Source organism: Podarcis bocagei (assembly GCF_964188305.1).
Source record: "Podarcis bocagei genome assembly, chromosome: 4".
In the NCBI taxonomy this organism is placed as follows: Eukaryota; Metazoa; Chordata; class Lepidosauria; order Squamata; family Lacertidae; genus Podarcis; species Podarcis bocagei.
The window spans coordinates 46389996-46534174 of record NC_138128.1 but is presented as its reverse complement, the minus strand read 5'-3'; the positions used below and the strand labels follow the sequence as shown (position 1 = coordinate 46534174).

Genomic DNA, 144179 nt, shown 5'->3' with positions numbered 1-144179 from the left:
ACGGAGCAGGGCTGGTCAGGTGTGAGGCAACTAGAGAGGCGTGTGGAGGGTCACTTTCGATCCCTGGGGCTAAAGTTGCCACCCTGGTGTACCCTGACTGACTGGGAGCAGCTCTTCAAGGTTTCAAACACTCTCCAGAGAGGCCAAGGATTGAAACTGGGACCATCTGCATGCCCGGTGGATGCTATGGCTCTCCCTAAATGTTTGGAACAGGGCAGTCCATATTTATTTTCTGCAGAACTGTAAAGTACTGCAAGCATCTTGACACAGCAACCCCCCAGTCTGGTTGGTCCCTGTGAATGCACAGTGCTGGGCTAGCTTGCACCTTTGACTTGATCCATAACACTCTCCTTAGGTTCTCATTCATTTAAAAAAAGACAAACCTGCTCACAATGCTTGACTAAAGGCTCAGCAGTACATATGGTATATGCCCTTTAACATACCTGGCAACAATCCAGGAGTTTGCATTTGCATTTCTCCTCCCACCACCAGTGTCTCCCATCTGCTGTTGTACCTGTCACTTCTTTACCCCAAATTAAGCCATTAAAATAGTCCTCCAGTATTGGCAGAAACACTCCAAGAAGATGCACCCTAAACTTTACCACTCATGAATTCCATTGTTTAAAGGTCAAACATTCGTTTTTAATCTTTGCCCTAGACCCTTGTCTAGATCTTAGCTGCCTTTTCCTAAAGCAGGACGGGAGAACCTGCCAACCGCCAAACATTGCTAGTCTCCCAACATCCATCATCCACAGCCACAATGGCTGCTGCTCAGAGATTATGGGAGCTGCTGGACTACAGCTCCTAATGCTAGTTCACAGTTTAGGGGGCCCTTGTACCAGTGTGCCTCATTTCACTTCTGAACATTAGGTCCATGGGGGGAGCCACTGAAGTGGGAAATGGCCTGGAAGGGAAAGCAGAAGGGGCAGAATATAGTTTATACTAAAACTTTGTTATAATATAAATAATATAAATACAATATAATAATGCCTCCTTCTCATAGGACAGGATGCCTTTTTCTATTCTTTTTTCTTTTTCTTTTAAAAAGCATCATAGAGATTGCTTAATATGCACAGTGAAATCTGTGCAGCCTAAAATCACATGGCTGTCCAAAAAAATAAAAGAGGTTTCCAGGGAAATTGCCACATAGGAGCATATAGGAACAGGATTTTTATTTTTCAAAAAGGAGGTGTGTGTGTGTGTGTGTGTGTGTGTGTGTGTGTGTGTTTGTGTGACACACACACACACACACACACACACACACACACACACACACTTTTTTGCAGAGCAATAAATAGAACAGTCAGGAGGAGGAACATCTCAGCATGCTAGTCAAAGGTGGCCATGAGAGATACAGTGGCAAGGCTGATGCTTCTTTAATGAAGTACTAACCTTCAAGCAAGGAAACTGGGAATGTAGCAGCACTCAAGACAGGAAGAGGTGCAGACTGCATCAGATACTGGCAGCTATATCACCAACAACACACATGGTGCTTTACGAAGAAACAGCCTAAGCAAGAGATGCCAGTCCCTGCCCCCACTTCATTTACAGCTGAAATTTCAACAGTAGAGGAAAACAAAGGAAGGGCAGGGGGAAAGGGACACTCTTGAAAAGGAATGTGCAAGAGCAAGAGCGACTACGTATACTTTGGCTCCATTCAGACGCATATTATGTGAAAAGACAACTGGGATGGGCATACCTCTAAGCTAGCAGTGCTCTTTCAGGGAGCAGCAGAGTGATGTAGCAGCTCAGCTCTTTCGGAGCTTAAGCAAATATTCTATTCAGATATTATTGCATGGGAAGCCTCAACTTTAAAAATCTCATTACTTTCAGTGAGAAGTGGCAAACACAAGCTCAGGGGTGGTTAAAAAGAGCTATAGGAGACAAGTGAGCCTTCGTGCATTAAGTAGTTTACCACCCAAAAGGAGGTAGGTTTGGCAGAGCCAAGAGAAGCACACAAGCTACACTGTACAATGGGCAAGCTCTTTGCCAGCAGAAGAGAGAACACAACCCAGGTCTGCCCATCCCAACACAACAAGGACACAGAGTTCAGCCGCTGTAGCTGGTCCAGGCCATCTCTGCTTATTCAGGCAAATCCCCAGCGGAGATTCTGGAAGGACTTTTGCGCAACCCGAGCAGAATGCGGCCCAATTACTACAAACAGGGAGAGACTAAAAGGAGACTGGCCGTAGCTTCCACATTTAAAAGCCTTCAGCAAAAGAAAGAAACCCCAAAGAGAAACTTCTAGCAGAAAGATGGGTGTGGACCCAGCTAAAAAATTCCTAAAAATTGACTCATTAAGAACAAGCTCTTTCTAAACTGAATTGCCACTGGGATTTGCCAGTCTCAATTCACCAGTCACGTCATCACCAGGCCTCTCCCAGATCTGGGGGAAAAAGGCATCTTTTCTGCTTAACCCAGCATTCCTCCCTCTTCTCCCTCATGGGTGCCTATTAATAGAAAGAAAGGAGGGGGAAGGGAGAAACCAACCCTTTGAGCTTCCTAGCAGCCTAGCTAGATCTTCCTTCTTCCTGTGTGGGCGTGGTGGAGCCGCTGGCACCTCCAACAGATCTTTTGGCTTCCCAAAAAGAAAAGGGGGGGAGGGGGGAGAAAACAGCCTTCCTGTTCAAGCTCACAGGCTCCTCTTTCTGCCCCGAAAATCCCCACAAGGACCTGGCTGTCCAATTGGAAAATAATGAGATAGCAAATTTTATTTACAACTCCTCTCTCTCTCTCTTTCTCTCTCTCCCTCCACTCCGCTTTTTAATGGCTAAATCGTGAGTCATTTTGGCACTGTTAGAATACACAGGAAGTTGTCCCTGTTTTACAGGCACCACTGTTCATTTGTTGTTAAATATTTATCCTACACAACGATGCCTGAAGAGAAGCTGAGGGCCTGTTTGTGCCGCTTTGAGGTTTCAAGGCAACAGGATCAGGTCAGAAAGAAGAGAAAGGCCTAAGCGGAGAGGAGCAAGGGGGGGAAAGGCCTAGGCAGCCAGGCTTGGGGAAGAAGCTGCCTCAGACACCTGCCTGCCTGTTTGACTTATGCCACATATTCAGGCTCATATCCTTGAAGTAAATCTTAAGTAATCTGCTGTAACATCTCCCTCCCTACTTCCAAGGTCTCCTTCACCAATGCAGATTAGAACCATAAGCATGTGTAAATGGAAGTGGCGTATGTGTGTCCGTTATGGGTGAAACCTATTCTTTTAACAGTCTTCAGTCACCTTTTTCCACTATTAGCCAGGCCACGCTGCTGCAACTACATTAAATGACCCTGAGGATGCATCCCTCATGGATGCTTATGGAGATATTCTATCCCAATCCCTCAATTTCTGCATCTGCAACACCAACCGATAATGCCATTATCTCAGGTTTCGACTTAATATCCACAGATATTTGAATTACAAATATCTCCTTTGCCATTCCACACACACACCCCACCCTCGCTGACCCAAACTCTGTTCCACTGATGGGACATAATGCTACCCTGAAGCTGCTGGGCATTTAGGCAGCCATGCCAATGAAACTCCCTTTCTCCCGACCCTAAAGAATGGCTTGTCACTGGGATAGGCCTTCCCATCTGGATGGTTCAGAAAGGAGAAATGGCCTCCCACCTCTCCCCTCCAGAGCATGAAGCCAAGGCAATGATGAGAGAGGGACGGAGGTCATATGGAATTTTCCCCCTTCTCAGCAGCTTGGCCCAGAAAGGACAGGGAAGGGAGGGAGGAAGATGGAGAGTTGACATTGACAAGCCTTACAATAGGAGAGCTGCATTGTAATCAAGGCCTGGCTCCCAACCCCTGGGAGAAAAAGCTGCCCGAAACCAGATTTCAGAGCACTCAGCCGCCCAGTCCATTGGATTTCCCCTCTGCTCCATTCTTGTGGGAGAGAAGCAGAGGGGTTGGGCCTGTCGAAAAGGTTCCCAGGGCAAGCCAGAGAGCAAAGGGAGGCTTATTTAATTAAAAAAAGGGGGGAGGAGAAAGCAATGTGGGGGCAGGAGTTGCCAAGCATCATTTGCAGCACTTGCTGACTACTGAGAAGAATTATCTACAGGGAGAACCCTTTTATACCTGCTAATAGGCCTGTGCTTATCTCTAACTATATACAAATGACCTGCAGCTTTAGCAGATTTCCTCCTATTCTCCCAATTGTTTGCAGAGCAGTTAGAAGATTTGAAGGTCCTATTGTTTTCACAGGGTGACAAACAACCTCAGAGACCACCACCACACACCCCATCCCCCCACTATTGTTTGAATGGCCACATTCAAATTGAAAGCACCACACACACACACACACAGCGCTTTACCCGCTTCCCTTCCCCCATCACATCCTGTTCAGTGAGGGTCTATTTCCCTTGATGCATTTCTAATGAGGCCTGAAAAGATCATGTCAGCTTTTGTTTACTTCCTCGTTTTCAGCACATCTAAGATGTCAGCACAACCACTGGTAAAGGTGGAGCAGGACTGCGAACAGCAACCCACAGAAAACCCTTATTGGCACCGATGGGGAAATATTTTCTGTAGGCCTTGCAAAAAAATAAATAAAAATAAACAGAAATAGAAATAGAAAGGTCACCTTTAGAAAGAATGGCTCCTTATTGTAAAAGGTAACATTTGAGCAGAAGAGGCAGCCTTTCTCATTAAGGATAAAACTGTTCCTGGCAAAACTAGAGGTTAAAAAGAGCTGCTGGGCCAATATTGATCCAGTTGATGTGCAATCGAGAAAACTGAAGGGGAGGGGGACACACGGTTCCATTGCACCACTAATTATTTACCTTGTCTCAGCAGTGCCTTCTTGGGCCTCTGATCAGGCCTGGCGGATCTAATGGGTTTGGGTGTGGGGGGTTGGTCTTTTATAAACTGGATACCCTCTGCGGCAGAGAATTTACTTTTTGAGCTTCTCTTGCATGGCACCACACACTCTGCTAGTACCTTCCAGACCAAAACCAGCAATAACATGGAGGCAATTTTCCACACTTACCCTGATCTCATTGCGCCGGATCTCCACGTCACACACCGAATGCCCTTGGTGTGCCCCACTGTAGTAGCAACAAAACTGGCAAACCGCAACCTGCTCAGCCTCACAGTGGTACAATCGGTAGGCATTGTGCTGGGGGCAACTCCAGGCCCTGACGTCATCCGCCTCCACCAGGAGGTGCCCACGTGCTGTGGAGGGCTGCTGCAGGTGTGTCTGAACATGAGACTGGCAGCAGGGAGCTTCGCACCTCAGGCAGATCTTCTGGGCAGGCAAAGGTGGCCCACGCCGGCAGAAGACACAGTGCAAGATGGAGGGAGTCTTTTCCAGGTTGAGAGAGTTGAACTTCTCCACAATGTTGGTCAGCTTTAAGTTCTTCTCAAGGTTGGGCTTTTGGTTGTAGGCCTGATTACATTCAGGACAACGCACAAGCCCTGTCTCTTTGGCCCATGCCTCTCCTATGCATCCTCTACAGAAGTTGTGCTTACAAGGAAGCTGGACAGGTTCCACAAAGACATGCAGGCAAATGGGGCATATAAGTTCTTCTTCAAAACAGTTCTTCCAGTTTTCAGCCATGTCTCACACCAACAGATTTTTATTTTCAGCAATCTCTCTTTAAAAAGTCAGTTTTTGGTCTACTAACGCAGATGGTGATGAGTTTCCACTTTTGCAACAGAAAGGCCACTAAGTTGCTAATGAACAAAAAAAAATTAAAATTAAGAATTATCTCCTAAGATTCCAGGTAAAACAACACACAGAGACACACACCGGAAAACCCAGCAGCACGATCCAATAGGTACAATTAAGTTAACAATAAAAGCTTGCAAGGTTTAAAATCAAACAATCTTTAACTCAAAGTTTTAACTTTTGATTCTAAAAAGCAAAAGCAAAGAACTTACCGAGAACTGAAAAAATTCCATACAAAATCCAGAATGGAGTCCAAATGCCATATAAACCTTCTAAATTAAACACTGCCAAATTATTGTGTCTTTCTGCCCAAGATTTGATATTTTAAAAGAACTTGTCTCTCTCCTGACCAAACTCAAAAGAATCGCTTTTCAAATTATTTGTCCTCCCATCAAAGAGTTCAGAATGCAAGTCTTTAATTAAACCACAAAAAAAGTTGGGAGATACAATCCAAACGCGAGACCAGCTAACTTCTAATGCAGCTGAATGGTGCAAAATATAGATATATTCTTCATTGGCTTTGGAAGAGTGCAATCTCAGTAGGAAGACGGGTCAATCATTCGGATGAAATTCCAGCCCAGAGCCAAAGGGACCCTCCCATCCTTAGCTCCTTTCACAAATAGGAATGAAGAGAAGAGGGGGAGGACAACCCAGGAGGGTGGAAACCACTGAAGACAAATTCAACCCAGAGAATCAACCTGCTCAACAATACCTCGTGGGATTTCTGCCTTCTTAAAATCTGCCTCGATTTTTATTTTAGCAAGACTGAAATGGAAACAATCCTCCCCCACTTCCAAAAACCCTTGGTCTTTTGGAAAGTGATGGGTTGCTCTTGCTGGAAGGAAAACAAGTATGCCTTGATCAAACTGAATAGGAATTTCTCAACTGCTAATGAAGAGCCCAGCCCCCGCCTCTTCCCCTTTGCTTCTCTGTTTTCCTTCTGACATGAAAGCTATTTCTCCTTTTGGAACCAGCCTGCAAAAAAAAGCAAAAAAAAAAAAAAAAAAAACCGGAGGGGGGAGGAGAGAGAGGAGAGGAGAGGAGAGGAGAGGAGAGACAGCAGCAGCTTAAAGGGAACTGCTGAAATGTACAATTCCAAGAGGACACAGTCAGTCCTCAGCCATTTTGAGCTGATTTTTTTTAATTGGTAGATTTTTAAATTTTATTTTAGAAAGTAGAAACAAACCTGTTAAAAAAAACACAGGAGGGGGGGTAGAAGAGGTGGATGGCACCACCCTGCAAAGTGTGCGCCTGATGGGGGGGGGGAGAGAAGAGAGGGAGGGAAGGGGAGGGTTTTAAATTGAGTTTATACAGCCGCAGCTGCTGTGCCTTTTAGCTTTTATCATCAGATCAAAAAACCCCTACATACTCCTCACAACCACCTCCAGCCATCTTGGGTCTCCCCCCATCTTTTAAATAAAATTCTATTTTAAAAACTGTGTGTGTGCGTGTGTGTGATTTATAAATACATATATACTGTATATATCTATATATACACACAAACACATACACACAGGCACGCACCTCTATCTTCCGCACCTCTTTCTAATGCTCCCTCAGTCACAAACAACAAGAATTAACTAGCAGACCAATGGATCAGACGATCTTTCACCTTTGCCACATGCAACAGAAACAAACAACATAGAATAGAGCCACGATTTCAACCCGAGAGAAAAAGACCCCACGAAAATTAAAGGGGGGAGGGTGTCGGATGCAGAGGAGAGGTATATTATTGCCACGCTATCACGCAGAACGAAAGCAGGGAATAATATAGACGTTCCGGATCACGTAAACTGAGCGATAGGGGTGGAAAACAGGTTTATATGTCTGATTATTCAGATTCAATACACCCCCAACCGGGGGGGAAACAAAACCCTATATAGATTTTTTAAATAAAAAAAATCTTTTCCTTATGCAAGGCGCAGGATGGGGGAGCTAAGCGAATAGCTCTCTTTCCCCAGCATACATACAGCCCATTTAAAAAAAACCCTATTAGCCCCCTCCCCTCAAGGTTTGCAAAATAATGCGAGAACGAGCAGGGGTGAGAGAGAGAGAGAGAAAGAGAGAGAGAGAAAGGGAGCGGATGGCACAATAAAAATTAATCGAGGTCTTTTGCGTAGATCGACGGGGTGGCAATCAAGGTGAATGGGGGTTGCCTATAGGAATAGGTAGCGATGCCGCCGCCGCCGCCGCCTCTCCTCTTCTTCTCCCAGGGGCGGTGAAAGCGCATTAGGGTCGGTGTGAAAGGGGGGAGAGGGGTGGGGGTGAGGTGGGGGGGTATGAAGGAACTCAAGGGCGGAAGGATGACTAAAGATCAAGGGCGCATCGCAGGATTTCCCCTTCTCCTCTCCCCCCCGCCCTCCCCGGCTCGGCTTTAAAGGAGCAGCGGCTCAACCCGATCCCGGCTTCGCGTCGCCCGAGCAGCAGGGCCCCTTTAACCGATCAATAAGTCGATCGATCGATCAATCGGTTCCGATAAATCACGAAACGCGAAGTCCTCCAGAGGAGCAAGGACAAAAAAAGGGGGGGAGGAAAAGAAGGAAGGAGGGAGAGAATGGGGAGTCCAATCCGGAGGGAGCCGCTGCCTCCGTCCCGGGCCTGGCCTCGCCTCGCTCCCCTCCCCTCCGCCGGGTCTGCGCCCAGCCCAGCCCTGCCTAGCCCCAGCCGCTGCAGCCACCGCCAGCCCCTCGCTGCCCGGCTCGCTCGACTCTCAGCGGCTACCGCCGCGGCGCTGCTCAACCCCTTCTCCGGGGCCTCACGTGACCCGCCACAATTTGATACATTAAACACAGCGCGTCCGGCCTCCCTTAAAGGGGCGACGGCGGCGGAGGGGCCCCCGAAGCAGGCCGCTCGCTCGGGGCCCCCCGCGGTCGTACTTACTCGCGAGCCGGGAGCCCCTAGGAGCGCCTCCGCCCTGCCGGAGGGGAGCCAGCCATTGCTGAGCTTCCCCTGCTCCCCTTGCCAGATGTCGGGGGGGGGGTGAGTCACAGTGGGTCACACTACACACACACCGGGAAGGGGGGGGTAAGAAACGTGGCCAGGTGTACCTGTCTAATAAGCACAGGACCTGCTTTCTCACAATGCGTACTGCATGCATATGTATAGAACCTATTACCGGCGGCGTACCGCACTGGGTACACCTACCAGCTGCCTTGCCGAGGGCGACCGGGGCTCGGTGAAGTGAAGCGACAGACGGGAAAGAGAAGACCTTGTGCACCACGAGGGGAAGGGGAAGCGGGCTGCTGCCGAATCAGGCCCATCCCAGCATTTGCACGGAGGAGGAGCACCTCCTCCGAGGTTTCAGGCAGCAAGGCCTTTCCTTGGTTTAGCGGGAGATGGCAGGGATCAAACCAGGGATTTCTGCGCGCAGAGCACGTGCGCTACCACTGAACTGCAACCCTTCCCCAATATCCGAAACGGGACTGCTGACAGGTGCAGCAAGATGGGAGCAGGATGGATATAAGCATATTATTATTATTATTATTATTATTATTATTATTATTATTATTACTATTACTATTACTATTATTATTATGTCTTTGCAAGCAACAAGAAAATCATCCTCTGCGTGTAGCAATGAAAGTTGGAGGTCCCCAAGTGCATCCATTGTTTATTAAATTTCGCAGACGTATCCTATCCCCTGCTTAATTTGGCCTGTAGAATATATCATCTTTTATGAGAGGCTCCTATTATTTAGTGTCAGCCTAGTGCCAGGTGCTGTACAGGTCTTAATGATGTGATCCCAATGCCCAGATGATTTACGCTGTGTCTGAGCTAAAGAATACCTGACAGGAGCTGCGGAGAAGCTGGAGTAGCTGACATGTAGTGCCAAGAGATTAATATATACAGATTTGGCATAGATGGAGAATAAATGGACTGTAGGTGTTTTCCAGGTAGGTAGGAAATTAACATTTTGAAAGGAAAGCTTCCCCAAAAAAATTCAATGAAGCATCTTGGAAGCCTCAGACTGGGAACACAATTTATTTAGAGAGGTTAAGTTGGGATGATTGTCACCCATGCTGCGCACACACACATTCCACTGTACTAAAGTCTCTAGTTAGAGGTTTTGTAGATATTTGTAAGTCTTCCAAAGCCTTTCTGAACAGATGTCACAATGGGATACCCCCCCAAAAAAATAAATAAATGTGTGCATCCTGGGGAACAAGGTTTCTCACACCACCTTAAACTTCCTTCTCGATTTCAGTAAGAAATTACTCTATCATATAAGGAGGAAGATATAGGACATAATTTCATCTAACAAATATCAGAATATATTTCCCCCCATATATTAATACATATATATTCATAAACATTTAGAATTGTTAACTGCGTAGTGTCAAAGGCAATATGAAACAAAACCAAGGAAGCAGTGAAGACTACAGAATAAATCTAATTGGGTCCGTTTAGACCAGACCTAATCCCTTGCTGCTCCTTCACTAACTAGTTAACTTCCATGCGGGTTGCATGCTGTGAGGTTCCCTGCTGGAGACTCCAGCTCTAGTTTGCAATGCTTTCAGCGTGCATTTAGAATGAGTTGGATAGGAACACTCTAGGATTAGGAGGAGCATTTACCCTTCTAGTTAAAGGACTGAAGCTCTGTAAGGATCACTTTGTCTATTACCCAGCAGTGGCAAACAACTGACACACACTCTCCACATTTCCAGTTCTCATGAGAAAAAGGAAGCATGCGTTTTCCCCTCAGCCAAATTCATGCGCTCCCAGTGTGGGCACAACACATGCATTTGGCATGGGGATGCTCACACAAGTTTCTTTGTGTGAGAGACTCACAGTTCTGTCATCACTTCTAGGTAATATGCAAAAAGATCCTGATAATTTAATGCATTGGTAGCAGCTGCAGTCACATTAATTGCTGTTAATTAAGTACTCCAGTTTTCCATCAGTATCTATGTAAAGAAAATCTCATAGGTATCCCTTACGCTTTTAAAAAAAGGGAGGATATGCTTTGTTTTGTTTTTAAGTAGCCTTTCCATTTACTTCTGCTTGGGAGAATAGTATTATAAATGTCAAAACAGCCTGCACTGTCCTTTTAAAACATATTTTCCTGGAATACTTGGCACTGCTTCTAGATTGTCCAGATTTGAGATAGATTCCAGTAACTTTCCTCCACTGTGTCCTGATTTTTGCAGTCATGATGCAATGGTTTCCTTGTGGGAAGTGTAATACCTAGTAGATTCCAGTGCCACCATGGTTTTGACAAGCTTCAAATAACGTAATAGGTCATTGTTTTTAAGTCATACTCGAATGGATACTATGAACCCTCCCTACCCTTACCATACATATATACACAACCCGCATTGATCCTGCAATCAGTTCTATCTGAAATGTAGATGGATGGGGGCCTAAAACAGGCCAAAGTGGGATGTATGTGGGTAGGGCAACTAGACAACCTGATGATCTTAGCAGATTAAGAGCACTAAAAACAAACTCATAACCCACTTCCTTTAGGATTTGCAATTCCTATAAGGTCATTATAGATTTTTTTGAAAAAAGAAAAAGAAAAAAGTAGGCAACGGATAATGTTTTATAACAGAGTGGGGGAAATGCAGTTCTTGATGTTGCTGAACTACAGCTTCCATCATATCAGTCCTTTCGTCATGCCAGCTGGGGTTAACGAAAGTTGGAGTCTAACAACATCTGGAAGGCCACAGGTTACCCTCCTTTGTTTTATGCAATTCCAGTGCAACCCAAGGAACTTTAAGGCAGAAGAAAATGTGTCTACCAAACGAAGCTCAGCAGCCTTATAAAAAGTGCTTTAGGGAAGCCATTATAGTTAAAATGGTTTAAAACAGGTCTCAGAACAATTTATATTTGTAGTGTAAGGGGCACTCACGAGAGGGCCAGTCTTTCCCACCAACCATTCTAGCTAGGAAACAAGTTCAATAAAACAAATTTAGAAATGCTTAGCTTTTAGGTCCTAAATCCAGCCCTCTTAAAGCCAAAGGCCACATTTCCAACATACTACAGGTGCGTCTTAAGGTTGTTTTAACATGCTTTTTCAAAAATGATCCCAAAAGGACTTTTTTCTTAAAGAAACTATAAATGCCACCTATTGTTTTCTTCTGTTTTCTGAAGATTGAGCAATCCCCCTCTCCTTTGGAAGTGAACACAGTGGTATATCTGTTATCAGAACTTTCATGCCAATCTTCTTATCAGCAGCAACTTTTCCCACGACGTGGGGGAGAGGGTTATGAGACCAAATCCTGTAAAATATGCAGGGTGTAATATATTTTTCTAATGTGTTGGCCAGAAGAAAAATGCACACAAATGAGCAAAACTGCTGATTTTAATTCAGCAGAATTAATTAATACATAGTACCTAGAAGGAACAGGATACTCCAAGGTTACTGATCCTCCTCCTACTGATTGAGTTAAGAGAAGAATAGAGGTTGAATGGCAGGTTGCTTCCAGAAAGTAAGGCTCATGTAGGTACAGTTTATATATTCAGTAAGCCAAGCCTCCTTCAGGATATAACAGGTGTGGAGAAGCTTTAGCCTTCCAGAATTGCTGAACTACAACACCCATCATCCCTGGGCATTGGCTATGCTTGCTGGGGCAGATAGGAGTTGTAGTTTGGCAACATCTGGAAGGCCAGAGGTTCTCCACACCCGGAACAGAGGGACCCTTTGAGTTACAGATTTTATCTAAATTCTCACTGCTAATTTTGTCTGTTATATTAAACATTGATGCAGCTATATATTGACTGGATTAAAAAGGTGTGCCAAAAAAAGCCTGTGTTACCAGCCCATGACTGCCAACAGGTCTTAGTCCAGTGCTTTCCAGTCAGTGCTAAACCAACTACTTAATTTAGTATAATACAAAGGATATTGTCTAACATTCAGACCAAAGTATAAGAAATCTAACCTGTGAAATCCAGTTCCTGGAGATCAAATGTCATGAACCTAAGTGATTCTCATAGCAGATCTTGGACCAAGAAGAGGCAGGATTGACAACTTTCCCAAATACATGCTGCGCAAGATTTTATTTGGAAGTTCAACTTAGGTCAACAGCACTTACTTCTAGTATAAGTGTGCACTGGGTTTTAACTTTGCTCTTTTATCATCCTTGTTTGCAGCTAAAGTAGCATTTGGTTATGATGTACTTAATGTAACTTCCACCTCCACTGTTGTTCTTCCTCAGCTAACCAACCCACCTTAAAAAACCAAAAACAAACAAATAATCCATTCTAAAGTTGGACTGTGTGATGACAACATTAGTTTAACCAATTGCATTCCCACTTCTCTTCATTAATTTTCATGTTTGAAACACATTTAGTGGGCTCGGTGAACGAGAGAGAAATTTAATCTGATGAGAAATCTGCTGGACCTTGATTTAAATCCCTGCCTAGTAAGAAACTTACTGCGTTAACTTAGACCAGAAGTGGGGAAACTTTGGCTCTTCGGATGTTGCTGAATTACAACTCCCATTGACCATGCTTGCTGGGGCTGATGGGAATTGTAGTTCAGCAACATTTGGAGGGCCAAAGGTACCCCAAACCTGACTTTAGATCAGTGATGTGGAATCTTTGGCACTCCAGATGTTATTGGACTACATTTCTGCTATGAAACACTCCTAAATATATCCAGTTTTTGTTATGATAGCCTGCATCTCAGAAGGAAGTTCTGATTTTGGCCTGGAGAGGCCTCAAGGGAAACTCCATTGCAGAAAGCCAAACTCCCATGTTCCAAAAGCAGCTGATGAATTTGTTGTCACTGTAAATCTCTGCCGTCCCTCCCTTCTCATTGGTCAATTTTTAAAAAAGCAAGAGAGCATTAGGCTCACTCCTTCTAGAAGTATTCAACCAAGATATAGGCACCTACATGTCATTCCTTCCACCCCACTCCCTGACAATTACTAACCAAGTAGTTTTCAGCAGCCTAAGGCTCTTGCAAGAAGAGCCCAAAAGATGTGTTAAGCCTTTTCCCCATCTCACCGGAACAGCAGAATAAGATACATTTCTAAAAGCCATTATGCAAAAAATTTTAACTCTTCCTGATTGGCACTCATTCACTGTAAGGAAGAGAGGATTTATGGTGCTGAAGAGGTTTTCTTACCTCCACCACACCAAGCCCCAGCCTTGCAGAACAAGGAAAGGTATTAAATCCCCCCCCCCATCCCCAGTCAACCCATCAGTTACGGAAGCCCTCCTTCCCCTCTCATCTGTTCAACTCCCATCAGGTCCCTCTTTCTGGGAGAGACCTGCTCTCTTTATTCCCCTTGCCGTGCCCATGCTCCAAACCCAATTGCTTTCTTCTTATTCTTGCCCTAAAACCATCCCCGAAATCCCACAGAGTCACTACCCAATCTTCCCTGACAACCTCCTATTCTCTCTCTACAAAACAAGCAGCAATACTCAACACCCATTTCCCTCTCCTGGCACCACTTTCAACCCTTTAGCCAAATCTCTCCCCACCCCAGCCTTGTCTGGGCTCATCCAATTCCCCCTTTCCCATAGGAATGCTTCTAAAAATAACTCTTGCACTAGTTTTAACTCTCCTAAACTCAGACTAGCATTAGTGTGCTGTCTATTGATTTTGCTCTATATTTTTAGTAAATGTGCTAATTCCCTTTTCAGGCAATGAGCTAATTTGGACCTAATAAAATTTACTTTTGATTTATCTCTGTCGTCTGTGTTAACTATTGGGGTGCCAAATTCTGGAGTGTGTCCAGGTCTCAGCATCAAAAGATCCCTAGACTTGAGTGTTAGAATACATGTGAGAATTTTGTCCCACACACAAAAAAAGGCTCAGTCAGTAAAACATGAGTCTTAATCTCAGGGTTGTGCATTCAAGCCCCATGTTGAGCAAAGATTCCTGCACTGCATGGGGTTGGACTAGATGACCCTCGTGGTCCCATCTGACTCTACAATTCTATGATTCCAATTGCAGGCTTGCATGCAAACTGCAGACTTCCTAACAGTGCCCATCATCTCTGACCTTAGTTCATGTGGTTGGGGCTAATGGGAGTTGAAATCCAATAACATCTGGAGGGCCACAAGCCCCCCACCTCTGACACATATAGAGCTCTCATCCACTTGCTTTCCATCTGCAACTAATAAAAATAATAATGATCTACCTGCATACTAAAATATAGCTAATACTAATCATATACATATGATTAAAAGTTGTTGTTTTGCAGATTATTTGTGACAACCCTATCATGAACATTCTGCTGTATGTGATCCAAGAGAAATATATTAGGCTACCCTCCACCTTGACTTATTTGATTTTTATATTAAAATATTCGAAATGCAGCAAATATGTTGGGTTCAACCTCCCAATTAAAAGTTAAACCCTTGCCCAAGGGGTTCACAATGCACATAGGCAGAATTGATCTGTAGATGGGCTAATTCCCTTTGATTTATAATCATATGATATTATATATTACCATAGCATCTTCCAGCTGAGGAGTTGAGTGCACTGTGTTGATGTCAGCAAATTACGCCCTAGAATGCCCTGAAGGCAGGTAATCATCACTCCTGTTTTACAGGTGAGGAAACCAAGGCTGACATTTTCAGAAGCAGCTGCTGATCTCCAGCTCTTAGCTTTACTTCAAACTGGTACCTAGATCAGAGGTTGGGAAATACTGGTTCCCCAGATGTTGTTGGACTCAACTCCCATCAGTCCCAGCCAATATAGCTAATAGTCAAGGATGATGGGATTTGTGATCCTGCAACATCTGGAGGTCCACAGGTTCCCACCTCAGATCTAGAGTTTATTGAGGAATCAAGCACAAGCCATATCCTTTTTGGTATCGATATATGGACCTCTTTAAAATCTTCCTGTACTCTGCTTAGCCATCAAGGGTAGGAAAACTTTCCAACCTTTCCATGCTCCCCCAAAGATTTCACAAGCCCCAAATGGTACAAAGTCTAGCCTTGCTTCTATGCTGGGATGGGGATTATGTGGGCCTCCAGATGTTGTTTGACTGCAGCTTCCACCATCCCAGACCATTGGCCATATGGCTGGGGCTGATGAGGGTTGGAGTCCAATAACTTCAAGAGGACCACAGGTTCCTAACTCTATCTTTATGGGTTAGGTCAGTTCTAAGTCTGGACATTGCGCTGCTGATCTACTCTTTGTCCCAGGATTGCTTGACTGACAAAGTCTGGCAAGGGCCATACCACTAGGATCCATGGAAAAGGCATCCTCTGAATTGTGAGGCTCTATCCAAGATGGATCAGAAACAAGCAAAAAGAATCATGCCAGCGGCATCTGTTTGCCAGGCAGTGGCACAGACAATTGAACCAATCACAGTGAAATTTCTAAGTTGAGAAGAAGTCAAGCTATATACTCATCTGCTAGCCAGAGAGATAGATGTTGTCATTCAGGTTCAGTGTGCCCATATGTTCTAGTTTGGGGTCCAATAATGTATACCTGTACCTGCTTAGAGGCAAAGAATATAGAACATTATTTGAAGGCCTCATTCTTTTGAAGCAGTTGTTGTAGCAGTCACTTCAGCTACACTATTTGAGGTCCAGAAGGTTAGACTAAATTGTTGATGATGTTGAGTGTATCACATGGAACAGGAAGAGTGAAGGTACATTATGCCAAAGGAGCACAAAGAATAGTTTGGATCTTAGAACAATCCAGCAACATGACCTTGAAGAGCTGAAACTTCCAAAGATACAATATATATTTTCTAAATGGCAGTGGTGGGGAGATTAGTAATATTATTTCTTCCGTTGCAACCAAGTGAGTTAGCTTTCTTTTCACAGTGAAACAAGTTACTAATTCACAATTTCTTAACTAGGTCATGATCCCAGTTGGGGATTTCTTGAAAATATATCCCCTCTGTGTGTGGGTTTGTGGGTTTGTGCTTTTTCAAAAGCCTGCCTGCCTAAGAAGACTTGGTAAAACAAATAAATGCATGTAGGGACGTGTCTGTTAGCAATGCACAAACTGTGACATTATCCATTGAAGTTTGCTCTCTTGCTGATCAGGTGGTCTGCAGGTAACAATTCTGCTCTATTGCTACAGCCCACACCTGGACGTTTTCTCCACCAGCACGTCACAAAGCACCCCAAGCAAGGCTGACATGATGGCACAACTTGACACACTGACAAGATATGCAGAGCTCTGGAAACAGAAATAGTTTGTAGAGGAATGCAATCTATGCATGTATATTACCATGGGAAAGTCCCAATTATTTCAGAGACTACTCATCTGTTTTTCCTTATGGACACAATCACTTAAACAAGCTGGACCTTTCACTGAAGCTCCTCTGTTCAAACCAGCCTGAAGTGGTGTGCATGAATCTCATGACCGACTGCCTGCAATGAGTCTACAAGGGGCTCCCACTCGAAACTGGACAGGCAACAAGGGTGATGCAACTGTGGAACAGCCAGATTGACTTTCCTATCTCACCCAGCCCAGCTATTTGATTCCTAATATGCAGCCCCATCCCATGCATATTCCACAGCCCTAGCCAGTGTGAGGTAGTGATTAGAGCACCAGACTAGGACTGGAGAGACCCAGATTCAAATCTCCACTTTACAACTGAGCTCTCACTGGGTGACCTTTGGCCAGTCACACTCTCTCAGACTAAACTTCCCAGGATGCAGGTGGTGCTGTGTTCTAAACCACTGAGCCTCTTGGGCTAGCCAAATGGAAGGTGGTCAGTTTGAATCTTTGCAACAGGGTGAGCTCCCGTTGCTCTGTTCCCGCTTCTGCCAACCTAGCAGTTCAAAAGCACACCAGTGCAAGTAGATAAATAGGTACCACTGTGGCGGGGAGGTAAACAGTGTTTCTGTGCACTCTGGCTTCTGTCATGGTGTTCTGTTGTGCCAGAAGTGGTTTAGTCATGTTGGCCACATGACCCAGAAAGCTGTCTGTGGACAAACGCTGGCTCCCTCAGTCTGAAAAGCAAGATGAGCGCCACACCCCATAGCCCCCTTTGACTGGACTTAAACATCCAGGGGTCCTTTACCTTTAGAGGAATTAAAGAAGGCTTTATTCCCAGGAGTCAAAGATGGGGCAACTTGCTCCAGGGTCAGTGTGAGTATCATGTGGATGCAAACTCATTATTGATCCCCCCTCCCTACCCCATTATTCCATTTTACCTTCACAACACCTCTATGGTAAAAGGTAAAGGGTATTAATGTATGCGACCTTGAGCTCCTTGAAGGTTAGATGGAATATGTAGTAAATAAGGAGTATGCCATTAATGAATGTCTACTTGGAAGTCCCAGTACAAAGGGCTTATTACAAAGCAAGTAGGCAGGATTGCAGCTTTAATGCAGGAGTTGAAAGGAGGCTAGCAGCACAATCCGACACATGCCTGTTCAAACGTAAGCCACTGTGAGTTCAGTGGGGCTTACTCCCAGGAAGCAGGAAATAAGATTGAGGCCTAAGAATGGCTCCTTCAATGTTAAGCCTCAGGAAAGTTTGCATTAATGTCACTCTGTCCAGTCCTATGCATACAGCTGCTGCCTTAGCACAATAATGTTCATCATTGTTCCATTAAATCTGGGATCCACTTCCTTTATCACGCCTGTCAGATAGGAAGAATTAGAAGCGCCTGGTAGAAGCTCTTTGTTTCTAGCATGCACGGGACCATCACCACCATGTGTTTCCCCTGGATTCTTATACAAACACCAAGGTTTTACAGGAGGTTATGAAAAGGAGGAAGTGTGGAAATAACCTAACAAAGCAATTGCATTTCCTAGAGTCTGTGCTCAAGTAGCTCTTCGACTTTAGCCCATAAAGACTGAGCTGTTTCCTGCCCTGGCTGGAAAGGAACAAATGAGCAAAGGCAGGCAAGTGGGTGTTTGTTGTACACTTTTAAGTGCAATGGTTGCCTGTGCATCTGACAATATTTAAGTCATAATGTCAAGCGATAGCAGGGTGAGCATCCCAACCAAGGTACTATCCAGAGGCACAGCCAATGGACATGCTGGGCTAGATCCTTGTGTATCAACTTCAGAAAAGCTTGGAAGTAGCAAGGGTTGCTTGAGGTGTAGCAGCAAACGGTGCTCCCCTTTATGTCAACGTGCAAAGGCAGATCACCTGAGGCAGGTAAATCTCACAAGCCCTGTTTCCCTGCACCCCAGTTCTTTCATCTAGAAGTGATGGACCATCCTTCCTGCTAAACATGAGCAAGGATTTGGTGTTAAGTGACGAAAGGCCAGAATATGATGCACACAGTGCTCAAGCTTGTTGGGTTTCAGTGTAGAGAACTCTGATTCAACTGTGTGTTTTGCCATTATGGTCTCTTTGGACAAGCTACTGCCTTTCAACCTGAGCTTACTTCAGTTGTTGGTGTGATGGCAACTGCTAGCTCATTTTAACAGCTAAAAACTCTATAGAAATTATTATTCAGAATAAGGGAGAGCCAAGGGAGAACCACAAGCAAACAGATGCACATGCACACACAAAGCTTGGCTGGCTGCCTCTTAAGAGTGTTTGTGTGTCTGTGCATAAAGTACCCAAGAATCTACAGGTATGCAGACACAGAGTTTCCACTGACCGGACACAAAAGTTTTTGAGTCCTGCCTGGACACTGCTGCTGATGGCTGTGTCCGGGAAATAGCAGACTTAGGGCATGAAGGGGTAAAGTTATATCAGTCACATAGGACTGACAACCGTGATGGGAATGTGCCCACACCTGCCCTAATCTACTGTCCTTGTGTACTGCCTTCCAGAGCAACAGCCCTATTTTCATGTGTTACTGCAGAGGAGGGTGTTTTGGTATCCCCAGAAGGAAGCTTGGCAACTAGAACTGAAGTGCCAAGAGCAACACAGAAAAGTAGGTTCTTGGGACCCTCAGCCAGAGCCATTCATCTGGGATCCACAGCACCCAGTTATAATGGGATGGGGAAAGGCTCATGTGACTGGATGGAGAGGTATAGCAAGTTTAATGTGGACTGTGGGCCGTCAACCCTAGACCCTGTGTGTGTGTGTGTGTGTGTGTGTGTGTGTGTGTGTGTGTGTGTGTAAGTGCATGGTATTCCTGTGGGGAAGATATTAATAGTCGGACTCATTTTGTGAACTGGACAAAGCAGAGCATAGAAATCTCTTCACGTGGAAGAGTAAGCTTATGTTACTTACACTTAAGCAAGCACAAGGCCAGACCGGACAAGGAGCAGACTATTCCAATGAGTGCTGGGTCGACCAGTTCTTTAGCCATACCATTCAAGTGAGTCACCAGGTGGAACTAACATTTGGCATAGTACTTGGGCTGTGGTGAGTCAGCGCACACTGCAAAAGACTCAGTCCCTCCAGTTCATAAGCCTGCAAGTAGAAATCAGATGCCACACCAACCAGCAAAAGAACCCTGTGTATTGTTGTCTGATTTGCCCCCCCCCCAATCAATTTAGATTATTAGGTTACCATTTATAGCACCATAACTTTCAATGTGTGCACATGCATTCAAATTTATGGTGAGGAATACTGTACCATTCATATTCTAACCATATCAAATGTATTCCTGAGTCTGTCTAGCCATGTGAGTATTTTTTATTCACAAGAACTATACCTAGTTTAATAGCATAAATGCATTGTTTGGAGAATGCTGCCCATCTTTGTTTTGCCAGTGAGGACTTTTCAGTAAACATGCATAGGATTGTACTGTAAGAGACTCAATAGACAGTGAATGGCTCCATTGTTTCCATTGTGTCATCATTGGGGAGATCTTGTATATCGTCTGGATGTCCAGCAAAAGGAAAGGGGAGGGGGTTTTACAATCTGGGACTGCTTAAGAATTGCAGCCTTCCTTCTCAGAGGTAGGTTGAAGACTGTTGTCCCTGTCTTGGGTAGCTTCTGTGTCAGATTATTGTCCTGTCCTGGAGGCATGCTGTTTGGTCTATTTGAAAACTCTTGGCTGGTACAGAATATGGTTACACTGAACCTGATCTCTAACGTCTGCACTGGCTTTCAGGTTGCTTTGCAGGTGCAATTCATTATTAAATAAAAGGCAGCCAACAATTGGTTGAAAAGCGGCACACAAAAGGAGGTAATAAATGAAAAGCGGTTGAGGCGGGTATTCAGTGGCATTCTGCTGAGTTCAATGCTGGGTCTGGCACTGTTCAATATTTTCATCAACGACTTGGATGAAAGGAAAGATGAGAAACCTATAAAATTCACAGGTGATCTAAAACTGGGGAAGATTGCAACACTAGAGAAAGGGCTAAAATGTTAAAGGGAACCCAGTAGATAGCAACAACATGAAATTCAACAGACAACTGTAAAATATGAACTAAGGAAAGGAGAAGCAAATATAAGATTTTGAAACCATTTGCTATGCAACACTATCTGAGAGAGGCTATAGGTCTGATGGAGAGAGGCAAGACTCGAGTTCCTGTTTGCCTTGTTTACCACCTGCAACTACAGGAGCAACTGTTTTTCCAAATAAAATGATGACACTGTCTTGGTAGAAGGGGGGTGGGGAGTGACGCGGGTGGCGCTGTGGTCTAAACCACTGAGCCTCTTGGGCTTGCCAATCAGAAGGTCAGCAGTTTGAATCCCCGTGATGGGTCCCTGCTCCTGCTCGGTCCCTGCTCCTGCCAACCTAACAGTTCGAAAGCACATCAAAGTGCAAGTAGATAAATAGGTACCGCTCCGGCGGGAAGGTAAACTGCATTTCTGTGCACTGCTCTGGTTTCGCTAGAAGCAGCTTAGTCATGCTGGCCACATGACCAGGAGAAATTGTCTGCGGACAAACGCAAGTTCCCTCGGCCTGTAAAGCAAGATGAGCACCGCAACCCCAGAGTCGTCTGCAACTGGACTTAACTGTCAGGGGTCCTTTGCCTTTACCTTTTTACAACAGCCTTGCTGAGGCTAAGTAGGTCTGGGTCTGGATGGGAGCCCTTATGGGGACCTTCCTGAATACTACCCTGAGTTCCATCATGGAGGAAAAGTGGGATATAAATGTTAAACAAGCAAACACATGTTGAAGTGTTGAAAGTGATTCAGAGGAGAACTATGAACACTGTATTTTGCCCAAATAAAAAGTGAGAGGTTGGAGACTATGCTGACAGTTTCAAATAATGGGTCTTTTTTAACTATTAAAGACAAGAATCTGTGGGTTTAGATTAAATATCGGGGGGAGGACATGTTTAATTATAAGAGCAACTCAACAATTAAAGCTTTATTGGAAATTTTCAAGAAGTTGGACAGAACTCTCAGTTGAAGATGCTCCCAGTTGAAGATGTTATTATATTACGGGACTCTGTTTACAAGTGTATGAGAAGGATGGTGAGCATTGCTGACCTAATAAATTACTTCTTGATTCTATTATGTTGATCCAGCTTCTGGCCAATCTGTCCTGCCCACCCCTCTTATCTTTTCTATGCTTCCTGTTCTCTGTTCTTGCAAAAGTGGTGGTAAACAGTTGCTGCCAGGATGCCTACATTCCAGCAATGGGTGGAGAGCTTTTTCAGCCTTCTGCTTTATTGTCACAGGACTGGCTACCCTTGCAGTCGGACAATAATGAGTTTGCATCCACATGATGCTCACACTGACCCTGGAGCAAGTTGCCCTATCTTTGACTCCTGGGAATAAAGCCTTCTTTAATTCCTCTAAAGCTTTCTGAATGATTTCATAGGATAAAGACAAGCTGCTGGAGGAGAAAGAAACAAAAGTTCATTTGAACAACAAAGAGACACTCTTTTTGTGTCACAGAGAACCCCCAGGCTCAACCTCATCAGGATCTAAGCAGAGGGGAGGATACATCAGCCTTACATATTTTCAGGAAAGGAAAATTCATTTCCAAACATCTTATTTATTTAAAGCATTTTCACCCCCCTTAGCCAAAAAGGTTCCCAGAGCGGCTTACTGTAATGAAACAATCTAGATCGGGAAAGTAGAGGGGAGAACGCAAGCTTAGGCCACAGTTCTTAGAATTACAAAGTCCATACAGTGGTCAGCTGGGATGAAACAGTCCATTCTTTCCATTCCATCAGGCTGAAGGACAGAGGGAGAGACACAGGCCTATTCAGTTACCTGTGATGCCTTTGGCCATCTAAGAGTAGCCATTCACCAGACCCTCTGCTCTTCAGACTGAAGAAACAGCTCGTGATTTTTGGTGTTGCTCTAAACATGTGAGAGGCAGCTGATTTGGCCCAGTTCTCTAACCATTGCCTATCCACCCACCCTGCTTTAACGGCCCTGTTTTCTTAGCCTTTGAGGGCCAGGAACAATTTAATGGAGCTTGCTGCTTTTTATTTTAGTCCTGTCAGCCAAGGCTGCTTATTGCAGGAGGAGAATTGTGAATATTTAGCACTGGTTCACCATCTGAACATTTGTACTTTTAGTTTCCCCATAAACCTCAGAGTTAGTAATATTTCCATGTCTCACTCATTCTCAGAACAACCGTATGAGGTAGGTCACCAGCTGAAGAAATGAAACTTGGCAACAGTGCATTTCGACAAACTATACTTTCTTTCTCATTCTCCCCCACTTAACTACAGTTCCTCCAAGAATCGTGGGAATTTTAGTTCTTGGCGTCAGAATCCTTGAAATGATAACACAAATACAATTCCTAGGTTTCTCTGGGAGCAGCCTTGATGGCCATTATGCTGTCTTAATTTCCGTCCCAAAGTAGTTTACACTTGTAGTGCGATGTACCTCGAGCTGCCCAAAGTCATCCTGGTGAGTTTCTGGCTCAGGGAGGAGTTGCACCCCCATTTCCCAGGGCCAAGCCTTTGTCTGCTGAACACCACTTAAGAGGGCAGCCTTAAGCAGATGACCTTGGTGAACTTCCTTCATGAGAGCCCTGCCAGAGCATCTAAATGCTGAGCAGCAAAAACACCCTGGCTAGTCCCTCCCACACTGAGAGAGCAAGCTGCTTCTTGTAGGCTTGCAGAACCCTTTGGCTATTATTTCCCATCTTCGCCCGCCTTCTCACACTTTTGCAAGTTCTTTGCAAATGTGACCTTGGAGCACTTCCTTCCAGTCCCACTCTTGGCCGCCCTTGCACCTTAGGTGCAATCTTTCATACAGTCACACTTTTGGTTTTGCAGCACACCACTCAGCAGCTTGAAGGTGTGTGGCAGTTTATTTGCCCTCACAAGGACTGCACTCCCTTTCAGCAGGTAGGTTAATGCATCACAGGGAGAAGCAGCAGCAATCACTGGGCCCAGAACCCGACCGTGTACAGTATTCTGATGACGTGACCCTGATCTGTGAAATCTAAAGAGTTAGAGGAATCTGCCTTGGACTGAGCCAGGCTGTTGATTCATCTAGTCCAGACTACTGTACTACTTTACAGAGAACAGTCCTCTATGTGAAGGCCTCTCCAAGTCCGGTTTAAAGACAGAGAACTGTAAGAAGGAAGAACAGGGGCTTTGAAGTTGCACCTGGACAGTAAACTGAGCAGGCACACCTGCTCACAGTCTCTCTTCCTCTCCCCTCCCTCAGTGAGCTGCATTGTATTTCCCGGCTAATTATTTCCAGATTTGTATCTACACATTTAAATCAACATATGAAAATGTTATGAAATTATTATTGTTATTATGAGGAAATGTATCTGTTGCACCACTCAGAAGTAAATCTCATTGGGGCTCTCTGCCTTTCAGGGTGCTTAGAATTGCAGGCTTAGGCTACCTGTGATCCAAACCACATTTACTTGGGAGTACGCTCCATTGAACGCAATGGGGGTAATTTTGGGTAAACATGCAAATTTTGCTTGGTAGGTAGTTGTCTAGGCAGTTTGTGTGATTTCATTTTGGTTTGTCCTTCATTTTTCCCATACTTGTCCATATACATTTGCTAGGCTTAAGGACATCCCATTCTTCTTAAATAAGGCAATATATGTGCAATGCAGATGCATACTCTACCAAATATGCACTAGTTGTGATGCAGTGAGTAAATAAAAATCAAAGGAAATGTTTGCATACGTATGTGCCCTCGAGACTTTTCTGTGACATTATAAAGTAGCAGGGACTTTGCAAAGTCAGAAACAACTCTGCCTTCCCTTAGCAGATAATTAACAGAATAAATCTGCATGGAGACTATGGTGATAAGGGATACGTGTCTAAAATGACCTTATACTTTTTAATGAAAAATGTCCTGATCATGAAGGGGAAATGGTGGGACAGTGACAATGTTGAGGGAGACAGTGAGAAACTTATTCAGACATAAACAAAGTGGCATGCTGAAAAATTATTATTGGTTAGTTTCTAACCCACAGGCAGACCACTAACTGGAGAAAGTTGTATGACAGGCTTCCTCAACCCCGGCCCTCCAGATGTTTTGAGACTACAATTCCCATCATCCCTAACCACTGGTCCTGCTAGCTAGGGATCATGGGAATTGTAGGCCAAAAACATCTGGAGGGCCGAGGTTGAGGAAGCCTGTTATATGATGAAGTATGTACTTACTACTTCCAGGTATGAATCACTTAAACCAGCCCACAGTCTGGACCTATCATTGGTCTGGCAAGAAAACCTATAAATATTTAGTGTCAAAATCAGACACAGATTTAGTCAGGTCATCTAGCCATTGGACTTGGTTGAATCTGGAGGAAGCAGACAGCACTGTCTATAGGCAATGGCAATAATCAAGCACAGAATTAACACCCATAATTCAAGGGGTATAACTGCATGGATCTTCCTTGGATTGTGGACAAAGCTCTTGCTCTGTCATAAAGAAAGACCTGTGGTGTTCTGTAGAAATGTGTTTGCATTGTGGCATCCTTTCCTGAAATACTTTTCAACATAGCTAACCCATCCCTCTTCCCCTTCTCATCTCGCACACCCATGTGTCATCATTATGGTATATTAATTCATGGGCTTTCTTCACTTTGCTTTTCTCTTCTTCCAGCATGTCTCTTTCTTCCTCCTTTTAATCAACCAAATTTTACCTGAACAACCCAACCCTAGTCATATTTGCCTGGGAGAAAAGTCCATGGAACTTATTCCCAGGTACATATGCATAGAGTTACTGCCTTAATTTCCATCCAGCTTTTAGTGATGGCAAACATGACTCTGTGTATCCTGAGATATCTCCAATTATGACATGCACATTTTCAAAAATTAAAGGCATTGCCAATAATAATTTATATAGATTATAAGCTAGTCCCCCCACCAACACAATGATTATAGCCAAGCAGTTTGCTGTGGCTAAGAATAGGTTTACGCATCTCTGATGGACAATGTTATAGATGCACCAATATAGGTATAGTTCACTTTCTAGCAAAGTCAGTGAAAAAACTTCCATTTCTTTCATGTCTTAATTGAGCAGGGATTTTGTGATATATCTGCATGGGCTCTTATTTGTTCCAAGCACTTTCTTGTTGTGAAGCACAAGTACTTCAGAGTCCTCATGTACCAAAATAAAGTGGCAAGAGTCAGTCCATTTTAGATCATAAATAGACCCATTATTGGAGTGGAGGTTGTATTATGGTAGCAAGTCACTGATCAACATGTGATCAACTGTGTACTGTATATTCACAGGCTGTGGGCTCTATACATGCATGGCAGTCAGGAGTGAAGTCCGACATCTCACTCCTGATCTTCCCTCCACTTATTGAATCTACATTTTAAAAAGGCCTGGACAAGAACTGTGTTCTCTAAATTGAGCTACTTCTTGAAAAAGCAGGATATGAGCCAGTTTGGTGTAGTGGTTAGAGTGTTGGATTAAGACCTGGGAGACTGGGGTTCTAGTCCCCACCCAGCCACAAAGCTCACTCCGTGTTCCTTGGCCAATCACTGTCTCCCACCCTAACCTACATTGCACGGTTGTCGTGAGGATAAAACAGGGGAGAGGGAGAACTGTCTGTATCACATAGAGCTCCACGGAGGAAAGGTGGGATATAAGTGCAAATAATAAGAACAAACAAATCAAAGACATTTTCACAGAATTTGAACACTGGGTTATGCTTTTTGTCACTCGTGACTGTGAGTCTCTGAAGGCGATACAAGGTTTTCTGTCTTTGTTGCAATACCTTGGCAACAAAAAATAATCAAGATCAAAGATCCATTGAGCTAGAATCAGACTCCCCCCCCCCCCACATTCTCTTCCGTGCTGCTTTCCCCAGCAGCATGACTCCATTCCTTTTTGGAAATTCCAAATTTCACAACCAAGGAACTAATCTTCTTTGGCCCGAGTTCTATAAATTATGCTGTTTGGCTCAGCATCCTATGATTGCATAACACAATCTGTTGCATTTGAACTATCACCCACCCCGCCCCCAATGAATTATTATATCCAAGTCCTGCACAATATACACTGCTGCTTTTTTTCCTCCACGGGATGCAGTTACTCTCAACTCCCCATCAGAACAGCTTTCTCCCTTCCCACTTTTCTCATGAAAACGGGTGCTTCTTGCCATGAAGTAGGGAGACTATGACAGAGAGCAATGAGTAAGATCACTCCCGGGAGGCAATAGGCAACGCTCGTTCTGTTCAGTGCTTGGAATGCCTGCACGGGCTTTAATTACTATCACAAATATAATACTGATTCATCACAGCCAAACCCTTCCACAGGAAGGGCTCTGCCAAGTAGGAATTAGGGCAAGACCAACGGTAAAGTGCTAATGCGAATGAACCACCATGTTGCACTGTTTGCAGTTCTGGGGTGCGGGATTCTTAAGTCCTTGAGTACAGGGCCTTTCCTGCAGTATATAACAGCTCTAGCTGCATTGATAAGTCAGAGTGTTCAAGCAGTGCTGCAACAGAGCCTTCCATATGTTCAACATCCGAATGCTTCACACCAACTGCACATGCTCAAGCCAGGTGAAGTAACAAGTGTCCGGCCGTGCTTCAAACAGCTGCAACTGGGTCTGAGGGTTGAGGCATGCAAGAGACACAATAGCTTTTAGAGGCTGCAGTTCAGTGTGTGTGTGTGTGTGTGTGTGTGAGAGAGAGAGAGAGAGAGAGAGAGCACTTCCAGGCTAGTCATACCAAGGACATCTCCCAATAAACATTAAATATATTGTCAGTTTGGCCATCCACTCAGAGGCATGCAGATTTATAAGAACAAACCCAAATAAAAAGGAGACTCTGATATACAAATGGGATCTAACAATTATCCAGGTTAAATTAAGCCACTGCGGCCAATTAATTATTTCAGTGTTAAAAAAAGAAAGAAATCAAAGCCCTACAACTGCTTGCAGCACAATCTTGCATATGACTAGATGTTAGCAATTCTCACTGAGTTCCATGGGACTAACTCCCAGATGTGCAGTTAAAGTGCAACCTTAATCTAGCATGGCTGTAGTCCTGTCCACTCTTACTTTGGATGTAGGGATGGAGGAGAAATTCAGTCTAACCTACTTCCTCTTCCTGAAACAACATACAAATTGAAATATAGGTATACTTTGAAATTCACACTTGGAATTTTCTGATATGGTTCTCTAACCAGATGTTTACAAACATGCATATATTAAGGGAAATGGTACATAAAATATGTAAGTGCAAATAGCATACAAAAATGCATTACATATGGGAAAATCACTCATCAAAATCTGTATATTACGCAAAATTGCGTACAAGAGTATATACATTAGGAGAGATGTGCACTAAAACACCAATGACATTTGTGAGGATATTTTTTAAAATAAAAAAAAACCCTCTAAACTGATGCATAAAATTTTAGCTGAATTTAAGATTGGAGAATGAGAAACAGAGATAAACCCTCACAGATTCAACTATGAGGATTTAATCTGTTTGGTCTTCTTTTTATGACCCAGAAGATTCCAAAGAGATCTGTCTCCCCCGCCCGCGCCCCCCAAACCTTGAATCCTCTTCTAATCACAACAGAAAACTCTCTCAATGACTTGTAACAAATTCTGCCAATACAACAGGGTTGATCTCACCCATTTCCTTTCATGTAGGTTTGTGGTGCTGTTGGAAAGCCAACCAGCTGCAGTTTCTTCCAGTCTTTTTCTAACCATGCATACCAACACCACCACATTTCCTGTGCAGCAGAAGTTGTGGAGCACATCAGTTTGGGAAATTCTGCTTCAGTACAGAAGTTACTGTATCAAGAATAATTTCATGTTTTTCAGAAAAACAGGGACCATCAGGGGTAACAGAGCACTAAAAGAAATATTTTAAGGGCAGCAGCATAGATCTTTTGTCAGTTTTAAAAACGTTTTAAAATGTTGAATAAAAACCAGCATCACACCAAAAATGAACTCAGGGCATGAACTCAGGGCTGACTATGGACATTTTGTTGCATAAGGCAAAGGACAAGATTCATGACCCCAACCCACTCCATGTAAGAGAAACCATCCATTAAAACAATGGAATCTTACTTCAGTTTTGGCAGTGGGACAGCACACTCTCTTAGGTGGCTCAGGGCAGGTCACATGGCACATACCTCTCTGCCCTCAAAGATCTTCCCACCCACCATCGTCTGTGGCCTGAGGCAGCTGCTTCACTCTGCCTAATGGTAGGGCCAGCATGAAATGTGAAGCCATGAAACCCAGAGGTTGGAAGCGATTCCACTGGACATTATATTACAATAGCTTAAACTTCTTCTTTTTTTAATAAAATTTTTATTAGGATTTTCTCATTTTTTAAGACAAACACACAAAAACATAAGCATACATATCAACATTACACACAAATAACACATATAATTTTAAAGTCTTATTTTCTTAACCACTTTCCCGGACTTCCCCCACCTCCCCTTCTTGCATCCCCATTCAAAGTTTAGCCCAGCAAGTTCTTTGTACCCAAATTAATCCCTTTTTAATATTTTACTTAAATAATCTTAGTTAACCAATTTCAAACTTCTATATTTCATTTTAATACCCAACATCAACCCCTTTTTATAAGATCGATCCACATTCCCTTTCACGAAATTCCCAATTATTAAAATACTTACAAAAAATCTTAACTAATAAGAACATATACTTGTAACCCTTTGGATTCTAAGACTCTCCCCCCCCTCCCCCGGTTTTGATCCCTAAAAAATTGTACTTCAATCTAACAGTTCTCAGCCTGAATCTATCACATCCGAGGCCTTTAAGTCTCTTTCAGTCCCTTTCAGCCGGTTTTGTTGACTGTCCTTTATGTTGAACATCCGATCTCGGAGCATCTTTGACCCAAAAGGGTCTATATTTTTTCCAACCAGTCCTCAATATTCAAAGGAAGAGTCCAGATCCTGCTTCTTGTTCTTTCCAAGTCCAAGTATCCCAAATGTCCCAAACATTCCAATTTTCACCTTGGTCAAATTTGTGATCCATAAGTCTTCCGGACTCCCCATGGGGAAGAATCCCCACTCTTCATTCTCGATTTCAAACCAAATTTTCGACATCCGAACTTTATCTTCCTTGTATTCTGACCTTAGAGGCCTCTGGTTGTCCTTTTTCACTTGCATCATTTCTGCTCCTCCTTCACATTCCTCCAAAACGGCGCATATATCTTGCTTCCCAGCTGTAGATTCTTCTTGAGTCAAGTCCACAGCAGAGTTGTTTATTTTAAAATTCAAAGTTGTCAGATTCGTAGCCATAACAAGACTCTGCTCTTGCAGCTTTCCCAGGAGTTCAAAGACCCTATCCAGCTCTGCTTGTAATTTTCCATCTGCAGCCATTGTAATGTCCCAAATCCCCTCTAGAGGGATTTTGATTACTAAGTGTTCTTTTTCCAACAATCAGGTTATTTTGTTGTTATTGCCACTCTATTTTTAAAAGCTTACAGTCCAATGTAACAAAAGTAACCGACACAAGTAACAAAAACGGAATTTCCTGACTTTGACAGCTCAGTTGACAGCTGTCAAACTCTGTAGATATCTTCACAGGCTCCCTCACGGGTCACTCCCCGGATCCGGGGGGGGGGGGTTTACACTTCAACTCTAAAGATCAGTTCTAATCCTCCAGCGATAAACTTATAAGTCCAAATCGTGAAATTAAGAATTTTATCTCAAAAAGAGAAAGACAGTCTCTCGATCTTAGTTGTTTAATTCTTGCTTTAAATTGCCTGCAAGGGGGGGGGGGAGGTGGACTTCCTTTTGGCACCTCCCCCAGTCATACCGAATTCGATTGAAAAGAATTTTTAATTCCAAATTCCGTATTACTCACGGGTTGTTACATTTTGAGTCCAAATGATCAAGGAAAGAAGTCAGCGCTCTCCAGCCATGGCTTGTGGCTTCACTCCGTGGAAGAAGCGGTCTACTCACAGCACCACGCCACTCTCCGCCACCCGCTCCGAAGCCTTTAAAAAGGCTTCTTTGTGGGTCGGAGGGGGCGCAAATGGTGCCCGCCGAGTCACCAAGTCCACAGGCACCCGCGCCTGTGGTTTCTAAGGGTCCCCGCGTCACCGCCGCGGCAGGACCCCTCCTCCACCGAGCCGATTCCCTCCGGAGCTCGGAGGGAATCCGCCATTAGCTGGTTGCACCAACCCGGAAGTCCCACAATAGCTTAAACTTCTAGCTCCCTGCTTTTAAGCTGAATTGTTTTATCCTGCTTTTGGTTTTCTTACATTAATTTTAACAGTGTTTTTCAGTGTGTTTTATTGCCATTTTTGGTAAATTGCTTTTGATTTATTTTACATAGAAAGGTAAATAAGCAAACACATCCCCTCAACTCAAATGTGGTAAGTGAAGATAATGGATAATGTTTTTCCAGAATCCCATAATGGTTTTCTGATTGTCTCGTGATGGAATGATCAGCATGCTACCTGAAGAAGCCAAGGCACTTCTGGCAGGGTAAAGGTAAAGGGTAAAGGGAACCCTAACCATTAGGTCCAGTCGTGACCGACTCTGGGGTTGCGCGCTCATCTCGCTTTATAGGCCGAGGGAGCCGGCGTTTGTCCGCAGACAGCTTCCGGGTCATGTGGCCAGCATGACTAAGCCGCTTCTGGCAAACCAGAGCAGCACACGGAAACACCGTTTACCTTACCGCCAGAGCGGTCCCTATTTATCTACTTGCACATGGTGTGCTTTTGAACTGCTAGGTTGGCAGGAGCAGGGACCGAGCAACGGGAGCTCACCCCGTCACGGGGATTCGAACTGCCGACCTTCTGATCGGCAAGTCCTAGGCTCTGTGGTTTAACCCACAGCGCCACCTGCGTCTGGCAGGGTAATTTGTCCCAAAGAACTGGGATGAGGGTTTTTAAGCTTTCCCAGTATCCTTGCTTCTCCCCCACAACTTCCCTGCTCCAAACTGCTTTTCTCCTAATGCAATTCCATACATGTTTTACCTTGCATCTGGAACCCCCCATGGGCGTGGGGGTGGGGAGACAGTTCAGAGAGAAGAGCACCTCCTTGCTCATTTTTCTCCAGCACAGATTGCCTCTTCCAAAAGTCTCATAGCAGTTGCTCCTGTAGATGATGGACCAAAAAGGTCAAAACAGCCTATGGGCAGAAAAGCTAGTGTTACAGACAGCTGGAAAACAATGTTTTCAGCTGTTCTTATTTTTTATCTGCAAGCCGCCTTGAGTCCTTGTCCTGGGGGCGGGGGGAGAGAGAAGGTATAAATAAATAATTCTGATAATAATATTCATGTTTACTGTGTCCAATGGAGCTTACCCAGGTAAGTATGTAGGACTACAGCCAAAGGCTGCTCCTACGTCATTACGGTGTTCAAGCTTTAGACATTACACTATTCATCAGTCTTTTCCTCAGTGTACTGAATACACAGCCACACCACCATCTACATACCTGCCATCCTGCCTAAGCTCACAGACACCTCTTATTATAAAAGGATACGCATTACAGGCCTGTGGCACATAGTGGATACCGGTATATCATATTTTTGCATCCTGCAGTGAGGGCTCCTAATCCTTCTGCAGAGGCCTCCAGCAAAACCAAAGAAAGAGCTCAGCTGCCATTGTCCATAAAATGTTGGTCCTCCCCGTCAGTGTAAAAAATTGATTCTTTACCCAAGGAAGCAGCCATTGGAGCCAGCAGCTTCCTTTTGCATGTAGTCACACAGGCCACTGGCCGGTAGCAGCTATCAACCACCAGGGCTGGACACAAACTGGCACTGTAGCTTCAAAAGGCCCCGTAGCCTCTTAGTCATCCCCGTGAGTCATTTCTGTCCCAGAAATGTGCCTTTATATGCTGCAAATGCCTGCATTCCCTGTTGGGGGAAAACACTGTTTCATGCCCAGGGAAAATACTGTGAGGGCAGTCATGTCACTCAGTTTGCATCAAAAAAAAAATACTGGCTCATGCTGCAATGTTCATGAAGGAATCCATTAAACCATGTTCGCCATTTCAGACTCCTCTGAGTGGAGGAAGAGGTTGTTTACAACGATGGTTCATTAAAGCAACGGAGCTGCCTGTCAGCTGAACTTGAGCTGTCTCCTCACCCCCCTAAAATTCAGTCACTGACCAAAGACACTCCCCGCTTCCTTACAGTTGTTCTTCACTCATCTAAAAAACATTCCTTTGGGAATAAAAAAGAAATGGGCACCTTTCAAAAACAAAGTGCTTTCTAGCACCCAAGTTTGACTCTCACATTTTAACGCAGATTAAACTATTTTTAAAATATAAAAAGAGGTTAAAGGTCTTTAGGCCTGAGGGGAATGTTGGAGGGTAAACACACTCCTCCCCTCCCTTCCTCCCCAGGGTGGTGTGAGTTTAAACCAAAGCTTTACAAAAGACTTTAAAGATTTATAGATTGGGTTGTGGCTGGAGACGCCAGGGCTAGTTGCTGTCCAGATCCAAATAGCTGTGGTCAGGACTAATGCATGACCAGGGCCAGCACAAGAAATTATGTTGTCTGAGGCAAAGGGCAAAATGGCATCCCACATACAGAAGCCAGCCAAACTGACAGTTGAAACTTACTTCAACGCTGGTGGCGGAAAATCACCTTCTACTGTAGCCGAGAGCAGCAGATTAACTTAGGGGGTGCAGGACAGACTGTGTGGCACTTACAGCTGTGTCCCCCAACACTAGGCTGCCATTTCCCTTCACATGTCTTGAATGAGGTGGCTGGCTGCTTCACTCTGCCTGATGGCATGGCCAGCTCTGCTCACAACAACGTCTTCTTTGAAATCTGCTCAATAAAGGGCAGAGTGGGAAAGCAGAAGTCGTAGTAGAGTTACTCTATATTTTGCAGTGGCGTAGCGTGGGGGGTGCAGGGGGGCCCGGCCGCACCAGGCGCAACATCTGGGGGTTAGGGTTAGGGGGCGCAAATCCACGGGTTAGGGGGCGCAAATTACTTGCCATGCCCCGGGTGCTGACAACCCACGCTACGCCACTGATATTTTGGCCATCTCTGGGTGCTCCGGAAGGTCAAGATCAGGTTGCTCTGTCACTTTAACAAACCACCCACTAAACCTGTATAAATAGCACCATCCTCCAATCAGATTAAAACGGAGTATGTGGGCCTAAAGATAAACTGCCAACACACCAATTCATGTGGGTATGCATAAATCCACATTAGAAGACGACGAAGCAGAGCAGCCATTGCTTCGTGAACAGTACAGGCCTATTTAAATGTTATTTACACAAAATACACAATTATTATACTTCTGCACCGGCAGTACACCACAGCTGCCTGTAAGATTCAGCATTGCTTTTATATATTTCTAAATGTGTGCCTTTTAAGCTGTAACCCTTGGGCACTATTTCCTGACAAGGGGATGCTATGGTAGAATGGAGATATAAACAAGGGGAAAGCTACTCACTAACAGACGCACACACACACACACACACACACACACCCCGAGCTTTTTGAGTCTCTGTCCAAAGAGCTCCTTTAGGTGTGCCCAACGGTTTGTGTGCTGGCAGTGTTCTGGACGAAGAAGTCAAAAGCTACTGTAGAAAGATGTAGTTCTCTGAATTCTGACCATTGCTCTGAAAACCTACTTTTAGGCAGACTGATGACCTGCTTCCAAGTCACCCACAAGGTCCTGGTATACTACGCTGGAACGACTTTTAAAATAAATACAGCAAATGAAAATGATAAAAAGCACGACAGAACACAAAACAAGTCTAATATCCAACACCACAAGTTTGGGACATCTGTTAATAAAATAATAGAATGCAAGGTCCAACTTTAATCCTGTGTGGCATACATACATACAACTATGCCCCTCAAACTGCTGGCACCCAGTGAGAAACAAGAGGGTCCTAGATCCCAGCCTGCAATACCCTCTCCCCAGCGGTTTCCCCTTCAGCTCTCTCCTACCTGCAGCTGGGCCTGCTTGCGAATTTGCCCTTTTAAGAGCAAGCGTCACCACTGCAAAGGACAGGCTCCCATCCCTAATTATTAATAAAAGGGGACTTAGAGGCTGCCAAAACAATCCACTCTCTGTCAAAATCCCAACACACAAAAGGGCCTCCCACCCAGCCTGCCCTGGACCCCACCGACCGACCTACTTGGGTTAGCTCAGTGCAGGAGGAAAATTAATCCCTTTGCAGGCAGGAATCGATTGAGACAATGGAAGCGATGCTAGAGCAGTTTATGTCTGTATCATCCCCCTTGCCAGAGCTTTGTCCTTGTGCAGCCAGCTTAGCAGGGCTCCTCCTGGGAAATAACCCAGGGCCCCCCAATGGCCTTGCCCCGACCCATCCTAATGTGCCAGGGAGGCTGGGTGGCTGGGCCATGCGTGTGTACTTTCGTTTAAACAGAGGTTTCATGTTGACTTTACAGGCAGCACTTTAAAAAGATCCAGACCCTGAATGTTTGGGGTTCTGCAGGGTGAGATATAGCAGAGAGATGTTTGAAGGACAGGGGTGGGGGCAGCGAGGGGGGAAGGAGGAGGAAGAGGAGGACAACAACCTATCAAGACAGAAGCCTGCAAGCTAGTTGAATGCGGAGCAGATTTTATTCAGGACAGGCCGAGAGGCGTGGTGTCATTTCCCCCTCCTCTGCTGGTGCTTCTCTTTATGCAAATGGCTGAGAGCAGCTGCCCTACCAGGAGTGACTCATTTCCTGCTCTTGTGTCACATTCTGGTCAAGCCAGTTTGGCAAAGTCTTCTCTCCCCCTCCACTCCACTCCCCTTTGGGTGAGCTGGGATCTACATTCGTTCAGTCCCTGGCAGGACCAGGCAGGACTTTCAGGAAACTGCGTCAGAGCCACATACACATTCAGGGGGAAAGAGGGGTGGGGGCGGGGAATCCCAACCTCAGACCCTAGAACAATTTACTGTATTATTAAATCATCTTTCCTCTCCAGGCAACCTCTACATTTGGGGAGTGTCACAGCAGCCCAAAGCTAAGAGGCAAAGATGGGTGGATTTGATTTGGAAGTACATTTCTAAGTCTAAAAATAAAGCAGCAAAGTAAAAGAGAAAAGCAACTTGCTGTCTAAATTTAAACACTGAACTAATATTCACAGATCCTGCATGCTCAACTATAGCAGTGCTTTTTCTGTTTTAAAATACAGTCTCAGAAGCAGGAGACCCATAGTCAAAATTCCCAGATCTAAGGAATGTGGCAAAATTAACTAGGGCTATGTACAGTATAGACAGTAATATTTCCCCCTCTGCACACAGTTATTTGCTAGCAGTGTTGTATATCACTGGCAATGGCATTTCTACATTTTGTGTTCTGCCATGGCATTTGCAAGTTTCTGTTAACAGGCTGTGTCTCTCTAAAGCATGTGGTCAGCACTGTTAACAATAGGCGTGTGTTCATTTTGGTGTGACATTTGCAGGCGTCGAGTGGCTAATGTCCATTAGTAATACAACTGTCTCCCATTTCCAGATCACTTTTGGAATAATTTTACTTGATTTTATTTTTTAAAAAGTGTATGTAAAAAGGATTGGAACCCATCAACAGAGGTGCTCATATCGTAAAGACATTCCTGCTCCTCCAGACAGCTCTTGTCTCTATACAGGCTTACAACAAATCCTGACAAAAATCAGTAAGCGTGTGACAGCAATATTTTCTGCATGTATTTTTTGCCCAAAATATGTTTTTCTGCCCAAAAGATAGTGTCCAGATATACCTGGATTTTACTTTGCCCTGGAAAAGGACTGAATATTATATAGCCATACCTTGGAATGTTTGCCAATCAATTGCACTGGATGGTTAATGGTGTTTGGAAGCATTTATTAGTGTCTGAACTCCAAACACAATCCCTGCAACTCTAAAATCTTATTTTCATAGAAAGACACACACACGGGGGGGGGGGGGCATAAAGTGACACAGAAGCAAAAGATTAACAGTGCTTCTTTTCAGGAGGATTTCAAGCAAACCACCACAATTCCTTCCCAAATACACAGCTTTATGTGACAAAGTAAACTCATCATATATTTTTAATGAGTGAAATGGCTCTCAGTCTGAATGGCTGGTGTGGTACCTAGCATCTGCCCAGTTGAGTTGAAAAAAATAATAAATAGAATTCTTATCCTTGTTCTGCTTTGCTGCTTGCTCCAGTGGCATGGTCCTACATACAACCTAAGTCAGGGATTGAAAACCTCTGTCCCCGCAGGTGTGTTTGTATTCCATCAGCGCCAACCAACATGGCCAATAGCCAGGGATTTATTTTATTTATGACTATTGGCTATATATTCCACCTTTCCTCCAAAGAGCTCTAGGTGATGTACCACCAGGTGCCTCCCTGCATTTGCCCACAGTGGTTCCTGGTAGCTCTCATCATGTCACAAACAAACCATCCTCCAACTCAGGTTAAAGGCATCTTTGCTTGGCTGCTTTCCCCAAGTGGATCCAGTATGAGGAATAGGGAGATGCAGCATCAATAGGCAAAATCAATTATTGCATCCTGAGACAGACATAATGGAAGGCACTGTACTTAATTTCATTTCCTTATGCCAGAAGAAAAGCCAGCCATTGCCCTCCCAGTACTACAGCAGTATCACTGTGCCATGCATTTCACAGCCATTCACCCCTTACTCCCCACTCCCATTTTCACTCATACACCCCATGCAGTGTAGGATGAGATTGTTAAAGCTGCAATCCTTACCTGGGACTGCAGCCATTTAACTACTAGGAGGCTTCCTTTGAAAAGGCATGCATAAGACTGTGTTGCGGACACATTAGGTGCTTAGCAGAAGCACTAGTCACTCCAGACTAGTGACAGCGGTATGTACTGTGTGTGTGTGTGTGTGTGTGTGTGTGTGTGTGTGTGTGTGTGTGTGTAAGCAAAAGCCATCTCAACAGTTAATTACAGATATGACGAGGATGCTTTTCTGAGACAGACAGTACCTCTCATGCACAGATTGCATGAATGTGTGCTGATCATGGGAGCACAGAGTTCTGTGGTGCACCACAGAACTGATAAAACCAGACCTTAAATTGTTGTGAATTCAATGGTACATGCAGCTAGGGGAAACCCCCCTCTCATTCTTTAGAGGCAAAGAAGTACATGCATGGTGTGGTCTGCCACATGTGACCTAGGCAGGGTGGTAAAGGTTTTCTGTGCATGGGTGGCACAATTGCTTCCTGTTCATTGCCAAACTCTCAGACACAACTGAGACAGGAAGTTGCAAGCTCTTGTGTTTACTTCTTGGTTCCCAACGAGCATAGTCTACTCTGCTGCCACAGATGCAGTGGTACTAATCAAGCCTGCATCTTAAAAGAATCCCCAGAGGGAAACAGCTTTCCAGTAAGCAATCCATGAACACTGGGAAGAAGGGCCTAGGGAAAGATGCATGTACAGACAGGCAACAGAAATTAGACCTTGGCTTCCCCCACAACACAGTGCCAGCTGGGACATTGCCTTGACTTCTTTCATCTCTCTGAAAAGTGCTCGACATGAGCATCCCCTGATGCAGTAGTTGCATAGATACCTCCCACCTCCACACACCAAAGGCTGAGGGCCTTTCCCCACTTACCATTTATAGTGGTATAGTTCCTGGGTTGTTCTTGTTGTTTTTAAAATTGCATGTTGTCATATGACATTGTCATTATTCAGGTGGTGTTCAAGAATAACATACACAAAAGCTGCTTTTTCTTGCCTTGCAAAACACCTGACTTTTGTGAAAGATCTGGAAGAGATCCTCAATATTTTCATTTGTGCGGCATGTGTACAAGCATCGTGGTGGGCGTGGCTTGGGAGGCATCTGTTCCATGCCACTTCCCCCTGACTGCTGTGAGCTGTCAGTTTGCAAACTCAGTTCAGAGGAGAGAGAGAACAGCAAGAGACGGTAGCACTGAGCCAAAGTCCTGCCCGTGACAGCAATCATTAGCTGAAGGCAAAGTTTCATCACAATAACCAGGTTTGCTATAGCTCAGGCAGACTCATAGTTCCTCTCCTCATCTCCTCTACTTCCAAAATATCAGAATTCTGGAGGACTAGGTATTAAATAAATAAAATGCCATGAACAGACTATCCCCATGCACATGCTCATAACTCTGATATTCATTGGCTAGCCCAGGGTTTCCCAAACTTGGGTCTCCAGCCTCTTTTGGACTACAACTCCCATCATCCCTAGCTGGACCAGTGACCAGGGATGATGAGAATTGTAGTCAAAAAACAGCTGGACACCCAAGTTTGGGAAACCCTGGGCTAGAGGAATTTGAGGGTACATAAAGGGACTGACTACAGCCACTGAACTTTTCTCAATTCTGCAGCAACCCACCATTAGTGTGGAAATTTGGCTACAAATTCGCTTTAAAAATTTTGGATCAAACAGTGGCTATAACATTTTAAATGGTAAGTTCACACTATATGAATAGGCTTTATGGCCAGTATCTGGGATAACTCAGATTGCAATTTTATACCTGCTTACATGGGGCTAAGCCCCATTAAACTCAATCGGGACTTATTTCTGAGAAGACATGTATAGGGCTGTGCGGTCAGTGAGTCCAGAAGCGTTCCTATATTACATATGTAGGTACCATCATGCTTAAGTAAGTGCACTAATTACTTGCAGTCATGGAACATTGCTGAAATATCGCAGAATCAGCTACATATAAATGGCATCATAAAGTTTAACCGGCATCCATTCCGATATACACATTCACACTCACACACCCAATGCAAACCAGCATGTATTTGGTTCAAACCTTTCATCTGGGTGCACAGAGGCCCCACAGTATGTGTGGTCAGAGGTGCGGGAGGCAGTGGCGTAGCGTGGGGGGTGCCAGGGGTGCCGGCCGCACCGGCCGCAACATCTGCGGGGGGCGCGAGTCCAGAGGGAAGGGACAAGTTCCTTCCTCCGCCGGGCTCCCCGCCGCCACTGCCAGCCTTGCGCCCTAGCGCGCGCGCGCCCCCCACCGCCGCTGCGGCTGCGCTCCGCAGACTGGCCATTTTATTTGGCTTTGAAAGCCCAACAGCTGCAAATCAGGCGCTCTCCCCCGACCCGCGCCCAGCGCCTCTCCCCTTTCTCTCCCGCTTCTCCCTTTCCCAAGGAATCCGAGAAGACCTGCGTTTAATGAAACGTGAAGTGTGAAAACTTCCTGAGCTGCAGAGGCGACTCCTTAATGATGTTCCCAGATGTGGCGGGGCTGGAGAATGGGGTGAAGGCGCGCAGAGGCGCCTGCCGGAGAGGGAGAACCTCACCTTGCCGCGGGCACCGCTAGGGCCCGGGTAATGGGGGGAAAAGAGCTCTCCAAGCCGCGCGTAATTACGCACCGCAGAGATTCTGCCCTTGCGATGGGCGGCTTCCACCTCGCTCTGGAAAACACCCCGTCCTTGTTATCTTCTTTTTTTAAAAAAAATATTATTTCTTTTCGCGCTGGGGACTTGTTTCATGGGGCTGAGGGGAGGGGAAGAGTCCGATCACTTGTTTACAAAACGAAAAAGCGTGGGGGGGGGGAGGGAAGAGGGCTGCCAGCACCTCCGAGCTATTCCGGTGAAATTCAATTTGCACTGAATTCTAAAGATCCTCTCGCTGATTCTCTTCCAGGCTGTTACGCGCCGCAAAGACAGCTTGGAGGAACAGCCCACAAGGCAAAGCTGAAACTCCTTCCCTACCACAAAAATACTTTGTATTGGACTTTGTGGTTGGAAATAATTTCACTGGGTGCCCACCAGATACCCAAGCGGTTGCAGGGAGAATGGGGCTTTGGTAATCCTGGTCCCTAGTTAATTCTGAGAGGGTGTTTTTCGGTTTCCCATGTGAGGGACAGAAAGGATGAAATTTCCACCCTATCTGACACAGCCTCATAGAATCATAGAATCATAGAGTTGGAATAGACCACAAGGGCCATCGAGTCCAACCCCCTGCCAAGCAGGAAACACCATCAAGCACTCCTGACATATGGTTGTCAAGCCTCTGCTTAAAGACCCCCAAAGTAGGAGACTCCACCACACTCCTTGGCAGCAAATTCCACTGTCGAACAGCTCTTACTGTCAGGAAGTTCTTCCTAATGTTTAGGTGGAATCTTCTTTCTTGTAGTTTGGATCCATTGCTCCGTGTCCGCTTCTCTGGAGCAGCAGAAAACAACCTTTCTCCCTCCTCTATATGACATCCTTTTATATATTTGAACATGGCTATCATATCACCCCTTAACCTCCTCTTCTCCAGGCTAAACATGCCCAGCTCCCTTAGCTGTTCCCAGTGGCATAGCGTGGGGGGTGCAGGGGGGCCGGCTGCACCAGGCGCAACATCTGGGGGGGGCGCGCTCGCACTCAAGTGCTAAAATCCACGGGTTAGGGGGCGCAAATTACTTGCCTTGCCCCGGGTGCTGACAACCCACGCTACGCCACTGGCGGGAGGAATTACAGCCCTGAACTATGCAACTCAACTATATCACTTTTGCTGTTTCTTGGGATGGAGGTGTTAATTTAACTTTGATGTTGGCTGCTCAAGTGCCATTAGATCAAAGCATATTTGCTGGATGACAGCTTTGAAAGCGATTTGTGGAAAAAAGGCAACTGGTTCACAAGCATTCGTTAAAAAGCTTAGAAGTTCAGAAAGATGGCTATTAGGTTTTGTGCTTGGAGAGGGGGATAACCTGTGCCTCTCCAGATATTGTTGGACTGCAAATCCCATCAGCCCCAGACAGCATGGGCAATAGTTAGGGATTTAGATGTTGTTAGGGATATAGATGCCAATAGTTAGGGCTATAGACGCCAGGTTCAAATAGAGGAGGGTGTAGGATGATGCACTGAGAGCCCAGGGGCACACAAGAGCGATTAAAAGAAGCGAAAGAGCCATAAAGCAAAATATCTTGTGCCAAAGACATTTGGAGAGAGGCACCATGTGCAAGTGTTTAAATACTAATACCAGAAGCCCCCGAACCAAGATGGGTGAGCTGGAGTTTCAAATACTTTAAAATAAATTTTAAATAATTTTGTTCAAAACGATAGTAACAGAAGATCAGCTGAACTGTACATGGCAGCTCAGGAAAGGTACCACCGAGGCCAATAAAACATTAGTGCGGTTAACAAGCCACATCAATAAAGCTGTTGGAGGCTGTGGAGAAATCATATTTTAAAATTTGTTTACTGGGACAGTGTTTGTTTTGTATTCAACATACAAGAGTTCATTTCTGTATGTGAGGTTATGTGAAGAGTTAAGTATCCCTTGGTGGCTGTCAGTTGCTTAGTTGCATAAAACTGATCTTGGAAGAGCTGGGTTATTTTTATGCCAAGTTAAAGGATTCTACAATTTAACTTCTGATTCGCTTGCTGGGTAGAAATTCTTGGTCACCCATATTTACTTATAAAGCGGGTCTGGCTGGTTTTGTACCATGTCTAAAATACCACAACTGTGGATTAAGGCTTTGGTAAACCAGCAGAGCAGAGATATACAGCGGTGGCAGGATTTGAAATGTGAGTACAATGGTGGGAGTGGGAACAAAATAGGAACCTCTCCACCCACCTGGTGAATCAGCGGTGGTAAATAGAAGCTGGTTCTCCACATATGAAGTGGGCTGGCTTTCCACAGAGGCAAGAAGACTTCCTTCAGAAAATGGAAGCCTTGTCCAAATGAGAACGAAAAGAAACACAAACTTTAGCAAAAGAATGCAAGTGGACAATGAAGGATACATATTTTAAAAAGTAGAAGAGCACACTGTTAAAAACAAAGATCGCCACCACAAATCTTTAGATACATGAGAAGCTGGAGACCCTCTAGGGAGGAGCCTGGACATCTGGATAACAAGGGAGTAAAAAGTTTGTGAGGGTACTCTTTTGCATCTCTACCTGAGGATGAGAAAATGGCCAACATAACACCAGGGGTTTTTTTTGGGGGGGGGGAGGGATCCAGGAAATTATTGGCTGGTTACCTTAACATCTGTTCTGTGAAAACTGGTGGAAAGCATTATAAAAGATAAAAATGCCAGGCATATAGAATAATGAGCTTTGCTGAAGCGGAACCAGCATGCCTTTTGCAAGGTTAAGTCCTCTTTCACTAACCTTTTAGAGTTCTTTGAACGTGTCAACAAGCACATAGGCAGAGGTGATCCAGTTGACAATGTGTACTTAGACTTTCACAAAGCTTTTGATATTGCCCTTCACCAAAGACACCTGAATAATCTTAGCAGTTGTGGCATAAAAGGAGAACTTCTCTTGTGGATCAGTATTCTCAGGATTTGGTCTAAACCTTCCTGAAGAAGTGGAGGGATGTAAAGAGTGGAGTTCCCTTAAGTATCAATATCGGAACCTGCACTTTTAAACTTGTTCATAAACGTTCTAGAGTTAGGGGTTAACAGTGAGGCAGCAAAGTTTGCTCATAACACCAAATTGCTAGGATTAGACACATTAATGGATGCCAGGATGGAAATGTTCTACCTCGACTGTCTGAAGTCTCTGAATACCAGTTGTTGGAAATTGCAAGTGAGGTGAGTGCTCTTGCACTCATGCCCTGCTTACTTAAATTTTCTCATAGACATCTAGTTGGCCACTGTGAGAACAGAATGTTGGACTAGATAAGCCTTTGGTCCTTATGTAGGCCAGCAACATCTGGAGGGTCACAGATTGCAATGGTAAAATATAACAATTTAAAATAGAAACAACCTATGGAACCTTGCCAATACAGTGGTGCCTCGCAAGACGAAAATAATCCGTTCCGCGAGTCTCTTCGTCTAGCGGTTTTTTTGTCATGCAAAGCAACCCTATTAGCGGTTTAGCGGATTAGCGCTATTAGCGGTTTAGCGGCTATTAAAGGCTTAGCGGCTTAGCGGCTAAAAGGCTATTAGCGGCTTAGCGGCTTAGAAAAAAGGGGGGAGCGAAAAAAATCGCAAGACTCGCAAGACGTTTTCGTCTTGCAAAGCAAGCCCATAGGGAAATTCGTCTTGCGAAGCGCATCAAAAAATGGAAAACCCTTTCGTCTAGCGGGTTTTTTGTCTTGCGAGGCATTCGTCTTGTGGGGCACCACTGTAGGTCATTTTCAACTCAGTATTACCGTTCTCACATATTAACTGCAGCTAGGTAGGTCATTTGTTCAAAGCCACTTTCCAGGTTGCAGCAATGGAACAGAAAATTCCCTAAGTCAGATGTGGGAGGCATTAAAAAGTGTTACCAGCAGTGAAAGGGGGGGGGAGCAGAGCTGTAGTGACTATCTGTTGTGCGAGTGCAGTTTTGCAGCTTTAATTAAAGATCTGCCTATTAACAAACTGCATGCTGGATCAGCCCTCAGAGCAGTGGAAACAGTATTAGATTGCTTCTGCCACGTTTAGAATCACACATCTGTCTTCTCTCTTCAAGGCCCCCAGTAAAATCATATGGCCTCGCCATCTAGCAGGATTGTTCAGGATTTGGAATCTTTTAAGGATAAATCAGTGCTGTAGAGGTTCAGCACACACCAAAGTCATCTCAGCACACAGATGCACGCTGTGATGTGCAGTCACCCTGTTTGCTCGCCTCTAGCACCAGCCTTGGCATTGATCACTAAGCAAGCAGCCTGAAAACCTCCACTCTGACCTCAGCTTCTTTAATGTACTGGTTGCCATTCCCTCCCCCCAACTATTTCCCCAAAGCCCTTGAGTTATTTTCCCACAGCCTGTGATTGTTGGAGACAGATTTGATGTTGGCTGGAACATATATCGAAAGTAAAGTGTTTCCATCCCTATGCACGTATACAAACTTCCCGCTATTTCTCATGATAGTTGACTAGATGACTCCTCATTAAAAGACATTACAGAATGAAGAGAGATGGAAGGGGCCACAAATGTCATCCAATGGGTCTGCTTCCTCTGGATGGTAGCATCCCTGAGAGGTGCTCACCCAACCAGTGCTTTAAAAACTTATAATGAACAAGAGAGTCCACCACCTTCCAAGGCAGCCTGTTCCCCTACTGTTGGAAAGTTCTTCCTAATGTTTAATCAAAATTCTCCATCTTGTAATTTGAACCTGTTAGTTTGGGCCCTCCCCTCAGGAGCAGTGGAAAACAAATAATCTATGTCACAGCCCTTCAGATATTTGAAGATAGCTATGACATAACCTCTTACTAATCTCTTCTCCCGAATAGATATACCCAACTCTTGCTGCCTCTCCTCTTAGGACTCTTGGCTCCCATAGTTTTTTTTGCATACAGTTGATTCCTTATGCTCATGTTATCAAAGCAAAAAAAACCAACAACACCTGGATATTGCCACCACCTGATTTGCTACCAAAAAGAATAAGAAAAAAGCAGGCATGTAAAGATAAAAAGCTATCTATCCATTCCTCTGTGTACTTCCAAACCCAGGGAGGGATGTATCAAAAAGGGCATAATTTAAATGGAGTTTATTATTGTCTCAAATGTACTTTTCAGCTTGTTGCAAACAAGCACATTTTAGAATAACTGGTATGAAACATTAATTTGTTTTAATTTTTATTACCTGCATATTCCCCCGCTGACAAACTAACCAACAGGAGTAAATGACAGCTTGTCTCTGAAGATGCTTCTTTCTGTAGGATAGTAACGTTGCATGCTCCCCCAGTCTCTGAGCAGTGTGAAATTCCAGAGGTTCCAGGCGCTTACCCAGGGTTTGTGTTTCCTTTAGAACAAGAGACAGCGGAGACTGTGATGTCTTTAGGATATGTGGATTATTTACACATATATACAACCTGAGCCTACGATGAAGGGGTTCACAGCATTAACACTCGAAGAAGAGGGTCTTGTTTCTCCCATAGCCACATAGCTTGGATTCAAGCAGAAATCAGGCATGGCTCTGACGCCCTGGTTTCCTGGCCTGATTCTAGCTTCTTGCTTGCACACAACTAAACTCTCCACTCTGTTCTTTCTAACTACCAGGGAATTGAGGAGGGGGGGCCCCACCCATTTTCAGTCTGGCACAGAGCCACTTCCTTGGTTACCTTAATCTCCTTGGGCTGCTTCTCTGTCTAGAACAGGGATGGGGAACCAGATGTTGCTGGACTGCAACTCCTATCACACTATCATTCTAGTGTGGGATTGATGGGAGCTTTAGCCAAACAACAACCGAAGGGCCACAGGTTACTCCATCCTTGATTTGGAGGCACAGGCTTTTTAAAAAGTACACACTGCAGAACCCTCACCGATAAGAAGCAGAAATGCCTCTTGGTTATTTCATCTCATCAATCACCATACTAGACCTTGGCAGATACATGACGAAAATGAACATTTTAGGAAACAAAGATTTCATCTCCTTCCCTTCAACACACAGCCTTGTGCTAAGCACCACAGTGCAGCTCAAGCCCACAGGTCCTACCAATATATTATAGACAACAACAAAGACTCTTTTCATTTTATTCTTAATTTGTATACCACCTTTCTACATTGCTGAACACAAGGCAGTTTACAAGCCACAGAAACAACAAAATATACAACCAAGATCACACACCATAGAACCATCAGATCCAAGGCAAATAAATCATAATGAAAAATGTGACAAGTCGATAAAAATAAGCAAGTCAATCAATTAAAGTAATATTCAATAATCCGCTTGAAATCTGTTACATGATAAAAGCAACCGTTAAAATCAACAAATAATTAAACAGAAAATCTCTCCCCACAACGATCTTTACACAAAATCACTACTAAACTATAACAAATAAAAATAACAGCAAAGTCACAATGCATAAAATATCACAGACCATGTTTTAAAAAATCAAATGAACCGAGCAACAAAGTTGCACAGCTTACAAAATTCCAAAATGTACAGAAATAGTAATCCCCTGGTCCAGGTCCAACATCTAATCTACAAGTACTTGAAGAAGAAGAAAGGTCAGTCTCAGTACTGATCTGGCAGTGCTGAAAACCTCAAAAGGAAAAGGTGGACCAGGGTTCATGCCTGCTGAAAAAGAATTGATGGGCATAAATTGGGGGTGGAACAACAGGAGTCCTGGGTCAGGTTTGATGAGCAACAGTAAAGTAAGGAAATGGAAATAGATCTAGATATAATAGGGTGATAAGCAAGACCCCATTAACTTTTTACCAAATGTTTTACTGTTTCCCAGATTGCAGTTGCCCCAAATCCAACCTTTTTTTCATGGCTGTTCACTACTATTCAGAGCCTCCTCTGCCCTTGCTGCTGCTTCAATGGCCATTCCTTCCCCCACCCCCCATTTCATTCCTCCTCAGGGATCCTCAGCCGATCAGAGGTCACATACTGTATGCGATTACAAAATTATGCGCATCTGAAGCAAATGAATCCTGTTTAGAGTGAGAATATGTGAAGGGAACATTCACATTTGCTGCATCTGAAAGACTAACAAATTTATTACGGCATAAGAACAGAGCTCACTTTATTTATAAATGAAGCATAATCCTGAGCTGTGTGTGCATTACACACACATAGATAGGTTTTTTTTGGGGGGGGGTGGAGGACACAACTGTGAACACTCCCTCCCCCACAGACAGGCATCCATCCCAACCAACCTCACACACATCCTGCAACTCAGAACAACACTTTGCGCACCTGATAACGTGGATTGTAGCCCACAAAAGCTTATTATGCTAAGTAAGTCTGTTCGTCTAAGCCTTCAGCTCTAAGGTGCTGCAAGACTTTATTGCTGCAAGAGACTAACTCTGCATATTATCAAAGAATCAGTCTAGCATGTAGCCAGACAGCTACTGAAAGTTCTCCACGGCTGCCTGCCCAAGGAAGGGCTTGAATTAAGTGGTTTCAAAATATCATCTCCCTTCTTCTATCAAAACCCCATTCCCATCCACGGTGTGTAGCAGCAGAAGGAAAACTAGATACAATCAGTAGCAGCAGCCAAGTGAATACCCTTTCTAGAATGGGAACTAACTCTTACATTATACAAGTCCAAAAATGCAAGCACTTATCCCAGCACTAAAGAGTGAATTTCCCTTGAGTAAAACCAAGGTTCAATACGGCCCTTCAGATGTTGTTGGACTTCAGCTCCCATCAGCCCCAGTCCAAATAGCCAATGCTTAAGGATGACAGGAGGTGTAGTTCAGCAACACCTGGAGAGCCACAGGTTCTCCACCCTTGATCTATACACACTTTCTCTCTCTCTCTCTCTCTCTCCACATCTGCCAGTGCTGTTTTAAATACACTTTACCCTGCAGCACTCTCAAGAATTCGAAATAGCTGAAGCTTAGAGAATGCTTTTAGAAGTCACGGCGAAACAACCCTTTTCGCCTCATAAACCAAATAGATGTGGTGGACCATTCACTTCCAAGGCTGTATGATTTTGCAAACAGTTAGTATACTTCCAAAGTATGAAAGATCAGGGATGATTGGAATGGTGGGTCTGGGCTATCAAAGGCAATGATCCCCAAGGCACTGTTCTCGTGTTCTACCATCACTTTCATTGCAGTCTGCTCCCCTGTCCTATCTCCTCTTCAGCAAGGGTAGACAAATATGGTGCCCTCCAGAGGTTGATGAGCTCCTGTCATTCCTGGCTATGGAATCCAACAACATCTGGCGGACATTTCATTGGCTACCCCCCCCCCCGGTGCTGTTTAGGAAGTTTATTCACAAAGCTGTAAGGAGCCAAACTGGAAGAGGCCTGTCTGACCTTTGCATTGAAAGGTCATCACCCAGGCCCCATAGAAAGCTCCTGTGTCAACAGTCAAGATTCCTCTTTGCCGGGTGATGGGTAGCTGGGAACCATAAGCGGAGAGGGTGCTGCTGTACTTGGGACCTGTTTTTGGTCCTCTCATGGGCATCTGGTTGGCCAGTGTAAGAAGAGAATGATGGATTAGATGGGCCATGGGCCTGATCCAGAAAGCTCTTCTCTAGTGCTGTCCTGGCCCAAGGGTAAGAGTGCATGCCCATTAGTAACATATTTGGAGGATTCCACTGCACAAGACTGAAGCTCCTTGCTCCATCACAGTAGATTACTTAAAGGGATCCAGCCTTCTTCAGTAAACCAGCACCTTGTAGTTCAGGTGGGACTAACAATTGGGCTGTACCTGCTGCTGCTACTACTCTATAAGACAGGCATGGCCAAACTTGGCCCTCCAGATGTTTTGAGACTACAATTCCCATCAACCCTGACCACTGGTCCTGTTAGCTAGGGATGATGGGAGTTGTAGTCCCAAAACATCTGGAGGGCCAAGTTTGGCCATGCCTGCTAGAAGGGCTCGATTCAGTTTGTTATCCGCAGAAGCAACTTCAGAACTTTGTCTCCAGTCCTTAACCTTGCCTTGTCTTATACCCAGGTTGGGCCTTGCCTCACCACAGGACATCCTGTTCTTTTAAGAGTTGCATATAAGAAGGTGGAGGAGAAATTCTATGATGTGCAACTTCCTCCATCACTGCAACCTAGTGACAGGGGAAGTTTCACTAGGTATAGCTTTCCTTTTTATGTAGCTCTTAAAAGATAAATGTCCATTCAAAATCTGACACTGTCACCCCTATCTATCTTAGGTGCCCTGGCGGATTTTGCATTCTCTGAGTGTTTGCATCAAGCCGTTCTTGATAAGGGTCAGGTGACGTTCCTGGCTGCTGGGTTCTTAGACTCTGCATTGGAAGCGGGGAAGAGTTATGAGGTGTGGGCGAGACTTCTCCTGCAATACAAAGAAGCTGGACACCCAACAGTTGCTATGAAAGACGTTTGGGGAATCTGAAACAGCAACATAGCTTTTGGGCTGATCCGTCTTGACAAAATGTTAGACAGCCTCAGAAGCAGCAGAGCAAAGAGGAAGAGAAAGAGATTGTGCATTTCATATGCAAAACTGATGCTTTCGGAGAGGCTCCAGCTGTGTTCCAGGTCACCCCAGCATTGCTTGCAATTTAAATGTTCAAAGCAAGCAGTGAGGTACTAAAAATGTAAGAGGAGGAGGGGAAACCAGGCCAAAAAATCCTCAGCTGTAGATCAATATACTTACCGCGGGCATAGGAATATGCGCAGCTGCAATTGTACATTTCAGTATCACAATTTGATAGTTGGTCTGGAAGTATCGGTTATTAGCTTTCCTTTATATAGAATTAGCCTCTAGCTGCTGGTGGTTCCAGGCACTGGAGGAAGGGCATTTCAAAGAGGAGAAGGCAGAATTCTCAGCAAGTTTCAACGAACTACTCTTGGATGTTTAACTGCAAGCAAAACAACACAGTCTGCTTGAAGAGTGTTGAATGTGAAGAAAGCCTTTGGACCAGCCGCCAGGAAAACTGCACTGCTGAAAACCTTGTCTAGAAAGATCATTGCAGACCATAGCAAGCAGATGAAGTGATGGGTAGAGCATTATTAAGAACTGTACTCATGGGAAAACATGGGTCTCTGACATAGCAATTGACAGCATCCAGACTCTGCCTGTCTTGAAAGAGCTGAATATCCCTCCGTCCCTTCCCCTGATAAACTGAAGGACACCATCAACTCCTAAGCAGGTGATAAAGCACCAGGACAAGACGGAAACCCAACAGAAGTGCTGAAAGCCGACCTCAGTTGCCCCTTCATGATGCACCTCCACAGTCTTCCCTTCCAGATTTGGGGGGAAAGGATCCGTGCCGCAAGACATGTGCAACCCTCTGTAAGAACGAAGGTGATTGCCATGATTGTAATAACTACTGTGGGATCTCAAGACAAGGGATAGTGGGATGGAAAACCTGATAGACTTCATGGTAACCTAGGCTGGTTCAAGAAAGGTCCAGTAATATTCAAAGATTTTCTGGAGGAACTTGCTCAGACCTGGGTAAAAATATGTCCCATGTCTATGTGCTGAGCCACAAAGTGATATATGTTGCGTACTGAATTGTAAACACTTTGGTGTACCAACTCTGAAAGGACAAAAATATATCCTGCAGTGCCACAGGATAGTAAATTACTCCTGGCCAATGGTGTTTAAATCCCTTGCAAGTGAACAGTTAACAGTAAACAAAGATTCAACAGACATACAGATGAGCACCTGCTCTGAACAATTCCATTATTAATGAGAAACTGGTTAGCCAGAAGGTGCTTCTAATGAAATTCAGATGGGAGGGGGACCACAGGAGCTGCCATCTACTGCTTTCCCACAGATCTTAGGTATCTCTCTCTCTCTCTCCTACAGTGGAGAATACTTGTCAGTGGGGTGCAGCAGGGTAAGATGTTGGAGAGACAAGTGCTAAGAATCCAATAGCCACAGGAAGCAGCTACTGGTCTGAAACGAATTTAAACAGAGGAGGGATGGGAAATGGCAATTTGCTGACCTCCCTCCCAAGGATTTCTGATTAATATCTCTATATCTAAGCTGAGGTGCTGAATATGAAGGCAGGGAACTCGTCTACAAGGCAGCCCCATTTTAATCAAACCCCTGCTTTTTCAACAGAGTTGTGCAACATATGTCACAAGCAGAGAATTGGTACAGTAAGCCTGCAACTTACGCACATTCAGCTTTACGCGCTTGGCAAAATATATATTTTAAATGGAAAGGGGGTGGAATCCAGGAAAAGGGACTTCGACAATCCTATCCACCATTGCACCCAATGTGTTCTGCTTCTACGCGATCTTGGCTTGAGGGTCCGATCCCTGGAACGTAACCCTTGCATAAGTTGCAGGTTTAGCCCCATGTTTCCACAGGCCATTTTTTCCATCACTGAGCTTTCCATTAAAGGTAGTTTTAAGATCTCATAGTGACTGTTTTAAAGAGACAGGACCAGAATCGGCTTGAAGAGAAAACAGAATTGGTTTGGTCTTAGACAACCTGGATCAGAGGATGTTCATACCATATTAGACCTGTTGAATGATGGGTGATGGAAGAGCAGAAGAGATGGCTCCAGGGGGTCACACAAATATCAAATGATAGTTCTCCAACACTGGAAATCCCATGACATATCTGGTATTGAGGACCTTGCAATTGGTAGCCCATAAGAAGATCCTGTCCAGTAAAATGCAAAAATAAGGAAGTTTTCATGCAATTTGGAATGGATTCCTAGAACTCTTTGCTGAGTAAGAAGTAGAGCCCATGGTATTGGAAAATGCATCACATAGAGTTCTACCTTTTCCGTATTGTATCCTAATACCAAAGCCTAATAGGCAGCCGTGCTGGCTCTTCTTATGGAAGCCCCACTGTTTTTTGTCTGCTTGTAGCAAGACCTGTTCTTCTATATGTTTGGCAATTCTGTTCTTTAATAATATGTTAAGCCTACCCATCAGTGAGCTTCAAGGCTGGGCAAGAATTGAACTTTGGACCTCTAGTACTAGCCATATACTCTTAACCATGGTATGACTTGCAGGCTTCTCATAGGCACCTAGTTGGCCAATGTTGGGTGAGATGCTAGATAAGGTGGGGCTTTTGGTCAGATGCAGCAGGTGAGGAATCCCAATTTGGAATGGTTGGAAATCTGAAGGAACGTCTCTTCCCATATACTCTTCCCTGGACCATGAGGCTGGTTGGGAAGGCCCTTCTGGTGGGAGATCTACAACTCACCAAAGGGCCTTCTTGGCAAGAGCACTCCTGTTGTGGAGCACTCTCCTCTCCCAGACTCATTTGGTTTCTACTTGGTCTATCTTTCAGCGCCAGCTGAAGACCTTCCTTTACTGCCAGGACTTTTGACTTGGGCACATTGAAATGTATTTTTACTTTTATTAGTTTCTGAATTTGAAAACTGTTGTGACTCGTCCCATTATCACTAGTGATCAGGGGCAGGACATACTTTTTATATATCTATAAAAAGAAAATTTGCAATTATGCAATCACCCAATTAAAAATGCATTGCACCTCCTTATAACTGAACAATAGCAGTTAAAGGAAAGCAGTGACCATGTTCAATCTGCCTGTATGGTAAAGCTTGAAAGCCTGCAGTCCCTTGCACTGCCTGTCCTTTTTCCACGGGAAGATATCTGATTTGGGGCACCTTACTGAGCATCAGGTAGAACAAGAAACATTTGTCATAGCAGAGATTGGCAGGAAAGGGCCTCAGAGTCTCATGCAGCACCCCAACGTGACCATAAGGCCCTGCCATTCACTCTGTGTCACAATTAATGAAAAACAATTAGACACTGTCAACCAGGGCTAAATCTTTCAGACACACAGCCGACCTCTGCCTGGGGTCACATCCAGTATTTCTTCCCCCCAAAAGACCCTCCATTCCCAATCACCACAGAGCTTTCCCAGTGGTTGGAGAATGACGTTGAGTCATATATTCCCTTCTGCTCAATGGATCTTAAACAATGGCTCAGTCCTTGCTTTGACTAAAGGGCTCAGAGCTTGGGCTGCAGAACTGTATGTCCCTGATGAGAAGGTATTTCTTCTTGAGGGCTCTTACAAAACTAAGGCCCTTTCGGGTGCCCAGAATTTTAGTCAATCAAAGCAGACTAATTAAGATGGGAAAGAATAAAATCTCCTCTCCTCCCTGCCAACATCCGGAGTGCTCGTTCCTTTGGCCAACACATTTATTCCAAGGGTCATGACCTTTGGGGGGAGATCACAAATGGGCATTGGGAGGTTGTGACCCTTTCTAAGCAGAGAGTGAAGGAGTGAGCAGCTATCCCCATCTATTTCCTTTGGTGGTTATGGGGTCGCAGGCTGGGAAGGGTCAAGCACTGTAGGATTAGTTCTTTCATCCAGGCCACCCATTAAAAATCCCAGATCATTAGCAACACATTAAAGCTGTCTCAGAAAAAAAAGGGTTGATCCCCCATTACCCAATACTGCCTCTCAGCAGAGCAATGAAGCCAGTTGCTTCACAAATTCCCCGAGGACACTGGGATGGCTGCAAGGAGCTCTAGAATTGATCCTCCATTCTTCCTAAACCGAGCTGCACCCAATTTTTCCTGGAACTCAGAAAGTTGACTCATAGTAAGACGCCTTATAGCAAGTTAGATTTTTCTCCATCTAGCTCAGCATTGTTTGCACAGAAAGGGAGTAGTTCTCCAGGCTTTCAGGTGGGAGTCTCTCCCAGCCGTATCTGGAGATATAAATTCAATTAATAACAACAAGACCACTGCTAGGGATTGAACCTGAGACCTGTTGCGTGCATGACAGGTGCTCTGCCACTGAGATATGTCCTTCCTCCATTCAACTAATTGAAACATTTCAACTCATACCCAACCCTACAGATCATTTTCCAGCCATTGATTATTAGAGCCCATAATGGGTGGGTGGGTGACTATGTCAGTTATCTTGCTATAGCTACTATGACACATTGATGGCTACAAAGAAGAAAATGCACAGCTTGCCGAATGATCTTTTGTTGTTTCCCCAATATGTTAGGGGAAAGGCATTAAAGTGGGCATGGCTATAGGCCAGGGCAGGGCAGAAGGTAGATCAGGATCTACTGGTAACTCTCCTTGTGATCTGCAGTAGATCAACAAGAATTCTGACTCCCAATTGTTTGGCAATGGCAACAACTAAATGGCTCCTTCTTTCAAATCCAATTAAGAACACTTGGGTTAACCAGGAATGGATTTTGATGCAGGAGGACTGTACGTTCAGCTGGTACTCAAAACAAATCCTTGTGCTCAGCAGCTACTTCAAAGTACCCTATTCTTTCATCTTAAGTGTATGTCTTTTACACCTGGCCCCAGGTGGCAGATCTTGAGGTTCAAGTCAAACACAAAATAGGTACTACAAGTCTGAAGTCTGGCCTCCCCTCTAAAGGCTTTTAAGTCCTTTCCAGCTCCACTACCCAATACCTTCTTAAAAAGCAGAGGGGCACCCAAGGACATACAGCATGCAAAGTATTGCCATGTTCAACCTTCAAACCCAGAAGGAAATTCAACTAATGTGATTTAGTTCTCTAGCAGTTTTCAGAGTGTGCAATGCTCTGCAGCTCTTGCCTCATTTATCCTCCCAGCAAGCCTGAAAGGTAGGTTAGGCTGAGAGCACACACACCTTGCTCAAGGCCACCCACTGAGCTTCAAAGCCCAGAATAGCTTTGCTCAAACCAGATGCTCTTTCCATGGCAGAATGCAGGCTAGTGAGCTGATTTGAGGCTTTGTAGTTCATTCATCGATATTACTGGTACATTGTCCTCATGGAAGGCCACAAAGAACCTCCCTGGATTTAAGCGAGCTGTTTCCCCACAGTATTTTCCCATGTATTGGACGAGGGTTTTTTTGACTAAAAAATTGTGTCAAAAAACTGGGGTCATGAGTCCTGGCTTCGTGAGGGAGCCCTCGCTTGTGTGAGGTGGCGACGCTTGCAAGGAGGTGATGCCATGGCGGCCCCCACGCAGCCCTGGAGCCCCGAGGAGCTCCACGGAGACACCCTGCCCAGGAAGGAGATTGTCTGCTTCCTGCAGGAGCAGGCGGAGCGCAAGTTCCTGTCAGAGCACAAACTACTAGGACAGATAAAAAATGTGGCCAAGACAGCCAGTAAGGAGCAGCTGATCATGGCATATAACAAGCTATTTGAAACCAAGAGATTTCATGGTACTGAGAGTCCGGAGCATGTAGCAGAGCAAGTGAAAAATGTCAAAATTGATGAGGAGAAGCCCAAGGAGACAAAGCCTGAGGAAGCTGTGGATGAGGGCCCCCCAAAATATACAAAGTCAGTACTGAAGAAGGGGGATAAAATCAACTTTCCCCAAAAGGGTGATGTCGTTCAATGTTGGTATGCAGGGAAGCTGCAAGATGGAACAGTCTTCGATAGTAATATTCAAACAAGTTCAAAGAAAAAGAAAGCTGCAAAACCACTGAGCTTCAAAGTCAGCGTTGGGAAAGTGATACGAGGCTGGGACGAAGCTCTGCTGACCATGAGCAAAGGGGAGACTGCTCACCAGGAAATCGAACCAGAATGGGCTTATGGGAAGAAAGGGCAGCTGGATGCCAAAATTCCACCAAATGCAAAACTTTTCTTTGAAGTAGAACTGGTGGATATTGAATGATGGGTTGCTCCTCCTGGTCCCCCATCTTTGAAAACTGTGAAGATGCTCTTGGAAGTCCAGGAAATGTGTTTGTGGTCTTGTTTCCCAACACAGTAAGGGTGGGATGGCGGGGAAACTCGTTTTCTTAAAACTTGAGTCCCCCAAAATAGGGGGGGGGGTGTCTTATACACGGGGAAGACATATAGACGGAAAAGTACGGTACTCACCCATTTTATGGGGTTTGGGTTATGCAATACTACAGCCATAGAGCTCACACAATATCCCACCAAACCATTTCTTGCTGTTCGCCTTATCATTACTGTGCGTATAAAAAGTGTCCAGGGATGGTCACAGGGCCTGAATTGAATACAAAGCCATGTGGATCCATTGCTTATGCAGACTGTTGATTTATTTTTCAAGTAAGTGGTATATAAATCTTGCTAAATACAACAGAATAAACCAGGAGCACACCAAATCCACACATCAACAAGCCTGCTAGCTGGGGGAGGGCAGAATTCTATAGGCCGTTCCTTAAGAAGCCTGTGATCCATCCTCTTGACATAGAAAGCCAGGTGCTTGTGGAGACCTGATCAGGTGCTATTAAGGCCCACAGACCCCCTGTCTTCCATCAGTCTGGGCACTGCATAATGGGGGCAGGGGAGGGGCTTGAGTGAGGTGGCTAAGGGCCATAGCTAAGTGACAAAGAACCTGGTTTAAATGCGAAAGGTTCCAGGTTCCACCCCCAGCATCTCCAGGTAAGGCTGGGAGAGACCAGTGCCGGAAATCCTGCAGGCTGCTGCCAGTCTGTGTAGGCAACACAGAGCTAGACAGGTCTGACTCAGTGCAAGGCAGCTCATGTTCCATACCTCCAGGTTTCTGGCTTACGGTCAACCTGCTCACAGCCTGTCTGCTACTGACCTGCCAGCCTGTCTCATCCCCCACCTGCCTTTATGATCTCTTGCCTGACATCTGACAGGTACCCTGCAGGGAGTTGTCTGCAGTGCAAACAGCTGCAGAGGAAGGCCCCAGTTTCTTGCCCATCTTTCTCCCTTCTTTTTCACACGCCTGCACCTTCAAAATTCCAAGCTGCTTTCCAATAACCCAAATTAACTCGAGTTTAGGTTTAACCTCTATGTTAATTAGGGAATGCCTGCTAAGCTCATTGAAGATAAAAAGGGGCTAAGAGAAATTCTCAGTATAAAATCCAAGGGAAAGCAAAACGAGGGAGGGAGGGAGGAAAGAAGGCTAAGTTAGGAGAAAAAGTAGCAATGAAGTCAGCTTTGTGATCAGAGAAAGACTGGGGAGGAACCATAGGTCAGTGAGTAGAGAGCAGGTGTTTGGCCTGAAGAAGGGCTAAGGTTCAAGCCAGGGCATCTCCAGTTATAAGAATCAGGTAGCAAGTGCCCAAGACCCTGGAAAGCAATCTTGGGTTTGCCTAGATCAGGCATCCCCAACCTGCGGCCCTTCAGATGTTTTGGCCTACAACTCCCATGATCCCTAGCTAACAGGGCCAGTGGTCAGGGATGATGGGAATTGTAGTCCAAAACATCTGGAGGCCCGAAGGTTGGGGATGCCTAGCCTAGATGGACAAATAGCCTGTGCCTGTAATTCATTAGTTTCTTATCCACCTATGTACTCTATGTCTCCTCCTCTCATAGATGTGGGTTGCTCTGTCCATCTCAAAGAGCTAGAAGATATTCTGGGCCTCTTCACTAAGGTCAGAGCCGCATCATTCTTTCAAAGCACATGGCTTCTCCCAAAGAATCCCAGGAACAGTCGTTTCCCCCTCATGAGCACCCTCAACAAACCACAGTTCCCAAAGTCCTTTGGGAGCAGCCATTGCCTTGACTGTATAGTGAAGATGAGCTCATGGTAGTTGTAGGAAGAAGGTGTATTTCCTGACACAGAACCAAGGACACCGAGTTGTGTCTAGGCTGCAAGGCTGGCCCACCCATGAGGCAAGGTAGGGAATTGCCTCAGGCGGCAGGATCCACAACAGCAGTAGATTCCAATGTAAATCTTTATCTCCCCCCCCCCCCAACTGATGTAGATCTTCACTCACCTGTTCTTCCCTGGCATTTTGTGGTGCTGATGCTGCTAGGCTGCCATGCACTTTTATCAAGTTACAGCACACACAATTTTTCTGAGAGTCACTGAATACTGCATTCAACAGTGTTGCGACAATAGCTGACATGTGCAGGGCTTTCAGGGCGTTTCTCGTGGAGATTTTCTATATATATATATCCCACCTTTCCTTTCCTCCAAGGAACCCAAGGTCACTCAGTGAACTTTATGGCTGAGTCAGGATTTGAACCCTGGTGTGCCAAGTCCTAGTCCCAACACGCTAACCAAAGAGGCCCCAATGATCCTAACGTGTTTTCAGCCAGCCTGGGGCTGTGAAAATGACTTACCTGTTGATAATTATTTTCCCCACAGCCAGTCTGTTTATTAGACCTTTATAACTCAAAAGAAAGATCTTTAATCTCTCTTTCTTTCTTAAGCAGGACTGTGACTCTGACCTGGAGAAGGTGGGTGGGAGGTGAGAAAGAGAGAAACTGCTGTGTTTTTATTTAAACAGAAGAATCTACATGTTAAAGCTCCTAATAGGTTTCAGGCTAGCCAAAGCAGGAAACCAAATACTGTGTGGGGGCCAAGTGAATGCTTATAGCAAGTTCCAGGAAGTGTTACTTAGTAATCTGGCTAAGCCCTCACAAACACAACTTGTGTAGGCAGAGTTGAGAAAACAGCCACGCGGCACAGGCAGCCTGGCTAGGGAGAGAGCAGGGAACCAAGTGAATGAGAATCTAGCAAATGAAGATGAACAGCTGATGATCCTGGGTCCCAAGATACCAGCAGGACGATAATATTCAGAGAAGGCTCCTCCCAGTAAAATGGTGTTGTGGAGATGACAGGAATGCCTAAGCTCCTGCACTAACGCCTGCCCTTTAAAAGCCGCATGCAGCACCTTTATCCGGCATGGCTTGTCAAAGGTACCCCTGCCGGTACGGGCCAGTCTTGCCAGACTCTAGGGTTGTGCGCTCATATCACTCTAGAGGCCGAGAGCCAGCGCTGTCCGGAGACACTTCCGGGTCACGTGGCCAGCGTGACGAAGCTGCTCTAGCGAGCCGGCACCAGCGCAGCACACGGAAACGCCGTTTACCTTCCCGCTAGAAAGCGGTACCTATTTATCTACTTGCACTTTAGGGGTGCTTTCGAACTGCTAGGTGGGCAGGAGCTGGGACCGCAGACGGGAGCTCACCCCGCCGCGGGGATTCGAACCGCCGACCATGCGATCGGCAAGCCCTAGGCGCTGAGGATTTACTCACAGCGCCACCCACGTCCCGCATGGCTTGTTGCACGTAGCCAAACATAGCAGTAAACACGAAGGCTAGAAACACACTTTCAAAAACTATTTAAAAAACTGAATCTCAGGGATTAGCTTGCAAGGCACCAGAAAACTAGGGTCCATTCACAGGTAGTTACCATAATCAGAGCACAATGAGATTTGTGTGTGCCAAAATATGCAAAAAAACCAAAACAAAACTGTGCAATGCAGCATTTATTTTGCAGAGAACATTTGCTTCCAAGATCTAGAATTCAAATACTTTTTGTTTGTTTTTTAAAAAAACACAAATGAGAATAAAGAACACTGTGGGGGGTCACATGAGGTGGCCACTTACCGTGGGGGCGGCACTTACAGCAGTACCTGCAGCTCCACCTGAGCCATGCATCTCTCCTGGGAGTGACACGGTGGCTTGGGCAGCTACAGGCACCATGTTGTCTGAAAAGGCAGTGTGGGACCTGTGTCTGTTCGCTGCCCCCTCCTCAGCCACCCTGCAGTGCCCCATGCCCCAGCTCGCCCTGCCCCTAAGCCCTGATAAGGAAGGAGAACAGGATGTGAAAACTGGGGGCAGGCCATTGGAGCAGATAGTAAGGCACGCAGGCAGTTCAAGAGCTGTACCCAGTATCCTCCAGGCTGTGACCGACAGAACGTTAGTCTGGTCTTGCCTTTTCACTGCACAAGGAGAGGGGTCTGGCTCAATTAACCGGGTTCAGTTTCCTCCATTTGCAAGATACAGAATAAGGCAGAGGGAAATGGGAGGGAAATGGTCTTTTATTTTTTAGTTGGAAAATCTCCACCTCTGCAAGAAAGTTTGGCTCTAAAGGAGGCATACTTTTTTGGGGTATCTTTGTTGGATACCGCCCATAGTGGCTGGGGCAACCCAGTCCAGTTAGATGGGCAAGGTATAAAATAAATTAGCAGTATACTATTATTATAAAGTGCAGGTTTGATCTATAAAGCCTTAAACGGTCCAAGGCCACAATACCTCAAGGACTGCCTCTCTCCATATAATCACAGGACTGGACCCTTTGACCATCACCTGAGGCCCTTGTTTGTGTTCCCCCTCCACAAGAGGTCCGGAGGGCAGCAACACGAGAACTGGCCTTTTTCAAAAACCAAGCCGTTTCATATTGCCCAATGTTAAGGCTGACCAGATGCCTAAGGGCACTTCCAGATGCATGTTTTGCAGAAGACTGCAACAGCCTGCCACCAATGGACCAGATGGGACTAGTAGGATCACACAGCTACTATACTAGTAGCAGCTCCTTGTGCTCCCCTCCCTTTAGATCATTTATGGTTTGCTTCTCTCATTGCTGCTAGGATCAATGCCTGGGAGTGCATTACCTTATTTTTTCCTTGTTTCAGTTGCTTCAGAGCAAAAAAAATTGCAGACTGAGCAGCTCAGCTCTTGCAAAGCATGTCTGAACTTTACGACGACGGTAAGGAAATCAGTGGCAATAAAACGTTCTGCGGCCCTTTAGAAGAAACAATCAAAAACTAGAATTCACTCTGGGATAGTAGAAAAGATTTGGAAGTGGTAGGGAAACGGCGTCAGCCCCATTATTAGTTGACTGCTGCCTAAAGAGGTAAATGTTGGCTGGTCTGCAAGAGCAAGCCCATAGCTGCCTGTATGCTGCAGGTGTATGCCTCCTCCAGCCTCAGTGGATATTTAGCATTCAGCCCAACCTCAAAGCAGTTGAAATATTAACTTTGTGCCATAGGCCAGATGCGCATTGCCTGAGGGTGGTGAGCACAGAACTCTTACTAAATGGCTGAGTAAATCAATGCCCCATTCTTGCTGGTATTCTGTACCTCCCACACCCGTGTAGATATACTCTTAATCTGTATGCACCTACTATCTTGTGTGTCGGCAAGATCTAACTTTCCGTATCATGAGAGAATGCCCTAAATGCATTCAACACAAAAAGAAATTCCAAATTCTGCACTGAAATAAATCCCAGAGTATGAGTTAAGAGTGAACCAACTCTGCAGGTATCTTGTATTATGCACCACTTTCCAGTTTCATATACGGTAATGGAAACATCTGTAATTTTTAGTAAGGAACTGGGCATTGAATGGCATGAAGGAGACAGGAGTGGGCTGTAAGGGTCCAGTAACAAGCCTAAATCAGGGCTTTGCCTAAAGCATGGGTGAGGAACTGGTGACCCTCCAGATGTTAAAGCATAAATCTGTAATGTATGCTTTAATTGAGATTCCTGCTTTGCAAGGGGTTGGACCAGATGATCCTCAGGATCCCTTCCAATTCTACAGTTTTATAAACCTGTGACTACCAACTTCCATCAGCTCCATCAATGCTCAGGGATGATGGTGTATTTTGTCCAGCATCAATCATTTCGAAGCCCTAGGTTACCCCCCCCTTTGGCCTATGGGTACCCACAGAGTTCCTGAGATGAGATTTGAACTGTTAGTCTTCCAATAAAGTTCACCCCCCCTTTGATTAAGAACACTAATATTTATCCCAGGGAATATCAAACAGTAACAAAATCCATATAAACATGAGGATAAAGTCCAACAGAGGAATCGAAACGGCTTCCCTGTCAAATAAACAAATCCTGCCATCAATTTCCAATTATCAGGTGGTTCTCAGATCACCTACAATTATATATGAAATATATTCATACCTTAGTTCATAAAATATTCCTTGTCTTAATTCCCTTCTGAAGCCTTTAGACTTTTGCATTTGTTCTTATAGTAATACAATATCCCACACTTGTGTGTATCATCGCTCAACTGCAGACCCCTCTTCTGTTTTTCATGTCCAGGTTATAAATGGCCTAGCAATTTTCAAGAGGAAAATTGTTAGCTCCTTAACTGTTACTTCTGCCAAATCATTTTGAAAGACTGCTAATATAAATGTAGGACTCACCTAAAAGCATTTGACCAGAATGATTGGAGCCTTGTACACTGCCACCACATGTGGAAAGATGTTTCAACCTCTGCGACTCCAACTGAGATGATTATATATCCTACTGAAAGTGAAATACCATCTCAGTGAAACTTTAAATGTGTTCTCCCTGATCCTTGATGACATAGATGGAAATGGCTCCCCCCCCCCAAAAAAAAGTTCATGCTTTTAACCTACACTCTACACTCTCTAAGGCTGTAGAGCAGCTGTAGAGGATGAACTAGTAACTGTACAGGCCTCTTCCCTCACCTTTCATTTGCTGAATACTGCAAGTACTTGTCCAGCCTTCATTAAAGCTCTCCTCCACATTCAACACTGGAATTAGGATGCTGATCCCACACCAGATACTATAGCGATGCAAAAACACAAAAACAAGACACCCCCTCACAGCCCTATCTATGTGGAATTGATTCCATGTCCTCCTTTGACCCAAACCCACAGGCAATGCTAGGCTGCTAAGGATCTTTGATTAAAATTGTGGATGTACCACTTGTTGACTTTGGGAGTCTCCCAATTCAATTTCAGGCATGAATGAAGCACAGAGGAGCTCCATCTTGTCAATTTCCTTTAGCTCTTTATAACGTATAAGCGCCATTTTTGTGTGGTTTCTAATGTGGCTGTAAAAACACAGAGAAACTCATCAGGGCTGAGATTCACTGAATCATAATTCAGACAGGTACTGTAGCTAGAAATTTGGATGACAGAAAGATTTTATTTACAATTTTGGGGGGAAAGATGTGAATTTAGCAACACTGAAATGCAGAGGGAATATGCGTCTATTGGTCCTCAAAGTGACCCCTGGGTACATGAGGCACAATCTTCCCTAGCAGCAATAACTTCCAATGCTATAGGCCTCTGCCATTCAAGAGCAATGATGCCCTAAAGTGAGAAACAAGATCCAGTGAGGAGCCACAGTATTTCTATGCACCCAAAGTACAGCAGACTGGGGGATCCGTGCAGTTTGGGCATGATGTGTCTGGTGTGCCACAGCATGCTTCACATGATACCTCCACAATTGACTGTGGGAGTTGTACAGGAATATGGACTTCTCAGAGTGTGTCACATCCTCCTGCATGCTAGGTGGGGCAACAAACATAATTTTTTACCTTTGTACACTGGTAGGCTAGTTTTTACATTTGCACAGCCCTCCCCCCCCACCAAATCCAGAAAAGCAAGAGGCACAATCAATGTTCAAAACACACTGCAGCCAAGCAAAAACATTTGGGTGCAAAGCAATGTCAGTGAGGAGTATAGCCTGGAGACAGAGAGGTCTGAAAGGCCCTGTTTGGCTCTTGAGCTTGAGGTTCCGAACCCCTGATCTAGTCTGATAGAGCTAACCGTCCCCAACATAGGCTGAAGAAAGGAAGACTCTCTGTAGGAGTCAGGCTCTCTACAGAATAAATAGGGTGTTATGGTGGGACCAAGCCTCAGTGAGTATTTCTAACCTCTGAGGAAGGTGTCTTCATTTAAACTGCAATGTTTGATGAAGAAGACGTTTGTGTATACTAATAAGTTTCATTTTGTGTGAAGGCCAAGACTTGCCTGTTATTACTTTAATAAAGCCCAGGTGTTTTTCACAGATACATTGCAAGGAAGCTTGGAAATATAAATGATATATTAATCACCTTCATTCTCTTTGTCCTTTCTTGCAGAGGAAAAAACCCCAACAGCCCTATTATAGACATTAAAACTTCGAACACTTGTCTGCAAGCCATTATTTTAGGATCCAATTTAATGCACAAATGATTGCCGTTAAGACAAATCACTATCACGCTCCATCTGCAATTCAGTGACAGTGTGGTAACAGCACAAGTGGCCACTACTACCCATGGGAATGTGATTTGTAGGAGTGTGACTTGAACCTTGGAGTCGTTGATCAGAGTACAGAACTCAATCCATTCTCGACCACAGCGGTTATGGTATATCCACCCTATCCAAATATAGTACACACAAAAACGTTAATCAGAGCAACTTAATGTGCAACTGTGGTTGTGAGGGTAAAACTGATAAAAAATTGTAAAAGCACCTACCACTTCAAAGTAAGTGCCATGGAAATTATTAATACAAGCCTTCTCCTGAGGCAGATCATATTGTGCAAAAGGAAACAGACCACATCAGAGGACCGTTGATAAGCAAATGCTGGGGCCCAGGCTCTTACGTTTGTGTGCAGACAAAGGGCCCCCTAACCTGGCTGAAGCTTGTAAAGCACTGGAATGAGAAAGTTAAACAAGAGTTAGAGTATAAAGTCTCATTTATCAGTTCTGCAATCACTCAATAAATGCACACAAGACACAACTATGCAAACAAGTTTAATGCACTTTGAATACACAGGAGGGAAACAAAGCTTTGTGATCACAAAAATATTACAAAAAGTAGTTTTGCGCAGGTGAACACACACCGGCACTGTGATAATGTAAGAATATACATTAGAAACTAATATAAAATATTTTTAAAACCTCTGCTAGTTTAGGTTCCCATTGTTTTTTTGGTAGAAAAAAAGGCATACTACAAAGTACTGAGAATTTCACTGCAGGAATGGCAAGCCATTTTCAGACAGCTTCTGCAATGTCCTTAAGATTTTTGTTGAGAAACACACACACACACACACACACACACACACACACACACACACACGTGCCACGTAGATGAACTACAAAAAGGTTCATCTCAGCTGAAGCTGGTAAAAGTAGCCTCAGCAGTCAGAATTAAAATTGAGCAGGTCTAAGGATTAGGTCCTCCAAAAGCAAAACCACTCATTTTGTTTTCTAGCATTACAGCCATCCAAATTATAAAACTACAGTAACAACAAGAGCACTATCATGTAAAAAAAAAATAAAAAAATCCACCCTGCTTTAACAGTGAACTCTGGTTCCTACCGATATAAAACAGTCTCAAGGAAGGAAGGCAAAGGCAAACCTGGAGTGTAACATTACCTTAATTTATTCCTTTAAGTCTCATTTGCTGTGTTTAGCAGCAGCGACAATCTGATCTGCTAGAACTGAACACCAATGCTATGCTCCTGAGCCCTCCCACCCAGGATCCAGCACACGGAATGGCCCTAAGAATGGGGGCTGGGCCACAAAGCCCGTGGCTTTTAGGAGCTTTCTTCCACGATGGCAGTTTGATCCTGCTAAATTGTGAACTGCAGCTCCAGAAAAGCCAGGCCCCAGACTGTGTAATTCATCAGCAATCAGAGCACAGAATCTTTTGAATTAACTCACTGGTTTTATCACTTTAATAGGTTTCGCTTTCCCTAAAGTAGGTGAAGTCTTTATACAGAATTGAGATTCTGTTCAGTGTTGAAAGGGAAACTAGCGAAAGGGATACTCAGCTTAAACCTGAGCCAACAGATCCTTTGAAGACAATTGCACACTCCTGTGTTTCCCCAGAATATTAACCAGGGCTGGCAGTGGCTATCCTCTCTTATTGAAGGGCCTACACTAACATGCACTATTGTCAACAAGACTCAAACCATTCTCCCCCTCCTTTTCCATTATGTAGAGGAGCAGTGATGAATGCAGACCTTTGCCATCAGGGCCCAGGAAAGAAAACAGCAGCCATGTTGATTTCAACCCAAACTAAGAAACAAGCAAAGGGAAATGTGTGCAGGAGGGCGAGGAGAGTAGTAAGAGAAGTGTTTGCAAAACCAGAACCATCAGCTGGTAAGCAGATTCTGGTCTGTGCTTTTAAACAAATCTGTTTTCTGAAATTAAAGTGTATTTGATTGAGCCCTTTAAACATTTACTTCACACGCTGGCATTCATTACACTATTCTGCTATCAGGCTTCCACATTTCAACAGTGAATCATAAAAGTAGGTAGATGGAACGGGTACTTCAGAATACTTCTCCAACCTCCTTATTAGCTGGCTGGCAGAAAGTAGAAAAGGCATACCTTTATGACAGCCTTGGAATGATACTGTAAAGCTAATGTACCACTTATTACGACTTTATGGTCTGTAAGCAATCTGAGGAAAAAATAATTGTGTATGAAATGAAGAAGCTGAAAAGTGCATAATGCCCATGGGTTAATTGCCTGAGAGGCAGGTCAGCCTAGGGATCCTTTTGAAACCCTCATCAGCTACAGGCTCATTTTCTGTTTGACATTTTGGATGCTCAGCAAAGGAGGATTCAAAAGAGACGGAACAACTAAAGGTAGGAAAAGCTACAGTAACATAGGGCTGCCAGAATATGAAGGTATTCTTTCTGTTCCTATAAAGTACAATGATGGTAGTGGTGTAGAGAAACATTAAACATTAACACATTTTTGCCCCAAGCCATTAAAAACACTTCTGCAAATACATTTGCTTTCTGACCCTTACTTCCCTTGCTTTTATGTGTAGAGGGCTTTTCTTTAAAACAGTTCATGATTTTCTCCCTGCTGCTAGAAAAACACAAGTGTGATGAGATGGAGCAATCCCTACAGCAGCAATGAACTCCACCAGCATGCATGCAGATGTGAAACCCATGCTTTCATCTGCCATAGAAGTGCCTGACACTTCCAGATCTGCAAAGCTAAGTGGATGATCATGGTGCAGTGCAAAACATGCTGAAGAAGCTTGCAGTGTGCATGTAGAGCATCTCTGTCCAACCAACCATCTGGCTTAGTGGCAAAGTTCAGATTTACACACCAGAAAAACAAAATCCTGAGCTATTGTGTCTAATGGTGCACACAGATGTACAAGGAGCAAGCTTCTTTTGACCCTGTGGGGTAAGCTCAATAACCCTCATTCTTTAGACTCTCTCTCTCACACTCTCTCTTTGCAGTGAGCACTGGTTTCTAGGCCACCCTCACCCTTCTCTGCTGAGCTGCCTGTCTTTCTTGTTATCTTTAAAGTGCTGCTGGTAGGACCTTGCATTTAAACAATCATACAGTGCCTGACTTATTGATGATTAAAGAGCCATCATTTATTCTGAAGCTGAAAATTATTACAGGCAGAGGTTGTTTCATGGTGTCACAAATGTCCAGCCAGTTAGCACTTTGAGCAGCCCCTTCAGCTTCAAATTGACATGTGTAATATGGTTTAATGCAAATGAGCAGTGTGCGGGAATGAGCTGGGAGCAACAATCCACAGGTGGTGTGTCATCTAAACTTTAACGCATGGCTTGGTTCCCCCGAACAAACCAGGAGCATGGGTTTGGACAACATGACAAGTCAAGTCTTGTAGTTTGTTGCTCCTAGTATGATGCAGCCAGGAGCGAGGGAGGAGCAAAGCAGGGACTTTTGAGCAGTGTGCACCAGCAGGCTGCTCATTCACATTAAACCACAGTTAAATATTAACTATGGTTTAACCTTACATGCAAACACAGCCGATGAGTGTGCTTTGAAGAGGGGAGTGGATTCTGTTTTTATAACTTCCCTTGCTACCAATGTCAGTGCCATGGGGGAGAGGAAACCCACAGAAGTGGGGATAGAATTTTTTTGTTTTGCTAAAACTATATTCTTATAGCTTGCAGTGTTCTCATGTGAAATTCTACAGCCCATCTATATTTTGCTCACTTACTTACTGAGTGCTTCATATTGAGACAGTAAACCCTCTGGAATGGCTCTTTTGTTGCCATTTGGTCTGATGGCTAGGTTAGCACTGTCCTGGCACATGGCTGGTGCAACAGCTGCACTGAAAGTTAATAATTGTCACAGCAACCGAGGAATGGTGTTTACAGCTCCAGGTGCTGAAGGGATTAAGCAGCAGGTGCAAACCAACTGAAGAACAGCCAAAGCTCCAGTTTCCTGTTAGCCAGTTTAGTAACTAGCAAGTGGAGAACAAGAGTGCAAAGTAAACTCTTCCTGCCTTGTCTTAGGGTGGGAGGAATGGTCAGCATAAGTGACCACAGTGAAAAGTTAGTAATACGGAGAGACCAAGCTCCATTCCATTAAGTCCTCTGGGAAGCCAACAATAATAGTTTCTAGCAGTTACTGCCATAAACTGTTACTGATTAAACAGCAAGACACTTTACCTTTGATTTGCCAAGGTAGTAATTTGTGGGTACTTTCAGGCAGATATGAAATCTGAATACTCTGCAAACCCTACAAGACAGTCATTTTAAATACACTTTGGACCAGTTCTTTCTCTCTAAAGGAATGCTCATGCAGAACAAAACGTTTAAAAGGTTATGGAAAAATGTAACATCAGTGTGGACTTTGCAGCAAACTATCAAAAGCCACAGAAGACTGTAGTCTAGTCTCCAGCTCACAGATCCTTCCTGAAAAACCCACAAGATTTTTTTTCCACTTCCAGATTAACATTTCATAGGATTTCTGGCTTTCCCTCCATGGATTCTTTCATTTCTCAGATAGGAAACTCCTCAGCTCTTTACTGCATATGGTAGAGGGTAAACTATAGAGAGTAACAAATGAGACAGTATAGCTGTGTAAAGCCTCACTACATTAATTAAATTACTATGGAACACAAGGCTTCCAAGATAAACTGTAGAAAAGCCAGACAGTTTAGATTCTAGAAATGACTTCTAAAGCCTCATATAATTGAATTCTCCTTCATCCAATAACATTTCTATGTACATAGGAAATTTACGTCAGGCAGAAGGTTTCTACACTCCTCCCTGACATGCCAGTTTTCTATGTGCAAGGATTTTTTCTCTTGCACAGAGGAGCATTCCGTCATATGAGACTCCATTGCAGTCCTAAACACAGCAGTCAAGAAACAGCTTTATCATCCCAGCTGCTGTTTGTGAAAGCTAGGCCTAATAAGGATGGCTTTTGTGGGGAAAATATGCTAGGTATCTGACAGTAACATTTGAGTGATAGCACACCATTTGAATGCCAAAAGATTTTCCTCATAAGCAGGGACCCCTTACAAGATTTCGTTACAACCTTCTATGGCTTGGCCTATTTCAACTTTGCAGTGTTTTATGCTTAGTCGATTTGGCAATAGCGGTTAGTCAATTTTGCTTACGTTAGCACGTTTGAATTGTGCTCACGACAGCACAACAGCATCCAAAATACTACAAACTAAGTGAGTGACTCCCAAAGCATTTTTGCCTTGTAGTCCCTAAACATCAGACCACACTAGTGTACCATGTGATCCTAAGTCCTTTACTTAATGTGAAAGGTGAGGCTTCTAGGATTCTGACAGGGATTAAATAGTTTATTGTGAGCTACTTTATGTCACCAGCACATATCTATCTAAACTTGCTCGAGGTCCAGTTCCCTAGCCATCAGCTCATGGGTGTACACCAATTCTGGTGTACATCAGTATACAACAATTCTGACCAATTTCTGAAGGTCACTTATGCCCGTGACAAAAGTTCTGAAGAACCTAAGTATACACAACAAGAGAACATGGTATTTTGAACAGTTGCCTAGTTGAAGTGGACTCTCGTTCTCTTGGGATGGGAAGGGAAGAGAACCAACATGTTTCCTTCTACAAACTTTGTAACAGAAACTTTCAGAAGATAGTTTCAGGTTGTAGATTTCTGCTTTAGCAGTGCCAGATTTCATTTTCAGTAGTGAGCTATGGAGCTACTACCACTTTCCTCTCCTAGAAAGTTAGTCAAACTGCCTATAAACACAAAGTCAAAGTCTGCACAAAATGGTGTTAGAAATACAGTGTAGCTGTCTCAAAATCAGACCAGAACTCTGAAAATTAATGCCTGTGTTTGCAGTAATACATCAAGCTGAATTTTCAAAACATTCTGAAATGGCCTGACTCAATATGCATTAAAATTAACAGATATGCCTTCCCAAAATATGTGAATGGAAAGTGAAAACATGATTTCAGCAGAAATAAATGTTCTTTGGAAAACTTTGTTTTTAAAGCCAATTTAGAAACAAGACAACAGGTTTTCAGGCATCTCTTTAACTAATGTACCCTTTTCTATTTCTCTGCAGTATGAGTCAGGAAAATTTGGTACAAATCTATAGGAAACTTCAGGAAGGATACAGTATCAAAATTGTTAACCCAGAAGATCTGGCTGTACCAAGTTAGAAAATAAACACCCAAAGCCCTCCACTCATTGTACAGTCCAATGAGAAATACCTATGAAACCCAATTCTCCATGTACTTGTCCCTTTTATAGGTGACCATGAAACAAGGAAGTTATGCTTATCTTTGAAGAGAATCAATTATCATTTTGGCCTATTACCCTAGAACACACTAAGATAGGTGTTTAATCCTGCAATCCAGTACTTACCTGGTAGGAAGCCCCACTGAACACCATTAAGTTTCGTTCTGAAGAAAAACACTTAGGCTTGGGTTTCACAAAACTTTTTTAAGCAACCTTTTCCTAAATATAACCCAAGCTGTATCTCTTCCCTAGGGCAAACTCCTGACTTAAATAGGATGTTTATAGGCCTCAGAATTGAGAATCTAAAATGACAGCTTAAGTACAGCCCCCTCTGTAACATCATGGCAGTTTAGCCAGTGGGACCATGATTCCCCTGCCAAATCAGTCCCTAGCGTGGCATCAAAACTGATCAGTGTTTCCTCAGTTTGATTGTGTGTACATAAAGTATAAACAAAATGGCCTTTCTGGAGCAATAAAAAAAATCACACTGAAGGAATAATTCTGGCCAGAAGAAGCATGGCTAATTAAAGAATTTGAGAGTTACAAAAAATACTTCTAATGGATTGTGTGTTTACGCTTGAAAATTGTGTGATTAAGCCAAGGCAGATGAGGCACATAAACCCTGAGCTGGGGGTTGCAGGGACCTCTGGAGCCAGTTAAAGTAGGGAAAGGAATTCTTACAACTACTATTAATAGTTAAATACTTCTCTCTCCTTGTCTCACTCTCGCACTCATTCATATGCAGGTTATTCAGAGTTCTTCCATGACGGAAGAGAATGCCAGGTACTGGAAGAATTGAGTTCTGGCTGGACTGCTGTTGAGTAACCCCTCCGTTGTTTGCAGTGGATATGCAGCATCATCTCTTATTTGCAGGAAGAGCTTTTACTGCACTAAATTATCCTATGAGTCACTGGGCAGCATACAGCAACTTGTTGCTTGTGGGTGTCAGCTGGCTTTAATGCAGTGGGTTGTCAAATACAGCATCAGGCAAGATGGAGACTTTCAGTTTCTTTTCAGGCCAACTATACTCCTTTGGAAGTTTGAACTAAAGAAGCAAAAAAGTTATTAGTTAATATAACTTACCATGATGTATGATACACAAAGCAAACAAAATAATACCATTAGACCCAATAGAAGCAAAAGTTTCCAGCTATCAGGTAAATAAGGAAATCTTTTTCCAAAGTGTTCATTTGGGACAGAAGACTGTTATTTTATCATTATTTATTAAAAATGTATACCACCCTTCATCCAAAGATCACAGGTCACTTTACATAGATTACATAGTCAAGTATTTTTTTCCTATTTCTACCACTCACTTGTGCATTACTGTCTTACTTTGCTTTCTCTTAATTTACCAGGGCCTCTTTTTTTGGCACCTGCTTAAGAAGGACTGAGTCAGTGAATTCAGAGGTTTTCTAGCCCAGCGTATCATGCATATAAGACTTCAGGGTACAGCAAACACGCACAGAGTTCAAGACATTGAAAATTCAGTGATAAAACAGTTTTAAAATAGGTTTGATATACAACAAACACAAGTGAAACCCCACAATAAGGTAGTTGAGGAAGAAGCTGGTGAGACTGGCAAATAAAGGATTCATGCAAGGGTCGTGGGGAAGTGAAGTCCCAATAAGCCTCTCAAGGTTAACATCAATCCCACATGAACGTAACAAGAACAGTAGCAAAACTAGAAAACTAGCAGAAATATAGGGACTTATGAGGTCCTGGTTATTTGGGAACAAATTCATTCCCCTGAGGCTGACTTTGAAAAACAGAGGGGCAGAATTCAGGGACACATAGAGGAGCCTTACTCCATGCCAACAGTTCATTTGCTATTATGGAGAATGAGGGTCTTAGCTGAGGAATTTGGGGGGGGGGAATTCCATAGAACTGTCCTATTTCTTGGGTGCTTAATAACTTACAGGAATTGATTGGGGAAGGGGCTAGTAAGAGGCAATCACAAAACTGGGGGTGGAGTCTGCCTGGTGGGAAGACTGTAGACTGGATAGACTGTTAGATGGAGAAGTCAATGACCATTGTGCACATTGGCTGAGGAGTGGTTAAGTTACACGGGCTTTTTTCCTGCCAGAACTCAGTTCCAGCAGCTCTCAGGTGGGCACCATTGCCATTCAAAGAGAACGAGGGAGGTGTTCATGCTGAGTTCTGGCACCTCTTTTTCTAGAAAAATAGCACTGAGTAGAACATTGAGTCAAAGCCCTTCAAGGTAGTATTTTCAGAAATGCTCTCTCTTCCACATACATGACCAGCTAGACTGATGAAACTGCAGGGCCCTAGTTCTTGGATGTGATAGTGGTATGAAGAGGAAGAGTATAGATTAAGGAAATTTCTATCACACTATTAAGCAAAGCATTTTAGAGCAGCCATTTGCTAGACATCAGGGTCTCTTCTGGGACAAGCTGAGCCTGTACAAAAGAGGCACCCTCCACTTCAACTGCAGTGTAACCAAACTGCTGGTGCTGAACATGAAAGAAGTCACAGAGCAGCTATTAGACTTAACTTCTCAGGGTAAGCAAACAGGAGTTGAGGATCATCAAGTTCGGGATGATTTAACACTTAAGGATGATGATGTAAATGTTTTTCAGGTAAAGTGGAGGACAGAGTACAACTCTAAAACGAGTTTACAGAGAAAAATGGTAGCTAGCAAAAACCCAAAGAGTGACTGAAGAAATTGAACTAGAAAATGTTTGAAGAGAGATAGAATGTATAGGTGTTTATATGTTAACATTACAGAAATCTCTTAACTGTGATGGGAGAGCTTAAGAGCTTGGAAGCTAAAAAAAACAGGAATCCTGGGTATAACAGAAACCTACTGTCAACAGAGTGAACCAGTAGATCACGCTTACAGAAAGTCAAGAGAAAGCTCACATTAGGGCTCTCCTTCACTGAGGGAAGATCATTCAATGGTAAACTTATTTTAAAACTCCTCCAATAATTTCTTCACATAATAATAATAATAATAATAATAATAATAATAATAATAATAATAATAATAAATTTTATTTATATCCCGCCCTCCCCAGCCGAAGCCGGGCTCAGGGCGGCTAACAACACTAAAATAGTGCATGAAAAAATGGTTAAAAAGTAATTTAGAACTATCATTTATTCACTAAAAACTTGAATGATCTTGAGATAAATAAAAATTAGGGAGGCAGTAAACTTGGTGTAATAATGAAAGACAACTTCATTCACATTACTGGGTTAAGTATTAGATGCAAGATGAAACAGTCTTTTAACTTCATTCTTTTTTGTTTTTGTTGCTGTAAAAAAAAACCACACCCCCATTTTTAATGTTGACTGTTCCTCAAAATAGCTCTCAAATCCATTTTTAATCCATGTAAGAAGTGTGCCAAGCCTTCCTGCATGGTTTTAAGATTCTAGGTAACTACGCAGTCCCTGAGCCAGCTGTCTTTCTGGCCCTGACCAAGAGGCAGTCACCAACTCCTCATATGATGAACCAAACTTCTCATTGACCTAAGACTTTGGGGAATGGAGAGGGTTCCCCACTGCCAATCCTGAAGACTGTTATGAAGCACCCCTAAAAATAAATATGAAGCATGCCTAAAAATAACTTTTCTATAGTAGCCTGCACCTTAAAAGGAAGTTTCAGTTTTGGCCAAGAGAGGCCCCAAGACAGACTCCATTACAGAAAACCAGGTGTGCATGTTCCAAGTTGGTTGTGATATCTCCTTTGACTGTAAATTTCTGCCACCCTCCCCTTATCCTGTCAATTTAAAAATAAACAACTACTGTAACTTTCATTACAACACAGCCTTCTAATTCTGAGACTACAAAACTTCAGCAGTAAGAATTAAACAACAGGCCAGTTTGGGCAGTACAAGTAGGAAAGGCTGTTCTACAAGCAGACAAACCTTGACTGGAGTCAACAGAACTGTGAGAATTAGGATTATTTGCTTTTCATGGCAATGAATGAATGTTAGGGAGGATTACCTTATGATATGCACATGAAAAACCATTAGCAGCCCCACAGAGGAGTCATATAAATGCTCTTACCACAATGCAAGGCTGTCAAGTAAGCAGTAAAAAACTACTGAAGGTGTCATTACAGACAGTCAAAGTCTATGTCTACATTCAGTAGACTATAAGGGATAGGAACTCCATCGGAATTTTGTCAAGACATCAACAACTGCCAGGGGAGTGGCTAGCATAGAAGTCCTAAAATAGAACATTCAATTTTTACCATCCCCAGTGCTCCGACCACATAATCTTGGGGTGGCCACATGAAGGACTTTCAAGGACTGGGTGATAACAGCAAAGAAAACATGAGCCCTGCATTTATAGCCAAGAAACCAGGCCATCAAACCATCAACCAAGCAAATCAACCCCCTGAATACAGAAAGAGTCCCTTTGGATATTAGAGTTAAGAAACTTACTTCCTCTGAAGAATTCAGATCTTCTAGGTCTTCCAGCATTCTTTCCACAAACTCTTCAGTCAGCAGGATCTGCAAAAGGGAGAGACAGTAGTTTTATTCTTTTACGCTCCAAGCTTCACCTAATTGCCAAGCAACAGACTCTTTCTTAGTGCACAGAGAAGAAACTGTACTGTTGTTCATACAGAAATTCACAAAGCCCTTGGAGGTTGGTTTGTTTCCTCCCCTAGTACCTACAAAATGCTGCAATTATTAGGGAATCTAGTTGTATCATCAATTCTCCCCCTGTGTCAAAAACTGAAAGCTTTGATTCAGAGAAGAAGAAAAGCTAAGAATTGTGAAGAGAGATCACATTATCTGAAAAGACAGGCAATAGGAGAAAGGAGGTGCTTTTTGTCTGAAACACCATGAGCTAGCCTTAGGCTTCAATGAACTGATAGGAGGAAGAGGAGCAAGCTACTATTAGCCTGCAAACACATTTCCTACCAAATGGGTCAAATAATCTAACCTTCAAAGAACTTCTTTGTTAAACCATGCCTGAAATACCAAGACGTAATCCAGTGCTAATAGACAAAAGATATACCTGCCCTAGCAAGGGTCCTTCTTCTGCAAGGGTCAGATAAACCAGATACACAAGGGCATTTAGGCATAGCAGCAAAACCCCTTATTTCCTACCCATGTTTTCACCCTCAAGAGTTCCTACAGCATGGCTTTTAAGGAGACTGTACAGTTAGCTATTATCAACAATATCTTTTTCACAGCATTCCTTAAATTCAGCACTGTTCCTGCAGTGGCGGCACCACATTGCACTAGAAATCGCATGCATTTGATGTGCATGATATTAAAGGTGACATCTGCAGCAAATCAACATCACAGGCTGTCATAGCTCTAGGCACCTCATTTAATTTCTTCTGGGATTTAGAAGCTTAGAAGTTGAAATTGAACAAATAGGCCCTGTTCTTTGAAAAATGTTCAACTTGAACTGAGCACCACCTTTTGAGAATATTTAAGAGCTCCTAACAACAGGACACTATGAAGAGACTGGTAGCAGACAGTAGCCATTTATTCCCCTATGGGGGGAGGGGAAATTCCCTCTAAGAAAATGATAGGAAAATCTGAGATAAGTATCTCTGTTGTTCTACACACATTCAAAACTCTCATCCAAGAGGATCTTTTCCTCCCAGGGAAACTTTCAGCTACAACTAACATGGTAAACAGTCCCTAGAGCAGCAAACAGTCCCTAGACTATCAAATGGTACTCACTATGGGGCTTTTGAAATGCCACAACACTTCAATAGACCTGGTGGCATTGTGCAAACAGTTCCTGCCTCACTAGCCTGCTGTAACTGGTTTCTCAAGCTAGGACATGGTTCTGCCTTTGTATGGAGACTGTTTGTAAAACATACAACACCCCCCTCTACCTTACAAGTGTGCTCCGCCTTTAGCAACCAATGCTAGGTTTTCTAGGCTCAGGCAAACAGTGGACATATCTGGACAGCAATAACTAGAAATATGCTTCAGGAAAGACCACAGCAAGGGATGAAAACAGCCCTCCTCTGCTGTTTGCACCTCAGCTCGGGATGTTCAGAGAAAGACAATCTTTGAGACTGGGAGGCTCTGTTTAGCTATCATATTATGCAGTGATACACCCATCCTCTATAAGTCTCATTTTAAAGTCATCTAAGCCTGTGGCCCTCACTACATCTTGCAGCACTGAATTACACTAGGCAAGATGGAACAATGAGAATACTGTGCAAACACAGAAATGATGCTTTACATTTATGGAGAAGACATGTTTGTATTTTGAGGCTATTTCCCCCATCTTGCAGGATCAGCAGTTAGGAATTTGAATCTCACTTGCATTGACCAAGAGCACTTAAAAAAACACAACTGAACTCACATTTCTTGTTTACAATGAAGGCTTGGCATATACTATGCAATGACAAAATAGGAAAGCTGAAACATTTTCTAAAAATGTAAAAAAAAGAAGCAGAAGTATGAGTGGCATGCCCAGCAAAACCTCTCTCTCATCCATTGGAGGGAGTCTCTACAGCAAGGCTAAAAGAAACTGGAGGTTTTGAGAAAGCAAAGGTAACTCTATAGGTCTGGTTGTTGATGCCAAGAAACAATAACAAATTCCTTAAAATTACATTTTATGAACTAATGTTAACAGGAAAAACTTGGCTGGCCAGCAATAGATGTTCTCTGTAAAAAGGGTTTGTCTGCACCGGTTGTTACCCAACCCCAGATGTATCCTAGAAACATTCTCATTCTAATAGTTTATTTCATACAGCAGGGGTGGGGAACCAATGTGACCCATGAGGCCATTTCTCCCAAACCACGCCTACCTGCCGATGTCAGTAGATCAGTGGGAGGATGGGGTTTAAGTCTGGCTTGGCTGTGTATTCTGTTCCCAGCAGGATGTAATCTCTGCTCATTTGCCCATGGGTGGGAATTATATCCTGCTCAGAAGTGCTGTTTGAGGCAGTGCATGTTCTTCTCCTACAAGTACGCAGGCAATGTGGGGAAGAAAGGTCTCTCACACTCTCCCCCCTGCCACTACCACCTGCTCACAAGAGAAGTGTGCGAGTGGCTTCAAACAGTGCTTTTGAAAAGCACTTTAAGAGAGCCCCATGCTCCTGTTTCAGCAAAGGGGTGCATAAAAGCACTGTTTAAAGGAGAATGGGGATGGATATTTCAAACAGCGCTTTTGGAACTCAGTACCTAGCAGCTGGCGTGAAGGAAGAACGATCCTCCTAAGAACTGGGCTTTCGGTGCATGTGAGGGCTCTTTGCTGAGTAGGATCCCCACCACCACTGGCTGATGAAAGGGCAAGCGAACCTGTTTGGTGCAGGAATGTAAGAGTGCACCCTGCAGGGAGCTCTCTCACATGCCTGAAATTAGCATTAAAAGAATCCCCCTCCCTAAGCACTGGCTAATGTGAAGGGTGAGCAATCCTGCTTGCTCTTCGAAACAGCAGCGAGGCTTCTCTGCTTTCGCTTGCAAAATATAGCTTTATTTCTCCCACCCCAAGTCAAGCAAAGGGGAGAGGAGAAACAAAGCTAGGTTTCGCCATCCTTCTCCCTTGATCCAGGTACCCCAAAGGTTATATTTTCAACACACATTGTCTGACTTCTTCAACTATGCTGGAATCCGCTGACCTGTCCCTCTGTACACGACTTCCTCGGCCTACAATGATGATATGATGACCATGGATATGACAGAAATGTGGTAGGTGGCTGAAGTGCCACAGCAAAACAGCCCTTATTGGGGTAGGAAGAGACAATGCTGCTGCAGCTTCTATGGAGGAAAAGTGTTTTGTGGGAACAAGCAGTTTGTTGTTGGAATCCTGCTAATTATTTCACTTATAAAAGTTGCCACCTTAGACCATTCTTGCTGTGACATATTCACACCATCTAAAACCTGAGGAAGTATTTTTTGTCCTTCAGATCGATTGTTTAAGCCACCAAATGGAATCACACAAACTAAGGTTTATTAAATTAGGTTGATGGTCTGAACATGGACCTGGGCCTGGACCACTTCAAGAAGCCAGTTCACTTTCTGGACACCAGTGTGCTTCTATGCAATAAAAATACAAGCATCACCTTATACCAGAAACCCACTGCACATCTGTAATCTAACTTTCACCACAAAGACACTACAAGATCCACTGTCCATAGCCAAGCCTTATTAAGAGAACTGCATCTGTTCCAACCTGTTGGACAGGGACTCACACCTTTAGGATTTACATCAGGAATTTCTTAAAACAATTGACACCAACCCAATGAAGTGAAAAAGCAGGATCATCAAGGTTATACTTGTATCTAGAAATAATCTACTACAGGAGAGTCCCGTAAGGGGGGAAATTTGACAGAACACTACCTGTCATGTACAGCTCACAAGTAAACCATGTCTGCATAATGTCAAGGATCTACAGGCCATCCTGAACAATGATACTGTTTTCTCACAGGCCTTGAGTTGACTTATCCTTGCTTAAAGATAGCTACTCTCAAATTCAAGGTTCTGGTTAACATAGAAAGCCTGGAATAGTTGGGGCTCTGACTACCAGAAGGAGTGCCTCTCCTGCCCAGGGTCTGATATTTGCTGAGATCTTTTCAAGTAGCTGTACATGGACACAGACCCTACTGCAACCCTAGATGCCTGAGTGTTTATTAAGACAAAGTTGATGCACTATTGTAAGACCTAATGTTAAGGACTCGTGCACCTGCTCATATTCCTTTGTAATATATTGTCACCTGCTAGCAATGTCCTTCTACATAAAGGTCAGTCTCTATGCAAAAGACGAAACGTTTGCAAATCAGACACTAGAAATGGCAGCATTCAGAAACCAGTAAGAGTACATTTCAACATCCCAGAGCCCTGTTACTAACCTGAAAAATTGCATTCTCTGAAATTATTTTATAAGGAGACTCCAGCGTGAAATTGTTGAATTAGAACCAAGAAGTCCAAGTCTGTTCAGGCTTGAATACAGACAATAGTTTCCTGTTCAGTACAAATGTTAACTAACAATTGCAAAACTTAGGATAATTATGTTATCACCAATTGCTGCTTTTGTGAATGTTTTTCCCCTTCTCTTCAGGTTTATAGCTGTGACAATTTTATGTACTTGTTGCTGTTCACGGCCATTTGGCCCCCCCCCCCTCTCTCTCTCTCTCTCTCTCTTTCTCTCTCCCACTTCTCTATACCCATACTGCCAACTGTGTATAATACTACATGTATCTGATGAAGTGGACTCCAGCCCATGAACACTTATGGTAATAGAACACTGATGCCATGGGACCCTGTTTCCAATTCTCTGCAATGTACCTACCCAATTCTGGACAGACATTGCCAAGAACAGTGCCTCCTTCCTTCCAACAGTGGAAGGGAGGGAGGGAGGCCTGCATCTTCATACTGCTAATGGACCTTCTTATATGAATAGCAGCCAGGAATTTAATGGGGCAAGAGCTTGCAAACTTGAGAGAGCTGACTGTTTCTTCTCTTGCTAAAAATGGGATGGTGCGGCAGAGTCATTCAAGCTTAGACTGTAGAATCAACCCTATGCTGGTCCCTGGAGAGGCTAAACATGGCTTAATAGTGCCTCTCAACACCTACCAGAGGGTAAGGCACTATTGCCTTGTTTTGCTTCAACAAACCTAGGGGATGATTTGCACAGTGCTATGTATGTACACAAATCTTGAGAAAGTGATAAAACTGCTAAATGCTTGCCTCTGGACAGCCTTACTAGAACAGAGCAATTGTACAATATATTAAGTCAGCTCTCTTAGTTTGTTCAAGCAACAAGTAAAGCAGTTTGTGGTGGGTGTTGGTAATTGTGTTGGAATGTGCTTGTCACAATCATCACACTTCCCCTGTAAAGCTACACTACTCAAGGGAGACTTGAGGAAATGACACAAAAGACTCAACCTATATTGTTCCACAAACCTTTAGCATATATTGGTATTCCCAACATGCCACTGAGACTTGGGGAACTTTAAAGAAAAAAATGGTCATTATTTTATTGAAACAAGAAATTACTCTTCAGAGGTAAACTGCATGTCAGAGACCCTTATTTTCTTATGAAATGCTTCGATAAGGATTTTTATGAAGAGAAATCCTTCTTTATCAACGTAACAGAATTTTTTGGGCATGAAACCTAAGAGTGATTCAATGCACATCAAAGACATGGACCTTTCAAAAAGGTACATCAAGCTCCCTGCTCTAAAAATAAGAACCCAAGTCAAGGCCTGTTAGGGATTAGCCTTCTGTTAAATATTAAAGAAAAGTAGCTAACAGGAGGCAAAAATGGCTGAATAATAGGACATTCCAAGGATGGTTTTGAGTCTGGTTGGTTAAGTACAGTTGCAACTTATGTTTGCTTTTTTCACCTGATGCTATGGTTTTCACCTGTTTTGCCACATTTGTGACTTGTTTCCCTATGCTGTTGCATACCACCTTGGGACCCTACATGACAAAGGGTTAAATAAATAAAATATTTGTTACAGCTGTTGCTATTATTACTGTTATATAGCCAAAGCTTGAGAAGAACTTGATTAGCAAGGGTGATCAACAAAATGGCAGACTGAAACCTTAATAGTGACTTCAATGTGCACAGTGGAGCTTCTCACTTCCCATGCCGGGCTTGGTTCAAGTGCTGCCCTGCATACTTGCTTGCAAGCCAAATGCCAGGCACTTTTGAAAGCAAATTTTGAATGCGGTATGAGCAGTGGCTGCTGCAATTTCTTGTGTATTTCTTCCCAATGATCACATATGCAGCTACACTTAGACAACACCAAGCGCAGAATTAGTTGTTACCACTACCTAAAAGGCAGTACCCATTTCTCACAGTGGCCAGCTCCTGGGAAGATGGCAAACACAACATAAAGGCAAGAGCCCTCCAACACTGTTGCTCCCAAGAATATTGTTGTATTCACTGGCATACTGCCTCTTAACATGGCTCATGGGCATAGCCGGGAGGGGGAAGCTGCCTCCCCCCATCAAGTAAATAAATAAAAATACTTAATGAAAAGTTGAAACTGTAAAAAGATTTTTGACAGATTTTTCTGAGCAAAAGAAAGTGATTTAAAACTGTTGTTGAGACATTTCATTCCAAATCTGCCAGACAGAGGATGATGACAGGTGGGTGTCCTGCCTCCCCCCCCCCCAACATAAATCCTGCCTATGCCTATGGCATGGCTGTTTCATACACCCATTATGGCTTACACCTGTTGAGATGCCTATGCTCCGCAACAAATAGGAAGTTAAATTTTATTTGGAAACAGATAACACACAGCAACATCAAGAGGAGACATTTTTTACACTGCTCATACCTGTAGGCATAATCAGGCATGGCAGCAGCCTTCTTTGGTTATTAGATTTTTATCATTGTCTAAATTGTAGGAAGTGGCTGTGTCAGGGAGGGGAATTTTTGTATTTGCGGAGGCTCCTTATAGGGGAAAGTATGGTTCCAAAATGTGCTGGAAGCCTCCATAGATATTAAAGGCTTCCCCACCAGACACAGTCACCTTTTACAAAGTGGAACACGACAAAAACTGATGAAGGCCAGAGCTAGAATACTCATCCCTAACAGCCCCTGTTTCCTTACCCACATTTCTTACATCTGAAGGCAGATAGTGTTGCTATTTTTAATACTTTAATAATAGCTGGGAGGGGGTGGCAGGGGAGATCCAGCCAGAATCGCAGAACTGGAGTGTGTTTTAACCACTCTCTCCACACCATTCTTTCTGTGGGTCAAAACATGCAGATATTATAAAGGTATTAATTTCTGCCCAAGACAAATGACAGCCCCAGGGAGAGGCATTATCCCTTTCCTCTTACCCTGTAGTTTCAGTGGGGGGAAGCATGGCTGTGACTATTAAAATACTGTTTAAAAAACCAGCTGCCTACTGTTGTATCTAGTCTGGCCCTGAGCTGTAGAACTTTTCTCACCAGCAGCATAGTAACATCCAACAGCAAAATCATGTTACAAAAGATGGCTAAACATGTTAAAGGGACTGTAAATTACAGGACTGCTTTTCAAATGAGTTTTCGCCTAGATGAAGGTGAGGTCAGGCTCAGCACACCAGTTTCTCCAACATGTGTATTTACAGCAAAATGAACATTTGTGCCAGTTTCAAAATAATGATGTTCGCCATTTTTCTTACCTTTCACATTATATTGTTAGATGTAAAAATATAAATTCAGAGTGGGCAAGCAACAACTATGCATTTGCAAATGCCTGTTAAGCAGATAAAGACACAATGGAGCCAAGAGAGGGGTGGTCCTTTAATAAAGCAAAGGCACTGGCAAATGCATGTGTGCTGCTACATAAAGAATGAAGCAGCCATTTTATTATTTCGGAAAAGGTACTGTCTTAATGCAAGTTCTGTCTTAGCTTTTTAATGCTTTGACTATTCCTAACACCATGGACTGACAGATGCTGGAAGAAAACAGGAAGAAATGGAAAATGCTGTTTTAATAGCTCCAATGCTATTAAAAATTTTGTATGTGGTTTCTATGACAGAAAGCCCATTACACAACACTGGATAGGCTATTTGTTTGACCCAGCATGGCTGTTTTAATGCTCACCTGAAGCATTCACTCTGCCCCCAGGAAGAGGTTTGCCTTAGCAATATCTTCAGAAAGAGGTGCTGATGCTTTTGGCAGCCATTATTCCAGAGGAGGTGAAACTGTTGCTGGAAGCCTTTGATCATGTACAGCATTAGTATGAGTGTTACACATCAGAGACACTGCCACAGTAACTAACATACAAACAGAAGCTTAGTGCTAACAAATGAGACTTCTTGCTTGCTTAGCATCTTTGTGGCTCAAAGTGATTTTCTCATTGAACAATACCGGAGACAGTGGAAGGTGTTAGGGAATTAAGCTAGGCTGACACAAGGAATCCTTAAGTTTCAGCTTGGTGTAACTGATTAGCAGGTATAAAAAACTTGTAGAAAAGTTTTCTTCATGGACTTTAATATGTAATGCTAAAAAGCCTCAAATTTTGTGGCCAAAAAACCTTAATTTGCTATGAGATTATTATAAAATCTAAATAATATTAAGTTGCACTCCTCCCCATAATACTATTTGGGGTAGCATATAGATTCCTAAACAATCTGGAATTGTGTGTTCCAAATTGATGTTAGGGAGCTCAGCAAGTTCTGAGCTTAAAAAGGTGGAGAAAAAGGTATGCAACTGCAAGAGAGTATTAAAAAAGACATTGAGGAAGAACTATGAGCTGTACTGAGGGCAGAAGGCTCACTTTGTGACTAATGGATGCTCTCTGTATGAAAAATGAATAGTATATGCATCAGGTACTAGCAATGGCAGCTTGGGGGGGGGGGTCTGAACTTTTGGTGTGGAAGCTAAAACCAAACATGACAGAAGCCTTATTTTGGTGTTCAATCACCTCACATGTAAGCAAAGTGGGGCCAACTGTTGAAATCAAACCATGAAGTCAAACAAAATGGGGTCTGTAGTCACTGCAAGTCAGCTCACCAGTGGCAGCTGCAAGCCCCACTTCCAGCAGGGACTGGCTGCACTCATGAGATCCTGTGTAGAACCAATCCCAGAAGTGGATTTGACACCCATTTTAAAAGGCACCAAATAAAAGCCCCCTCCCAATGCAGCTGCGTCTTTTTACCTGCCTCACACCTGACATGTGACATCAAGTGTGGGCTAAGTGGACATGGATTGGGGGAAATTGCCTCCAGAGGTATCTCACCGCTGCTGTAATCCATTGGACGTGTGGCTGTCTTTCAACAATGTTCACTGAGGCAGAGTGTGTGCCTATTAACAGATACTGACTGCCAGGGATTTTATTATTTCAGAGTTAAAACATCTAGACTGGATTTCAGCTTGCTTCCAAGGTTTTGTTTGTTTGTTTTTACCAGAGAAGTGAGTAGTTTGCTTCCAAGTTAAATGCAAAATACTGGGTTATGTTTTGTTTTCCTTTTAAAGCCTTAAACAGGCTAAGGTCAGGGTATCTAAGAGCAGCCCTGCTGGATCAGACAAGGGGATGAGCTGCTTTTTCTTGCTCAATTTAATTCACCTTCACCTTGGCAAGATTAGTACTTAAAGTGGAGCTAATCAATTCTTGGTAAACACACCTTGTTCCTGTAGAAGTATGACCGTAGGGTTTTTGGCAGCTGATTTTCTGTAAGGTAGTAGTAATAGAAGGAAAGGTGCTTTGGAAACATGAGTGCCATATTTCCAAAGAAGGCATACAAAACACTGGTTGACCTCTGTCAAGATTCAGAGAGCACAGCTGGATTGCTGACTGCTAAAAGGTTTAAAGATCTTTCTATAAGGATGTACATTGTATTTAATTTATAGCTGAACATTTACATTTCATCATGTTCAGAATCAAGAAAAGTCCAACCTGGATCTTCCTTAGTTCAGTCACATGCTCACCTTTATATCCACATGCTCACCTTTACATCCATTCTTGCTATCACAATTTCCTGGTGGTTTTTACATTAGGAAACATAATATAATCCTCTACATGTCTACTCAGGAGTAAATCCCATTATGTTCTGTGGAGCTTATTCCCAAGTAAACGGGCAAAGGCTTATAGTCTGAATCTTACTACATTCTCTTTTGTTATCGTTATCCAAAACATTCTTTCCATTTAGAGCCAAATACCTTTATGCTTCTAATGAGGAGTCAAAAGCACTCATTTAGAGGTCACATTTTTTACACTTTCATACATCTCCCACTTCCTTGCTAGACAAAAATGAAACACAGTAAAAGGGCTGGGTACGAGTAGTCACTGTTAGGTACAGAATCGAACGGGGAGTAAATGTGGTTGGGTGTCCAGAGCACACCCAGCCCCAACGAGAATAAGCAATTGGTAGTTTAGTTCTTTGTTGGCAAAACACTCAACTACACCAGCTCCTAAGGTGCAAGGGATATACACAGCACTCCTACTAATTAGCTAGCTAGGCACCTACTTCTTCAGCATTGTACTCTGGCCCAGACAGTTGGAGCAACCATGCCCCTTCCAGCTCACTTAAGCCCCCTCACACAAGCAACTGGCGACTTCACCTGCACAGCAGCTCCAGCTGCTCCTGTCGCTTTAAGCCCCTCCTTGTCCTTGGAGACAGCGGGGGAGGGACAGAGGAGCCCCCCCCCCCGCAGCTGCCTGCCCGCCCGGACTCTTCCTCTTCCTCCAACCCCAGCTCCTGCCTCACAGGTGGCACAGAACCCCCCAAATCACTGGCTTCTTTCCCTGCCCCATCCTCCTACCCCCGTGCCTTCTCTGCCCACCCCTTGGAACTCCTGCTTGTCCCTGACATTGGGGAATTCTTTATCTGATTATACAAAACCTCTGCTGAGGACAAATGTGCTCCTTTATCCCCCCAAACATGGGTTGTGCTAAGCTGCTATTTCATTTCGAAAACTAAGAATATTCTACAACTACAGGTTCACCTACTAACCTGCTTGCTCTAGGCCCTAACTACTCATTCTAGCTTTCCTATATCTGTCAGTTATGTCTAATTATAGGGCAGGTAGCAGCAAGAAGGACGGCCAGAGGTGCATGAAACTGGGTAAGGTTATTTCCAAAAATGTCACACCCACAACCAGCAAATGTAGATCATTCTTTGTCTATTCTGAAAAGGGTCTGTACTGTCTGTGCTTTCTTAATAGCCGGAGCACTAACTGAGAAGCTATACAGGGCTCTTCAATACATTCCCACATGGACAAATCCTAAAAAGCCATTATCTGGAGCAAATATTCAGAGGCCACAGGCAATAGTACAAGAAACAGAACAATGGACTAGATCCTTTGAGTGTCTATCCTAAATCATTAGTGTGCTGGGAAAGCGAATCCATTTCTCAGAAAACAAGCTGACAGGGACTTCCTACATGTTCAACATGTTCTAAAAGTGTTTCAAGCTCATATGCCTTAAGAATATTTTTTTTTAAAAAAAAAAGTTCATACCCAGCCCAATTGTGACACCTACAGGAGCAAAGAACTGAAGGGTTCTTAGGAAAGAAATGCATCTTGAAAAATGTGAGGGGGGAGAAATGGCCACACATCTAAACTTCCTGTCCTTTTCTTAACTAGTTGTAGATTATATACACAAAGCTACAGCTTTGAAAGTATTTCAAGACGAGATACAGAAGCCATGCAGAGTTCCATCCTTCATAGGCATGGATTTCACTCAGTTGTTTCAAATAGTTCCTCTATTTCCTGCCCCCACTAGCTCATCCTAGAGGATGTACGCAGTTATGATGGCAAGATTTTAGGAAGGGTGAAACATACCCAGTGTACAAAGGGGCCAGGAGGAGTGCGGTCATTTCTAGGAATTCATGTTGTGGATATCTTAAGAAAAAAACTCTTAAATCAAAAGTGTGTTACAGTTTCATATTAAGGGAAGAGGAATACTATGCCTCTCTGCTCAAAAACCAGGCCTCTTCACAACAGCGCCCTAGGCGAAGATCATTTTGCAAGGTTCCCATTTCTGCAGTTTTGATTTTCCTTTTGAGTTTTTCAAGGGTTCAAGTATTGTAACCTTGTCTTCTAGGCTGCATTGTGCTGTTCAAAAACAGTAACTACAAGAGGTAGCTGCATTGCAGTGGTAAGAGAGGGAATTAGAGGATGCAGAGTTGGTAAAATGCTCTGGGATTCTGGGAGAGAAAATTGCTGTTTACACAGAAGAGAGTATTAGAGACTGCCATTACTTTTTGGCTTTAAATTCTCTTTCCTAAACACTTCAAAAGAAACTGCAGCAGAATGCAAAGGCTTCCTTGGCCTAAAAATAATATAGCAAAATGAAGTGAAGAAATGTTCTTTTGGGAAGAAGGAAGGAGTGACTGCAGCAAGATGGAAAGAGGATGAGAGGGCTCTTACTTGTAACCAAGGCCCATGGGCTGCATATGGATGCTCCTCTGTAGCAAAGGCCCCTTCAACTCCTGTGGACACAAAAGTGATTGCTGTATCTCCCGTAATACTTTTGTATGTAAAGTGCCGTCCATGTAATAGTCTGCCCCTGGAAGAGTAAATATAAACACTCATAAATGTGATTTCTAAATCCACAGTATCTTCTCCATGTGACACACTGCTATATTATAAGCACTAAACTACTCAAGTCTCACAGCATGTACGCACATTACTCTAAATTCACAGATAATAAAAAAGTAAGGCATAAGGGGGTGAACATAACATGACCACAGTAACCTATGATTAAGGCCCTTGCTGACTATTTTGGCCCTGGGTAAAAAAAGAAGACGACTTAGATTTGACCTGTGTTTCAGTTTCAATACTGATGAGCATAGTGCAGTCTCATGAGTTCACACCACAGGGAATTAGCTCCTACACTACTGAGTGTGTTATAAGGGAGCTCAAGTGAAAGCAATTCCATACCAAAACTCCACTTTCGATAACCACACTCAATTGTACTCTTCCTCACTAACTGCAATACACAATCTTTCATAAATCAATCAAATCAGCTGACAGTTACTTAGGATTCTATCGATACAGGGCTGTATATTGGACTAAATTATGATAAAAGCAGTGCCTTGTGTACCAGTGCATTATTATTAGCATGTACATTCACAAGTGAACGTCACATGGACAAAATGCCTTGTTAAATGGTGACAGTGTGCTTGAAGTGACAGCAGCAAGAGGGTGGTAGTTCACAGAAAGCTGTAGTTCACATAATTATAGAGTTGGAATCGACACCGAGGATCATCTCGTCCAATGCCCTGCAATGCATGAATATGCAGCCATCCCATATGGGTTTCGAACCTGCAACCTTGGAGTTATCAGCACCACGCTCTAACCAACTGAGTGAACCAGGCTGACTACTCACCTTAAACAAAGTGGAATCAATGCTCCTGATTCCTGGTTGAATTTCAGGTGCACACTCTCAAGCTGTCTTGTGCGAATCAACTCATGAGGAATAATTGTTGCCGAGCTTTCACTTTCTAGGCTGTCCTTCCGACTCCTAAGAGAAAGAAAAACATAGGCGTGAATTTAGAGCCCAAGACCAATACCCTGCTTTACATCACTTTGTAAAGAGGATTTTTATTAATGGCAAAGGCAGACAGATGTGCCCTGGAAAATGGACAACACACTTTTCCAACAGAGAGGAGCATGGCTGTATGCAACCATCCTCAGCAAAAGTACACTATGTTCTACCCTCCAATTTAATATTCCAGCGTATCACATGCAATTTTGATCCAGTAATTCTGGCTCACAGGCAGCTTATTCTCCAGCTCTATCTATCTATCTATCTATCTATCTATAAATTAAAAAATTATTTATACCCCGCCCTTCCCGGTTCAGAAAACCGGGCTCAGGGCGGCTAACAACAAATTTAAAACACTTAATTGATGCAACAAAAAACAGCATAAAATACAATATAAAACATGAATAACAATAAATTCAGAATTCAAAAATCAATTTAGGGGGGAAATCCATCCAAAAATCCATCTTCATGTGCTCCAAAGTGGTAACAGTAAGCATGGGGGGCAGTAGGGTGAAATGTGCTAGGTCCACCACTATTGCCTTCAAACCTATGAAAGCATTCCAATACACACAGGAAGCCACTACAGATACAAAAGCATTCCCACTGCAGACAGACATTCTCCTTTCCCAAGGCAGAAGGCAAAAAAATAGAGAGGAGGGGTGAGGGATGAAACGACCACACTTGTTCCTGCTGCCTCATCTCACAAGTTTCAGGACTTTGAGGCACCTGAAAATGGCTACACTCTCATTTTAGTATGATCTATATTTTTTAAAGGTGTCACTCCTACTTTCTAGTATCCAGGCTATGCTTATGTCTTGTGATGCTTTCGACTGGATTTGTGCCTCACTGGGGAAACTGGCCAGAAGTGTGGAGGAAGGGTTGACAAAAAATTTCAAATCCAAGCTTTTGCAAAAAATCATGAAGACGTTTGTCAGGATTGTATAACCTGAAGGTAGTAGCTATGGGTTGGGAATATAGAATCATAGAATTGTAGAGTTGGAAGGGACCCTGAGGATCATCTAGTCCAAAACCCTGCAAAGCTGTCCCTTACGGGGACTGAATCTGCAACCTTGGGGTTATAAGTACCACTGAGTTTTGCACTGCATGTGAACAACCGGCTGAGAAGTGACCTGATGTCATTTCCCTGCTGGAGGAATCACTTAGAGATGGTAGCATACCATGAAAATATTGGGAACCTGCTAGACCAAGCTCCTGCAGTATCCATATTAATATTTGTATGCCTACATAAATTTGTTAAGTCATCCAACCTCTCACATAGCCAAGATGTATGTAGCAAGCATGTCCCGCTGAGTAAAATAGGATCATTCACAAGTAAATATTCATAATATTGCCTTTTCACAGTTAAAGACCCACAGGCATATTTTCCAGAGGATTTTTCACTGCACAGCCTAGCCAGATCCTATCAAGGATGGCCTATTTTTACAAGGATCTTATAAGGCACTGTGAATATCCTCTTCAATGTAGAAACAACCTTACTGCCAATTTTATTATCATAGTGAGCTAGAATCAGTGTGAGAAGTTACTGATGCCTCTAGACATTATCTGTGATGATGGAGTCACTAAAGGAAGAATGACCATGTCTGTTAACACTTAGTATTGATTCAAATATACATTCACACACAACGGTACCTGAAGACTTGAAACATATTCCTAAGTGGTACTCAACGAGTCTGGTTGCCTTAGAAGCAAAGTTTCAAACACTGTTATATGAAATTTTTAAGAGATCAGGTCACTTCTTACAGTGCTGCTTGATTTACATATGGGAATTAGCGAAGGTGTATATCAGGAGCACAGACTGAAGGCAGTCTGAGGTCCAAACACAAGGTCAGAATGAGAAGCAAGATCTGAAGGAAGTCTCAAGTCCAAACATCAGGGTGGTGGCGAGAGGTCCTAGTGAACAGTTTGGTAATCAGGGGGTATTTAAGTCTAGGAGCTGGTGCACACATTGTTCCAGGACTCTGTCTAGAACTGAAGCCTAAAGTCTTCAGAGCCCCGACTTGTGAAGAGTGGCTTATTCTCAAATATCTCTTTGTTCAAATGGATACTTTATTCCTCAGGCAAGTACCTGCAGCTGGAGATTGACCAATTCTGCACCATTAGGTACCTGCACTCCTGAGGACTAGGTGGCCATTTGGCATCTGTCTCTAAGACAAAGATGGGGTTACCTGTCCCAAGGGCACAGAATCAACAGATCTGCTTCAAGAGCCATTGCCAAAGACTGCACCATTGTGATTTTAGCTTCAGGAACTCCATGTGAGCCCTCAAAAAAGATTCCTCCAGGAGGGACATGACATTGGATCACTTCTCAGTTAGCCGGTTGTTCACATGCAATAAATATCCATAGCTACTGCCTTCAGGTTATACAACCCTGACAAACTTGGTCATGATTCTTTGCAAAAGTTTGGATTTGGAAAACTTTGTCAACCCTTCCTCAACGCTTCCTGTCAGTTTCCCCAGTGAGGCACAAAGCCAGTTGAAAGAATCACACCTAAGCCGGTAAAAGTTTTATTAATGTCAACCTCTCTATAAGATACGAGCCATTCTTCAATAGATGGAAGGCATAAAGAAAGGATGGGGAAGCTACGGTTCTCTGGATATTGCTGGACTCTAGCTCCTAACATTCCTGGCTACTGGCCACCCTGGTTGGGGCCAACAGAAAAGCCCAACAACATTTGAAGGGCCACTGGTTCCCTACCCTGATTAAGATGACTATAATCTAAGGGTGAAAAAAGGGAATAAATCTCTCCATGCAAATAGTGAAGAAGATGTGAACAAAACACTTTGTGATTTCATCTAAGGCAAGCATGGGGAATACTTTTCAACAAAGGGCCACAGACTCCCATGGGCAACCTTCCAGGGTGTTCATGCCAGTCATGCATACAGCCAGATCCAAAAGCAAGTAGAGCAATGGATGTGACTCTTACCTTTCTTATAACAGGCTATATCCCGACTATGTACAACTCAGAGATTTCTACACATCTCCACTCTGACAACCAATAGAAATGGCAAGGACACATTCCTCCGAGGCAAAAGCACTTGATCAGGGTACAGAGCAGGGCTGGTGAGAAATATGGATGGGGAGAGAGGCCAGAGTTTCCCCACCCAATTTAATGAACCCTGGCAAGAAGTGCAGAGGAGGATGTCTTCCATGACTCACTGATTTATTCCAGCCCACCATTTCAGAACTGTTGCCATGTGGGTCATAGAACATTCAGGTTGATACAGCTGGAACCTCTGGAGAAAATATATTTCACTCCCCACCAAATGCTTTCAGACTAGATAGGATACAGAACTGCACTGATGTGTAGGTGGGGCCTTTGTGGTTTTTTTTTAAAAAACCCAACCATAGCATGGAGCAGACTCTTGAATAATAAGTTTGGCAGTTTATCATTTTGTTCTAAAATAACTGAACAGCCAATTGACCACTAAGTTAAGCTTTCTTGATCTCCAATGTACATTTAGCAAAATTATCCTACTACCCACACATTCTATTTATCTGACACTAACTCCTAAAAGCAGCATATATTCACCAGAAGAATATCAAATTATGGCTGTGAGTCGTGGAAGACTTGCTCCCTGCCTAACTAGCCTGTTCCACCTGGCTTGGGAGGGCAGAGCTCTGACTTACTCCAGCTACAAAAGCTGGGGCTGCTGAATAGACTCTTGGGTTGGGGCATTGTTTAGGAGGGATTGTTGGGGTTTTTTGTGCTGTTATATTATTTTTTGTATGTTTATGTTTATATTTTATTTATTTACATCTTATTCATGCAGAAATTGTTCAATAATGGCTGTGTACTTTTGATATGCTTTATTCATTGTTTTTGACTACTTTTGATATGTTTGTAATTATGTAAATCTTTTCACGTGTAAGCCGTCTTGAACATGGTTTTAACTATGGAAAGATGGCATACAAATTACCGTATTTTTCCATGTATAAGACTAGGGGTTTTTTTTTACCAGAAAATTAGGTTTAAAATTGGGGCTTATCTTACAGACAGGTAGTGCTAAAGAGTGTTTTCTTAATTTGGAGTCTCCCAAAATAGGGGGCGTCCTATACACGGAAAAAATATGATAAATGGTGATGGAGAAATTTTTCATCCCTAAGTTGCAAGCTAAGAAAACAGTTGCAAACCTTATGGACACTGGAACCAAACTGTCTTTACTCTGCAGTTATAATAAAAAATGAGATTAAGTATTCATTGTAATGCTAAAAAAAGGGCAGAATTCATACTCATACTCTGATGCTCCAACTGTGACAATATATTTGGCTCTAGTGTTAAAGCAGTAATAATGGCAGCTGTGTGTTTCTCCAGACAGCAATTTACAAGTAAATTTACAAGTTTTGGGGATTAAGCTCACATTATGTTTTTGTATGAGGTCCACTGCTGAGAGAACCCTAAACCACAGGAGTTCTAGGGCATAATGGAAATAACTGTATCCACTTAGATTTATGTAGCTGTGCTTCTGTTTACAAAACCCCCAAATAGAACTGTTCTTACTGTAGATTGTGCTCTAGTGTTAACTTGCCCGCATGAATTGTGTTTCAGTGCCAACTTCTCCATCGCCAAGCCCTAATCACAAGATCAGGTTCATTCATCTTACTGCTATTGACCAGAGCACCAAACTACACATAAAACAACAATGGCCAGAATGCAAATGCCATGTTGTCCAAATGCAGTGTTATGCATCCAGAATCGCTGTAGCTGGGTCCACAGAACGTCATAGATCAATAGAATATTCTGTACTATTGTATAAAGGTGTCTCTGCAGCTTCAGAAGCCCGTATCTTTTTCTGGCAAGAGTGTAGCTGCACCACTATCAACAGCATAGGTTGTGTATCTGATCACAGGTTACATTATAGTTACATATTCCAGCGTTCATTCTGGACTGCTACAGAATAGGCTGTTAGCATAAGGATATTTATGTACCATATTTTTTGCTCTATAAGACACACTTTTCCCCTCCTAAAAAGTAAGGGGAAATGTGTGTGTGTCTTATGCAGCGAATGCAGGCGGGAGGCTCTGCTCAGCGCTCCCTTTAAAGAGCCGCACGCGCACTCTGTGCGCTCTTTAAAGGGAGCGCGACTCTTGGGGGATCCTTAGCCACGCGCAGCCTCTCCTGGGCAGGGGATGAAGGCGCACGGCCAAAGAAGAAGCCAGGACAGCCAGCAGGATGCATCCTGCTGGCTGTCTTTGCTTAAGCCAGAGAGGCTGCGTACAGCTAAAGAAGCCAGGACAGCAAGCGGGATCCCGCTGGCTGTTCTACCTTCTGGCTTAGCCACGGGATAAAGTCTCCGCAGGGGAACGGGGAGCCTTTATCCCGCTGCCCTGCGGAGGCTTCGCGCAGCTATCCCTGGCTTTTGCAGGAGGTGGGGGAAGAGACAGAGCGTGCGGCTCTTGCGGGAGGATAGCCAGTAGGCTTGCTTTTGCTGAAGCCAGGAGGGCAAGAGGGATTGGTGCTTGCTCTCCTGGCTTCAGGGATAGCCCCACAAAGCCTCCTGAGCGAAGATGGAGGAGCGCTCCCTCTTAGCTCAGGATGCTTTGCGTTCCTTTCCTATTTCTTGTTTTCCTCCTCTAAAAACTAGGTGCGTCCAATCGTCTGGTGCGTCTAATAGAGCGAAAAATACGGTACTTTTCTTTCTCAGAAAAACGAACAGAACAGATTTAAAAGTCCATGAACCCTCCACATGCCTTTTGCTGCTGCAATTTCCTCCTTAAAGCTCTGCCTGCTCCAGTATTCCAGAAGTCTATTCCCCTAACCTGAACCGTGCCTCATTTCCTGGCTTGACCACATCCTGATGAGCTTCTTCTCAAAACAAGACAATATATTAAGTCCCTGGAATAAGCTCCCCGTAACCCATATGTGATTCAGATTTGCTGGCTCTAACTCTTGAACCAAGAGATTTTCTTTACAGAGTGACTCCGGAAGCGTAGAATTCCCCATATAATTTGTCTCCTAAGTGAAGGCCCTTCTCTTTGCCTTGCCAACCTTTGAATGGGAGGGTACTGGAAGGGCCACCCACACATTAGATGTTCAATAACCTACACACTAAGCTGAAAACCAAGTATGCAGGAGATTTTCACATTCTTCAAGCATGAATGAAAATCCATGCCTGGCCTTTGCAAAAGAAGGCAACCTAGATGGGGGGGGGGAATCAGTGTGGGAGGGGAAGAACCCAATAATTCATTACTGCACTCTCTTTTATCTAAAAATTATAGCTTTAAAAATTACAATTAAGCATGCCTTTTGTTTCAATTACTTGTATTTTTGTGCCACCCATCTTGGCCTCTCCCTGCTCCTTCCCAAAAGCGTTAGTAAAAGGTGGCACAAGTTTTCTTTTTTGCAGTAACTAGCACGTAAAAATATTGTAAACATCTCCACCAGACTGAATGCTTCACCCAACCAACACAAATAATTCATGATCCTCGGTTTGCATCCAGAAAGAAATGAAACAAAAAACTGACAAAAGCCAAGGCTGCTGTGTTAGGAGAGGGAGAGCATTTGAATGAGAGCAGTGTGCCGGAAATGCCCCAGTTTGAAGACTGCATATCTAGCATTTTATGGAACTGGAGGGGAATCTGAGATTAAAGCTCATTCCCTAGTGATTGAAGGATTGTGGGAGGTGTAAGTGTGGGCAGTTGTCAGATTAATTCTTTAGATGATTAAATTCTTTTTGTTTCTTTAAAGCTGTTTGTAGTCATGTTTGAAGTCTCTTCATTCTGAGCGAGTGTAATGCTGCAGTTACCAAGGTGACTTTTGCTGACTTTCAACTATTTCTTCCCCCATCTTCTGTTCTTACCAACAGCCTGAATTGGTTTTTAAATCTTGTGAACTGAGATGAACAACAGTGCTGTTAGCCGCAGTGCTGTTAGCTGCAGCCACATTAGACTTTGGCACTGGGCTTGTGTAGCAGTTGGCCAAACTCGTAACTTGCAGCAAAACTACACACTGCAGCATCTCCTTATCTTTTTGCTATATGCAAAATGACTGAAGAAACAACCTGGTTAAAACACGCCATGACCACATGCACAAACCTGCAACCACCGTTGGTCCTCTTGCCACATTAGAAATGGATGGCTGAAATCAGCACCCCTTTATGCCAATTAGTAAAAATCTTTAGGCCCCTGGAGATATTCCAACATTTACTTGCTACACAAAGTTTAACCATTCCATTCTTGGTATAAAATAAAAAAGTCACATGCACAAAACTACTGCAGACACAGAACTCCTTGCAAACTCTTACTTTGCAGCAAACTATACTTTGCAATTTTATCCAAACCAGGCAAATTCTGGTTTGCAAAAGCCAGAGATTGCAAGCAAAGCAGAGTTCACAGGTAGCTGAAGAAGGAATCTAACCACACAAATTCAAGGCTCAATAATATAATACCAAACCACAGTTCGATGCTACATTTGAACTGACACTATGTCCATTTTATATGCTAGGATAGTACAATTCAGCAAACAGGAAAATAATAATTGGATGTTAGTAGAGTTTAGCTTCCATGTAGTGCAACAACCTTGCCACTGTGAAAGTCAGTCTCCTCCGCTTCACAACTGAACTGGAAAAAAGACAGCATTTGAGAACTATTAAGCTGAGTAAGACATTTATACTTCAATTTTGCCATATTCATAGTTGAGAAAGCCTTACTGCCTAGAATATTGCTTTGGTTAACCCATTATTTAAACAGCTTTTAGATTCTCATACCACACAACTTCCCTGTGTTTCACCTGAACAAATGGTGCACTCACACTAATTCCATGTTGTATCAGACTACAAATGATCTTTAGAACATTCTCACTGAGAAAAAGTGTTTAACAGATACATGAAAAATAATTTGAATTGCATTCAACTAAGTCCTACTCAAGAGTAGAACTGGCACCAACCCTTTTATTTCTAATCCCATTTTGAGGTATTGAGACCATGGGTTTGATCTGCATCTCCTAGATTTCTAGTGGGATGCAGAGGCAGCTTTAAATATGTTAAGGTTTCTGGTGCAGGATTTATTGTACTGAGAAAAATTAAGAAGTCTGGCTGATCTTTGCTACTCTGAGCCAGGGCATTTCATACCAGCCCATTACGCTGAAAGCGTGCTTAAGATTGTTGCCAGTTCTGACAGTTGTGTGCCCGTGCTAGCCTTTCTTCTGACATCCATCACAAAGTATGCACCAGAAAGAATAAAATACAGCTTCAGCATACACAACCATTCTAATACTCCAATTTTACTACATATACCAGTTCTCTCTTATCCATTATTTTGGGCATTTCATTTGGCCAAGAGGCAGAGAACTAACCTTTTCCATGATGGTGTATATTATGATAACTGGAAGTAAGAGAGCTTTTCATTTTTCAAATCCTGACTGTTTGTCTGAGGTGTTCCCACGGTTCCCCTCATTTTCCTTAGAAGCTGCATATCTTAACTCTCCATCTTACTCATTGATCTGCCTTGCCCTTGCTCCAACACAATATGCAATGCATGGCTACCTAAACTGTGTTCTAGCTGCATCTGGGTGGGCTTAAACAATCCAAACCACCATCCTTAACAAGACCCTAATCCTAAAGATTTGTTCTGGTTTTGAGATTCTGAAAAAAGTATCCATGTCCGTGACAGTACACTGCCATGGTTGAATTTGCTCTATTTGCAGGTGAAAAATGCTTGGGATCAAGCTATTTGAAAGGCTTAGCATAACATAGTTTAAGAACTCCTTTCCAAACTGAGAGCAAGAGTATTGGGTAACCAATAAGAATACTTTTTGCAGGTTTGCTAGTCATACGTTTCAGCATATACACTGAGTCAATAAGTGCTATGAACAAAAACATAATTTTGATAATTTTGTCTATAGGCCTCCACTTACTAGGCTAATGAGAAAAGAACCTACATCACAGGTAGCAATAACCTTCTTTAGTATGCTCTGAAGAGTTTAAGATCACACACAATGCAAGATATATTGCTCTGGTAGGGAACTTGTCTTCAGCTTAAAGTTTGTAGACCTAATACCATGTGCCACAATCCTTGGCCAAACCAAAGTCCAATCCGAAAGGTAAATTCTGTGGCCAGTGCCAGATGCTTCTGATCAAGTGCATGGAAACCTGCAGAAAAAACCAGTCTTCTTTAAACAAACAAAACAAAACAAAACCTGAGGATACTAGAGGCCTGTTTAAGAATTGCTGCAAGTAATTTAGGCTGCCACCATAACCTCACTAAGCTGGGAGTGAACCCCATCAAATTCAGTAGAACTAAGTAAACATGGTTAGAATTGCTCTGTTAGATAAATTACTTCCTTTCAATAACTTTCCTTTGAGAGAAACTGAAACAGTAATTAGAAAGAAGACTCATAACTAGTGTTCATGTTAATCCACATACTACCTGCTTTATCAATAGTAACTGGTTCTTCATATAGCTCTGAGAACATATCCAAAAGCATTTACAAAACTGAAAGTCTTTTCAGCTATCCACCAAACTGAGCACACATACATCCCACCAATCCCACCCCCCCAGAACACTGGGAAGTAGCTGCATTTGATTCATGCAGAATACAGGAGAATATTTTCCATCACTATGTGCCATAGGATCAAGTAAAATGGCAAAGGATATTGATTCCTGTGCTTGTTTGCTCCCAAAGCCAAGCATGTGAAAGGATTCTCCCTTTGGATGTAAGGCAACTGGGAATATGGCAACAATCACCATGCCATCACTTCCTTACTTCCACTAGCTTAAAAGGCCAATAGCTCAGTTCAGAGGTAGGTCTCCTTAAATATCTGAAGCCCAAGAAAGCAACATTCATGCAATCCCATCTCTAGCCCAGCCCAGCATAGACTGTATTGCAGTTTATTGATTATGCAACAGAGGGCGATCTAAGGCTACTTCATGGAAGAAAGAAAACAAATATTCCCTGTTAACTGTTATTCTTAGACTCTTCTGTTCAGTTCCACACACAGGACTGAATCTGCACAGTTCCCCCTTCCTCTATAACAATCTGGAAGCAAATAGTAGGGCACAGTAGCTTCTCATTTAGTTATTTCACACCACCGAAAATCTGCAATTCAAATCATGTCAGTTATATTCCTCTTGAGGAGGAGAGGAGTACAATGCAATTCCAACATAAAAGGTAAGAAACTTCATTTTCTTCATGACGTGCGAGCCTACATACAGGAGACCAGCAAACTGGTTATATGGAAAAATCTGTCAATTACACAACTTAAGAACTGCCTGTTCTACTGCTGCAGCCTCTCTTGGTTGGAGGACCCTAGTGTAGGCTGGATGATCTTTAAGAAGATTAAGAAAGACCATGTTGCCCTCCTGAAATGTCTGTTAGGTATTAGCCTTACCAGAATGCAACAGAGGATAACAAAGACAATCAGCCAGACTACTGTACATACAAAGTCTACATCTCTGAGAAAGACTGGCAAGATACCAGAAGACCTTTTTGCTATTGGCAAAACCTGTGGAACAGCTGGGAATTTTGATAATTCCTGGTTCTGATTAAACGAGAAAGTAAGGGCTTGACAAAACACAGTGTGGAGAGAAAGAGTATGGAATACAAAGCAAGTAATGAAGGCTTCTTAGGCTGCATCAAACCTATCCTACAACAACCGCTCACGTTCCTTTGCTTGTTCATAATCTTATTCTTTGCTAACAGCACACACCACCTCTGTGGAGTTTATTCAAACATCCTCAAGACGCATGTCACTGCTCTTTATTCCAGTGAACTGACTTGTGACTTGGGTTCTGAGATCACAAACAACCTCCCTTTCAATGAGTATGCCAACCTGTCACAAGTATTTAGAGCACTCTGGAACAGCATCTTTGACAAGGGTATAAACCACATGTTGTCTGAGAGCAATATTCCACCACCATTTTGGGGTGGCTCTAAAATATACATTTTTGGGGAGGGATGAAAGTAAGCTATTAAAGTTCTAACAAACTATGACAAAAGGCACTTGGAAGTAGTAGTAGTAGGCGTAGTAGTTGTCACAGCAGTTATTATTATTTAATTAAATTTATACTGTAAAGCCCATCTAAACTCAACTTTAAAAAACCCCACCCCCTCTCTTTTCTTGTAACAGGCAACAACAAACTTCCTTTTGTGTACCTGGAAATTATCATTTTGGGACCACCCTACTCTTTTGTAAGTCTTTGTACATCAGAGGCCAGATTTTTCCAACCTGATGCCTTCCAAATGTTTTCAACTACAACTGCCACCAACTAGCACAACCAATAGTCAGGGGGTGGTGAAAGCGGTATCAAAAACATCTGGAGGACACCAGGCTGGTGAAGCCTATCAGATTATAACTACCTGGACTCAGTGCATCTCTAGAAAACACTGAAGTATGTGTTTCTGGTTCGTTTTGCTGGCATCCCCACTGTCTCAGGGATAGCTTTTATTGTTAATCATTAAATTGCCATTTTGTTACACTCTCTCAATAAAACTCCATTTGCATTCTTCTCTGTGTTGTTCCCTGTATGCCTTACATGAGGGCACTAGACTAAAACAAGGCAAAGCTACTCATGCTATACTCCTCTGTATTTTAATAAGTGAGCTAGCTCTACCAGATGGACAGCAGCTTATCCTCTGGCAGAACAGGCAGGGATGCAGTGGGGAAGTGTCTCCCTAGCACACGTAAAGGGAATATTTTATTCCCTGAACAGAGCAGCCATCTGCAGACGTGTTTAGGATGTGTGGTTACAGCAAGCTGGGGCAGGCAAGTAGAGACAAGCTATATATACTTCTGATATTCCTTTGAAGGGACAAAGCCCTACAATAAAGGAAATGTACCGCTAAATCAGGAATCAAGTAGCAAATTGGCAATGGATCATTTGCACTGGTTCCAGATGGGTTTTCTGGCAAGACTCAAGCTTGTGTATCTCGAGTTCAGCACACAAAAGTCCACAAGTTATTCCTGCAAGGAATAGCACACTTAGTGTAGCCAACTAAATTTTACTCAGAGTAGGGCAATTAAATTAATGGATCAAAGTTAGCCATGCTCATTATTTTCAACGGGTTTGCAATGGGTAAGACTATAATTTGCTACAACCCAAGGATAGCAGAATTGTTGATGTTGGTGCTGCCTCAAACAGGGCACTACGCATCCCTATTCATGCACTTTTTAAAAAACCATCAATGCCATGCGTAAGATGAAATATGAAGATATATGTCTTTCAGGTCCAAGGGCACAAACTGCTCAGTGGAGCAGGATTTCTAGCAAACAAGGCATATGGAGTTCTACGTGGCCAAAACATGTTCAACAACAAAAGATCTAATACTGGAGGGCAACCATCTGCCTATCTTGGGAACTGCAAATTAGTAAGAACAATCCCTTGCTCTCCTCCCCAAGGGGAACTGTTCTCTCAATCCTTGCAATGTCCTGGTATCTGTCAAGATGATTAAGAAGACTCTGTTAGAACTCTATAAAGAGCACCTGGTTCTGAACTGGATGGACAATGTTCCAAGTAATGGATTCCCACACTAGAAGGATGTGATTAAGCTGATACCCTTACAAATGGCTGGCCAAGATGCAGTGCTTACAGATAAAGTTACTAAGGCTCTGTCTCTCATGGGAAGTCCGAGTTGGCTACGCTTTTTCACAGACTTTTAACAAGATTCAACAATGTAATCCTCTCCAAGGTATACTGAATAGCAAATGTAGAAGATGAGATCTTGCCCTCGGAAAGACAGTGTTTTTTAAAAATTATTCACCCCTTTGAGTCATCTACAGATAGCAGACGCTGATAGTGCTAAGAATCACCTTTGAGAACAAATTCTGCTACTCGTTACCATCACAAAAGAGAGTACCTGAGGTACCACTGTACGAAGGAAAAACATCCAAAAAACAGCAACATATAATAGTTATACAAACAAATTTCAGAGAACAATGCTCTTCTTTATCACTACTAATGCACTGGTCATAAGGGGCTTCCCTACAATCTCATGTGTGAAGTGCAAAAGGCCTTCAAATGAAGGGAAGGATGAACATATGCTTCCAAAAAGGCTCTACTATTAACTGGATGGCAAGCAGGAGAAACATAAAATACCCCAAGTATCAGTGACAGGCCTCCATGTTCACTCACTTGCGTGCAGTCGGTAAGTAGTCATGCTTATGTTCTTTTTGCAATTAAGTTTATTAGTTTATCAATATTCCCTCAACAATAGCCAAATTATAGCAATATCAATTAATTTCAGAACAATATCAATTAATTGCCATGCTTATGTTCTGCCCACCCACTGATAACATCACTTAGGCCTGTTTTGCAGAGCCCCGTTTATTTTACCCGTTAGTATCTATGTTCCTATCTGGCCATCATCCACTTTGCTTATATCATCTACTTTGTCAGTCTGATAACACCATGGATGACTTAACTATCAGAGGTATGCACTGTGTAATTCTTGGTCAGCTGTCTATAAATTCTGAACCTGCTCTAAAACACAAACCTACCTTTATGTTGCATTCTCCCTTTTCAATTTCTGTCTTTTAGATTGTGAGCCATCCAGAAGTATTGCATAAATAGCTATCACCAGGTTAGAAACCTTAAGCCAGTCTTTCCTTCCATTATTTTCCCAAGGCTAAGCCAAATTAGACACATCTTCCACCACCTCAGGACCCAAACACAAGACTAAACTTACGGAGCTCTGTCATTATTCAGTCCATTCTGTCTTTGATGGTTAATTGGGGGCAGAACAGGCTTGCTGTTAATCTCAAGTCCCCTTCGCAGAGTCTCCCGGATTTGCTCTGTATCTGAAACGATAGTTTAAAAACCGAGTCAGGTTCAGTTCAGATGATCCTCCAGGGCATGGACCAGAAAATTAGAAACAAACTTCACACGCTTCCCCACTCATATGGCTTCCTTCCTTTCCTGCACTAAGACAAACTATTATTGGCTGATTTAGAAGCTGCCGAGTGGCTGGGCAACCCGGTCAGGGGTGTGTGTATGTTTGTGTAAATTTACTGTTGTTGTTGATATTCATGGTGCTTACCCTCCAACACCACAATCAGAAGCTATAGAAGTAGAAGTTAAATGTAATTTTGTTTGTTTTAAAAGAGTAGTTGCGGGGTGGGGGGGGGGAGATGAAACACCATAGAACCAACACTAACTGCTGAGCAGCACACAGAGTACAAAGTGATTCAGGTTTGCTATAAATAAATGAGCAAAAATTGAGAGGGTTGGGAGAGCTAAACCTTGAGTTTTGGGCTTTGAATTTAACTTGATATAACAAAAAAATCAAGTTCCATACGAAGCAACTTTGCTCATGAAATAATCATATTAAATTTAATGAAGACCTCATAAAGCACAGCAAATATCTGGTTTCCTGTTTTAATACATAACTTGATGCAATACAGCCTCCCAATTTCATACTTTTAGCCATGCCTTCTACCACTTTTAAAAATACCTGTGATTATCAAGTATACGACTTGTAAACAGAATTTTTTAAAAAAGGGAACTATCTTCTTATAATAGTCCAAAAAGATTATATTTTTTTGTATGCTGACATGGGATGAAAACAAAAGATCAAGATTGTAATGGAGGAATATTGCAAGTATTTCAAATTGTAAACAAATTGTACCTATTTAAAAACACAACAGTATGAGAACTCCATCCAACTTAGCTGTGATGCCGAGAAAACAACCTTCTGAGTGGCTTTCCGGGTTCCCTCTTACCTTTCCCAGACAATCGTCGGGGATGTGTGCCAATGCAGATACTTCTACTGTCTTCATCATCCTCTGGCGGCCGGCTAAGATCATCCCAGGCGCACTTAGCACTGACACCACTCAGGTTCGAACCGTCTGTCTCAATCCCTTTATCAACTCTGTCCTGCTTAAAAAACATCCAAAACAGCCAAGTCTTTTGAAGCCAAAATCCCACCTGTGCCACCACAGGAACTACAACCTCATGGAGTATGTTTTCCTAGATTGTGGATCACCAACACAGAGCCCGTGGATGCCCGCAAATCTTCAAACTCCTGCCTTGTCATCCCACCCCCCACCCCGACTCCTTGAAATTAGGCTTCAAAGCAGCCTTCTGGTGAAAACAAAGGAAAAAAGATTCCACTACCCTTGACAAAAATGCAACTTAACAGAGTTAAGGGGGAAACATTCAATTCTAAACTGTATAAAAATAGATTTTTAATATTCCATAAGATAAAATGAACAGTATAAATGAATATAAATACAAGCACTTCTTTTTCACTTACAAGCCACTACCAATTAAAAACAAGGGCTTCTAAAAACAAAACAGCCAGACACATTTCAACACTGAGTCTTTTTCTGTGGCTCAGTCATTATTATCTAAGAGAAAGGTAAGTAGAAATCGTTATAGCCAAAATCCCAGACAGGCAAAACATTATTTCAGAAACAAAAATATAGTTCAATTACTCACCCTTTTGCCTCATTAAAAAAACTTTTTAAACTGGAATGATAACCTAAGTGTCCATACATTTCTACAAATCAATGAATTCCATTGAAGACATATAAACACATTTCAAATATCAATGCAAAGCCATTCTGGAATATTAAAATATGGAATATTAAAACTCTATATTTATACAACTTATAATGAAAAGCCTTCTAGTGTGGCCATTAGAAGACTTTTTCCAAGGCTAATTACAGCAGGGGAGGGCGACTTTGAGGGTCACAGCTGGGGAGGAAAGGGTTAATCCTCTTCTTTGGAGTGAACCTCACCCTGAAACCACCCCCCTCACCACAATTAAGATTCAAGGAAGCCTTCTATTGGCTATAATAGAAGGCTTCTTTGAAGTCTAATTCCAAAGGAGGGGCAAAGTCTGAAGTTGTCACTGCTGGAGAAGGGAAGGATTACTCTTTCCTTCCCTACCCCCATCCAAGCAGCTGTGACCTCCCCACCAAAAAATCCACACACTCCCCACTGTAATTAGGCTTCAAAGTAGCTTTCTACCATAACATGTCCCTCTGTCCCCCAATGTAATTTATGGGGTGGAGAAAACTGTGTGTGTGATCTCCTAGCTGAGGAGCCACAGTTAACTCTTACCTCCCCAGCTGCACTCTCCGGGAATATCACAGACTGAAACACTTTCCCCCCCCAAAAAAAAAAACTAATTGCAAGGGGGAGATGGGATCGTGTATGCCTCTGTATGGTTGCCATGTGAGCACTTGGTGGTGTGTGTTTGGAACCCAAGGTAGAGTCTCCAGTTTGCAAATGGAAAATTGGAGATCCCCATTCTACGTTTTATTGGCAGTCAGCACTTGAGAAATGAAGGGCTTTTATACTGTCCCACATTGCACTAAAGGAAAGGAAATGTGAGCCACAACTTCCAATTCATCAAAACTAAATTTTGCAAAAAGTTGTAACATCAAGAATAGGTTTCAATGAATCCTCAATACATCCTCCCGACACGCGTCACTTGTGATTATCAAATTTCCCCCTTTGAACAGTGCCTGACTGTCGAAGAATCAACCTCATAGTGATTCTACAAGGTTAAATCTGAATGAAAAGTTCTGAACATGGTATTCCTGCATTACATGCAAACCAGAAATTCAAAATGTAGACAGAGCAACTTAGGAAAATTACTTGTGTCAGCTTCTAAAATTCACCACCAGATGATGCTGTTAAGCTAAATATCGCAGTGAGGGGAGCCTTACAAGGAGAAGCAACTGCAGCAGTTTAATGTAAAAGCCAAGGAGAAAATATTTATTCAAATTTTCTTTTCACATGCAAACATATACACTCAACTCTAATGGAACTACATTTAAGAAACTTATTTCTCTGCTGCACCAATCAAATATGCTTAGCTCTTTGGCATGGTGAAAGAAAATTTCACTCTGGCCTATCAGACTCACACATACAGTGTTTCGCCATTTTTAATGCCAAATTTGGAAAGGTAAGCTTCTCCTACTATAGCAACAAAATTCTGTATTAAATGTACCGTATTTTTCGCCCTATAGGACGCACTTTTTCCCCTCCAAAAATGAAGGGGAAATCTGGGTGCGTCCTATGGGGCGAATGCAGGCTTTCACTGAAGCTTGGAGAGCGAGAGGGGTCGGTGTGCACCGACCCCTCTCGCTCTCCAGGCTTCAGGAAGACATCCGCAGCCTAGGCAGCCCTGCAGGAGGTCCCACAGGGATGTCTAGGCTGCGGATATCAGCCTGCTTCCCGGAGCGTTGGGCGCCCTGAAAGCAGAGCGCCCAGCGCTTCGGGAACACATCCGCAGCCTAGGCAGCCCTGCGGGAGTTCCCCGCAGGGCTCCCCACGCTGCGGGAGTTCCCCGCAGGGCTCCCCACACTGTGGATAGCAGCCTGCCGCCTGGCGCGAGGGGTGCCCTGAAGCAGAGCGCCCCCCGCGCCGGGCAGACATCCGCAGCGTGGGGAGCCCTGCAGGAGTTCCCCACAGGGCTCCCCACGCTGCAGATAGCAGCCTGCCACCCGGCGGGCAGAGCGCCCTGAAGCAGAGCGCCCCTCGCGCCGGGCAGGCATCGGCCAGCCCCACAAGCTCGGGGGACAGCAGGGAGGCGCAGCGCCGCCATCCCGCTGTTCCTCGACCTGGTTTGGTTTCCCCAACCTGCTTTTGGGGGGGAAATAAAGGGGGGAAATTTCCTTTATTTCCCCCCAAAAAAAACAACTAGGTGCGTCCTATGGGATGGAGCGTCCTATGGGACGAAAAATACGGTATTTATGAACAGTTTGACATTGTGCTTTATTAAGAGCTGTACAGGGGTAATTGCTTTTCAGCTTTTTGTACTGTATGGTTGCTGTGTTGTTCAATATGATCTGAAGAGAACCAGAGTATGCTGTGTTGGTTATTAACCCTACTTTGTCATTGTCGGAATTGCATGTAGTAAGTGACTTCCCACCCTCTCCAAAGCACACGTGCACTAGAAAACAGACAAGGCAGGGAAAATAGAGGTTCAGTAGGGTAGGGGTCTGGGCTGCTTGTGGCCCTGTTGCCCAAAATTAAGCTGTTGAAATGTGTTCAGGGGCACTCGGTGAAGCCAATCACACTTTGATCAGGCAATCAGTGATCTACAACCACTGCCTCTAGGAAATGGCATTCCAAAGATACTCAGGTTGAGTCCCAGCAGCTTCTGACAGTAATCAACAAGTCTATCCTGAGCACATTCAGTTACCAGAAGGTAGCTGTTCCTCATGACTAAGAAAGCAATGCCCTGCTGTCATCTAGGACCAGACTGAGTAGTTACATACTTGCAGGTGTGGATCTATTTCAAATATGGTCTCTCCACGTCGCATGTCTGTTATCAACCATGGGCCTCCTGCTCTATAAACAAAATCAAAAAAAGAAAAAATAAGTGACTGTACTACCATTGCTCCAATGCTTCTAGGTCTCCAATGATTTTAGTGCAAATGCAGTAAGGGACAGAAAGGAGGGATAAATTTGGGGTTCTGGATGAATAATTAGCACTTCTACCTGTCCATTTTAGATGTTGGATTATTGTTAAGCCTCTAATTCAACTATAGAAAATGGACATTTTAACTACAGGATGGTAATCTGTACTGTTTTCCCATTTATCACAGCAAGAGGGTAAAAATGGTTGTAACATCAAAGAGAGACAGGTATCTTCATAGACTGGACTTACCCTTCCTGCATATAAATGGCCCCTCAATTCGAAAGCAGAGAACAATTAGCAAAAAGATTATTCATGTCCAAAGATAAAAGTACAGAATTGGAAAGAACCTCAAAAGTCATGTAATCCTTGTACTGTCAGCATTCTCTAGAATTAAACTGTACAAGACAGATGACAAACCAGTTTTTTTCAGATAATACTCATATTGAACTTCTTTGTTCCACAGCTTTCGTTCCTAGAAGTGGAAATTCTGTAATTCACGTTTAAGGGTGGAGGGCTTGTATTAAATAAGAGCCTGAGCACTTAAATACTTTTCTAGGGAAAAGGTTAAAAATTGATAATGGAATTTTACATACAGAAAAAGCAAATGGTCAAATATGCATTTCTAGATTAATTTAATTTCTAAAATAAAAGATATTCGAACATTCCCAAGCAGAGGTGGAGAACCTCATATGTGGGGCCCAAATGCAGATCTTCGGGTTTCTGCATCTGGCCCTCAGGAGCTCCCAACTAGGTCATGTGTCTCTCAGTGTCATAACCCCACCAGTTCTGCTCCACACAAACCTTAAGGGCTTTTGCCTGGATGGAAAGTATCCTTAAACTGTGCTAATGCATCTTACTTGGCCTGGATGGAAGTGGGAAAGATGTGGGTGGGTGGGACAGTGAAGAAACCTCTTAACTTTGATGTGGAGGGAGTGTATCTCACAAAATGTAGAGAGGTATTCTCTGTCCACCCATGCCTCTTATCCTGCCCACTTTTGCCTCCAGCACGCACCCCCACACCCAAAGTTTTCTATGAGGGGTGTAGCTACTGGTCTGAAAAAGGTTCCACAAACTTTGAACAAAAAGACTGAAAAATTCAAATTGAGCTTTGACATCAGAATAAACCATGTCAATGTATATGCAGATATCCCAAACTACATAATTTATTCCAGGTGTAGAATTTATAAGCTTTTATGATTGCATTCATCTTTATCAGGCAATATGTCTTTAAAGAATATTTATAATACTGTTTTTAGTCAGCTGGCAATGCTGTACTTACACAGGAACAGTGCGAAGCAGTTCCAATATACCCTGTCCGTTCCACTGCTGTGCTGCATGAAGCTCCTCTGTACAGACGCCAACAATCTGGAAAAGGGGTTAGAGGGGGGGTACACACTTGTAACATATATTAGGATCAGATTCTACATTGGAGTACCACATCCAAGGCTTGAGACTCTGGTTATACACTCTTTTTTGAGAAATCCCTCCTCCATCACGTTTCATTCTAGATTTCATTTAGCATGAACTAGATTTACCATGAGGGACGCATGTGGTGCTGTGGGTTAAACCACAGAGCCTAGGATTAGCCTATCAGAAGGTCGGTGGTTCGAATCCCCGTGACAGGGTGAGCTTCTGTTGCTCGGTCCCAGCTCCTGCCAACCTAGCAGTTCAAAAGTGCAAGTAGATAAATAGGGACCGCTCCGGCAGGAAGGTAAACTGCATTTCCGTGTGCTGCTCTGGTTCACCAGAAGCGGCTTAGTCATGCTGGTCACATGACCCAGAAGCTGTCTGCGGACAAACGCCGGCTCCCTTGGCCTATAGAGCGAGATGAGGACGCAACCCCAGAATCAGTCACGACTGGACCTAATGGTCAGGGGTCCCTTTACCTTTACCTAGATTTACTATGAAGGATATCACAGTTGGTAGAGCATGAGACTCTTAATCTCAGAATCATGGGTTTGAGCTGCATGTTGGACGAAAGATTCCTGCACTGCAGGGGGTTGGACTAGGTGATCCTCATATTCCCTTCCAACTCTACAATTCTGTGATTCTGTGATCCCTGATTGGGCATCTTATGATAAGTGCTAATTCCATAATATGGATTTGTACCTGGGGCGGTTAGATTAGTATTGACCATAGCTTTTCTGATTCAAATATCATGTCAAACTATAGTCAAAGGAAACCCAGAAATGGAGAAGGAAAAGGAAATATGTCAGCCCATGGCACATTCTCAGTCTTCCTGTCAGAACTTAGCAAGATGACTAATAAGGACAAGGGCATGGCTATACAAATCCTTTACATTTGTTTTCACATGTTGAGCTCCTCAACAGAACCATAGAGATGAAGCAACAACTTTGCATCTGCAAAGCCTAGATCTTTTCTGGAATAATACACACAGCCAACTGTATATAGAGTGATCTGTTCATTGGCATAGTGGAAGCCAATACATCATTCTGAGGTTAAACAAGTTTGCTACCATTGCAACATACCAAGCTATGCCAGATCAGTAAATATCACCAGCTGCCTCGGAAATCAAGACACACACACACAAAAAAAAAAACTTTAAACACACAATAATTGCTAAGTTAACTACAATACTTCAATACCAGTTGGAATATACTTTGTTTTGTATGTAAAAAATAGATATTGCGGACTGTATCATGGTAGAGTTTTCCCGCTGCCCCGTTAAGGCCTATGAATAAGCAACTGTAGTAGTAATATTTTGCAAAAAGTCAGGGATAGCGATTCTCTCAGCTATACTCTGTTTAAACCCAGATTTATGTATTTGCAGTTCTTCACTTTTCCGCTGCTATTAATACTCTCAGAATACTTACAAAACCTCCTAGTAACTGATATATTAAGCTTAGGTATAAGATGGACACCAACATTAAACACTAAAGCTGGAAAGTATTTCAACTAAGATTGTTGGTGTATTAAAAAGATACTATGTACATAAGGAATACAGTGGTACCTTGGTTTATGAACTTAATCCATTCCAGAAGTCCGTTCTTAAACCAAAGCGTTCTTAAACCATGGTGTGCTTTCCGATAGCAGCGGGGGACTCAATTTACAAATGGAACACACTCAAGAGGAAGCGGAACATGTTCTGCTTCCAAGGCAAAGTTCACAAACCAAAACACCTACTTCCGGGTTTGCAGTGTTCTTAATCCAAGTTGTTCATAAACTAAGCTGTTCTTAAACCAAGGTACCACTGTACCTTGTTTACTGTACAATGTACTGTACACTGTACTATTTACACTGGGGTCCTAAGCTGCCTGGTGACAATTTCTGTTCCTGACACTAGCCTTTAAGCAGCTTTTACCTCAGGCCAAATTCTCTGAACTTCCACCCCAGTCAATTACCCCCACAACCCAGTCCAGTTACCGGGGACAATCAGCCTCTGTACCCCAAAGCTCCTCTTGCTGTACTTCTGGCTACCTGAACAGTTTAGCCAACTTAAAAAACCAAGTTGTGTGACCTTCCTCTGGTAAGACCTTACACAGGGTAGCCTCTCAGACCAACTCAGCCACTGGCTCCCTACTCCTGATCTTCACCAGACAAGTGTTCTTATCACAGTGGGAATTAATATTCAGGCCTCAACGTTTCCCTCAGCTTATATTGGAGGTTTCCTGAACAATAGCACATCACCTGAACCATTTCTACATGCTTCTTAAGGCAAGGGCTAGCGCACCATAAGAAAGCCCCTGGAAATCAGAATCCAAGAATATGCATTCCATGAATGAAAGCACTCCATCCAAGTAAGTTGACAAGAACATGAAAATATGCAGAATTTACTCAGGGTACTGGAAAGCTTTCCACAGCTGAAAAGGCTCAGTATCCTATTAGATATACATAGCAATAAAAAACCCCTGACATTTGAAAAAATTATTAAAGTGACATGAAATATTACTATAATGGATGATGGATAAGATATAGTTTTGCCTTCACCCATGCCAAACCTGCACCTGCTTTTAAGTACCCCATAGTTACCACAATCTCATTTCAAAGAAAACTCCATTGTTCATTTCAGTTATTAGCTCCTTAAATGAATACCCAGAATATTGATTCTGTTACCATACCTGAAGAAAAGTCACCACCCCAAATGGTGTTTGAACTGGCTGCATTTGGGGATCTTCAGTCAGCAGCATATGTTGGATCCTCGACTCACTGTTGTCTAACGGACTATGCCACGATACATGATCACCACTACAAAATGTATTTTCTGGTGGGGAAAGAGAAATATGAGCAATGAATACATATTTCTAGCTGCTTTTAAAAAAAAAAGACGCCTGCACAAAAAGCCTTAACAACACTGAGGAAACATCCTCACAAAACAAGATATATAATTTTTCCTATTACTGTTACCCATCTTAAGTGGTGATATAGTACAAAAAACAAAAAAGGAGAGAGACTGCTTGATAAAGCTATGCTGATATTTGGTGCATCAACTTGTTAATACCAACATTATAGAAAGGCGAGTAGCTCTTGCCTATGTACAGGGAATATGTATGTTGGGGTTCATGTAAGATGAGTGGTTAATGTACACAACAACCTGCGATTGTGCACATGCACCAAACCAGACCCCACTGCCATCACATGGTTGCATTAGGCCTGAATCTGGCTCCAGACTGCCATGGAGATTTGCCTCCCCCCATCTCACCTAATGATCCACATGAGCCACGGGGACTGACTGTGGCCCCAGTTCTATATTAAGCAGTATGTAGTATATTCTTCTAATTTAACATGTGAAGTGCAGCTCCACTCAATCAGCTGAATTATGCATTTTAGTTATTTCAAGTCAACTGTAGTCTGGACTACATATGGATAATGTGCACTGGCCTCACAAACATAATGTAGTGCTTGGTAACAGGAGGTTTGAAAGCATGGAGAAGAACAGCAAACTACAACACAGCTTTTTTGTTGGCTCTGTCTTCTAGATGCAAGGGCTCCTGGAATTTGGTTGGAGAATGGGGTTCCAGGTGAACCACAGCTGTTGAAATGCTGGTTTAACACACATTTCATAAACGATCAGCTTCCCCACTCAATTTGATTTTTGTATTTAAACTGTTCAACATTAGCTGTGAAGTCAAGTGGGAGAAAGAGGTTAGAATCTACTTTCTCAGGAACAAATCTTTAAATACCAGCTGCAGCAAATCCACTGAAATGCTATCATGAAAACCAGCCTTACAGCCTGTTTGAAGTTGCTTTCCCATTTGGGCAATAGAAGAGGTGACAAGTACATGATCTGCACCATTTTCCTCCTGCTATGGAGAGATACCATATGATGATGAAGTCTGAAAGATTATTTAAGTAAGGAACTGATCATCTTCTTTCTTCTTGCCAGATCGTAAATGGTCACAGTGAGAGTCAGGATAGCAGATAGAGCTTTCTAAATCAGACAACACTTCAGGAATGAAGGTAAGGTGGAGCTCATCCCATTAACACATTATAGCTTGCTTGGTTCAGACATCTGGTATTCCTAATCTTATACTCCTCATACACACAAAATGTGCATGGTGCACTTCAGTTGCTCCCACTCAGTGGCATGATGTAATATGCATCAAGACTAGCATTCCTCTATTATCATATAAACTGATCTGCGGGAAGTGTTTGTTTATGGATGATCCTTCTTCTCAATAGGCCTAAAATTGTAACATTCACACCTTGAATTAACAACCATGCCCTTCTGCAATGATACTAATCTTCTTTTCATTCTAGCACCTTTTATCAGTAGATTAAAAGGAGACCCACCATACCCAGATGCTCTTTAGAAAATTCTCATGATCATGACAAAATGAATGAGCTTTGAATAGAAACATTCCCAGTCTAGAATGCCTATGCATATTTCATGGAGAGCTCCCTTGACGTGAAATTCTTCCTCTTGTTTGAAATGTAAACCAAGATTATTTCAAGTTTACATATTGACTATGAACCTGTGACATCTAGATTCATCATACTAACTAGGCTCTAGGCTTACATAGTCTATGAGATATCAGTTGGCCAGGAAAGCTCATTAGCTCACCAACCTTCCCTGCACTACAAATTCCCAAGGCAGTGCAAAAATGCACATAAATCCCAGAAAGGAGGTTTACAAATGCACTCTTTGAAAAAGCAGAGGGTTTTTAAAAAATGTGTTCTGCAATTGATGCTTGTAATTGCATTTCTGAAGTTCACACATCACTACTGATCTTGTTCAGTACAAATGAACACATCTTGGATGGATCAATCATTTCAGCAAGCATTAATGAATTGCTGACCAGAAAAGTTTCAGACAAATTCTATTCAGTTGACAGGTTGCAAGACTGAATCTACTTAGCCTCTTGTGGTAACTCTGATCATCCACCAGATGTCCTCACTGTTAATTTAGGTATAAATTTAGTTCTACATTTTTTAAAAAAGCTTAATTTTTACTTTTTACTTAAAAAAACAACCACCAAGCTACCCAGGATTCCCAACCTTGACTACAGAAGTCTGAATTGAGGTTTAAAATGTATTCAAAATTTAAGAAACCTTAAACCAAAATTGTGACAGTTTGCTCAATATCAACATTATCCTGATGATGGAAATACAACTGTAGAGTATGGGGAGCACCCAGATTCTGAGCACAGAGAAGATTTTACAACATTACAGTTTAGATAAGCAAAAGAGTCAAACATAAGCAGAAAGTAACGCCACACTAAAACCCACAAAGGCAGGGACATTTATTTCAACTGCACTGTAGCCCATAAGAGTAAGGAGAAAATAATGAGCAAAATAGTTAAGTAGATTTTCAAGTCTACTTAAGATATACATAGGATTGGATCAGAAAATGCCTTCACCCCAATGGAAACCCTTTGCAGTTTCCCAGAACAGCCTTATTGTATTATCACCAAGCTACAATTTGGCCAAAGGGTTGGGTGTGGGGAACATAAGTGCTGACATGAGTATAAAGGAAATGCCTCTCCATTAACTGGCAGATAAGGAAAAGTATCAGATAAGAATTGCTTAACACTAAATATGATAAACCGTTCAATTTATCACCAGTTGCATAGTGTGAAAAAAAGAACTTACTGGTTGTTTAAAAGCCAGTGTAAAATGGACTCCATATGCATTTAAAGACTTTAGTGGAAGAACTAGAAGTAGTTGTTCTACAGCATTAAATAAACTTAACAGTCCAACTTAAATTTCAATTCCTAATACTTCCCAGGTCAGATGGATCATCCAAGATTCTGCTGATTAACTAAATGTTTTAATGATGAAGGCCTCACAGTCACAGTTCTCAAAAATGAACAAAGCTACAAAGGCATTCATTCTTGAAGCCTGTCTTTCTGTCACAATATTCTGCATGTGAAATGCTCACTCAATTCTATGCTGATCGATCCCCGCATTTTTTTGCTGCCCAGACTCCTTTTCCTGGGAAATCCTAGCCATTTGGAGCTGGTTTTCAAATGCTAATGTCTCTGCTGGAGACCCACCTGTTTGTGTCTATTCGGGTGTAGACTACTTTAAAAATGTCTCTCTTCCCCACACAAACCACAAAATTCACAGTGACTGCTCAATTAAACTACAGAAAACCACCCATGTGAAAAATGATATGAAGGGCAATTCAAATCCCCTAGAGCCAGTAAACCCGACGTTAAAGCTTGAAAGCCAGGCCTTAACTCACCATACAGTGTCATGCAAGATCAGTCTTTCTATGGCAGTCCCAACAATACTAAGATGAAGTTACAATCTAGAGGACTCTTACTATGCATCTTGAGTTTAGTGACAAAACACAAGTTCTAAGGCAAGATTTTAATCAAATAGCAGTTTAATAATTCGTCTTCTCTTCTGTGAATTCAACAGTTCTAACTAAAGGGTCTTGTGACCCTAAAACTGAAGACAACTTAACAAAATTCTTGACACAGGAACAATGATGTGGAAAGAGTAGCACAAACAAGGGTGTAGGACACAACAGGGCTTCTGTCTGTACTGTGCTTACCAGATTCTGCTTCAGCCAATTAACATTTTGTTGGGAAGCAGGGGCAGGGCAGGAGGAGCAGCTTACTTAGCTGTCAGAGAGAGTTTCTGTGTTATATACCAAGTTTAATCATTCATGCCTGCCAACTTTTGAAGATGTAAAAGAAAGATTTAGCTCTTTCTCTGGACCACAGCTGCTCCTGTCCTCATCTCAGCAACTACTACTACTAAGAGAAAATGTCCAAGGTAAAGCCTCCAATTATTGCAGCGACACATGTCAACCACACATAACACTGCTAGATATATTAGAATCAAAACGTATGTCAAACTGAGACTGGGGAAACCCAAGTACAAATCTCCATTCAGCCATGAAGCTCCCTCCCTGGGTGACCTTGATAACAATCTCTCAGCCTAACCTACCATACAAATCAGAGATTGGCCAGCTGTTAACATGCAACCCAACCCTTGTGGTTAACAGCAAGACAACCTCTGGTTTGTTTCCTGCCCACTGTGCTTGAGAATAGAGTAGTCTTTTATGCAGCATGCCCTAGCACACTGCTCATTCATAAACTATGGTTTCAATGTGTCATGTGAATCATGACACTGACTGGCACCATGTTACAATCATTTTGGTTCCAGGTTAAAAGTTAATTGTTTTTGCAGGCATTTTTACATTTTAGAATTGGCTTTATAGTCTGCTTGGGTTGTTTTTACTTTCCTCCATGACAATGATGCTTTGAATGATAACTTTACTATTTTTAGGGTATTTTATTCCTATGTTCTGTTTTGTAAGGCCTTTGTATACTGCCCTCGTATATTTATAATGGACAGTTTAAAATATTTTTAGTAAACAAGTAAACAAATTTCCATCACCTACAACATAAAGGAGAAGGGCAAAAGTCTGATGCTCACACTTGCTCATTCTCAAACTCCAAGCCATTTGGTTATTACACTTCAACTGGCCATTATTTTTTGAAAGAATGTCAAATCCTGCCAACAGATGGTATCAAACAAAAAACATCTTCTAGAATTAACAGAAGCATGAAACAGTTTTAGTGGAAAGTGTGAATTTCAACACTTAAAGTAGTTAAGCAATGAGGGTAAGTATAGTTTTGAAAAGCTTATGCACATGCCTGTTTGCCTGTGGCTACCCACGTTTTGGGCTTCTTCCACTCAAAGCTTTATATTATCACCCATTGGCTAAAATAGGGAGCATCTTCCATGCACATACAATAATCCTGACAAGCAAAGCTTTACAGAGTAGAAGTCCCCTATCTAACACAATACCTACACTTTGTAAATCTGAAAGCAGACACATTTCTCCATTGGGAAAAGGCCTTAAAAAATGCCAGCTACGATTGGGTTCTTTCCCACACATTTAATTCCTACCCAATATATTTTTCTGATGGTTACAGCCTTATATTTTGCCTTAGTAATAAATAAATAAGTAGCTCCCTAAAACTTGAGAACTGTCCAAAATCAGCACAAGACCTTTCTATTTAGATGGTATGAACTGCCAGGGTTTTTATTTTTAAAGAAATAAATACATAGACACTTGCACAGTTGTTTTTCACTAAGTATACATAGACATAATTATAATAAATTCAAATGAAGATTTTAAAAATATTAATAGCACAAATTATATTATTCATAAAAAGAGCAAGCAACTGAAGAAATACTAAAGTTTTGTCACTTTCTTTCTCTGCTTTTCTTACAGAGGAAGCTGGGGGAGGCCTAGAGTTATTGTTTGCAATCCATGCATCTTAGATGTTCCAAACACAGAGATATTGCGGCACGGTCCTGTGAAGTTCATGTGTACACTTCTGTGTTTAGAGTTTGAACGTGAAATAAAAGTTTTGCAAAATCTCGAAGAAGCTGTCTTTATTTTGTCTTTGTTGAATGACTGGAAAGTGAGACAGCTTTAATATAGCTGACCCTCTTAATTGTCTAGGCCTAGCCTACTATCACAATGATCTTGGCTCAAATCCATCTGAATTGGGGTGCAAAACGAACATATAAATTTGTTTAATAAATAATTAAATGGAAAATCCTCACACTCAATGACTTGCATGCAAACTGGCTATATTTTTTAAAATGTTTGGAAACTAAAAATAAACATTTTCCACAAAGCAAGCCAAATCTAAAACAGCCTTTGATGCTAACTTCCCCTGCTTCGGTCAGATGCTCAGCATACACACTGCAATGTTCTGTCGCAGAGCCCCACATAGTGATTTTAGTTCTCCAAGGGTCATTCTTTATGCAACTAAAATAGCATCCATGCACCAGCATGCCTGTGAGAAATGACACATTTACAGAAGTACAGTTTTGTTTTTTGTTTTGTTTTTCCTGGGAAATCTCCCCATTCCCCCAATCTTAATGGTGCAATGAGGATTGGGCATGCTTATAAACTGAAGGGATAAAAATTGTGATTTATTTTTTTTTAAATGGATAACTACAAATTATCAGTAGTTGCTTTGTACTTTGCATTCTTGAAATAAAAGAGGAGACAGCTATTTTTCAATCTGCTGGCAGAACTTTAAAAGATGCTTAAGCTTTGTAGTTTCATGAAGTCCAGGCCTTCTATAATCCTTTTAAATATAGTCCTGATAATTCGCTTAAAATAAAATAAAATTGGCCACTCAAGCCCAGCATTCTGGGGGAGCAGAAGGAAGAGGAGTGTATCAGTGAAGTATTCATGGCTAGATGTTGCCAACATTCTAACAGCAATCAACAGCAGAGCCTCAGCAGGGGCTCTTCTATACACAGAAGGCCCTATCATCTTACTTTCTCCAAAACAGCTTTCTCCCTAGATCATGAAAATCAATAAGGTTTTTGGCTATCAGATTTTTTTAAAAAAATACATTATTATAGCAGTGTGCAATATAGGTTCATTATAATCATTTTTTTAAAAAGACAAAGAGAGACACAGGCAGAATAAAAAGGCTGGAATGGATTCGCAGCTTCTGCATGCGTTCCTTTCTGGAAGCAATGTAGGGGTGACTGGCTCCAGCAGTAGTAGTATTGGAAGAGGAGGGTGTGACAGACACCCTTCACTTAAGCTCAGTAATGTGACCACTACTGTAGGTGTGTTTTAGATAAATCTTTGCCTGTATTTCCTCAGAAGTTTTTCAATTAACTGTTCATGATAGTGTTTATATTTACCAGCAGCAATATATTATAATTAGGTGAAGGAGAACCCGCAAACACTTAACCCTCATTCAGAACATCTAAATAAGGATAAGGTACTTTTAGAACAAAATTTGAACTTTGTTTACACTCCAAGATGTTATACTGTAGATTAATGGTTACTTTTGACAGGTACAAAACTGTTTCAAACAGAGCTTTTAAGTTTGTTTGTTTTTAAATGATTTAAACCTGTCACTAGACATAAATTCTTTCTAGGATGACTATTGCCTTACACTACCCCATAAAACACTTCCAGCCCTTCTAAAGTCCTGACCTTCCCTCCAGGCAGATAGAACCTTGTCTGTCCGCATACAATCTCTATCTCTAACTGACAGTCAATTCATTATCTGTCCTCACTGACATCAACCCTTTCTAATTCCACCCAGATAGTCAGAGACTCCTTTCGCCCACCCAGACAGAAAGTCCCTATCTCCAATCCCAGGTCCCTATCGAACCCACAGACAATCTCTGCCTGCATTCTCTCAGGCAGTCCCTATCTGGATCTTAAATTCCACTCTCCCTCTCCCCCATTGGCTGACTGACTTGCCAGCTCCCTCTGGCTACCCTCAGATAGATCTGCCCTGCCTCTGGTCAGCTCAACATGGGTCTTTTTCTCTGCATGAAAAATGTCCTGTTTTGGCTTCTTGGCCGTTCTTTCATGGTTGCTTTGTTAGCTTTCTGCCTCTTTATCTTTTCTTTGCTATTTTCTTTTACCCATTATTCCGTTTCTTCCTTTGTTGAAATAAACAGAGAAAAATTCCTGGCTACACACCCCAAAGAAATGTGCTACACACACCTATTCATATAATATGAGTATGTCTAATGAGTAGGCCCTTTTGGAAATGTGTTAAAAGAAATAACAAGCATACTGAGTTATGATCTCCTAAGAGATGCTGAGATAATAATATTTGCATACCTTAAGGCCTGAGAAATGACAGTTCATTTAATGGACAGCAGCAAAAATGATTTGCCCAAAATGGATAAGCTCTACAGACACTGTGATATTGATTATCCGGGATATGGCATATATCGTGAAATTAAACAGCTTCATGAGACAGATAGACTGATTAGCTTATTATTTCAACAACAAAAAAGCTCAATTTTTCAAAAAAGCACAAGATCAAATTAACCCAGTTTTTATTCCAGTAATTTTATGTCTAGCAAAAATACATTTCATATTTGCACCAAAATATTTGCTTGTAATTTTTAGCATTTTAATCAGCCTGTAATAATATTCCTTTTATGACATTTGTATATATTAAAACAACCACGGTTATTTAAAGATTTAAGCTGATCTGTATATTTATATCTGATATTCTAAAGTTCTCTATGGACCAATCCATATAAAAAGGATGAAATGAAGAGAGATCAAAGCCAATATTATGAAGGTAATTGGACATAGACTACTGAAGTCTGCATCAAAGGAATTAAGAATAATCATATTTGGATGCCGCATTTGTTATCCACAAATCATGAAACAGTCTCAAAAGGCTCAAATATATAAATGGCAGCATCTCACTCTATTCATTTTACTTCCAGCAAAATAAATATTTGAATTTGTTTGATCTGTCATGCAAAAATTCACAACCATATTAGTTGTAAGTAAACAGAATAAAAGCTGAGTGCCTCATAAAAGGCATACTACAAAAACAAAAGAACAAACTCAAATATCACCAACCTTTTGACATAAAACAAGCCACATAAATAGTACCTGATTGGAAGACGTATCTGGCTAAGCCTTGCATCAACTCTGCTGGCCATGTCGGTGGTGCAGATTCCCCGGTTTCACGCTTAAGTCGAAATGTCAGTTCAAATCCAAAACCACTTGGTCCGTCTGATCCAGTAAACCTGGATGAAGTTAATGACAAAAGGTTTCACAACAATAAAGCATCATAAGCAGATGAAATTATGATGCCACTATGTCCTTCATTCCTGGTGTAAGGGAAAACATTAGAAAGAACCCCCAAATATGTCTCAGAAAATGACATCAAAATCTGTTCAGGACCAAGATTTAATTATCCCAGATCCTACCAAGATCTAAGCTATAATGCCTTCCCCAACTTCTTTTCTTATTTATTATCTTATTTATTATTTTAAAATATTATCATGAAAATCAAGTCAAGGAATGGAATTGTATGGATGGATCATCTACTTTTCTCTCACACACATTTGTATTTCCTATTCTGTTTATATTTACCAAACATGTTTGCCCTGCATTCCAGGCTTTGCCAACTACCATGATACAGAAAATAAACTGCGACACTCTACAAGTATACATCTATTATTATTTCTATTAATTAACCTATAAAAAAGATAGAATTAAAAGGGAGCATTTAGAACTGGCTGGTTATATAGCATAAGCTGCTCAAATGTTATATACAAAGCATTGGAAACAACTGGGAATACCAGTGAATAAATGCTATTAATAAAATGTGTAAGGATGCTGTAATGACTAAACCGACCAACTACAGAAGTCTGCGAGAAAGATGCTAGACATCTGATTTAAAGGTAACTCCCCACCTATGCGGGGGTTACGTTCCAGGCCTACATGTGCATAAGTGAAATTGAATAAAGTGGGGAGCACCCTCTAAACACCATTTTAACGTCCTCTCTGATGCTCTCTCTCCAATATGAACCAAAAATACTGTATGTAAAAATATCCACAACTAGAACTGAAGTTATGGGACTAGCACACGGATAGGCAACCTAAGGCCCAGGGGGCAAATCCGGCCCAATCACCTTCTAAATCTGGCCCACGGACGGTCTGGGAATCAGCATGTTTTTACATGAGTAGAATGTGTCCTTTTATTTAAAATGCATCTCTGAGTTATTTGTGGAGCATAGGAATTCATTCCCCCCCCCCAAAAAAAATATAGTCCGGCCTCCCACAAGGTCTGAAGGACAGTGGACCAGCCCCCTACTGAAAAAGTTTGCTGACCCCTGGACTATCAGGAGGCTCTGGGACTGACACATCAGCTGTTAGGTGGGGAGGCAGAGCAACATAAACAAAGCCCCACTGCACCTCCAATCTCTTCAGGGTTTCCTTTGCCCTCACTGGTGTCCACTTCGGGCTCTGGGGGGTGGGGTGGTCTCCTCACAAGCCATGAGCACTCTCCAGCTCTCTCCTGCCATTTCCGGGTATGAATTGAATAATTTGATGGTTTCCTGGCACCACGCGTATATGCAGTTGCGCGTAAGTGGGGGGACACCTGTCTTTATAATTAGGTGGAAGCCATACAACTTTATACCCAGAATGATCCCCTGACTGCAATACTGTTTCAATTAAATATGGGGGGGGGGGGGAGAGATAGCAATTAACCACAATCTTTGTAAATTAAGAAATCTGATTATTCAGTGTCGTGTGACACCTGTATTTCAGAACATAGCCTTCTATTTTGTATTTGTGAATTGTTATCTGAATTTTTTTGTAAGAATGTCAGATAGTTTTAGAAATAATATATATATATATATGCAACTAACTATGGAAGGCAATCAGCAAAGACATGTATGGGTGGAATAAGCTGAACTTCTCCATTATAGTTATACTCACTACTGCTAAAATGATAGCACTTTCACGTCTTACGTTTTTATTTCAAACTTGGCCAGTAGAAATCACATCAGCACATCTGAGTCCTTGGCAGAAAGGTAAATGTGTTCCTATTTCAATCTAAACATCCACATATTTTTAACGCCTTACTATATGCACCCCCACATTCCAGCATCTAGGGGGTTCACAACTACTCCTTGTATTATAAAACACATGATTCTAGTTCACTATAACTAGACATAAATAGATAATGAAACTAAAAGTGGGTGAGTATGGAGACATTCCTCTAAGTGTCTATCTGTTTTTAAAACACAAATTTTGATCTCTACAAATTTTTGATCTCTCTCTTTCCATTAACAGGCCCCCCAAGATTCAGGCTTTCTAATTCAAAGTTAAAGCTCTTTGCCAAAATGTATACATTCTCACTTTAGTAGGTAATTTCCCCCACATTCCAGTGTAAAAGAACTACATTATTGAAAGAAAGATATGAGGTAACTCTTTCTCACTGGACAGGGGGGAAAGTATATCGCATATTTACTTTAAAGCAAGGAGTACTTACATGTAAACATATTTATGAAGATGACCACTGGCGGGGGGTTGGGGGGACGTAACTGTTTATGTGTAACTATGCCACCATTCCAATGAGCAAAGTACAAACAGCACTTCAGGCCAATTTTCAGTGTAATCTGAACTTTGTTTTCAGAAGCTAACACAGTGCCAACATATACACCACTGAAGGCATTAAAATAGGCCAGGAGCCTTTTCAATTAGCCAATCCCAATTCAGCTAGTAACGTCTGCAGTACTTTGCATGCTAGTGTGTCCCAATACCACAATATGCTGCTAGAACATGAAAACTGAAAATTAAGCTAGACTTGTCACACTGCCAAATTACATGAAACCAATAACTTTAGACATTTACTTTGCACTATTTTTGCTCTCTTGGACTCAAACTACGTATTACATGAGATTTTTCTCTTGGCGCTGTTTATTTTAATCTAAAGCTGCATGCCCCATGCTGCCCAAAGGGGGGGGGGGAGGGCAAGCAGGGAAGAAGAGGAAAGACTGCTCAACTCTTTCTTCACTGGTCCTTTTCTAGTTTCATGACCACCCCTCCTATCAAACTGTTTTTTTCATTTATGGGTGAGAAATGCAGATAACCATATAGGTGAAAGAGAAACTTGGGAAGAATGATTTTGAACTGGTTAAGGTTAACAGGGGGAAGAGCCTTAACTGTTCAGTTGGCCAGGTTTTAACTGAGTTTGAACTATATCACCTGGTGTCCACTTCAACCATGTTAGATGGCCTGGATTCCTACCTTTGGTTTTTATTTCATTTTTTTAAAGGGCAAGTCCCTAACCAGAAATATAATGCAAAAGAGGCAGGGACAACTCTGCTCATCATTCTGAAAAAAGCATGTTCCCTGCTTACTTTCATTGTGCTTAAGTCAATGAGGGAAGCAGTGCCAGACATGTAAGCACAGGACACATTCACATGTACCATGAAGAAGCCAACAGTGCTTCTTTGTTCACCCCTGCTCAAAATGGGGAGAAACAAACCATGATACCTGGGCTTAGTGTGATGTGCAAAATAGTTAGCATGGTTTATTTTACTCAAACAAATCACAATTGGTAAGCCAACGCTGGTTTGCTTATGCTGATCCCTGGTTTTGAAGCAATGCTAAGCCAGGAGGTTGCTGTTTGTTTCTCCCAAGCACAAGTGGAGAGGAGTGAAGTGACCAAGATCAGCTCATGCAAAGTTTGCCTTCTGCAGCTTTGTATGACATGCAAATGCAGTCACTAGTGCCAATGTGAAATTTATTCCAAATGCAACTAACATGTTTGGAGATGAAAATTCCTAAGGAAGAGGAGGAAAGAGTTAAACCCCTCTCTCCATACCTGTGGCAACCTGAAGATAAGTTGCAGAGTTGGAAGGGACCCTGAGGGTCATCTAGTCCATATTGTTAGCAACTCCTCAGAAAGGCTTAACAGATCAGGACTCTGAAGACAGCATGTGTAATTGCTGTAGGATTAAGTTTGCTTTTCAGTTTATAATAAGCAAGAATAATTTTCCTTGCAAAACTCTTGCTCCTGTGACCTATCACACACTGGTGCAATATCACATTTACTACAATTCCTGGGGGACTATGTTCAAGATCAGACAGTATTCAACTTTTCAGTATCCAAACTAATAAGTATCTCTAATATTTTTTCAATTAGTCTTACATTACACAATATACAAAACACACTGGAATTGTTTTTATGGAATGTATGTAACTCACATATATAAAAACAATTAGTTCCATTTAGTTCATCTGGCTGATGTCTGTTCTTTGCCAAAGGAGACAGAGAGAGATCTGGTAATGTTGCCTTCCTAAGCCTCACAGAGAATGCTATAATTAGTCAGTTCAGTGACCTGTTGCAAGAAGGAACAGGATTTTTCCCATTCCTACAGAGCCCATGAACAGGCACAAATTAATCAGAAAACAGGTAATTAGCAGTTTTGGAGGCTCGGAATATTGAACAATGTAGAAAACAAGCAGGAGCCAGCTCGGATTCACCCAATGCAGGATAGAAATAGTTAGGAGGAATGATGCAATGGGGACTAGCTTGTGAGAGCACAGGTCACACACATCAGCCAAATCTCCCAAAGACCTTGAAGAACTCAGTGAAAGGGGAATTGGGATTCTCAGTTCTAACCTAGAATGTGCAAGTCAGGAGTTAACAAAAGTGCCAACATGCTAATGTCTTAAAAGAAAAGAAAATGCACTCGGACATTTGTTAGCTTTACTGTTCTTGAACAGCCAGTCCTCCCTGCCCCCCACAGCACAACTACTATCACAGTACACTGGGAAACTATTTTACACTAGAAAGGAAAGAGGGTTATTCTCCAAGGAAGAGCATGCAAGATATGCTGCAGACCGGCTTTGCCCCGAGCCAAACTTGGTTACATTCCTTTTATTAAAAGCAGCCTTCCTTGTAAGTTCAACTACTGTGCTGTAAACATAAAACAAGTCTCCCTCCACAGTTTTTAAAAAAATCTTGAACTCTAAAATATTTAACAATAAGGATGTGTTTTAGTTCCAGGGATTGTGTGTGAGTTTAAGCAGTGCAAGGCAGCCTCTCTGTAGGTGGCCCGTCTTTTACATTAACTACCTTAAACAAATGACATTTTAAAGCCAAACACACACAAGAAAATAAATTCCACAAGGTGGCCACGGCTTCAAGGGAGGTCTACCACCAACAGAGAACAGGAAGTATGAAAAAGTGCCTTGATGCTGTGAATGAGGGAGGCAGGATACTATTTGAGGTGTGTGGCTGAATGTTTCAAGATTTATAAAATTGCCCTAAGCAAATGTGTATGAAATGGGGACATTCAATTTCTTCCTTTTCAAAGAAAAGTAAATTACTACGGGTAAAATAGTTTGGACAACAAGTAGAGTTGTAATATTTTCTTGATTTTCTTGTTTTATCTTTTTGTAAACCACAAGGGGTGGGTCTTTTCTTTTCTTTTCTTTTCCAATCAAGCAGCGTATAAAATTTATGAAATAAAAGAATAAAATAAGATAAAGGGGTATTCCGGGTATCCTACACCAAAAAGGGCTAGTTAGTTGTCCTTAGTCCTAAACTGAATCAGAACTAAAGATATTGCCTCTTCCTGATATACTTAAGAATCCAATTTAAACAATATTAATTCCACAGTTGCAAACTCCATCCTGACAAATGTACTGACTGAAGATGTTGACGTTTAAAGCTGGTGTCATGTTTGCCATTACAACATAAAGTTCTTTTGCCTAGTATTTTTGAATGAAAATGACATCTAAAAATCAGGAATAATTCATGTCACTACAGTGCTTTTAAATAAATTTATTTATTTAGATTTAAACAACCAGTATTTAAGCAGAATATGAAAACCACACCCTTCTAACTAGAAGTAAGTCTGTCAACAAGGAGGCATGGGTGGGCCACATTTCAGCCTTTGCAGGATCATTAAAATATAAAATTAAAGTTAACATTCACACCTCACTTGCTACATCTGTTTGCAATTCCATTATTAATAGTGGCCCCAATTCAAGCTAGACATTCTTATTTCAAAATACAGTACTGTGGGCCTGTGTTGCCCTGATTAGCGGGCATGGTCCTTTCCTTTCCAAATAAACTTAGCATCAAGGAGCTGATTCTAATGGCATTATGTTGCTAGCAACAGGGTAACGAATTAACTGAAAGTATTACCAACCTAAACCAGTGGCTTCAAGTTACAAAAAGGAGATTCAGACTTAACATCAGGAAGAACTTTCTAATGGTAAGAGCTATTGAACAGTGGAACAGACTCCCTTGGAAAGTGATGGATTCACCTTTGTTGGAGGTTTTTAAGCAGAGGTTGGATGGCCCTCTGTCATAGGTACTTTAGTTGAATCAGGCTCCCCTTCCAACTCTATGATTCTGTGATTACCTCGAAGCCTAAGGTAAAGGGACCCCTGACCATTAGGTCCAGTCGTGACCGACTCTGGGGTTGCGCACTCATCTCGCTCTATAGGCCAAGGGAGCTGGCGTACAGCTTCCAGGTCATGTGGCCAGCATGACTAAGCTGCTTCTGGCAAACCAGAGCAGCACACAGAAACGCTGTTTACCTTCCCGCCAGAGCGGTACCTATTTATCTACTTGCACTTTGACGTGCTTTCGAACTGCTAGGTTGGCAGGAGCAGGGACCAAGCAACGGGACCTCACCCTGTCGCAGGGATTTGAACCGCCGACCTTCTGATCGGCAAGTCCTAGGCTCTGTGGTTTAACCCACAGCACCATCCGCGTCCACCTTGAAGCCTAGTTAGTGCCATATGGGAAGAGGCATTACCTCAGAGCCTGCTGGATCAGGCCAATGGCCTATGGAGTCCAGCATCCTGTTCTTACAACAGCCAACCAGATGCCTGTGGGGCTGTGTCCTAGAGGCTTGCAGGGTGCTGGATGGGCTGAAATGCAGTTTACTCCAGATCAAATAACTTGTGCCACCACTGTACTGATTGCTATAACCAGGCCTCTCTGACAGTTTTCTGTCAGTGTGGAATATGTCAGTGTGACATGTTAGCCCAGCACCCATTCATCTGAATCCCCTATTGTCACAGGGCCAAAATGAAACATAGTACACTATATCCTAACCAACTACATATTTAAATAAAATGTTAACAGATATGAAGCTACAGTTTTAAAAGGTTGTATGTAACCAACCCATATTCAGTGCAGACCAATTTAAGTTGTATTCAAAACAGACCCGCTAAAATCAATGTACTTATTTCATGTTAGGTTCACACTTCATAAAGTAGTATACAGTCCATGAGCACCACAGGCACGCTAAGTGAACTGATTTTAATGGGTCTACTCAGAGTATGACCAATAACATTGCCCTGACAGTCTATGCTGCAGAAAATAGAGGAAGTCTTCAGGACTGGGTCTCACTAGCAACACAGGGGACAGGGGCAGGGCAACTAGTTGTAAATGTTAGTATGTGTACGCTTTAGAAAAGTTGTCCTTAAATGGCTGTAGCTGCTGTTTTAAAAGTATTAAATAGGGGAAACACATGTTTACATTTAAAATACAAGTCATGGAATACTTTTATACACACATAATTCACCCTGAAACAGCACAGGATCAATTTATGCTCATTCTGTAAATGGGGAAAAAGCAAGAACAGACAAGTATTTCTTAGTAAAAACTAACGTACATCTTCACCCAGAAACTATCTGCATGTTGTTCTGCCATGTTTTAACAATTACACACAGTATGAACTTGAGAAGGGCAGCTCTGACAGTCTGTTGCAATGCAAAAAACAAAAGCATGCCTTTGGTGCTCACGGACTGTATACTACTTTATGACGTGTGAACCTAACATGATAGACACATAGAGGTATAAATGGGAGAATTGTAAACAGCAATGCCAAAGACCATAAAGTGTTACAGGAACTTTAACATTTCCATGGAAAAGTAAGCAAAGTGACTATTCACAATAGCAGTAATTGGCAATATTATAATCCTTCCTATGCTAAATTAACACCTACAGTGGGAGATTTTCTCTTAAACCCTGAACAAATAAAATAAAAACAGCCCCATTCTATCTTTGTCACATAAACCTACTTTTTGTATGTGTGCATGCATGCTGCTTCTATCACATTTCTGTCTACTACAGAAAGCCACAATCCACAGAAAATGGGAATTATTAATAACTTACTCATGTACTCTGTTATCACCATACAAGTCACTCAATCCAAAGCTTACATAGTGCCAGTGCTCAGGAACATTCTGGGATGGACTCCCCAAATTCCTGTACATACTGACGTAGTCCAGAGGATCAGGTCCACCTAACCTATTTGAAAAAAAGGACAAGAGTAAGCTGCAGGTCAGTATTAGAGATGGGGGTGGTTTTCAGCAAATGCATTTATCAACACTCAATATCATTAAACCCACTTCCTTCTGAAAAAACTCTCATGGCACACAGGCAAGAACTTTGCCCTGCTGTTGTTCTCCTAGATCTATGTTGTTGCCATGCCTTCAAAGCATCTCATATATTTTGTTTTATTACCAACATTTTAGTATTTTTGTTTACTAAATTAAAGGCAAGTCTGAAAATATACTGCATGTCTCACAAGACAAAATGCTTCTTTTTCAAAAGGAGCAGTAAAAATGAAAATTCGTATACAAGAGCCAGTCCCTTCCAATACAAGATAGAAAGGTCAGAAAGTTTTTTTAAAAAACACTTACTATATATTTAAAGTGTTTCTCCAAAGTAAGTCATTTGTCTCAATTAATGTTCACAAAACAGAACTACAGAAAATATTACTTAAAAAAAAAGAAACGTCATAATGCAAGCCCTAATTAACTTCAGAAATGAATAACATAATTTCCCACCTAAGCTTTCTGCTCTGAAGGAAATAATGTGGAATATTCAGCTCTACAAAATGCTATTAGGACCACCATCTGATTACATACATTTACATATAGGTAAAACCAACAGTTATAATAAAGCAAGAGGCATTGCTACTTTGTTTCTAAGAAGATGCAGAATTGGCAATTAAAAATAAAGTTGCCTAATTGAGGACATCTTATAATAATCAATTAAGCTGTTTTAAATCAAACAATTAAACACTGAAGCCCTACTATTCATACTCATAAAAGCAGTTAGAATCAGTAGTGTTGCCAGGCATAACACCTTCTTAAAATCTACAAGAAAATGTGCGTCAGACTATTGGTGCATCTACTGCAAGGGGGTGGGGACAGGATGCAGGGGACTCAATCCACACAGAGTTCACCATCTGGGAAATCTAGTTGGCATCCCTGTCTGCATTCACCATTCCTCATCTAGCTAGGGCAGAAGCTGGGTGGTATAGTTATGTAGCCCTCCCCACCCAGGCCCATGCAAAGGTGGGGGGAAAGCAGGATACCCTTGCCCAAGGGCTCAGAGGACTAAGCTGGTTGCCCCCCCCCCCCCACTAGAGACTAGCTGCTTTTTTGAGTTTATAACTTTATCTAACAAGACTCCCACCCCAGGCCTCAGACAAGCTCTGCACAGGCCTGCTGCCCCCACCCACTTCTGAATAACATCTTTCTTGATGAAGAGGAGTTCTGGAGAACGAGAAGGCTTGCTACCATTTTATGAAATTTTGGTAGGTTGTAATAAAGGTATTGCCCAACTGTGGATTTTGGAGAATATTTCTGATGCACAAACACACTTACTTTTGTTTTTTATGTACTGTAAAAAAATATTTTCAGCTACATGCTGGGCCTAACCACTATTTTCTTTTTCATGAATCCCAATTATAAGCAAGATAACTGTTCAGCATTCTCTTTGGAACAGTCACAAAGGTTAACACAGGATGTGAGGCTTCTAAACTCCCTCTACCAAAGGATTCATTTGGAAGAAAGAACATTAGCCTCAGGGACAAAGGCCATATTTGCAAGCAGCACAATGTAGCTTCAATGTGTTAAAAACATTGGGAAAGTGCTTAATCAGCACTGTTTTTGAGAGCGTGAAACTAAAGCAGAGTATGCTGATCAGACCATTCTCACTAATGAAAAATAACCCTTGCACACACTTTAGGAGACTATTCCATAAAAACACTGAAGTTTAAGTCATGAATTGCTGTGTTCCACTTTGAGAAACAAAAAGCTGAGAAGAGAGCCCTTTAAAAAAGAAAACCTGTCCTCAGTTTGTTCAATCAACCCAAAAGCAGAGTGCAATCTCTTTAGTGCTTAAGTATTAGATTATATGCTATAAAATATTCAGATGGCATCTCCATTTGAAAGGGAACAGATGAGGGGAAACTAGCATCTATTACTGGTAATAGATTGAAGTAATTTTAATTTGTTTTAGTATTTTAATTCTTGTATGTTTTTAAGTATGGTTGTACATTTATCTTGATTATATTGTTTTATCTTTTTGTAAACCACTGTGAGACTTTTTAAAATCAAGTGGTATATAAATGTTATAAATTAAATAAATAATAAAGCTTTGCTTCATTCCACTGGTAACAGCAAAAACTGGTAGAAACATTATTATTATTATTATTATTATTATTATTATTATTATTATTATTATTATTATTATTTGATAATTCTACTCTACTGTCTAAAGTAATGGGAATGTTATTTGAGCATTCACCAGCCACTGTTCCTGAAAATATTTTCATTTTGCTTTTGCTTTCTAAGAAAAAGGCTATAATACAATGTTTAGTATACTCTCTACAGTCTTTCCCAGCTTCTGCTGGTTCACCAGCTCAGACTAGACCCCTCCTCCTTCACAAAGACCATTAGAACAGACTGCCTTGCATGCAGAAGCAGGGGCAGCATGTGAGGTAGACTGTCACCATCTTCTCTACCAGCAAGGGCTGCAGGCCCCCAATATCACAGCATGCTATGTTTTGCTGCGACACCCATGCTGCTCTGTCCCATCTGGAGCAGCCGGGGAATTATGTGAGGCTGCTGTTTGTGGATTTTAGCTCTGCTTTTAACACTATCCTCCCCCATAGACTGGTGTCCAAGCTAGAGACGATTGGACTCCCCAACTCCACCTGTCTCTGGGTTTTGGATTTTTTGTCAGAACGTTCTCAGAGGGTTAGAGTAGGGTCACATGTGTCCACAGCCCTTAGCCTTAACACCGGCTCACCACAGGGTTGCGTGTTGAGTCCCCTGCTCTATGCTCTCTATACGTATGACTGTACAGCCATCTACTCCAGCAACAAAATCATCAAGTTTGCTGATGATACTACGGTGGTGGGGCTCATTTCAGGAGGGGATGAGTCCGCCTATCGGGACGAGGTGGAGCGGCTCTGTGTTTGGTGTGGAGAGAACAATCTGGCTCTTAATACGGCTAAGACCAAGGAATTGGTGGTGGATTACAGGGAAAAAAAGGCGGACATTCAGCCCTTGTATATCAACGGGGAACGGGTGGAGAGGGTGGCGGAATTCAGGTTTTTGGGAGTGACTATGGATCAGGGCATGACTTGGAGCGCAAATACCACTGCTCTGGTGAAGAAGGCCCAGCAGAGAATTTATTTCCTCAGACTTTTAAAAAAGAACAATCTGAGTGAGAGACTGCTGGTGTCCTTCTACCGAGGCTCCATAGAGAGCATACTCACATACTGTATTTGTGCTTGGTTCTCCAGTTGTACAGCTAGAGAGAGGAAGGTGCTCCAGAAGGTCATAACCACAGCCCAAAGGATTATTGGTCACCCTCTCCCACCTTTGGAAGAACTGTACGGTTCCCGTTGCCTTAGGAAAGCAAACAACATCCTGCAGGATCCATCTCACCCGGGATACAGTCTGTTTGCACTACTGCCTTCTGGCAGGAGGTATAGAAACATCAAGTCAAGGACAAATAGACTGAAAAACAGTTTCTATCCAAGAGCTGTGGCCTTTTTGAATGCTGTAACTCGATAGTGAGTTTTTGGGGGTGGGTGTGGGTGTGGTTGGAAGGTGGTTTGTTTGGTTGTTGTTGTTGTTTTGCTTTTACTGTTTTTAAGGGATGGCATCCAATTTCGTTGCACTTGTGCAATGTTGCACTAGTGTAATGACAATAAAGAATCTATCTATCTATCTATCTATCTATCTATCTATCTATCTATCTATTTATACATGCATATTATATCCCACCCTACCTCCCCAAAGAGCCCAGAGGTACTTAAACTAGAAATGTGGGAAGTGCTACACATGGATCAGGTAAGACCTGCAAGTTTGGCTATAAGGAACTGAGATAGGTAACTGTTCCCAGATGGACCAGCCAGACGAATAAAGCATAGAGGCAGCAGTTACCTTGCCTGGCTTATCATTTAGCTGCCTCAATTGTCACAGAGGAAGGGAAAATAGGCAAACTATAGTCCATGAAAACTGGTGCCATAATAAAATGTGTTAGGTTACAATCCTAACCCCAATTACCTGTGATAAGTCCCTCTGAATACAACAGGACTTACTTCTGAGTAGGTATTGTCAGGATTGAAATCTTAGCTTTTAAGGTGCCACATATTCTTTTAGTTCTTTCTCCCTTTAAGTAACTGATAACCTTAGGAGTCCACAGGCAGCATGTTTACAGTATGTGTGAGTGGACATAGATGCACGGTTCTTCATGACCACCAAATGAGTCATTCAAATTTCTTCTCCAGTTCTTTTTTAAAAGGTTTCCCAATATTTGACAAATTCAGGCATGGACTATGGCTCAAATGATGACTTGTTTCATGAGCTTCTTTGTAAAAGATAAATGAGCCTAACACAGAGATCGCCTAAACACTATCCCTGTGTTCTGGGCGTTAGCATCCCATCTGAACATCACAGAATTGTAAAGTTAGAAGGGACCATGAGCGTCATCAACCCCAACCACTGCAATGCACGAGTCTTTCACCCAATATGGGGCTCAAACCCACAACCCTGAGATTAAGAGTCTCATGCTCTACTGACTGAGCTATAAAGATGCTTCATATGTGACCTTCATCTAGAGCAGTGATTCTCAACCTGTGGGTCCCCAGATGTTGTTGGACTACAACTCCCATCATCCCTTGCTAGCTAGGGATGATGGGAGTTGTAGTCCAACAACATCTGGGTACCCACAAGTTGAGAACCCCTACTCTAGAGCAAGGTGGTACAATCTGTGGCCTGATGGCTGTATGCATTTGACACACACACACACACACACACACACACACACACACACACACAGCCCTTGTGCTGCCTTCCCAAAGCCGGGTAAGTGAGGCACTTTGCTTTGGGACGGAGGTGTGAGGGCTCTAGGACCCTACCAGAGGCTCATGCCTCCTCCTCAACTTAGCATTTGGGAAGGCAGCATGAGAGCTTGGTGGGGGTGTCCCCTCAAATTTTGGCTTCACTTCCCTCCCCCTCCCCCACTGGTGCATGACAAGGCAGTGTGCAGCCTGCGGGCTCTGTGTCAAAGTACTCTTGTGGCTTACTTGGCATTAAAAGCTGGGCCACCCTGATCTAGATAGTTACAGTTAATGGCTGGCATACAGAGTTTCCCCATCCATCCATTTAGTTGAGATTCCTGCAATGAAGGGGGTTGAACTACCGGTAGATTACCCTTGGAGTCCCTTCTAATCCCACACAATTCTATTATCAGTTCCCATCCTCTGTAGACATGATTGGGAGCAGCAAGCAAATTATGGCTTCTCAGCAGACATACATCAACTGAAAGTGCTTTCTGCATAGGAATTTTCCAACAAGTGAAGTGACACAAGAAGAAAAATACAACCTGCAGGCTTCATTCCTTTTTGAAACTTATTTCTTTAAAGATGCACGTCGAGAAAGAATAGCCAAAGCAACTTCAATGCTTGCAGTGTGAGACAAAGCTACAACTCCCACCCCAAACCAAAGCATAAGCTAATTTCCAACTGGATGATGGGGCAGAGGGCATACAGCATGCCCATGACACCAGCTATTTCAGCATTTTCAATTTCTATATAGGCAAAGAAAGTGGTTATGAAGAGGAGAGACAACTTTACAGAAGAGCTTCTCAGACACACCAAATAACCAAATAGCTCTGTGCAAGCATCCAAAGAGATGTGCCATTGGGAGGCTAAAGAAGATGAGCATTCCAAATAAGTTTTGAAAGCATTGTCTGGGTCAAATGCTTGTCTCACAACTACTCTTTGGCAAACAGACATTTCAGACTACCTCCTAGTGCTTGCTATTTCTCATTGAGGAAGAGCAGCTCTGAGCTATGTAGGGTTACTGAAGGAGATAAAAATACCACTCCAAATCAAAGTAGCTAAGGCAACACTACTTGAAATAGGTGGAGTTTGTTTTTTAATCTACATATGGCTCTGCTACAAGCAGAATTATCCTGACTCTCACCAACATAAGATTATTGCAGTCCCTAGTTTGCATTTTATTTTGTGGAAACACAGTGAAATCCTATATATGCCTATGCAGAATTATTATTATTTTTTAGCTTATTGAAAATTTCAACAGATTTGTCACACCCAATCTATGGAACTCATTGCTACATCAGATGCCAACAGCCTGCGGTAAAACTGCATCCAGTAAGAATTAGCAAGATTCATAGAAAGTAGTTAAAGACAACATCACACAAAATATTCTGGCATCACTAAACATAAATAGCCAGATAATTTTATTGGGAAAGGTAATGCACACATTACTATATTAAACCAGTTTAAGCTAACTACTGTCTAACTAGGTTTCCTGTCCTGAATATGGGTATGATGGGTATCACTTATATTTGCGAATAGGTCCTCCCATTATAAAGAGTATAGATGCATGTTCTCCCAATACCATATTTTTGACTCAACAAAGCCTAGAATCGCAATAACGACAAAACGGAGAACAGACAGCTCCAGCTGGGACATTCAAACTACAACCAATAATCCCAGCAACCCTTAACTACTGTGCCCAGAATTCCATGAGAGAAATGTGCTTTGAATGTGCTTTAAAGACATAGCATGTAAGTGTATAAGAGATGTATATAAGAGATGTGCACAGGAGATGGACATGCAGCATTGGGCCACACTAACAAATGAACATGTACACATTAAGTATCACCACAGGTGAAGCAATTCATGTAAATTGTACAGAGTCCTTGTGTAAACAGTTGCATGCAATCATTCAGGGCACGCACAATAAGTCTTTGCCTGTCTGAGGATCAAAGAGAGCACGTGCATATATTTAACTATAGAGGCACACAAAATTAGAGAGAAGGAAAGATGAAGGAAGGTAGAGAGAAAAAATAAAAACAGAGGGAAAAGAACACACTTCTGCAAAAAGTATTGCACAAGAATGCCATAAAGCAGTTTTAATAACAAGTGCACTATAGAGAGGCTTCCTTAAGTCTATGCACCCACTTTTGCAAAACTTGCAAGCAGCAAGTGGAACACCACTCAGTACTTTATTCTACCTCAATAAAAGGAAAGTACCTTCAGCTAAGTCCTCTAGCTAGTGTATTACTCATGGTGGAGAGGTATTTCACCATCCTTGATAAGGGGACTACTTATACCAAAGTTTAAGAATGGCTGCTCTATCAACCCACCTCACACACAGGTCAAGGTTTCACCGGCCTGCTCCCTAGCAAAACCCACTTCTCATATCAACGCCGCCTCAACCTCTTCACAGCACTGTGCCCAGATCAATGAAGGAAGCTCTGCAAAGATCACGGCCCCCTCTTAAAACTCCCTATTCCAACTGAGGCCTAAATCTGCACATCCTGTGAGGGTCGAGGACTCTGGCCAAGAGGCTGACTCCCAGCTCCTAGCTCAGAAAGATGCCGCCCTCCCTCCACCTCCGAGCTGCTGCTCACCTACCTACCTCCTCCCGCCTCAGCCCCTCACCTACCAACTCCCCGAACTAAAAGCAGGCACCTCCGAGGCGAAAAGGCCCGGGGCACCCGGGAAACCCCAAACTCTCCCACCACAAAGCCCCTCCCGGCCTTCCCAGGGACCCTCCCCCCCCCAACCCACTCGACCTCCGTCGCCAAGTCCTGCCTTAGATACCGCCCCCCCCCCGCCGTTTCAGGGAGCCTAGATACCTCCCGGGGCTTCTTCGCCCACCCGCTGCCCCTCATCCCCCACAGCCAATGCCGACCCCACAGCATACAAGCAGCAGCCTTTCCCAGAGAAACTGCCCCAGGCCCTGAAGCTCCTTCAGGGACCCCCAAGGCCTCCCTCCTTCCCACCCTGGGAGCCCCTCGCCCCCCACAGCGGCTCCTTCCTCCCCCTCTACTCACCAGTACTTGATGATGGCGGTGACCTGCAGCGGGTTGGGCTGCTCCGGGTACAGGCGCCGGCACTCGCCGTAGATGCCGTGCAGCCCCGGGGGGAAGAGCGGAGGGAAGGGGGCCGCCGCCGCCGCCGTCGCGGGGCCGGGGGGAGCGGGGGCGGCGGTCTCCATGGAAGAGCCTGCAAAGCGGGGACAGGAAGAGAGGGCGCGCGGGAGCTGCGCACCCCGCGGGGCACCGGAAGGGCCGAGCGAAGGACGGCAGCCCTGCCCCGCATGCACAGCCCAAATGGTCGCTCCCAACTCCCTTCGCGACCCCGGCCCCGAGCGGCGGCGTCCCGCCTCCTCCCGCCTTGACAGGCAGGCGACTTCGCCAATCCTAAACCTAAGGGCCGACGCCGCGTTAACCCCTTCCTGAGGCACAACCCTGACACCTAGCGACGCCCAGCTGCCATTGCAAGACGCCTTTCTGCCCGGAGGAAAAAGGGAGGGCTGAAGGGGAAGGAAGAGTCGGCCGAGCTTCAAGCTCAGCCAGGCTGTGGGAAAGCAGGGTTTTGTGGCAAAAATTGGGAGAAGGGTGTTGCGGTGTGGGCTCCTCTTGGTCTGAAGCCCCTTTGTCATCTGCTCGCTCTCTTCTATGGAGGTTGGTAGTTGCTCCCTTGCTATATATGGGGACTCCGCGCGACGCCAAAGTAGAGGCGACATGAGGTCATTTCAGGATAACAAGCATCAATGATCATGTTTTTATTATTATTATTCCACCCTTCCTCCTTCATTACAGGATCAAAAGAACCTTGTGAGGTTGGTTAAGGCTAAAAGAGTGACAGGTCCAAATCCACCCCCAGGTGTTATCCAGAATGAGTGGGATTTGAATCCAGGGTTTTTTTTATCATTCTAGTATGACACAGTAACTTTAGAATCAAGCCATCTGTCTCTTAAAAATTATTTAAATTAATTGATCCTTCAAATACATGCTTCTCTATTTTATTTATTTCATGTGTTTGTATACTGCTTCATTGTCAGAATTTCTAAGCAGCGTACATAAAATTAGGATGAATAAGAGCAATTAAAATTCATCATAGAAACCAAAAGAAGAAAACACAACACAGGCTTGGGACAGCAACACTCAATGAAACAGTACTTACAAGATATGCTCTGTGATTGGGCTGGGATAAAAGGAATCTGGTGGTCTTTAAGATATCATGGACCAAAGTTCATAGAATCATAGAGTTGGAAGAGACCACAAGGGCCATCGAGTCCAACCCCCTGCCAAGCAGGAAACATTGCTAAGGGACTTGTAAATACATCAACCTTGAACCTGACCCAGTAATATATGAGCAGCCAGCGCAAGCTTTTAAGCACCAGTATTATGTGCTGAAGTTAGTCTGTCCCCATCAAAAGTCTAGCCACAGAATTTTGCACCAGCTGGAGCTTTTGGACCAGGCACAAGGATAATCCCACATGCAGTGTACTCCAGTAATCAAGTCCTGAGTTACCAATTGCTGCAGTTAAGCTATCCCTGACCAAGAATGGTTGTAGTTGACACAAAGATGGATCCAGGAGCACCCCATAAAACCTTTTCTTTCTGCGGCACAGCAACCCAATCCAGAAAAGGCAAGTGTCCAATATCCTGAGGAACCACCTACCCAAAGTGTTTCCCTCTTCCCAAGATTGAAGCTCAGTTTATTAGCCTTCATCCATTCCACAACTTCATCCAGGCAAGTGTTCTGGACTGTATTCAGCCTCTCCCAACTCAGATGTCAGAGAGAAATAGAGCAGCCATGTATCATCAAACTTTTGGTGACACACTTCTCCAAAACTTCGACCAGCATCTATAGAATTCTCTGTAAACTCTAGTCACATTGTACATCTTTGATTCTACTCCTGCAAAAGATAGGGCTTATTGACATCATAATTCCAGACTGCAAGCTTTTAGTGTTGATTGGTAGTTTCTCTTTGTGAGTTGCATCTGAGATTGCAAATGATTTTCCGTATTTCATCGAGAATAGCACTTTCTAAACGTATATGTTGTGTTATGTTTCAGCCACACTGAGAGGCATAGTATAGCCATATTGGTGGAAGAGTAACAAGGTGCCTAAGCATGGCATTTTAGGGTCAATTTTTAAGATATGCACCCAAATGCTTTTAAAAAAAGTTTCATTGCATGAATTTGTTTTACAAATAAGAAAAAAAGAGGTGAAAAAGTATTTTGGTGTGCATGTAAACACTGCTAAGATGGCACTTCAGTAATGGGAAACGCATACCAAAGGGAACACATTCCAAAGTGAAGAGGTATCTCTGTCGCCTGAAATATTATTGTAATGCCTCTTTTGAAAAGGAAAAGGATAACACTAATGCAGAGGTGAGGAACATGTGGGGGGCAAATGTGGTCTTCCAGGCTTCTCTATCAGATCCTTGGAACTTTCCTCTGGCAACATCCTCTCCCCAGACCACACCCCTCTCACAGGCTCTGTTTTGCACTGTGTTTTTGCCCGGCTGGAATGTGTTTTGAACATTGATGATGTTTCTTGCCAGCCCACTGTATAAAGGTAACATTTGCATTTGTTGCCCCACCCACCCACTTTTGCTTCTGGCCCTGCCCCACACTGGCATGTGTAACCACTCCACCCCAGGGAATGTGGTGCTTGACTGAAAAGATTTCTCCAATGTGTCCATTGGAAAGTTCCTTAACGAAGAGCGGCAGCTGATTTGGAAGCACCCCCAATCCTGTGCATGTTTGCTCTGAGTAAAGTCCTATTGAGACCAATGGGGCTTACTTCCCTATAGCTGTGCATAGCATTGCAGCATGAGAGCTCAATACAATGTGTGTCTAGTGATAAGTCAGTTCAAAAGTGCTTATTCCTAGCGCTCATTGCACAGCTCTTGCAGTGCAATTCTATGCATGTCTACTCAGAAGTAAATTCAACTGAGTACAATAAGGGATTTTAAAAAAACGTGTTTTTTCCCTGCTCTTCAGCCAAACATAGCTCCCAGGGCAACATCGAGCAATAAAAAATAAGACAATCCCCACCCTCGGGCTTACAATCTAAGAAGTCACAGCACAAAAATGAAAGGGATTGGCGGGGAAGAGGGAAAAGGCAACTCAGCGACAAACTTCTCATGCGCTCTTGTTGACAGGGAGCAGGGGAAGCAAATCTCTAGAAGTGGTCTTTCTTTAGCTGATAGATGAGGTATTACTCCCTGGAAGGTATGCATAGCATTATAGTCTAAGTGTGCATAGGATTATAGCCTTAGTTACTGGGTTTCTGATCATTGTTTCCAGCCCCCAAGGCAATGTACACATCACCTTTCAAGCATGCAAGCAAACCCTTAGCAAATAAATAGCAAGGCAGTTAGAAACCAGTATATTTATACCTCTCAAATAGACAACAGTACTGCCCCTGTCTTTTTGGTAACACACCTAGGTTATGACACACGTGCATTCATAAGAGAGGTTTTGCTCTCATTTTGTGCACGAAATGCAGTGATGAACCTCCTGGGATCAGTGACCTCCTGGGATATTTTCTGTAGTGTCCTGCATGTTTCTGTTCTGTTGTCTCCCACTCCCTGCACCCTACTGCTCAGTATCTGTGGTAGGGGGCAGACAAACCTGGCATGTTTAAAGCATACTAAGGACTATGTATGTAGCTTAGCCTCACCACAGCCACAAATTAGAAAACTATGGGAAGGAGCCCTACATGTGTTTAGAGGTCCTCCACATAAGGGGATAGCCTAATTGGCTAGCTCATAGTCCCACTACCTTCATACCATGCATGTATTTAATACATGAGAGGGTTTGTGTGAACCTTTCTTATATAAGGTCAGTAGACGGATGGATTTCAATGACATCAGTATGCTGATAACCAGCTATTATCCTTTTTCTCTGAATCAGATTCTGCGGTCTCAGTAATTACACAGTGTGACTGCAGTTGAGGACTGAAAACAAGCAAACTAATTCAAGATGTATCCATCCAAAGACATAATGATGAACATAGGAGAGGGGAGCAATTGGGTTTCCATCACTATCAGTGGAGTTTAGCCCTTCCCACCTTCCATCATCTATAAAGGTAAAGGTAAAGGGACCCCGACAGTTAGGTCCAGTCGCGGATGACTCTGGGGTTGCGGCACTCCTCTCGCTTTACTAGCAGAGGGAGTCGACGTTTGTCCATAGACAGTTTTTCCGGGTCATGTGGCCAGCATGACTGAGCCGCTTCTGGCGAACCAGAGCAGCGCACAGAAACGCTGTTTACCTTCCCGCCGGAGCGGTACCTATTTCTCTACTTGCACTTTGACGTGCTTTTGAACTGCTAGGTTGGCAGGAGCAGGAACCGAGCAACGGGAGCTCACCCCATCACAGGGATTCGAACCGCTGACCTTCTGATCAGCAAGCCCTAGGTTTTGTGGTTTAACCTACAGCGCCACCCGCGTCCCATCCCAACGTCTCCATCATCTATAGATGATGGCTTTATGACCTATTCTGGATAGGATTTCCATAATTGGGGGGGGGGGCAATTTTATCAAGCAGTTGCCCTGAAATGCTTCTGGATCTATAGCTGAGCTGCAGGAACAGAAGAGGAGCAAAAGCACTTGTTCCCAGAAACAAAATATTATAGTCTCGAGTGCTTGGAAAGTGCAGCATTCCCACAATAGAAGTGCAACCTAGAGCAGTGGTTCCCAATTATCTAATTACTGAAGACCCCCTATTTTTCAAAAGCCATGCCACAGACCCCCTAGTTTTGTAAATTTGGATAACTCCATGGTAGTTACCTCTGCAAAGCAATTTTTTAAAAAACAAAATGTGGGGTAGCCCCTCATAAGCAAAGGATTTTAGGTATACTAAAAAACAGACCATACAATTTGTGATATTACTATGCAAAAATGACAAAAAAAATTGAGGGTTGAGGGTGAGGCAAAGGATGGAGCCACAAACCCCCCGGGTGCATTCTGTGGACCCCTAATTGGGAACCACTGACCCAGGGGAAAGGCTCTAATATCTCAGCCAGCAAACGAGTAACAGCCATGCAATTGTAAAACATTTCTTGGAGAGGTCCCCACCATACCAATGCTGTGTAGCATTTATGGAAAAATCTCTGTTTCTCAGCAGCAGCCTTACAGCCCCAGAGTAGGAACAATGTGAGTCCTGAAGGATGAGGAGCAAATTTCCAGCATTCATTGTTCCAATGTGGAGGGATCTGAATGAGCTCCTCATCTTTCAGGAGAAATCATCAGATAATTTATCTTTCTTCTCCAATCTAGTGCTATCTGGAAATTTTGAAATACAATTCCCATCATCCCTGACCATGTTCCAAGCTGGTTGGGGATGATGGGAGCTGTAATCCACAACATATGGAGGGCAGCAGGTTGGGGAAGACTACTATAGTTTCAGTAGGATGAGTGGCCGCTTAGCCAGAGCTAAGGAAGTCATAAGTGAGTCACCAGCCAACACACAATGAGAGCTGAATGATCCCACGATGTCATTCTACCTATTTTCTCCAAATACAACACCAAGCCAGCATCTGAAAAAGGCCATGGTGCCTTCATTTGCAAAAGCTTCCATGGGTGGAGGTTTGTTTGGAGAAGGCAATAGGCTTCCCATGAGAATGGCTTTACTCCTGTTGTCGGGATAATAGCTCATAAAACTGCACATTACATGTTTATATTATTGGCTTCCTGAGGGAAATCAGCATTTTTCTGGGGATAGGGATGAAGTTGATCACATGCACAAATAAGAACAATTAATTTAACAGCAGGCAGGCAGCACAGCAGGAAATGGCAAGGCAATTGGACACACAAGACAGTGGTTCAAGTCCCACCCTGGGTAATTGGGGGGGGCACCTGCAGGAGCACAGGAATATTTTACTGAGCCCAATATGCTTTGAATATAAATCCTCCTTCGGGGGTACTATACAATACAGTGGTACCTTGGGTTAAGAACTTAATTCGTTCTGGAGGTCTGTTCTTAACCTGAAACTGTTCTTAACCTGAAGTACCACTTTAGCTAATGGGGCCTCCTGCTGCCGCTGCGCCACCGGAGCACAATTTCTGTTCTCATCCTGAAGCAAAGTTCTTAACCCGAGGTAATATTTCTGGGTTAGCGGAGTCTGTAACCTGAAGCATCTGTAACCTGAAGCGTATGTAACCCGAGGTACCACTGTACACAGAATACAAAACTATACTGCATCATAATCTAGGTTTGATCTTTGCCTATGATCTGACAGGAAAAAAGTCTGGGAAAAGGACAAATGCGCACACTTGGTGTTTTCTTAGGCTAAAGTCCTAAAGACACTTACCCCTAGAACTTAAACACAAAGGGACTTACATAAGCATACAAAGGAAGGTATTGTAAGAAGTGGAAGACCTGGACTGAAATGTGTGTATATGATTTTTGTTGATCTTGCTGATGTACAGAGCGATACTAAGCTTTTTTTACTGTGCTGTACTGTGTTCAGTGCAATTTAATCCCAAGAAAGTGTACATATAAACCTGCAACCTTAAAAATGTTAATTTGATATCTTCAAAATACATATTCATAAATCACACTAGTTGGATTGCATATTTGGAGTATTTTAATTTCAGTGTACACTAATTATTATGGCTATTGGTCTGTTAACAAATGTTTTGTGGCATTAATTTGCACAAAAATTCATCTAAATTGGAGAGTCTATAGAATCATTGATTGTCAATGCAAGCTGGCAATCTTCCAAGAGGATTCCATGAATCCAATATGCCTGGTATAGCCAGAGAATATTTTTCTTGGTTGTGATACTGTCCGCCCCACAACAGTTTTAATCCAGTACAGTGGTACCTTGGGTTACATACGCTTCAGGTTACAGACGCTTCAGGTTACAGTACCACTGTACTGAAGTAAGAATTCAAGTACTGTCTTTTCAAGTATCAGGCAAACTTCTTTTTATCTGTGCTTTCAATGCCCAGTACAGTGGTACCTCGGGTTAAGTACTTAATTCGTTCTGGAGGTCTGTTCTTAACCTGAAACTATTCTTAACCTGAGGTACCACTTTAGCTAATGGGGCCTCCCGCTGCTGCCGCTGCACCACCACCACTCGATTTCTGTTCTCATCCTGAAGCAAAGTTCTTAACTTGAGGTACTATTTCTGGGTTAGCGGAGTCTGTAACCTGAAGCGTCTGTAACCCGAGGTACCACTGTATTCCAAATTGCTGGTTCTTCCTGAATGCTTTCCCCTCTATTAACTTAAAGTCACATATTTCTTTTTTTTTTTTTAATAAATTTTTATTGGTTTTACAGCATTTTTTAAAAAGAACAAACAAACACAAAACAAAACAAACATACAAAATACTTTCAAAGATATTTTCATAAACCTCTTTTCTTGGACTTCCCCATACCCCCCCTCTCTGCATCCCAGTGTCCATATTTGAACTAGCAACTCCCAGTTGTTACTTTCTAATCTCTGTCATCTTAGTCCTCCTTTATTATCTAACCTTGTATCCCTGTACCCTGTTACTTCTAGCAACCACAACATTTTAACATTCGTTGAGTTTGTAGTAGTCCTTAAGATAGCTCTTAAATTTTTTCCATTCTTCTTCCACCATCTCTTTACGTTGGTCACGGATTCTGCCTGTCATCTCAGCCAGTGTCATATAGTCCATCACTTTCATCTGCCATTCTTCCAGAGTAGGTAAATCTTGTGTCTTCCAATACTTTGCGATGAGTATTCTTGCTGCTGTTGTGGCATACATAAAGAAATTTCTATCTTTCTTTGTCACCAATTGGCCGACAATGCCCAAGAGAAAGGCCTCTGGTTTTTTGGAAAATGTACATTTAAGTACCTTTTTCATTTCATTATAGATCATTTCCCAGAAGGCCTTTATCTTCGGGCATGTCCACCAAAGGTGGTAAAAAGTACCTTCAGTCTCTTTACATTTCCAACATTTATTATCGGGCAAATGATAGATTTTTGCCAGCTTGACTGGGGTCATGTACCACCTGTATACCATTTTCATAATGTTTTCCTTTAAGGCATTACATGCCGTAAATTTGATACCGGTGTTCCATAACCATTCCCAGTCATCTGACATAATGTTGTGTCCAACATCCTGCGCCCACTTAATCATAGCAGATTTAACTGTTTCATCCTGTGTGTTCCATTTCAACAGCAAGTTATACATTCTAGATAAGTTCTTAGTATTGGGTTCTAGCAATTCGGTCTCTAGTTTTGATTTCTCCACTTGGAAACCGATTTTCCTATCCTGTTTAAAAATTTCCATTATTTGGCGATATTGAAACCAATTTTCTACTTTGTGCTTCAATTTCTCCTGACTTTGTAGTTTAACCTTGTCTCCATCCTGTTCTAAAATTTCCCAATACTTCGGCCATCCGACCTCCATATTGAGTTTCTTCACTGCTTTAGCCTCCACTGGTGACACCCATCTAGGGGTTTTATTTTCCAATAAGTCTTTGTATCTTATCCAGACATTAAATAATGCTTTTCTAACAATGTGATTTTTAAAGGTACTGTTAACCTTGTCATACCAAAGATATGCATGCCAACCAAAAGCATTATTGAAGCCTTCCAGATCCAAGATGTCTGTATTCTCGAGGAGCATCCATTCTTTCAGCCAGCAAAACGCTGCTGCCTCATAGTACAATTTTAGGTCCGGCAGGGCAAAACCCCCTCTTTCTTTAGCGTCAGTCAGTATTTTGAATTTAATTCGGGGCTTTTTGCCCTGCCAGACAAATTTCGAAATGTCTTTGTGCCACCTCTTAAAACATTCCATCTTATCAAGAATCTGCAAGGTCTGAAACAAAAATAACATTCTAGGCAATACATTCATTTTAATTACTGCAATTCGGCCTAACATTGACAGTTTCAGATTTGACCATATTTCTAGATCTTTTTTAATCTCTGACCAACATTTTTCATAATTGTCCTTATACAAATTAACATTCTTAGGTGTTAAATAAACCCCTAGGTATTTGACTTTCTTAACCACTGTCAAACCTGTTTCCTCCTGGAACTTCTCCTTTTCCATATCTGTTAGGTTTTTCCCTAAGACTTTAGTTTTTTGCTTATTCAACTTAAATCCAGCCACCTGGCCAAATTGTTGAATTATTTCTAAAACCCTTTTCGTACTAGTGTTTGGCTCTTGCAAAGTCAATACTAGGTCATCTGCATACGCTCTTAACTTGTAGTGTTTAGCTCCGACCTGCACACCTTTGACCTGCTGGTCATTTCTTATCATATTCAGCAACACCTCCAGAACCGAAATGAAAAGTAA

At 42.8% G+C, this 144179-nt stretch overlaps 2 protein-coding genes, 1 long non-coding RNA gene and 1 pseudogene across 16 annotated transcripts in view; 1 reads left to right on the top strand and 3 right to left on the bottom strand.

Annotated features, from left to right (window-relative positions):
* Positions 1–8661, bottom strand: part of TRIM8 (tripartite motif containing 8) — a 71744-nt gene extending 63083 nt beyond the window's left edge. Inside the window, exons 1-2 of one of the 3 annotated variants that reach the window (XM_081191265.1) lie at positions 8545–8661; positions 4984–5669 (exon numbers count right to left, since the gene is read on the bottom strand). In XM_081191265.1, coding sequence (XP_081047391.1) covers positions 4984–5553 — 570 coding nt within the window. In that variant the 5' untranslated portion in view covers positions 5554–5669; positions 8545–8661. Of the gene's footprint in view, positions 1–4983; positions 5670–5876; positions 7955–8544 lie in introns of those variants that run through there. The other 2 variants (XM_081191264.1, XM_081191266.1) reach the window with 2 other exon arrangements.
* A 7314-nt stretch (positions 8662–15975) lies between these two features.
* LOC308585553 lies at positions 15976–33622 on the bottom strand. Of its 8 annotated transcripts, XR_014007477.1 has the most exons (5): positions 33359–33622; positions 31768–31888; positions 22136–22238; positions 19730–19879; positions 15985–16063 (listed from the first exon to the last, which is right to left on the bottom strand). It is a non-coding gene; the product is annotated as an uncharacterized lncRNA (long non-coding RNA). The 8 variants fall into 8 exon arrangements; XR_014007478.1 differs by lacking the exon at positions 19730–19879; XR_014007479.1 differs by lacking the exons at positions 15985–16063; positions 19730–19879 and adding an exon at positions 20119–20751.
* Positions 33623–54883: 21261 nt separating this feature from the next.
* Positions 54884–55667, top strand: LOC308585428 (peptidyl-prolyl cis-trans isomerase FKBP3 pseudogene; annotated as a pseudogene). The gene has a single exon. The product of its transcript is annotated as a peptidyl-prolyl cis-trans isomerase FKBP3 pseudogene (transcript).
* An 8436-nt stretch (positions 55668–64103) lies between these two features.
* SUFU (SUFU negative regulator of hedgehog signaling) lies at positions 64104–135253 on the bottom strand. Of its 4 annotated transcripts, none has more exons than XM_081191993.1 (13): positions 134935–135253; positions 126931–127065; positions 118878–119014; positions 110122–110264; positions 107322–107407; positions 105900–105972; positions 102387–102540; positions 101354–101465; positions 95251–95292; positions 87555–87689; positions 86594–86732; positions 74240–74308; positions 64104–70875 (listed from the first exon to the last, which is right to left on the bottom strand). In XM_081191993.1, exons 1-13 carry the CDS (start codon positions 135096–135098, stop codon positions 70786–70788), a joined length of 1479 nt encoding a protein of 492 aa, XP_081048119.1. In that variant the 5' UTR covers positions 135099–135253; the 3' UTR covers positions 64104–70785. The 4 variants fall into 4 exon arrangements, with proteins under 4 accessions (XP_081048119.1, XP_081048118.1, XP_081048120.1 ...); XM_081191992.1 differs by having other exon boundaries at positions 102387–102543; positions 134935–135252; XM_081191994.1 differs by lacking the exon at positions 95251–95292 and having other exon boundaries at positions 102387–102543; positions 134935–135251.
* Positions 135254–144179: the final 8926 nt, after the last annotated feature.

Coding starts and splice junctions, on each gene's coding strand:
- SUFU (XM_081191992.1), bottom strand. CDS start 135,098: ATGGAGACCGCCGCCCCCGCTCCCCCCGGCCCCGCGACGGCGGCGGCG. Junction 105,973..107,321: donor CTGCTTCGCACTGTTCCTGT/GTAAGTACAGCA, acceptor TTTTGTTTATAG/AGCAGGAGGCCCATGGTTGA. Junction 86,733..87,554: donor TTGATTCCACTTTGTTTAAG/GTGAGTAGTCAG, acceptor TTACTCTTCCAG/GGGCAGACTATTACATGGAC.